General features: G+C 39.9%; 5 protein-coding genes, 1 long non-coding RNA gene and 1 other non-coding gene across 9 annotated transcripts; 4 read left to right on the top strand and 3 right to left on the bottom strand.

Moving 5' to 3' along the window:
* Positions 1–15,701: 15,701 nt before the first annotated feature.
* On the bottom strand, positions 15,702–37,503 carry POP1 (POP1 ribonuclease P/MRP subunit). Its single transcript, XM_088177619.1, has 15 exons — positions 37,231–37,503; positions 34,681–34,851; positions 33,657–33,832; positions 31,067–31,315; positions 30,443–30,530; positions 29,967–30,142; positions 29,109–29,359; positions 28,884–28,977; positions 28,003–28,114; positions 26,917–27,036; positions 21,786–21,901; positions 20,302–20,493; positions 19,275–19,429; positions 18,180–18,521; positions 15,702–17,381 (listed from the first exon to the last, which is right to left on the bottom strand). The coding sequence occupies exons 1-15, from the start codon at positions 37,349–37,351 to the stop codon at positions 16,721–16,723; spliced, it is 3,024 nt and encodes a 1,007-aa protein (XP_088033745.1). The 5' UTR covers positions 37,352–37,503; the 3' UTR covers positions 15,702–16,720.
* A 49-nt stretch (positions 37,504–37,552) lies between these two features.
* On the top strand, positions 37,553–46,410 carry RIDA (reactive intermediate imine deaminase A). The gene is made up of 6 exons (XM_014879806.2): positions 37,553–37,715; positions 41,953–42,058; positions 42,589–42,643; positions 43,479–43,547; positions 45,110–45,165; positions 45,617–46,410. Exons 1-6 carry the CDS (start codon positions 37,654–37,656, stop codon positions 45,677–45,679), a joined length of 411 nt encoding a protein of 136 aa, XP_014735292.2. The 5' UTR covers positions 37,553–37,653; the 3' UTR covers positions 45,680–46,410.
* A 7,630-nt stretch (positions 46,411–54,040) lies between these two features.
* ERICH5 (glutamate rich 5) lies at positions 54,041–60,573 on the bottom strand. The gene is made up of 3 exons (XM_088163526.1): positions 60,291–60,573; positions 56,322–56,741; positions 54,041–54,354 (listed from the first exon to the last, which is right to left on the bottom strand). The coding sequence occupies exons 1-3, from the start codon at positions 60,571–60,573 to the stop codon at positions 54,083–54,085; spliced, it is 975 nt and encodes a 324-aa protein (XP_088019652.1). The 3' UTR covers positions 54,041–54,082.
* An 8,748-nt stretch (positions 60,574–69,321) lies between these two features.
* Positions 69,322–73,256, top strand: RPL30 (ribosomal protein L30). The gene is made up of 5 exons (XM_014879804.2): positions 69,322–69,424; positions 69,513–69,563; positions 70,471–70,616; positions 71,699–71,829; positions 73,089–73,256. The coding sequence occupies exons 2-5, from the start codon at positions 69,543–69,545 to the stop codon at positions 73,136–73,138; spliced, it is 348 nt and encodes a 115-aa protein (XP_014735290.1). The 5' UTR covers positions 69,322–69,424; positions 69,513–69,542; the 3' UTR covers positions 73,139–73,256.
* LOC148225541 (small nucleolar RNA SNORA72) lies at positions 72,724–72,858 on the top strand. Its single transcript, XR_015799068.1, has one exon. It is a non-coding gene; the product is annotated as a small nucleolar RNA SNORA72 (small nucleolar RNA).
* A 1,387-nt stretch (positions 73,257–74,643) lies between the features above and the next one.
* Positions 74,644–142,159, bottom strand: MATN2 (matrilin 2). Of its 3 annotated transcripts, XM_014879800.2 has the most exons (27): positions 142,092–142,159; positions 133,544–133,705; positions 118,342–118,911; positions 114,243–114,365; positions 110,833–110,955; positions 105,136–105,258; positions 101,032–101,154; positions 97,036–97,158; positions 94,690–94,812; positions 93,706–93,828; positions 93,422–93,544; positions 92,906–93,028; positions 92,696–92,818; positions 92,365–92,487; positions 89,186–89,308; positions 88,969–89,091; positions 88,753–88,875; positions 88,462–88,584; positions 88,137–88,259; positions 87,880–88,002; positions 87,592–87,714; positions 85,247–85,660; positions 82,587–82,739; positions 78,558–78,629; positions 77,929–78,033; positions 77,591–77,686; positions 74,912–74,999 (listed from the first exon to the last, which is right to left on the bottom strand). In XM_014879800.2, the coding sequence occupies exons 2-27, from the start codon at positions 133,668–133,670 to the stop codon at positions 74,947–74,949; spliced, it is 3,804 nt and encodes a 1,267-aa protein (XP_014735286.2). In that variant the 5' UTR covers positions 133,671–133,705; positions 142,092–142,159; the 3' UTR covers positions 74,912–74,946. The 3 variants fall into 3 exon arrangements, with proteins under 3 accessions (XP_014735289.2, XP_088033702.1, XP_014735286.2); XM_014879803.2 differs by lacking the exons at positions 77,929–78,033; positions 78,558–78,629 and having other exon boundaries at positions 74,644–74,999; XM_088177576.1 differs by lacking the exons at positions 77,929–78,033; positions 78,558–78,629; positions 88,137–88,259 and having other exon boundaries at positions 74,644–74,999; positions 142,092–142,140.
* On the top strand, positions 83,823–86,143 carry LOC148225540 (uncharacterized). The gene is made up of 2 exons (XR_015808089.1): positions 83,823–83,956; positions 85,218–86,143. It is a non-coding gene; the product is annotated as an uncharacterized LOC148225540 (long non-coding RNA).
* Positions 142,160–143,147: the final 988 nt, after the last annotated feature.

The raw sequence follows: 143,147 nt of genomic DNA, 5'->3' as shown, positions 1-143,147 counted from the left end.
AGGCTGCCAATTAAGCAGCTCTTACCTGTCACTGAAGGTCATGGCTGGTAACACATTGTACAGCAATAGAATACAACAAGCTACTGGACCTTCTATTGATTTTTTTAAGAACTGCTGTTCCGTGCTTTACAATGTAAAAGAGCTGAGGAATATAATTTACTATGACTAAGCATAGCAGTTACCCATATGTTTATTTTTCCTGACAATATTTAACATTTAACTAACAACATGTCCCGACAATACTGACTGGATTCTGGGTGCGTGGATGTGTTGCAGGACTTAATTCAGTGCTGTGAATAATGAAGGTTGTTGATATAAGGAGGCAGCTTTATGTCATCTGGCCTGGCCTCCTTTACAGTTCAAGTCAGGCAATCTCCTCCAAGCACTCATGTGAACCCTTTGACCCATCTACAGCAGAAGACAGCCCATCCTCTCCTACCAGTTAAAGTAGAGGAACCACCAATGTCATTAGTAATTTTTACTAGCAATGAGTCATTGTTTGCTTTTCAACTCTGCCTTATGTCTATTTTAACTTGTTTAGCTTGCAGCTATTTGCCTTTTACCAGTGGTTTAAAGCACTTGGTAAGTCCCTCTAGCAAAATACAGTATGATGGATTTTTCACTAAGCTAGAGCTTACCTTCTAAGGTAAACCTTTTAAGTCTCTCACCATCAAATATTTATGTCAGCCCTCAGATTGTTTTCTGTGGTTGTTTTCTGCTTTCCCTCCATTTTTCCAGTGTCTGCATTTGGCCAAACACAAAGTAAAAATCAGATTGTAGCAGCACTGAAGAAGTAGCAGAGAACAGGATTGGTTGGATGCCTGGCTTCCCCACTTCCCACAGCTGCAGCCCTGCCACCTCTCCAGGGAGGTGCCTATGCTTTGTTTTGATACTGTAATTTATCATTGGGTGTTTTGCATGCCCAGAGATGCAGCAGCCTCAGTTATTTTCAGTGATTTGATTTCTAACTCATTGCTGAGCTTGGTGGTGGTCCAAACAGTAGGTGCCCCTGCCCAGAGGTCCCTAGGAAGTCCAGCAGAGCAGGAGACTTTGAAAGCCTGTGGCCCAGGGTCTGACACAGGTATGGTGGTACCTGGCAGTGGCAACAAGCAACATCACAGAGCTGCCCTTTCTTCAGCACCTGAGAGATTTGAGAGCTCAGCCCAGGTTTGGGAGGAGGGTGACTAATTCAGTGACTGAGGTGTGGTAAGTAAATAGGCTCTGGGAGGAGTGCCTGGGTGTGGGGAGACTCTGCCCAGGGCAGTTGGTCTCTTCTCAAGGATGGCGATGGTGCACCAGAGAGAAAAGATACTGATATTTGACAGATGCTAATATATGGCAGAAAGGTTTCTGCTCTCTCGGTCCCTCACTGCTCACAGCCTCACAGTGAGCCTGTGTTCTGAAAGCAGCACTTTGGGCATCTTCCCCCCAAGAGGACACAAGCATCTGGCAGTGCTGACTGGGACATCCAATCCCCAAAGAGTAACAGGATGTGTATAGCAGTCCTGGCATCTTTGGATCATCATTCAGGTGATCAGCCATTTATTTACTCAGGCTGTGGATCTCCCCACTCTGAGGTTCCCAAGGCACCCCACAGGATCCAATTCCTGGGTGGACCCTGTGCTTCAGGTCCTGCCTCTCTCTGAACAAGGAAGGAGTGTCTCCCAGCCCTTTTGGGGATATAGGATTTGAAATACATTTGTGGTGGAGGGAATATTGTAGTGCTTTTACAGCCCAAGGTGCTATGTTAAGCCACAGAACAGACACAGCTATTTTGCTGGCAGCTTTACACAGTGAATAGTTTGGATTCAGTGCTCTGAGGTGTTTGGGGTGGTTTTTCTTGGTAATTTCAAATGAACAGGTCTCTAATGTCACCTCAATTAGCCTGAGATAATTTGTGGTAGAGTTTTTAATTTTTTTAAAGTGAAGTCTTTGCAAGTAAAAGGTCCTGTCAGAGCACTTTAAAAGTGATTACTGTGACTCACATTTTTAATGGCTTTTTTTTAATCTCAAAAATGGCTTTTTTCCAAATAAAATCCTACAAGGCCTCATATAACAAACAAGGGTTACTGCTCTTTTCCACACATAACATGAAAAATATCCTTGAGCAGAGCACACTGCAGCCCATCTGCTGTAGCTTGGCCGGCGTGCGGCGCAGCTCCCTGGCCATTACGCATGGCTCCGGGTAAAGCAAACCACCTGCTTCCTGCACGAGGTCCTGCAGCCTCCCCCGTGCTGCTCCGAGGAGGAAACCCATCCAAACTGCTGATGGGGGATGACAACCTTGGCATTCCCTTTCTCTGCATTTGTTCTTATGCCATTTGTTGTTCACTCAAGTGCTCCGTGGACTTTCGTCTTCTTTTCCATCCAAACTAGAAAAAGGCAGCCTCTGCCAGGGATAAATAGACTCTTACTTTCCTGTCTGTTGTGCTCCCTTAATCTCCAGCTGCAGTCAGCAAAGTCTTCAGTTGGGAACCCAAAAGGGCACCCATGAAAGGGCAGGGAAATGAGAGAAGTCTTGGGGTAATTTTGCCAAGGAGCAATCTGAACATCAGCCCTTCCTCCCTGATTCAGAGTCTGTTGCTGCACATGTTTAACTGAACTGAGCCTTTTAGGTTTCCCACTTAGGTCAAACAAGTACTCACTTTAATTCAAGAAGAGTCCCTGACATGTACTTCCCAGACACATTTCCTAAACACTTATAGCACAGACAAACTGTAATTTTGCAAAGAATGTGCTGAGTAAAAAGTGGCACTTCCCCCAAGCTGCTTGCCATCATGCTGCAGAGCTCTGCCAACATCATTAGACTGCACATGCTGAGCATCCTCTCATGACCATCACTGTCCATGAGAGGAAACCTCTGCTCATCTTGATCACTACTCAAAGCAGATGAGGGATGCATCACCAATCCACCAGCTACATGGGAAGGGTCCTGCAGGATACTGAAATCAGATTAAGTACAGCTCTAAAACCTGGCCTCCTCCTTTCTGGAGCAGCTACTCCTGTTGACTCTTCCCCATGCTCTCCATTTCTTTCACAGCAAGACTTTGGGGTATTGCTGTGTCCCTGGTGATGAAAGAGGCACCAGAGCTGTCAGCAGGCACGGCACCAGTTTGAGTTCTCTGCATACATTCGTGTTTCACATCTTCTGCTTACAATGTTGTCCTGAATTCTTCTGGGTCACCCTCATATGCAGTGTTTCTGAGTGCTCAGAGGCATCTGGGTAGGGCCCATGGGTTTGGCTGCAGTACAAATAATTCACTGAGATAAAGGGCAGCTGTAGAAGCCAGAAGATAAGAGGCTAATCTGTACGTCTCAAACACTGATAGCCAGATAGTTATGGAGTCAACCAAGAATTGTTGGTAATAACCATCCCTGTGAGAAAGAACAGGATGTGTCCGGACAAGGGTGGCATACAGAGGAAGGGCAGCACTCTTCTGGGACAAATGTTCTTGTTCTGGCTCTTGGAAATAAGCACAGCACAGTAGAGTCCAAGCAGGGGAATGAGGCTGAAAAGTGGGCATGGACTGTCAACCAGAGGTAGATCCAGTAGGAATGGATCAACACCATGTAAGCCCCCCAAAGCACTCTGGCTCATTTCCAGAAAGATCGGAAAAAACAGACTGCCCACAATAACTAATTTGCATAAAATGCAATAAATTTAGGTTCAGGGTGGGAAAAAATTGCTTATAAAAAGGCACCCCCAGGACCCTGGCCAACCAATTAGCTGGACCAACTCTGGAACCAGGACTGGTGATTTATTTTCTTTCTTTCTTTCTTTCTTTCTTTCTTTCTTTCTTTCTTTCTTTCTTTCTTTCTTTCTTTCTTTCTTTCTTTCTTTCTTTCTTTCTTTCTTTCTTTCTTTCTTTCTTTCTTTCTTTCTTTCTTTCTTTCTTTCTTTCTTTCTTTCTTTCTTTCTTTCTTTCTTTCTTTCTTTCTTTCTTTCTTTCTTTCTTTCTTTCTTTCTCTCTTTCTCTCTTTCTCTCTTTCTCTCTTTCTCTCTTTCTCTCTCTCTTTCTTTCTTTCTGTCTCTCTTTCTTTCTTTCCTTCTTCTTTTCTTTCTTTCTTCCTTCCTCCCTCCGCTCCTTCTGCTCTCTCTCTTCTTTCTTCTCTCTTCTCCCTCTCTTTAATCTCTTCCTCTTCTCTTTCACCCTACCCCTTATTCAAAATTCACCACAATGTGCTCGTACTAGACTAACTGGGAGCAACACAGCAATTTCCATGCCAGGTGTATCATTTACTAATAAAACTTGGTAAGTTTTTGTGGACCCTTTGACCTTTGTTGTTCCTTTTTGAACACAGGCATCTGGGAATCTTGAGTGCTGCCTTTCCCTTGAAGTGGGATGCCACAGCAGCATGAACAGAAGAATAAATTGGCTTACACATGCCATAAAAATGTGTCTGGAATTACAAAGTTTCTAGCAAGTTCTGGCAGAAGGAAGCACTGGAACAAGGCTCCAACAAGCTTTATAGTAGAAACACCAGGAGCAAGATACCTAACTAGTCTTAGGATGGAGCCTTCAAAATGGATGATGTGTTTATATGCAGCAGCACAGGAGCCCCTGACGAGGAGGTCACTCCCTGTCCTGTTCTCCACAGGCTGATGAAGCTGTTAGATTCAGTCTTGGCTTTCTGCAGGCCATAATGTGAATTTCTGTCCAGAGCAACAACCACCTCTTCTCATTTAGTGGAGCTGTGAGGAAAGAAAAAGACTTGCATTTCAACAGAGACTGCACAGTAGCTGAGATGTTCCAGGAGTGATATTTATATTGGAAAGGCCAACCTGGCCTAATGGAAGTGTTAGTAAGGGCTTCAACAACATCTGAGATGGTGTCCAAAAAAAGACAAAAAGAGTGCAAGAAATTAATATTAACCTGCTGGTTTTATTAGTAGTACTGTTGCATCTAGTATGCTTCATTCATGAATATTAAGCACCTGGTGGCAGATGGAAGCCTGGTACAACAATCTATCGTTGACTCTAAAGAGTACAGACAACACATTAGGCAGGTATTTTGTGTCTTCACAAAAACATGAAAGAGTGGACAGACTTCTCCAAAGTAGTGTTTCTCCATGTTCCTTAATCCAAAGGTCCACAGACTTTTTTGAGGATTAAGTTGCATGCTGCTTGAGCAGTCTTAATGCAGCAGTTTTTATTTATAACCTACTGAAGGTTAGGCTGCCCTTTGAAAGGTGTGACAGCATGTGTGTGAGAGTTTGGGCCGTTTGGGGATGGGGGAGACAGTGGGGAGAGTTGCTTTTTTTTAGAGTAATCTCAGAAACTGTTCTCTGGAGTCTTGCAGAAAGGGGGGGTCCCCAGAGCACAGGTGGAGAAATGCTCTCCCAGGGCAGGGACACAATAACATCTGAGAGCAGAACTGCATTGTTCCCTAAAGCTGCCAGGTTGGTCAAGGATTGCTTGGACAGCAGGGGGGTGGTTAGACCTCTCCATTGCTATTCACAGCTTTAACTTACAGCAGAATAGAAAATAACTCTCTAATTGTTGTCATAGGGAAGGAAATGCTTGAACTCAGTGCAAATACAACCCATGCTGGTCTGCTGTAAGCACTCATGGAAAGTCAAAGATTAAGGATCTCTGGAGTATTCCCATGAAGTAGAGTATAAAATCAGAGCTGATACAATCAACACCTTATACTTTCTGACTGATGTTAGTGATGATCAAAACACTCAAGAACTGAGAGGGAGTGTAGATTTTAAGGGCAGTTGCATCAGCAGTCACAAATGTAAGACCATCCCAAGGAAAAAAGGTGGGAGGGCTCTAGATGATAAGGACAGTAAATGTACAGATCCCTGAAAAGAGCCAGATTTCCAATGTGTTTCTTTAATTTTCTGGATTGAGGAGTAGTCTTTTAAAAATTTGGCAACATTTTCTTAGTGCAGAAGTGCTTCAGAAATGAGATATATAAGGATGTTCTGACTAAAAGCAGAACTCTCTCCTCCATCAAATTTCCTTTCAAATAGCAATAAAATGTAAATATTGAAGTCTCCTCTACTTACAACAGTCCTGCTTTTCTGTTCTTTTTGAGGAGCACTTAAGAAAGACATGTCTTTTTCCTTCGTCTGTAGGAAAGCAATAAAATTACAGTCATCTGAAAAATACTGGCATTAAGTCAAAAAAGGATTACACAGAAATATGTCAGAGAAAAAAAAAAGAAAATTAAATATTTGTTACAGTTTAAGATAACTGAATTCCTCTAAATGATTAGCACATTTATTGTGAATGTCAAAATTTTCAAAGGTAATCTCTTAAAAAGTCAACAATCAACACTCACATGGTTCTGAGTCTGTACAGAAAAAAAACAGTAATAAAACTTGGAGTTGAATAAACACTGCTCTTCTCTCTGCCCATTGCTTTCTTTCTTTAAATGGGTACTGTGTAAAACAACACAAATCTATCAAACAGCAGGAATTACATGTCCCTGCATTTACCATGCTTTGCTGACTCCAAAATACGTAATTCTGAAAAACAAAGCCTTGTTTCTCCCCTACAGGAAGAACTTTCTTTTTCTTGCCTAAACCATCACTTAAAACATTTTAGGATTAAAACATGACTAAACTTAAACATTTTCGTCTGGAGTAAGCATTGCCCAGCAGGTTTGGGTCGTCAGCTTTGATAATTTGATAATTTGGCTTCAATGAAGCCATTTGCAAAAAAGAAAAACGTGGTGGTGTAAGTGATTTCAGTTTTTTTCAAAGATTGCTATCTTGATAATGTTATACAATAAATCCCTAAAAGCTGGTTTATAGGCCAGCTCCACAAGACAAACAGTGAACAAATTGGCCTGGGCAAGGAAAGTTTTCCTAAGATAATTAAAAACAACTTGTGCCTGCACTGTGAGAAAGAAGACAGCTTTCAAAATGTTTATCTCCACGCTAAAATACAAGTCCCAAGTCAGAGTTTGAAAAGCAACTGAAAAATTGTTGTCTTTGGTGAGGAGCTGATGCACAGTAGGGGGGTGGGGGGGCCAGGCTGTGAGCATCACCAGGTGGGATTGGGGCCAGCAGGTCAGCTGGGATGGCCCTGGGAGGAGCTGGGCAGGGACCTCCTTCCTCTGACACATCCCCCTGGCCTCAGAGGCGCATCCTCTGCCAGCTGTGTCACAGTCCCTCCTCACACCCGCAGCCAGCACCTTTAGCCTCTCAGTTTGTTTCTTCCTTTTGATCCCTCCGTCCATTAGCACCTATGGATGATCATGCTGTGCAACTCCTTTGCCTCTCCTGCATTTTCTGTGGACCACCCTACTGTTGGGATATCCAAAATACCCTTTTCTTTGCCGACATATCTCTTCTCCTGTTGCTTCACTTCATGTTGGCTTCATGCAACTTATTTAAGGCAATGATTTACATTAAAACCCGGGGTGAGAACAGAGGCTGACATGGTGAAAAGGCTTTGGTTGAAACCTCACTTTCAGTCCCTAACCTGAAGAAACTGCTGCCTCCTGATTCCAGATTTCCCAGCATTTCAGTTGCCTGCAACTTGGTGGCTTTGTGTATTTTGAAACATTTCATTCACAAGAAGAAAGGAAGTAAAGTTCAGCCATTACTGCATGAGCAAGAAGTGGAGAAAAAAACCCTCTCCTAATTAAAAAAAAATACTCAGACTTTTCCCTACCTTCCCCTACAATCCAAGCAGGACTTCAAGCAGAAGGCAGTCAGGCACTGACATTTGCTACGGAAGTGTGTCCATGGAATTCAACACAGGGCCAGGTCCTGAAGGAAACTTTTGTTGTTAATTGGATAGTTACAGGAATTTGGATATCACCTAAGGAATATGTGAGATTGCATGTTACTGTCTCAGTCACTCATTAAACCTGCACCTGGCACGTTTCTGTGCAGCAAACACCACGTGCAGGACCATCATCTCATGGAATAAGCAGTCTGAGGAAGCCAAGGGTCTGGAGAGGAGGACAAACCCCATGCCCAGGGTGAGCTCTTGCTGTGACAGAATTGTTAGTAGAGCTCTGCTCTGTAAGCCTCAGCCCTGCATGTTTTGCTGTTTCCTGGCTGCAGAGAGTTTGGACAAAGCTTCTGGGCCATCCCCTGCTCACTGGGCGAGTTCTTCTGCTGTGCCACCTGCAGAGGCTGTTGGGCTACAAAAAATGCACCTTGCTCCAAAAATACAAACAAGTTGGGCATCTAACCAGAGAACATGGTCACAGTGGATTTAGTTCTAAAGATCTAATTCTTTGAGAACTAGAGGATAATAGAGCCCAATAAACCACACAAGGGTACAGTAAATATTGGCCACATCTTCAGAGTCCTTCACAGAAGAGTGACATCTTTGCACAGGAACCATCTCTTACTTCTGTCTCTTACTTTTTTTTTTGTTTAAGAGTGGCATCTCTACTTAATAAATGCCCGATCTGTCCTCAGTGCGTTTTGTGCTGCTGACCAGCTTTATTGTGACAGGAGATGACACAGAGGCACAGAAGCCAAAATCTCTTTAGGGCCTCTGAAACATCACATCATCTGTATCAGGAATAGCACATAACACCCAAGGGGAAAAAAGATTAAAACATCATATTTGTGAAAAACATTGTCAAGAAGAAGTTTCAGACCTGCCTTGTTTGTTGCATGGTTAGCAGCTACAGCTTAGGCAGAGTCATTATTGCCACAGCAGCTCTGCAGTCCTTACTTGCAGACAGTGCAAAACACAAATATTGAAGTATGTTAGAGGTCTGTAGCAATAGGGAAAGGGCCAAAATGGATGGTGGCAAATAGTGGGGAAAAGGTCATGAGAAAAAAATGAGGGAAGTAAGTTGTATTAAGCAGAAAAACAGGGCATGACCCTACCATTTGGCAAAGTTACAGAAATGTTAACCTTTGGAAATGCTATTAGTTCATTGCTGTTGGAAAGTTGGCTAGAAAGGCAACATTCAGGACTGACTCAGTTCTAGGGTTTCTGCTGTGCTAAGCACAGTAACACATGAACACACCTCCTCCCCTCTTGGAGGCACGCTCACAAGGAACAGCCACTAAATACTGTTATTCCTAATATTTTGCTGCCCTGGGCAACCAACCATCAGCTCCACTCGGCATGACATAGCCTGCAAGAACTAGATAGTCTAGAATCAATTTGCTACTCCAGTTGAGTTTGATTTTATGATCTTTACACTTGTCATTTTGGGAAGGAACAAAACATTCACTGTTCCCAGGCTATGTAATGCTACTGGGAAGCCATAAATTTTAATTCAGTGCTTTATTTCCCTCGTGAAGAGATGTTGTTCATATGTGCTGTCACAGCTGGGGGTTCCTCTTTTTTTCCTTGTCCCTTCATTAAGTTGGAACATAGAAACACGACAGCTTTTGTTTCCATCAATGATGGATGTTAAAGTGAGAGTTTTGGTCTGGTTTCCTTGGACTAGGAATTGTTTCACATGAAATTTTCTGCTGGATGAGCTGGCATCCCTGGCTCCCTCTCCAAGCTCTGCCAATCACTATTTTTTTTCTCTTCAGCATTCTGCTTGAATTTGAAGTGGCAGGATATAAAGATTGATGGTTTTATTCTTTAGAGGAAAGGAATCAATTCCGAGTGCATGCTGGAGCACAAAAGAGACTTGGGGAAGAGAAATGCTCTGCCAGTTTATCCAAGTGTTTTTCAGGAATTGAAAGTGGAAACAGAAAATTTATTAAAATATTTATATTTTTTATTTTAATGAATATTTTAATTTATTGGAAAACTATAATTTATGGTGTCTCCTGTAAGATATATTTGGGAAAAAATACCTGGATGTCTAAAAGCTTAGAAGAAGTATCTGCTTTTCATTCTTTTCCATAGTATTTTCCACTTTAAAATTTTTTTCATGACAGAAAATGAAAGTACATACAGCAGAAGGCTCATTTAATAGAAGGATGCCTACAGCAGTATGTGAAAGAAGACAGGTGTTATACCAAAGGAAATTTTAATGACAGAAATCAAAGTTTAAAGGACAATCTTTTAAGGGTTTTTTACAATTTGATATTATGGAATAAATGTATATCCTGTCTGTGAGGTCAGAAACCCTGTTCAGCTTCTGTTTAAGAAGGAGTCTCAAGCTTCAGTCAGGAGATTGGCTGAAGCTTTTCATATTTTCAATACCCAGTGGTCTTAGCATTTTGAGGACTGAAAAGGAGGAAACGTACGTTTTCTCCAAGTCTAGGTCCCCATAGAGTAATTTATGTCCTGAAAATATGCAAATTAATTTTACAAATGGATTTGGATAAGAATCAAATTTTAATGGTCATCAATTTCATGACCTTGCAGATAGAAGAGGTGACCTCTCTTACTGCTTAATAGACTCTGAAATCCAGCTGTCATGTGGAGTTCACTATTTTCAATGGTGAAAGGAAGTCATTATTTTTGGTGGGGTTTTTTGTTCCCATCTCTGAAGACCACATGAAACCTGGCTACTGTCCTGGGACGTGTAGTTCAAGTTATTGTCTTTATAGTCCCTGGAGTTAATCTAATAGCCTGGGATCTTGACTGCAGAAAACATTTGAAGAAAAATAAATTTACATTGTATTTCCTGCATATTTTTGATAGCTGTTTGGCCAAACTAACAGCATCCCCCCTCTTGTACTGTGGGACAGTAATCTTTCAGCTTTTGATGGTCTTTTACAGAAGGAAATCTGAACAAAAATAAGTGTTTCCAAATAAAGGCCAAGATTTACTCAGAATAGGATCAGAGCGGAATCTAAAAGACAGATACAGCATAGACGTGGCCATTCCCTCTTCCTTCTACAGGACAGTTGTCAACCAATGAACCATTCCCCACCAAATGGTGAGGACAGAGTACAGACTCATGGGGAAGCCACGTTGGATGGGGCTTTGAGCAACCTGGTCTGGTGGGAGGTGTCCCTGCCCATGGCAATGGGGTGGAACTGGGCAATCTTTAAGGTCCCTTCCAAACCAAACCACTCTATGTTTCCATTATTTTAAAGATGTGTCAAGCCTCTTCTGCTCCTCAGGCAATCAAAAAAATTATTTTCTCCCAGGGAAGCAGAGATTCAAAAGTCTATTCATTAGAAAGCCTCTTACCTTGTGTGTCACGTATTTGCCCAAGTGCAAACACTCACACTACAGCATCTTGTAACATCAGTGAGCTCTGGCTCCACAGCAGCTCTTGTACCACAAAAAGGGCTTGATTGCCTAAGATGCCACAAACAGGCCTTCAGGCAAAGAAGGAATTGCTATTTTCTGGATATTTCTGTTTTAGTTGGATAATCCAAAAAGGAGTAAAATTAATCTTCTACATGTCTACTAATCTAAAAATGGAAAGCTTTTCTAGAGGGTATTTTTTTTCTCCCCAAATTAACACAGAATGGCAGGATCAGGATCTCTGAGCTATTTATGAGACTTACCTTTCCTTCTCCAACATCCAACAGCTTTGTGTGGGAGGAACTGGCTTCCAGAGCTTTTGAGAGAGGGTGCTGTCACACTGCTCCAAAAGCAACTTCTACTGAGGTTGTTTTCTCGGGCTCCAGTTGTCCCACTGGCTGCTGCTGGACACCTGCAACATCCCATAAACCTCCTCTATCCCAGCATCAGGTGTGGGGAGACTTCAGGAGATACAGAAATCTGTAGTTTTGGGGTTGCCATTTTAGAAGTTGGACCATTAATCTTTTAAGACTTTCCTCAGCCTACTATGTACTAATGCTCATTTTCATCTGCTTGTCTTTGGTAAAACAAAAACAACTGGTTACAGTTCTCAACCAATTGCATAAATTTTTGTGCCTTCATTTGGAACTCCCTTCATGTATTTGCCAACTAATTTAAAAGAATTATTGCATTGCAAAAATATTCAGAAAACCTGGATACAATTGATTCCTGTAAGACACTCTGTTCTACAGGAAAATAAATTATCTATTTTTAACCCTTTAATCTCTGCTGGTTGGTACCAAAACTATTTCCACATGTATCTTTAAAAAAATGAAAAATCACTGCATTAAGCAGCTGCCCATCTGAAAAGTGTATTTTTAATTGCAGATTTATGGTTTGTTTTTCTGTGCACGCACTCTGGATTTTTTTCAGTGCCAAGGAACAGTAACAGACTTTGATGTGTATGATCCCTCTTTCCCACCCAACCCAACTCATTCTGAGGAATTGGCTTTGCCTCTGGATTGAAGCTTTCTTGGATGACACCTGATGCTACCCAGGCAAGATTGTTAGAAGTATTTTTATGGTATTGATAAATAATTACAACTGTAGACACACAGCTTTCATCACCAGAGCCACAGTTAACTGAGGTGTCTCTAGTGGGAAGAAAGAAGGCAGGAGCTTACTCCTGAGGTGGCATTTAAACAATTCTGAGTAATAAAGCTCTAGATAAACTCAGGTTTTGCCCTGCCAAGTTTGTTTTTATTTCATCTTGTTGCTAAAGACAAAAAAATAAGCAGCCTTTAATACTACCTAATATGAAAAAAGAGAGCAAATCCAGAAGAGTGTGAGAGAGCTTTGATGGACACATGGGTTTGCAGGTGCTTGAGCTCTCCCATCCATCAGAACCATTTTGGTCTTTTTTAAAAAAACCACCACTTCTGGACTAAGAGCAGGATGCTGAGAAAAGGACTGAGCTGAAACAGCTTTCTCATCCTGGCTATTTATTTGATCTTGAGATGAAATTAAATATGTATTGCACCATCCTTTCTGGAAAGCTGCAGAAAATCCTCATATATTTGGATCATGAAATTTGAGTCACTCTCTTCCTTCAGACTTTTTCAGTCTCTGCTTTACTCTTGCTGTGTCCTGAATGTATTTTTGATTTTACTTCTTATGAATTGGACTTAGCTGTCACAATAGCAGCACTGCTGTAAGCCCATGATGAAAAGACAACTAGAATGTATCAAGCAAGCTGATGCTGGTAGATGTTATGCACATCTTGGAGTCTCTAAAAAAATGTTAAATAAAAAAATCGTTCTGTGTAGGCACATTGCTACTGTAGAAGAAACGGAATTTGTTTAAGAGACTCAATGCAATAAATAAAAGCTGTGTTTTGTCTTTTGCCACTCCACCTACTTTGCAAAACTTGAACTCATTATTTTGACCAGTGTCAAGCTGGCTCCGACTTTCAAAGCTGCCACAAAATGGTTTCAGCCCATATCCCCTATCATTTCTCAGTTCTCATTAATCCATACAATTTTACTGGCTCTTGCAGGGATTTAAGGAGACCAGTGCTTGCAAAGAACTGTAGCACAGCTGAGTTGAATTTGCAAGAGGGAAATTGTGGGTGCTGTTTACATTGCTAACCTCTGTGAATATCATTTAGAAGCATGGGATTTTGGGTTGGGGTTTTCTGTATGTTGTATTCTTGGAAAACAGAACAATGCTATTGCTTTTCTGCTTTTTTCAGTCTTAGTGCTTCAGAAATCTGCCGTTGGAGGTCTACTCCCTCGAGCTCTGTTCCTACTTCCTACCTCACATGGACATGAGAATGGATCAGGTTTGACATATCTAGCTCTTCCAGATTTAGAGCTCTGAAAGAAAACTGTCATGCTGAATTTGACAACTCTTTGTCTGTGTATGCCATGATCCCCCGAGGCTTCTATCTCCATCAAGCAGTCTGACGTGCTGTCAATTATTTTCCCAGATTTGTTTCAACAACCCCAGCTGCCTTTCTGCCAGGTAACTTCTTCTATTACCTACAGGCTGCTAAACAGATTGCGCTGAACATCTTTAACAAACACACAACAATCTGGCCTCAGTCCCACCTCACTTCATCCCACAGAGTAATCACCACCCTCCTCTGCAACCTCATTTTCTGCATTTGTGATGGTAAAGAATGTGTATCTTGGAGCCCCTCAGCCTGGTAGGTCCATTAGTCACTGTGCCTGTCAGCAGAGCAGGAACTGCCATGGAAGTCATGGCTCAGCCTGGGAAAAGACCCTTCACCAGGTGAGTCAAAGGCAGCATTTACACAGCTGCTCTGAGGGAGCCACAGAAAGAGCTACAGGAGCAGTGTGTTACCATTCAACCTCCTCACTGTGCTACAGAGAATGCCAAAATTGCCTTCTGTGCTTCATTTGAGTTTCCAAAAGCTCTTGCCAAGCACAGAATGAGAGCTAAGGGTTTGTGCTGGCATCCATTTCGAGAAAGTTATCTGGAGGATAGCATGGGAGCCGGAGAGCTTGAGAGCTGCTCTCACTAGGCCAGAGCTTCCCAGGTTCCCAAAAATGCTCAAGTATTACAGCCCACAGGAGCTGATCCAGATGCTCTGGGGTAGTTAACCAACATGTAGCAACTGCAGTAAGAGCAGATGTGTGCTGTAAACTACACCTGATTCAACATGATGAGCACAGACACACTGTACAGCTGATGCACAGATAGCACAGGTTTAATTATCCACAGTTTGATTATCCGGTGTTGACATGGTTTTTATGACTAAATCACCCTTGAGACACCCAGAATCTGGAAATCACAACCACAGATAAAAATTTCCTTGCAGCTACATAAAGTCACAGTACTTCTCTGACAAATTTTGGCCGAAAGTTTTGAGCATTTTTAACTTATCTGGTTTGCAGTGTATTTTACAAGGAGTGAAGTCTTAAGGCATAAATCATTGACTTACAGGAAAACAACTGTGTAACAATATTACAAGATATACAGAACAGGATGCACTTGGGTTCCAGTTTCTGTTCACTGGCTCACCAGAGACAAGGATCATAAATCAAAAATAGAGAATGGAAATCAAAGAAAAGTAACAGGAAGTGTCAAAATGAAAACCTGGCAGAAATTACCAATAGGAAGGGAAAAAAATAAATACTCCAGATGTTTTTTTAAAAAATAAAAACCTGGGAAAGACTCAGAGAACAAAAGATCTACAAGCAGAAAAGAAAAAAATGATATCTTGGGTGGGGGCTTCTCTTTCTTTCTCACATACGAGCCAGGTCTATTGAGGCAAGAAAATATGTATCTATTAAGATGAGGGAGGTGATGAGGGAAAAAACCCTATAAACATCACCTCCCCTCCTTTCTTCCCATGAAGCACAGCTCTGGAAACTGTGATCCTAGAAATATTTCAATCGGGCTTACAATTCAAAAGGTTCATTAAACCCAGGATTATTACCATGAGAGAATTTGATCAGAGCAGCCAGGCTGTAAAGTTTAAGGGGCTCCTTATTCACACATACCTACAGGCTGCAGCACTCCCAGTCACACGCCAGGAGCGTGTGAATCCCAGCCCTGCCAGCACCAAGCTCTTTCCTCTGGGGCCATCTGCTGGCTTTCCTGCAGATGCTTCCCAGGACCTTTCTGGGACCATGATTGCTTTATCAGGTGCATCAAAGGTGAACAGTGAGGAGCCATTCAGCACGATTTCTCAGGGAGCTGCAATCCAAGCTGTGCTGGAAACTGCATCTTTCTTTCCCACATGCCGCCACAATTCCCATTGCTGGTGCATATTCTATAATCCATCTTCTAAAGGCTTTAAAAAAAAATCCAATCCCACTTCCAATACTTCCCTTGCAATCAGCTGTTCTTCCTCCTTCCCCATGTGTGTGCCATATTTAAATGGTCCTATATTAGTAATTTTGTGGGTAACGCACACTAAATCTTTCCTCCAACAATTCCAGACAACATTAATAAATTTGCTAAAAACTTTCAAACAAAACTGTGAAAGAGGAAATTAAGTTGAACATTTGACATTTAGAAAGAAAAAGTCATTAACTGATCCTTTTTTAATTTCTCTAAGAACCAACAGACTACTAACTCAAGATTACATTTTTATTTGTACATGATCATTTCAGGATAATTTTACCAACTAGCATATATTTGTATCATGCTGCTAGTAAACTATAGCATATTACTGTAAATTCCTTTTCAAGTTCCTTAACTCATGAATGGCTAGATGCGTAAGGTTATCATTAAAGAAAAAAATCCCAACAAAACACCAAACACAACCTACCCACACTGCCCCAGGCAAATCAAACACCTTTCTCCCTTTACCCCCCCAGCATATTTTACAAGTTTTATGATTGTTTGAACAATATTAATGAACTGTACATGAAGAAAAGTTCAATTTTAGCACATTCCATACAAAACTAAATTCCTGTTTTGAGGAGCAAAAATATCCCCTATTATTAACAGAAAACGTGCACTGACCCACCACTAGCAATTTGCCTCTGAAAAGCTTATTACTTTTCAGACTAGAGAGACAGGCTGATATGCTTTCCAGTTTAAGAGCTTCAGTTGCTATAATTCAAAATGACATAGCTGGTCTATATTTTATTTGCATTTCATTTAAGCATTCACGTTTCTCTACATAGCTCTGTTGCACTGCAGCCACATGTATTCAGATACAAGGAATCAGGAAAACCACTTGCTATATACACTGGATCAGACTGCATGCAGTTACATGTGAAAGTGCACTGTAAATTTACAGTCCATCTGAACAAAGACTTCTAAAATTAAGATAATTATTTCCTGTACATTGTTACAGCATCCATTGCTTTGAGGAAAAAAAATTTAGAATATGCTTCTTTAGAGATAAAGAAGATCATGATAATGATCTGTTAGAAGTCCTTAGCAATACAGACAGCAAAAGTAATTCTAGTCTCTTTATGCATTAGTTTTTTTCTTGAATAATGCCTAAAAGGTTTTTAATTATTTCATAATCTTGGAGCTGTTTGGGTTCAGAATAACCTCAAATTTGGGACAAATCTGAAAGGCCACGGAATACAAAAGAGAATTCTTTGGTATTTTTGGCATTCTAATGCATTGCAATGATGCTTAAATCTCAATAGTAAGTCTTGCAAATCTGTACTGTAAAGATGCTGGAGTCCTTAACAAAACAAGCCCTTTTTTATCTGCTGGCTGATTGTGTAACATATAAATTAACCCAGTCAAGCTAACAAAACCCAGTGCTTCTCCACAGCCTGCAGCCAACGAAAAATCCCCTCGAGTGACATACCCCAAGAGAGTCCTAGAGCAGTGGGAAGTAACATCTGGGAGAGCACCTGACCAAAGACCAAGAATGAGGTCTTCATGGTCCTCAGTTGCTTCTTCATCTGGAATACCTGCAGGGTCACTCTCTAGAGACTTCACGTTATCCTTTTTCTTCTTCTTCTTCTCCTCTTTTTGCTTCTGTACCTTGTCCTTGAATATGTCACGATGTTTGGGTTCTTGTGGACCACAGAAGAGTTTGTCTTTGCTTAGATGCAGCAAGTCATCTTCTGTTGGGATGCAAATCATGGCATGTAATTCAGGGTTCCCCTTTCTCAAGAGCGACAAGTTGACCCAGACAAGAGCCCTTGGGTAGCTCATCAAGATTGGCAAAAAAACATCTTCAGTCATTTCCTTCTGTCCCAGCCGGGAAATACGGCGGATTCGCCGATCCTTCCCAGCAGTGGGATAACACCAGGCTGATAACTGCATTAGTAGCTTCTCACTCCTATTAAAAAATTTCCAAAAATAAACATCACAGATAGTCATTAACAAGCAGTTTAACAGAAATCCAGCACCCCACATATTTGCAAGAGCACACTTAAAAAAAAAAGCCCTGGGGCTTTCTGTAACCTTCCAAGCTGCTACTTGTATCACTCTTAGCCTAAAAAGAACATGGGTGAGGGGAATTCATGAGTCTTCTTCAGAAGGAAGGAGGCATTACTTGTTAAAACCCCCAAAGCTTGTTAAAACCACAAACACTCTAAAATCTCCAGTGACACTAATGCAGTCCAGAACTTTCAATGTTTTCTTCCCCTGGTAACCACACAAAAATGAAAGACCTGTGTTCTGGCACTTTCCAATACTGTTGCTGCCCTCATGCGTTGCACTGGAATGCAGGGGATTCTCTATTTTCTAGAGACCATTTTAAGGAGTACAAGAACCACCTGTGGTGATGTATTAGGGAAGTGAATGCAAGATGATTTTCACAGCAATAGCCCTAAATTGGCAAATATGAGCCTCTAAAAGCTCCATCGACCTGGAAGCAGACAGAATATGCCAACTCTAAGAGCACAGTAAACTCCAGAGTGTTTAATTTAAGATAATTTTCTTTATGTAGTCATCAAGTTTGCTGGAGAAAAGCAGGATTTCCACTCAACAGCAGATTCTGATTCGTGACAAAACTATTTAATCTCACTGTATTTGGATGAAATAATTTGCTCATCTTAATCAAGGCTGAGCTCTTCCTTTCCCCAACTGAATAGATACCAAGAAGAAATAGAACGTAGGTATCATTTTGACATACCTGAGAACAATAAAGTCACTTGTCATTGTTTCATCTCTCTCACCAAAATCTTGGGTGCTTGTAACATCCTCTGTCTTTAGGGCACCTTCAGAACTTGTTATTTCCATGGTCTCCTCTGCCTCACCAGTCTCAGGGGAAGCTTCTCTGACAGCTTCTGCTTTGGGGTCACAAAGGGTCTGCCCTTCAGTTGTGCAGCAGTCAGGGTGTGGGGAAGAAGGACATAAAAATCCTCCTGAAGCTTTCATTCTTCCTTCCCAGTTCTTGGTCAGTTGCTCCCAAGGACAAATGAAAGGAGACAGAGTGCCCAGCTTGACATAATTTGCCCTTTTTGCAGGTGGACGTCTACATTATAAATCAAGTAAGTAGGTAAGAATATTTTCGAAATCAAGTATTTAAAAGACAAAGGGAATGCACAGTTAACTTTCTATCCTCGTTGAATAAGAATTTTAAAATCACAATCTATAAAATGTTGCTGTATTTCTGTCAACAATACCCTTTCAGCCATGCTGGAAACATCGACCTGCTGTGACTCACACCCCCACCTTTTCCTCTGAACTTCTACTTTTCCCTCCTACCTGAAAGGGGAACCAACCAGTTGGTGCAGAGGGCACTTCCAGCTACTCCAAACTCATGGTTAAGCTTTTTCTTTGTTGCAGTAAAAATGAAGGTAAACTTCGGAATACTTGATATTTAAAATTAGATACCAAAATTTACCTCTTAATTTACTTTATTCTTTAACACTTGGTACATACTTTGACATAGTCCTTTACATTCTCTTTCCTCTTTACCTCCTCCCCCATTTGCTGCTTCGGAATCTCAAAATAGTTTTGTTTATTTTATTGCTATGCAGCCTTGTTACAGCTCTATAACTGAGCATGTCTCTGGGAATAGAAGAGTTTAATTTATATGCCCTGTTAAGCACAGTTAAATATATCTAGGAGTCCTTTCTGTTTTATAATACTAAGATTTAAAATACTAGTGAAACATCTCAATAAAGTCCAAGTCTAAATGAACACAACAAAAGATAATTAAAGGAATATTTTAAGCAGTATTCATTTTTGTTATTCTTATTATCAATTCTTAAATTAATGTTACCGTTTGAATTTTTCAAGAAGACTGTTTTCCAGGTCTTTGGCAAACTGCATTCCTGCCTGGCAGTCTGGGAAATCATTTGGAGTGTGAGGTGTTCTTTGGTATTCAGAATGCTTTAATGCCTCTTGCAAGCCACCAACTCGTACACCTCGATATATCTGTTATAAAAACCAAACGCCCAAAAAGCAATGTTTGAACTGATTTCAGGTTCCTAGCTGAAAAAAAAACATTAATGCCCAGAGGGTACTTCCTTAGAAAATTGCAAGTCTAACACTTAAGCGTTAAAAAATAAACGTAAGCATGGTTTCCACAGTTATAGATGCTAATTTCAACAAAAAAGTTAGTCATGCTCTTTAAATTTAATTCTGAAAAACTATCCACAAAACTGAAGAGAATTTCACAGGTTCTGATCTTGTACATTGCCAGAAATGTTGTATTACTTTGACAGCCACTGCCTGATGTATCTTAACCATACAATAGGTATCACTGCAACTAAATCCCCTACACATTTAAAAGCATAATTTTAACTGCAGAAAGGTATTAAAACTGCCACCTAAACACTCAAAGCAGGATGCTTCAAACAGCACCAAAGGAGTATTCAAGCTTAACTCAAATTTTGTTCTAAGCTCTCTCCCAAATTGGAGGCAACCTTGGTGACAGAGGTGTAGATAGCTAAGCTGGAAATTGATTAGCAGCAGGCACCAAATTATTTCTTTAGAGGCATTTGCTTGTAGAAACACAGAAAAGCACAGCTTCAGCTTTCTCTCCTGACTCCCCACTGATTTGCTGCTTGTAGACTGCCATGTGGGCATAGCTGGACCCAATAGAAGACATGGAAAGCTATTGTTTTATTTTCAAGACCAAGCTTCTGTCGTGAACCAGTTCATATGCCATTTTTTAAAGGGAGATTTTGATCCTGTAATTGGGAATTGGCTATACAATGTGAAGTACACTCTCTAAAACTGATTAATTTAAACGAAACTAAATAAATTATCAAATTGACTTGTAATTTGCCATCAAAGTCACTTACAAAAGGGATCCAGAAAGCCATGCCCCAGCCCTTTGGGAGACAGATATCCCAGCCACTCCCCCATCCTGGTCGATCTTCTCCAGCCATTTTCCCTGGCTGCTGCACCAACAGTATGGGAATCTTAGATTCACAAGGACCCAAATCAAGGTGTGATCCAGGTACCAGTAACTGAGCTCTCATATGGTTTAAATCCTGAGGAGACATTTTCCGTAAGTTAATAACCATTCTTTTTCCCTCTTCCAGATACTTTTCCAAGATACAGAGAAAAGGTGAGTTTACAGATACAGAACATACAGTAGTAATACACTATATATTTGAAGATAATTTCATCAAGGCATGAAAAATTGTTTTAGAAATTGTTTTTCTCTCCTTACTTCCATAGTCCTTGATAAAGAGCAAGTACCAGGTATAACATAGATGAAGGAAGAAAAACGGGTTTTGCAACTTTGTATTTATCGACTTCTGCACAAGACTAGATTGAACAGGTGCTTTCAGTCTGTCAATACATGGAACAAAATGAACTATTCCCAAGGAGATGGGAAGAAGATTTCGTCATCAAACAGTTTCACATAAAGCATGTTGGCACCAAGGCTTTGTCAATCACCAGGTGTTATATTCCACTGTACCACGTTAAGAATATGTTTATGTAAAAATGTAGAAAGACCATCAGACTCCCTGTATTTTATCAGGTAAACACTAAATTTCATGACAGCCTAAAGAATACTGTCATATATAAAAAGATTGTGCTGATAACTGTCATGTGCTAGTGTAATATTTTTGTGATACTCTGCTTTTTTACACTGTCAGACAATTTGAAAGAGCACAAAATTAGTTTTCAGAAAGAATATTTAGAAATATGTTTTTGCCATACAAATGTTTTCTCATTCTGATTACAATGGTGCCAAAAGTTCATCATCTCCTGGGACTAAATCACCTTTTTATCCATGCACTTTATGGGCTGCCCTCCATTGTCAACAAAAATGTCAAGATAGGAGAATTCAAACCCACAACAGCAAACGTGAAGTTCTCTACAAATCATAAGTTATTGCCCAGAACACCCACAGCATAGTGTGCTACAGTTCAGAAACACAGGATTTTTTTCCTTCCAACTTCCACAGTTCCCTTTTCAGGAGAATCTTCCCGACTACAGCTAAAGGCCAGAGCCTTCCTGTGTCACTGTTTTCTGCTGCATGAGTCAAGATGATGTATGAAAATCCAATTCCAAACCTTTCTGTTATATAAACCTACAATTATAGTCCTGTAGGCAATCCAATAAAACTTTCTTTTAATTGAATCCATGATTAATGGCTGTGCAAGAACATTATCCAAAGGCTACAAAAAACACTTCATGTCAGCAGCTGGATACTGTGACATTGAGGAAGCTATAGGTTAACATTAGATTTATACAAATTTCAAGAGTCTCTTTCTATGGACTCTATGAACCATTAGCCATTTCTTCCATGGCAATCCACCTACTTAGTTACCTGCTCTGAGATTTTATTTTCAGTGACGTTCTTACAGATGTCATGGTCCCAGATAAAGCTGTGAGCACAGTTAGCAGGTACACCCTTCAGGTACAGCTGCCTAACTTTATCATTATCTACAAAAGAAAAGAACCTTTAAAAAAAATTCAAACTATTTGTGTAGTTTAAGTACCAAATTACCAAAGTCACTTCTGTATCATAAGTACAATAAGCAACCAAGAAAAGCCTAATTAAAAGCTCAACAAACATCACTGCTTCTGGCATATCTTACTATCACATGTTTTTCCAAATACAAAATATGAAATCAACTGTTAGTGTTAGAAAGACTAACCTGGTATTTTCTCACCAGCGTTTCTTCTTAACAAAAGACATGACTGTTGGCAATGTAAATTACATCTTTACATTCCACCTTTAATATTCTGGAATCTGGCCTTTCTAGCAGAGTGTGAAGCTCAAAAGATATGGTGACAATCAGAAAGAGCAACATTGCAAAGCTTGAAATAAGTATGCCTAAGTAAACTTGTAAGAGAAGCAAGAGTTACCTTTAAGAAATGCACATACAAGAAACATTTGTATGTCTATGACTAGCATGCAACACTTATTTAGTATGAGTTTCCTGCTCTGCATCTTTTCAGGCTGTGCTTCAAGGAAGGGACTATTCTTGCTTACATCTGCACAAAACAAGAGTTGCCTACATTACTGAAGATAAACAACAATTGTAGCTTTAAAATGGATTGATAAAGTATTAAATAACCTATCTCCAGTTTTACAAATCTAAAGAAAGCCAAGAAAATGTGTACCTACCTTTAGTGATTTAAGGATTAACAGGCTTCAATGTACAGTACAGTACGGTAGTGAATGCTGATCCATTTACAAAAAGTAATTCTTATCAAGAAACAATACAATGAACCTATTAATAGTTCTGTGACTAAAAACTTAGAGGGATTGCTCCTCATTTCACCATCCACAAGGTCTTACATATCAAAGGAACATAACATGTCAGGGTTTGTTTTGTTTTTTAAAATTTAAGTCTTTTTAAAAATTGTTCTGCTGATTTTTCCAGGTAATGTAGACAAAGACTCAAAGTCAGAAGATTTTGATTATTTAGATTTTGATTATTTAGTGGTACTAACAGTACCTAGCAATAGGTGCTGCCAAGCATAACTGCAATAATGATTTATTTAAAATCCATAGTCTTTAAGATGCACCCATTACTAAAAGTTGCTAAATCTTTTGCAAGAAATATTAACTACTGCAGCACTTGTGACAGTTTGATGATGTTACTGATACTCACCACGCATTCTTGCTAACAAATTAGATTTATGTGAGCAGAAGAAATTATCAGATTACAGCAGCATTCCTTCAAATTAAGAACAATAAAACTAAAAAGGGAATCCTTGCCAATTAAGCAGAAGAAAATTCCTTATCTGACCAAAAATTAAGAACAGGAAACTGAGCAGGAACCTAAGAGAGCTCAACACTCCTACAGGCAAAGCACAGTCTATCTGGAGATCAAGCAAGTATTAATGCCTCAAAAGAAGGACAAAAAGAGGAACAAAACTGTGTGTGGTAGTGGTAGGGAATTCCTTCCTGAGTCTTACAGATAACCAAGGGGGAAGAGCACATAATTACAAGCACAAGGTAAGGAAAGTACCTTTTCCATCTTTCGTACAGCAAGCATTTGTGAACACCAGAATCTCTTTATGTTAAATTATTTAAACATGTTCTAGTTCCTTCAACTGCAAATTATTCACTGCAAATTTCTCTGCTTTTTTTAACATTTCTTTCTATTACTACAGATCAGGCAGCCTATCCTTGACATATTCTCAGAGTTCTTTGCAATTCCTATATTCTATAATGGCATGAATATTTGTTTCCCCACTACAGAAAGACCTTTTAAGTCAGTCTCTTTTCATCACCACCCCTCATCCAATATCCTCCTTATTAGCCTAAAATATTCTTCTCTAACTTGGTACACTCCTTCTCTTTGATCCTCATTGAACCTGGAGAATTTATTCTTTCTACTAAGCATACTGTAATTCAAATCATAATCCCAAATCCTCACATCAGTTCTTACCTCTCTCCTGTTTTCTTCGGTCCATATTTTAAGATTTCTGGGGAAATAACCTTACTGATTAATAAATTGCTATTAATAGTGAAAGTAAGATATTAGGGCTAGTATAGGAAATAGGAAGATGCACTACTAAGCACATGAAGCTCACCACCAAGCTACTTCTGCTGATGTCAATGGTTGGTGCTTAGACAATACAGGCAGAAAGAAGGCTTCATTCCATTTCAAGCTACTGATCTGATTTGCATAGAAGATTATCTGCCTTAGAAGACAGGCCTAAGAGTTCTATTTGAAAATTTTCCTTCCTCCCTTTCGCAAAAAATAAAAAAAGCAAAAAACAGAAACACTGCCCGGGAGCAATCTGAGAGCCCTACGTCTGCAGGGAGGGTGGGTATCAGGACAGCTGGGGACAGATACCTGCACCTCTGAAGGAAGTGCATGTACAGGCATGGGCCTAGCTCTGTGTCTGCAGAAGAAACTTTAGTTCACATATCTTTCATGGTGTATTCTCCTTCTATGCATCTCATTCACTGATTATGTAGAAATTTCACCATACTCCATGTTGACTGTTTTAAAGGCAGTGGAATTTGTTTTCTCCAGACAAGACAGCAACAACATATCAAAATGTCAGAAGTGTACTTTAAACTGGAGAAAAGAACAGTACTAATGTGTAGTCATGTGAGAACTGACTGCTTACTGGGAGTCTTGACTCCAGCCTGAAGAAATAATTTACATAATGAGTTGCTTTAACTACATTTGATCAGCCCATGTTAATAACACACAGCTTGCACCTATGCATTGAAGAGATAAAGTAACTGGGAAAGACTGAAATTACACGATTTGTTACTGTGTTACTCACAGGAAAAAACTACACAGGCATATCTCAGAAAAGCATTTTGGAAAAAAAAGCAATATGAACAGATATGTATCATTCCACAGACTGCATGTATGACAATCCCCAGCAAAGGTGATGGCCATAACTTACCTAAACTATTCGCTCACCTGACAAACAATGCATCTTTAAATTAATAAAGTTTATCTAAGAAAATCAGTTGGCTTTTTTACAATACCGAAGAACAAGGGAGGATAAAACACATATGGAACCTGTATGCTAACATGTACAGTGCTATTTTAATCTTACTAATATTAATCCTAACAGTACTTGGCTGTCCAAGAAGCAAAAAAAGGGAGGACAAGTGTGGAATACACCAATGGTTCCCTTTTATTGCTCAAATAAACAAGATGTGATTAACATATTTAATAGAAGTCAGCTCACAATATTACTGTATCTGAGTAAGGTCACAACACAATCAAGGCTCAGAAAGTTTACGTAATTCTAAGGCCCATAAAATGATTTTTTATTTCAGAAGGGGAAATTAGTAGCACTGAAATGGAATTACAGATCTTAGAGAAGTCCTTTCTTTGGGAAAGTTCTACTGGAAAACAGTGGTATTGTCTGTTTTCTTTCATCTTTCTGCCTACTCCACTTTTTCAGTTGTGTATAGCACTAAGTTATCTAGCAGAACCTAAATTAGAAGGTACTACACCATTGACCTTTCCTTGCTAGCTGAACAAAGACCTCCTCCTTCTCCTAAATAAAAGGGGACAGAAGCAGTTTTAAGTTTATGATGAAAAAAAAGACTCAGAAAGACACAAAAAAAGCAACACTAGCTTTTCTGAGTATTTGTGGTATGGAAGATACTTTGCAAGTGAAGGATAACCCCAGGTAGAAAGATGTTGAAGATGGACATTTCTACCTAGCCAAAGGAAAAAACACAGGGGTGCTCTTGACTGCCTGTCTTACACCACTACCTCTTTACCACAGCCATCCTTCCTGAGGGCAAATCAGCTCTGGCAGCAGGAGAGAAACTGCTATGAGATCTTTAAAATACCTAAATGCCTCCTGTTCATCTTGCCTCTTGAACACATCTTCTCAGACATCACAAGCAGAATGAAAGACACCAAATTACCTTCTGTAGTTGCTAACTCTTCTAGCAGCTCAAACCAGTATCTGTAAACTAGTGCTACATATCTCACCTTACTTTTCAGCAGGAAGGAACCAAAGTAGAGGTCATGTATGCTGCAGCATTTCCAACAGGAACACTAATGATGAGAAAGTTAGCTGAGCAGAACTAATTAACAGAAATGCTGTTCTAGGTACAGAGGGTAGGATAGGAGGATGTAAGAAAATGAAAACAGCAGAATTGTGCAAAGAGCTTAAAGCCAGTAACTGAAGTAGGTGTTCAACCTGACTTAAGTGATATGGAAGACTAGATTATTCTAGTGTCTTGTAAACAGACCACCAAGGAAATTCAGTATTTTAAAGTCTCTGGAACTTTCAACTTGTCCTATTTGCTACTGCTTGCTAGCTGGCTATCACGTTTCTCCTATTAGGTGAGGCAGCCTTTGTCCAGTCAACCTAATTGGGAATGCCTACACTGTACACAAAACCCATTGTATCCTGTACATACTTTTGCACACTTTTAGAGGACATGCACATCAACTGAATTTGAATTTTACACTGAAATGTCGTGTGCACTGAAATGAAAATTTCAGAAGTTACACCTGCATCTTTCATCTTCTATCATAACCAGCATCTTGGCCATTTGAAATATTAATCTTGCAGAGGTAGTAACTTTTTCATAATGGAATTGCAACTTTCAACATCGTAGGCCTATAAACCAGAAATAGCAGATATCTTCTTGGAGAGAGAAGCAGCATCAGGAAGACTAAACACCAAACAGAAACTTACTATGGAGTTTTTAGCACCTGGTTGGCCTTGCCAGGATTCGAACCTGGATCATCTGTATGGTCAGACAGAGGCTTCCATTGAGCACAAGACCAGCTTTGGTGCATGTCCCTCCCTCACAACTGCTGTTCTAAAACCTATGCAACTTTCAAGCTGTTTCTGTTCTGTCAGGGCTGTGGGAATGGGAAATATTTTGAACCAAAACCTAGAGGAAAACAGTAAGAGACAATCCATAGAAGGTGACAGTAAATGAAAACAAAAGCACAGAGAGAAACTAAGTCTCTTCATGTAATATAGACAAGGGATTTTACCTTGGTATTTTTGAAAGTCTGGCATGGCTTTTGTCTTCATTTTTGGCAAATTGACTCGAGGATCTCCAACAGTGAGGCCAAGTATTGTACCTGGTGGCATATCTGATGGTGAGCTCATCCCTTTAAAAACACACAGATGAACATTGCCATGAAACCACCAATTAAGTTGTGATCTTTTCCTGCACTAGTATTTTGTGCATTTTTGCCTGCAGGAATGTGACACCACTGTAAACCAGTGAAGCAATCCAGAATACTATATTTAACATGTTTTGAAAACTCACCAATGCTTGCTAAATGTTCAGTAACAAAAAGGTCGACAAGAGCAGTGCAAGACTTGATCTACAATTACATTTACATCTAGTACAGAAGTGAGGTCACTGTCACAAACTCAATGCATCCTTTGACAAATTTCAAAAAACAATCAACCTTTGTTTTGCATGTGTAGAGAGACAAAGGAAATTTAGAAGTGTTTTGTAAAAGTTTTACCTCATCTCTGCTTAACTGCCTCACATTGCATAGACAGCTTGAGTACAGTGTGAGATCTACCAAAACCAGTTCCTTACCTGCTTCAGTGCTAGAAATTGAGGAGATATTGTTAGCTTATGACAGTTTACAATTCAGCCAAACACACAACTGTTAATTTAGAAATGAACATATATACACAAAGTATAATACTTTCACTTTGGATTGGAGGCTACCATTTTATCTGTGGATGCATTGTACAACTTAGTGTCTTAACTTGAAGAGTATGGCAAGAGAGAGTGAGAGGATACATCAGACTGTATATCCCATCAGCAATCTCAAATCTAAGTTCACGGAGATAATGAACAAGATTCAGTGTCTCTATTAAGAGTTTGAACTACACAGAGAATTTAAATTCCCTTAAATACCCTCAATGTAACATTTTTCAATTCTTTGCCATGCCCTGGCAAGTACCTAAGCACATTCTCAAAGGCATGACTCTCTTGATCATGCAAAAAAAATAAGCATGTCCAAACTGACGTCAACTTAATTAGCATGCCAGTTTTGACCACTAGATTTTAAGTTTCCCCCCCTTCCACCCATAGCACCCATGTGCCCAAATACCTTCCAACAGCTCAAAGATAGCACTTTGACACTGATGAAGAGATACTTTCTCAGAGTCCTTGCAGTTTTCTACCCACCAGTTATTCAGTTCTGTCTCTGAATCTGCCATCTCCTGGAAAACAATGTATCTAATTAAACTCAAATGGTTATTCACTATTTTCTATCCATGAATTCACACTCAGTTTGCCTTAACCACTATAGTCACTTTTTTTCCTCTTCAAGTTTTAAACCAAAGTAATCTTTTCCTGATGAAGTGTAGTCCTGTACTTTACAATAATCTCTAATAAGCTGTACAATTTAACCTGTATTCCAAAAATAAACAAAGCAATCCACAATATTTCCTAATTCTGTCATTAATTATTTCTTACAGAAAGCCACAGATCTCATGGCCTTATCATGTTTGCTTCAAGAGACAAAAAAAACGTTAAAACCACAGTGATGCTATATGCCAAGAAGTGGATGAAAAACCTAAATCCTGGAGAAACTCCATATTTGATTGAAAACACATAAGTTTTCTGTACCTTACATGTCTTGCCCCTTAATTTTAGGTGCTTTAGCTCATTGATTGAGAAACAAGATGTATGGTTTGTCCAAGAGAGTATGAATTATTCTGGACCTCTCAGCAGAAACTACACAGCCTACTCAACAGCACCACTGTTTTTATTTTCTTCCTACTCCCATTTAAAATCCAGGTGGGAGTTCTTCCTGAGATCAGCATTAGTTAAGAGGCTCAATACAGAGAAACCACCAGGGTAATAGATAGGTTAGCCTTTATGAAAAGTAAGGCTAGATAATTTATGGGTCTTTCTAGCAAAAAACAAGCTTGCACATTCTAAGAACATTACGAAAATTACACTAATATCCAAAGCCAATTTCCTTACTGTTTGGACAGAAGCTGCTTTCAGGGTCTCTGTAAGGACGGAGTTCGATAATGGGCCGATCAGCCGGTATCTGAGAATCTCCATGCTTCTGTCACTGAAACAGCAAAGTTTCAGGTGAATGTACAATTGTATAACACACATTATTTTCCCCAGTATTATTAAGCCAGAAATGCAGCTATGTTATGTGGCTACAGGCCACAGTTTCTGACTCTACTATGAACAAACCTGATTGCAATGCCAGTAGTCCGTGAGATCCAAGAGTAGGACTGGAATGGATCTCTAGTGCCATCACCAATTATTTTTTTCACTGGCACAGTTTTTTCTCCTTCTTTATCTTCCTTCTTTCTTTTATTGCCAAAGCTCATAACAACTTCCACTTGTTTTTCCTCTTGAATTGATGTTGTAACAGGCTCAGTAATACAGATTTCTTCAGGCTCTGAACACTGAAAAATTGCTTTTAACTCCCTTAGTATGTCCTTAAGAAAAATGAAGTTTGGATTAGGATGATAGACAGTGCACTGCAAATCTTACGTATACTTTTAAAAATTATTTAACCTATATGGATTTCAAGGAATAAAACTTAATTCTGCTGAAATCCAGGGCTTGCTAAGAAAAGCTGAAAGTAATATTGAAAGTTGCTAAGAATTTGTTCTCTTAAAAATTAACATAAGAAAAATTGCCTGTGCACAACATTTTACTTTTCTCATTTTCATTTTTTAAAGCTGATAGCTAAGTATCAGATTATAATATCTGTGATGATACTGAACTTAGCCTGCTGGGGGTGCCAGTGGAAAGGATGTGAATCAAGCAATATCATATTGCACATAAATCCTGAAGCAAGTGACACCACAAAACTTTGCAGAAGCTCAAACACTGAACACCTCAGCAGCATGCACTTTCTGTACAAGCTTTATAAAAAGTTGCAGAACATGAATACTGTTAGAGTGGAAATAGTCTTAGAAGTTTTAGTTCCTGAAGCCATGTATTATACCCAGTTCCTCCATACTTTTCAGATGACCTCTTCAGTATTAATAATGCACAATATATAAAGAAATAAGAGTTCAACTATATAGGAAAAAACACCTGCTTGAGAGCTGGATGCACCCAGATCCACAACTGTCTGTTTTCAGACTCATCCCTGGGTTTCCAAATAAATGTAACAGGACCAAGCATATCCTCAGGATAGCGATCTGCTCGGTAAACATTCAGGGAACCCTCGAATCTTCCAGACAGACAAGAAGCCTCTTGAAATGTCAAACCTAAAAAGGAAGATGCTTATTGAAGAACAAAATAATATGTTGTTTAATAAACAAAATAAAACTGAAATTCAGTCTGGCTGCTGAGTGGATAATGTTGTACCGTAATTAGCTTATTAATAAGCCACTGAAATAAAAATGTCTGGTCCTACTATGACATCTTAATTACGTTTTTCACTCAAAATCACAACGCAGTATCAACTCTGCTACTACTATTGAGACTGATACATTACTAAAAAAGGAAAAGGATGCATCATCCTTCCGTCTATTCAGAATCTTTATTTTGAACTATGTAAATTTTACCTGTGTCAATGCTACATATTCGAGCAAGCTGCTTCAGAAGCTCATTCTCTTTACCCTTCAACTCCAGGCAACAATAATACGATAAGTCCTGAAACAATATGATAGTGTCAAAGTGAGGATAACTCTTTAAAGGGAGCCTGTTAAGAAAGCACCAGTCAGGGTTTCACAATTTACACTTCAGTAGAAATTTTTCGTTCTCTAAAATTTGCCAAAGTGAAATGAGTTTCTTTTTAACTTAAAATTAATAGAAGTAGGAGAGTGTGAGGCATTTCTCATGAGGGTCAACCTGCCTCTCAAACCAACAGATCAAAAAGGACATAGAATAAATGATCTCTCAATAGCTGCTCAGGTGGATGATACAAGGATTCAGTTAATCTCTTAGCTCTTGAGAAAACTGAAAGTGTAGTATTTCATAGTTACTATAAGACTCCTTAAAAGGTTCATCTTATTCTCTCTAAAACTTGCCACCCAGAATTACACTTATAAGATTATTCATCTCATACTTAGCAGTCTTATTAAAAGCTGACATAACAGTACTTCACAGAGACAGAAATATTAATTATAACTAAGCAGTTGCTTACTTCACCTTGGCAAAACATCAAACAAAACATGTAGATGTGGTACCTGAAGAAGGCAATGCTTTGTCATGGCTCGGTAACAAGCCCTGTAGCTCTTCTCTGTAGGGCTGTTTCCTAAACAGTATCCCCATTTCTTTATCATATGAAATCTCTTTGCATGCCAAATATGGGTTTCCAGCCAAATATTCTTTCTTTGCCTGTGATTAAACTCTGCTACCAAATTTATGTGGCGTCTTCTAGCTTTGCGGCATTTAGTCTTTGACTGTTCTTTTTTCTGATGTACAGCTTTCTCTGCCTGTTTTTTAGAAGAGAGGATATTGAAGTAAATCTCAAGAGAAAAAAAACTGTGAAATGAAAAAGGCTGAAATATAATAATACAGGAAGCACTAACATTAAGTTATACCATGTTGGATCATTCTTGAGGGCAACTAACTTTGAAATTTTCTATGCAAATCACATCCACAGAAGTGCACCAAGAGTTGACTGAAACCCATATATAAAACAAAATCCCCACACATTCAGAAATGTAACACTGAACAGTAAGTGCTGCTACTTCCTGTGTGAAGTTTTTGCCACACATCAGTACATTCACATGAACAAGTCAATGTGACAGGGAAAATGCCTGGACATTTGAGCTCACGTAGAAGTAGTACAGACTCTCAGACTGACAGAAAGGACCCTATCAGTTCTACAACATGTAGAAGTGGATGAGAGAGGACTGTGGCAATATCTTGACCAAATTCTTGATAACCCAGTCTGAACTGAATATTTCAAGGTCTGAACTATTACATGTAGATGCATGACTGGAGAGGAAGGCACGACTCAATCAATGCTTAATTTTTCTTTTTGTGAAGAAAAGTGGTACAAACAAATAGGACTGTAAGATATACAAAAAGATTCTTAGAATATTCTTTGCAAACTCACCAAGAAGCATTTGACAACAGACCACTTATAAGAATATAATAATTATATTACAAGAATAGCAAAGGAAAGAAAATGACTGAAGATCAGTGCCAAGAACACTAAAAACACTGAAGCAACCCATGAAATCAAAATAGAACTGAAAAAAAGGTAGTATCTTCCCATCAGACACATCATTCATCACAGAGAAGGAAACACAAGCCACTGGATCAATGGTAGGTGATTGGTTCAGAAAGGCAATTAGAGAAAAAGGGGTGTGGATTGTAGATGAAAAATACACAACTTTAAGCTTATTGAAGCGATAAGAGATGGTCCAGGTAAATGCTTCAATGAGTATGGTCATGATAAAGGAGCTAAGACAAATGAAGAAAATGCAGCAGAATTAAAACAGGTAATTTTGAAGAGGTAGATCTAATACTGAAAAATAATAGGCAGAACCTTTACAAAACGAAGCACCAGAGATATGACAAGCTGCAAGAAAATGTGAGCCAGTGCAAACACATAAGACCAAAAGACCTGAAGACAGAAAATGTAGCAGAAGAAATACAGCTGCAACCAGGGCCAATTAAATAATCTCAAAAAAATCCAAGAGCTGTATATGGAGTGGAAAAAGGGATGAGAAAGTGTGTGTGAGCATGTATACAGAAGTTAGAAAGGCTGCCATATGAAAGGAGGACACAAAAGAACCAAAAATAAACAATAGCGAAATCTGGATTTAACAAGGATGACACATAACTAACTGCAAAACAGCCCATGCCTTCTTCCTTCAGTTCCTAGAAAACAGGCCCAAACTGCATCTCTTGCCATGTCTGACAAAGCAAAACCAATGTGAACCAAAACAGTAAAATGATATACAGGTTGTAAAGATCCAGCAAAACACCCTAAGAAACACGTAATTGGTGTGTGGCAGAGAAGTGTCTGAAACAATTCCTGAACCATGAATATTATCTTCAGGAGCTCAGGGTGGAGGGGGCAAGGTCTCAACTTCAAGACAATGCAAAGCAAAAAAAGAATGCAATAAATATATTTATCAGTCAACCTCAATACATAGAAAATTTACCAAGCAAAATCAATTGACCACTTTAAGAATTCTCATTTCAGAATGATAAAGTAATCAATGCCAAACATTGGGATGATCATTTCCCAATAACATCCCGCTGAACAATTTTTAATTTTCCTTTTTAAACATACAGGAAGGCCACAGTGAGCAAAGAGCAAGTAACCCCCATAGTCATATTCTGACTAAATACTGAGATACTGCCACAAAATGACTTTGATGAGCTGTTAGGACTAGTCAATTAGTAAGTCTTAAGCTGCATGCAGCCTTCCAATAACCCCAGTGTATCTCCCACATTTGAGCTGTAACACTCGAACAATCAGGTCAGCTGTGCTGGCTTGAGGCTGGCATGGTCACATCCTAAAGCTGAGGTGGGGTGCAAGGCAGACAGGTCTTACTGAGGACTCTTGGACCACCTGAACAACCTAGTGGACTCTTTTAATCACTACTCTAATAAAGCCAGGTGGTTAGTGAGACCTACTTGAGTTACCACCTGAAACTGAGGTGTTCCTGCATTTTGAATGCAAATATCAGTCAAGAGTTTAGGGTACTCAAGGAACTCTGGCAGATGTTCAGGTCTGAACATTAATAACTATAGAGCTGAACACTGTGCTTTGGCTGTGCCCACTACATGAAATGCTGTAAAATACACTTATACCTCTTTCCTGGCCATCTCCTGGAGCCGCCTGGGCAGGCGTTTAACATTGTGACTCATTGCTCGCCTTCGCATGTGCCTAGGGAGGGTCTGGAACACCAGAGAATTGGAAGATTTCTGTGAAACTGCTTTCAACATGGCATTGATCTCAGCAGCACGAGCTTGAGCAAAGGTAGACACTGGAATGAAAAGAACTGCATCAGAGTGCAACAAGCAGCAAAAAAAAAAAAACAGAGGAGGATACCGTATGTAGATTATGGAATTACTCCTAGTACAGCAGCCTGATATCTTCTTGACATAAAAGTAAGTCCTGTACACTGTCACTGAAGACATTTCAGTTCTTTACATATCCTGAAGTTTACAGATATGGTCAAGCAAATATTTATACATGAATGAATCTGAAAGCGTTTAACCAACAATTCCTATTTGCATTAAATACTTCTTTGTTAAATTAGAATAGCAATCTTTTCAGGTGGCATTCAGGGAGATGAAAAACCCTTTATCATGGAAAAAAAAACAGAAGCAGTAACATATTAGAGAATGTTTTAAAACAACCAAATAAAAATGCAGAGCTTGGTCTCATTTCATGTTTATGGAAGTGTATCTACTATCAGAGCACTGCCACATGTTGCAAAGCCGATTTACTCTCCTAAATAAACGTTCTGTTAGACAAAAAGCTGTCTTTAACTTACATCACTCTACAGAAGAGTAAAATCAGTTTCACTGCTACATTAAAAGTAGATGACTGTCAGTACTCATTTTGCTGGCAAACAGAAACCAAAATGCATATCCCTCACTACAAGCAGGTTTAACTTTTCCACTCAGAAGTCTGAAAGGACCCATTGAACAAAAGCTAATCATTCATTCCAGTTCACAACTACTTCTGTGTTTTGGAGAAAATCAGGAAAAACAGAAGTACAGAGCATCAGTTCTAATTTTTGCTCTTGCACAAAAACAAAGACAGCAAACTTAATCACCAGCAAACTGCCCTAGACAGATAAATTATTACCTTTTCACATATACAAACCTGTTATGTATTTAGGCATTTCCTCAGATACACTCTGGTGTCCTCCTTGCCATCCTCCTCTTCCTCTGCCTCTCTCTCCTCTACTTTGCCCCTTTGAAAAATATTGGTCTTTCCTGTAAGAAGGCCCAGACGACTGACTTGAAAATTTCTGCTGCTGCTCAGAATGAACATCTGGAAGGTTTAGAGATGAAGAGGTTAGAGAAACAAAAAATAGTCAGAGTAACTGATAACTCTATTGGTCTTTCCTCATAAAACTGCATTGCAGACTCCTCCAATTATATTTAATACCAGAAATCAGAAGAATTAAGTTCTTTCTGACAGGAATAAATAAGAATTTTACGCTGCCCTACAGCAAACTTGTGGTAGATAAAGTAACTTCTGCATGCTCTGAAAATCCAGACTTTACCTCTAAGAGCCAGAACGAAATCAGTCCATGCAACATCATAGCGATTTTTATTATCGTCTTGTCAGAGTTTTAGTAACAAAACAGCAAAGTTATTTTTTCATCTGCCCCTTCATTTTCTTTCTATAAGTAAATGTGTTCTTGCCTGACATATATTTCTTTTATAGCAATAATTAAAGTAAGCATGATACATGTATATTGGAACAGGAAGTTACTTGTCTGGGACAAGCACTTAATCCAATATTGAAAGGAAAGAGGGATGGAAGCTGTCTCAGTCAGCAAATCTGTGTAGGCCTACAGCCCAAATTAACTGGTATCACAAACACACCCTCTTAATGAAGGAAGTAAAAATTGTAATCAGAAGACAGAAGACTGTTTGGAAAGTCACTGACTTAATAACTAAAAAACCCTCAAATTATTGTAGCTACTACATAGATCCATAGTTTTGTAACTCCTATTTAGATTTGCTTTTTGTTTCTACAAAATAGCTCTGTAAAACTCCAATACAGAAGAATGTTACATGGATGAAAATCCATGCCTTTTAACAGAAAGGAAAAACATAACCACATAATCTTAGAAGTTCCCTGCTACAAATAAAGTTAGCAAAATGTGTTTAATCTGGCAGTACTCCTGTAATGACATTCCAAAATCTTCAGACATGGCTAAGCATAATTTGCTATGTCATTCTGTCTGCTTAGGAATTCCTCAGTCACCTAAATACACAGTGACACTTAAGGGTTTTTTCATTCAATCACAAAGACGCAATTTGTCAACTTCTAAAGGCCTCACAGTAACAAGTCCTTTTATGTGTGGGGTTTTTCCCAGAAATAACGTAAGTAACAAAATATCTCAATGTGAAGGTGATGGTGGAAATTGAGGTCCGATGGAAGCATAGAGGTTGTAGGTCAAACCACAAAGACCAAAAAAGCATCTAGCATACAAGCTGACAGGATCCTTCAGCTGCAAAGGTTGCCTGTGTACAAAATGCTCCAGCAACGACCCAGGTCACTGCCATTTTAGGGACATGTCCTGCTGCTCCTGCCAGCACCCTTCACAGACACAGGAGCCACAAGCCCCAGGAGGCAAACTGAGCGGGCATGCAGATCTGAGGGAAAACCAGCGCATCTATCATAGCACCAGAAGGCTAAAGCAGCCCCTCCTGCAGCTCCAGGTCTGGCAAGGGAGAAATTGGACTGGGTATGTGATAATTGATAAAAGATTCGTGTTAATCACAAAAGTATTGGGGTTTGTATAAAACAGAATACTAAGCTCTGAAGTGAAGCATGGACACTAGATAAAGGAAAATATATTATTAAATCATTCTGTTTTAAATAACCTTCTTATGAATATTATGTTTTCCAAATAAGTTGTATCTACTACCAGCTTGCAAAATCAGACTTCCCAATAACCCTCCCCGCCTTTGCTTAATCAATGCTGCCTATCTCAAGGACCAGACTTCCAGATTTTGCTGGTGGTTATCTACAAAGACCAGATGGTTATCTGTGAGACTAACTATCATCCAGAGTCTTCGTGAATTTGAATATGGAGGTTTATTCGACCACCACTGCTTACCTAGCAAAATTACAAAAACAAAAACCCAAGAATTATTAATTACAACGAGAGACCATACTATAAGAAGAGGCTTTAAACCAAGCGCTGCTTGATCTATATCAAATAAAGCAATCTAAATTTTGTTAAATATTGAGACTTTTGTTTCTCATTTATAACAGGTATAACATCCAAATTCATTTTACGACTAGAAACCGTAGGGACTCGTTATGTAATCGAAGTGATGGCAGAGAGAAGTGCACATTCACAGGGTACAGAATAGCTGGGGTTGGAAAGGGCTCTGGAGACCATGCAGTCCAACCCCCCCGCCAAGGCAGGGTCACACAGAGCAGGTTACACGAACGCGTCCGGGTGGGTTTGGAATGGCTTCAGACACGGAGACTGCACAAGTCTCTCATGTTAAAGAGAATCCCATGTTAACGGGATTTACGGCAGCACCAGGACTAAAGGAGACTACGGCAGGGAAGGAAGCCCTGGATACTCCCACGGCGAGCACGCTGCGGGCTGGGGAAAAGGGGGACACTTGGCCCTGAGGGGGGTCACCCTGCCAGACCCGGGAGGGGCTCCCACAGCCGTACCTGAGGGCGGGCAGGCTCTGCTCCCGCCGCCGGCGAAGGGCCCCGGCTCTGCGGGCAGCGTGACGCTGGCCGGCTGGTTCCTCATCTTCTTGGCTCGCTTCTTCTCCCGCGCCCCAGACATCTCCGGCGGGTTTGTGGAGCCTCTCCGTAGCGGGCAGAGGAGGGGGAAGGTTGGCAGGCGGCGGCGGTGCAGGTGCAGCCGCAATCACCAGCCCCAGCCCAGCGCTCAGTGGCGGCGCGGCCTCCACCAGCACACGTGCACATCCACGCCCCGGCACAGCGCATGCGCACTCCTCCGGCACAGCCCTGGAGGACTACATTTCCCAGAAGCGCCCGCGGGCGGTGGTGGGGCGTGTGCTGAGGGGAGGGAGTGCAGGAGGGGAGGCCCCAACATTTACTGCAGCTTCAGCACTGGCTCCGGTTATGGCCTCGCTCGTGAAGAAGATAATCAGCACTACGAAGGCCCCTGCACTGGGTCCCTACAGGTAATGCCTTAGCTAGGAAAGATCTCAGAGTCTTGGTGGATAACAAGTTCATCATGAGCCGGCAGAGCCCTTGCGGCCAATGCTTTCCTGGGGTACATCGGGAACAGTGGCCAGGAGGTCGAGGGATGTGATCTTGTCCCTCTGCTCAGCCCCAGTGAGGCCGTATTTGGAGAGCTGTGTCCAGTTCTGGGCTCCCCAGTACAAGAAAGACGAGGAGCTGCTGGAGAGGGTCAGCAGAGGGGCACAAGGATAATGAGGGGTCTGGAGCATCTCTTTTACGAGGAGAGACTGGGGAAGCTGTTTAGAGAAGACTGAGAGGGGAACCCATCAACACCTATAAATACCTCTAAGGCAGGTGCCAAGAAAATGGTCCCAGACTCTTTTCAGTGGTGCCCAGTAACAGGACAAGCAGTGGCCATCAACTAGAACACAAGAATTTTCAGCTCAACATGAGGAACTTCTTTATTGAGAATGGCAGAGCATTGGAACAGTTTGCCCAGGAAGGTTGTAGAGTGTCCCTCTCTGGAGACAATCCAAGCCCAGCTGGATGCATTCCGTGTAATCTGCTCCAGGTGACCCTGCCTTGGCAGGGGGATTGGACTGAATGATCTCCGGAGGACCCTTCCAACACTTAACAACTCTGTGATTTTGGGAGCAGGAGCTCTCTCAGGAGACACAGGAGCAGGTTTTGCTGGTGGGGTTTTGGCAGGTCCCTGGGGGTCTGTCAGACAAGCCTGGGGCTGAGGTGAGAGCCCGACCCCGGAGCAGGGGCAAGTCCTGGAACCCCCTCCCCAAATAACCCCCAGGGACCCCCGGAGTCCCAGAGCACGAGTGGAGCTGTCGTGCCACGGCAAAATGCAGCCCCATAAGGGGAGGGGGTATACCTCAAAAAGTTAGTTTGGGAAAATATTTCTGGAATTAGTGGTAAGCAGTGAATGAAAAAAAAAAAAAAAAGAATGATTGTTCTCCAAAACAAGGTGCTTGTCTAGAGACAAGCATGTTATGTAGGGAAGCTAGAGATGCTGACTAAGCAGGTTATGGAGAGTGAAGGCTGAGCCCAGTCCAGGGTGAGCTTGATTAAATGGAGAACTCAATGCCTGGGAATAAAAATTCTTTCTTATTTTGAATAGTTCTAAATGTTTTTCAGTCTAAAAACTTAATTGCTGTGAGAATATGTAAGATGTTCAACGCTTCCGTAAATATGTTGTTGTAGCAGTTCTTCATATAATTAAAATAAAGAAAATCCCAGTTTTAATTGGAGAAAGGTTTCTCTTTGCAATTGGGATATTGCAATTTGGAAAAAATACGCAGTCAGTATAGTAGATTCTTATAGCTAAAGTACTGAGAGGTTTTAACCAGGACTTTTCTAAGAACTCTTAATTCTGTATTCAGGCTTTGTGTTCACAGTAGCATCTTTGTGCCTTCCAGGTGCATTTTTTGTCTCCATTACTTTGTGTCCTGAGCTTCCTAAGCTTCAAACTGAGTTTCTTATAGGCATGATAAAGATGGAAAAATACCAAGTGTAGAAACAGAGAGACATGACATGAAGATTAACTTGTGTAAACAATAAACTGTTGGTGGATTGCAGCCAGGGGCCCTGGAATTGCTTGGCATCAGGAGAACATCTAAGACACGGGAAGGCAACAATTCTTTGTCTGCACCCACACACCACTGTCCCAGCCTTCAACATAGCTTTCCACTCCAAAATGTTGTGCTTATTGGTAGTTTTTGACAAAATACTGCTTATTATGCAGCCTGTTAAATGCATGATGGGTCTAACATCAATAAGTTTATCACTAACCTGGTTTACCAGATTTTAGTAAGCTTGTCAAAGTCCAGAGAGCAGAAGTTGCATAAGAAGTAACTGCCACATCTCTGCTGTGAAGCCTGAGCTTGGTTACACAGGAATGAGGGCTTAATGTGGAATGAAGAATTGGGATGTATGGGCTGCATTCCTGGTTCTCCTACAGCCCTTCAGTATGCTTTTTGGCGACCTATTTTTACTGTATTTTTCTGTTTCCTTTGCTGCATCCATTTGCCAGTACCTTGAGATAGGTAGGTAGATAGATATATAAAAAGACACATGTCTGTGTATAGGTCTATATATCTCATTAATGTTATTAATCTTTTAAAAGACACTCCAGAGATATTGCTCTTGCATTAATCCACAATCATTTGTGTAAAGAAGATTTGGTTAATGAAGAGCATGGTTCCTAACAGCATCTCTCTGACAGACAATGTTGTTCTAAGGTCACAGTGTCTGCCCAGTTATGCATTTGGGTACACTGTAACCTGAATGACTAGACACACATTCACGTCCCTGCTGATGAATGAGTAGCTTCGATTGGCCCTCGTTACAAGGTGCATCTGCAGTTAAAGAATGATTTGGGTTTGTGGAGTTGAAGTTTCCCTTAGCTTCACTCGTGCATTTAAGTGCAGTAGAAGCATACTCCTTGGATGGTAAATTGTTCCTACTCCCAGTGAATACAGGATTCCATTGTTAAGCACACCAAGAAGAGGAGATTTAGGAGCAGAGAAGGGGACCCAATAAAGGCTGGTGCTGATGTTAATGTGGCAGGGTATCAGAAGGTTTCAGCTTGTTCTTTCCCAAGTTATTCATGATTTAGGACTCTGTGAAGATCTCTGTTGAGATAAACATTTCACTGTCATTTGCTTTGTGATAAGCAGTACAAGACAATCTCTTTCACTGGAGACCCCATACCTGCTTGCTGCACAGTTCTCTGTGCTTCAAACAGAAACAGAAATTTGTGCTCTGAGTGCCTCCCTCCACAGCAGGAATGGTGGGAAAGAAAATTAAAGAAGCCTGTGTGTACATGCACACGTTTTTATCAACTGGACTGTGTCAGCTAGAAGGCTGCCTTATTCACTGGTTTCTCTTCTTTGAATGGTGTACTTGTGTGATTTACTCCAGTTTTGTCAGTTGATGACAGAAAAAATCCCCATGTAAGACAGTTTACCATATCTGACAAGTTACTGGCTATTTTTTTCCCCTTATGAAATTATAGGAGAACGTAGGACAGGTGTAAAAGGAAACACGGGAATGATGGCATTGTTCAAACTGCCTGACCCTGATCATTTGACTGAGTTCTTAGATTAGGTTGGTCCTCTGTGAGGTGAATGGATTAAGACAATCCAACTGAATGAATCTCCGTTGAGACATGCACTAAAAAAATTCTCTGAATGTGTCCTTCTTTTTCCATGAGCATTAAAGGGAAGCAAACCTCCTGTTTCAGATACTTCAGGGAGGTGCCTCACTCAAGTTTGTGTAGCTTGTGAGAGTTGTTGAATGGTCAAAACAATGCATTTTCTTGTGGTATGAGAAGAGATATGAAAAATGGTGTTGACACGCCATAAAGACTTCCAAAAGAATCTTTCTATAATTTCTTTGCAAAATATTTTTAATTATTGGTTGAAGAGAATTAAGTTGTGTCTCTTGCATAATGTTTGCTAGGTAGTTTAAATCTTTGTTTTCAACTTTTAACCCCTTTGTAGTTGAGACATTAATAATTGCCAACTCAACTTCAGCAAAAGCATTTTTATATAAATGTTTTGCAAATAGTTTGAATTTTGCATCCTTCTGAATTAATCCAGCCAAGAAGTCACTCATTTTATTTGGTGAGAGGAGAGTGATTGTTCTGGTGGTGGAGTGATCAAGGTGTTTTGCTGACTGGCCAAATTCATTCCTCTGGAGGAATATTGCCAGGATGCAGGGTGTCACCTCACAGCTGTAACTCATTATCATAGTGTCTGTTTAAGAAGAAAAATCTCTTTTGACTTTATTTTTTTCCTTTATTGCTCTGCAGCTGAAATGTAGTTGAAAGGTATTGTCTGCTTCTCAGATTGGGATGGAATATTTATCTGGGCAGGTGCAAAAAATGTTATTTACTCTGCTTTCCCTCTGTGCTATCTGCTATGTGGAACCTAGTTCAGTTTAGTGTTGTGTTGCTGCATTCCTACCTTGTGCCTTTGCAAGAAACAGGGTTTATCTCCTCAAGGGCAGAGCTGTACCCTTCCATAGATGGTGTAATCTCAGCTCTTCAAAAGCATAAGCAGATTGATGTATGACTGCATGTACAGACTTGCATGTGCATAACCTCAGTCTGCTTTCTGATACATTATAAAGTACTGTAGAAACTCTGAAATGTGCATTCAGATTTGTAATTTGAAATGTTTTAATGGGGAAACATTACACCTAAAATGTCACTTGTGTTTTCAGCCAAGCCGTGCTGGTGGACCGGACCATGTACATTGCAGGGCAGATAGGACTGGAGCCTTCCACTGGGCAGCTTGTCTCTGGAGGGGCAAAGGAGGAAGCCAAACAGGTGAGAAGTCTTCCAGCCATGAACTTGTAATGGAATTGACATGTGTCTAATGAAACATGGAATTGTGAGCAATTGAGGAGATTAGAAAGCACGTCACATCCTCCAGATGAGGGAAAAGCAGGAGGAAGTCGTTCCATCTTAATTAATGCTGTCATTTTTCCAACAACTTGGAAAACTTGGAGGTCAGGGTAGAAATCTGTTTAATGTAGGAATGTTTGAAGCAAAGCAATAAAAACTCTGGCTTGAGTCAGGGAAAGTTTTACTTCCCCAGCAGCAAAGAGGGGGAATGAGGTAATAGGATGAGATGGAGTGCATCATGCATTTATATCTAACAAATGCATGGCTTAATATTTACTAGATTCTCCCTTTTATTAACTTTTATTTAGGTCAGTCTTTTTTTGACAGTTGAGGTTTTGCTGGTTGAACTTATAGCAAAACATGGATACATCCAAGTCACAAGTCATATTTACAAACTTAGATAAATATAACCCAGCTGATAGTGAAAAGATTTTTGTTTCATTTTTCTTCAGGCTCTAAAAAACATGGGAGAAATCCTGAAAGCTGCAGGCTGTGACTATGGCAATGGTAAGTGCTGCTGTGAATGTGGCAAACAGGTGGTTCTTTTAACCTGAATTAAAATATAAAAAAATCAAGTGACTTTAAAAAAAAAGCTATTTGCTGAACATTCGATTGTTACCAATAACTGGAAGAAACAAGAAAAAATGTGAATTTAGGTTAAAAAAATAAAGGAAATAAATCTACATGCAAGTCTTTGCAATGGGGTATCAATGGAACACTGCCTTTCACCAAAAATTTCTGGCAATTGTACTAATACTTTAATTCCAACTGGGAAAGCTCAGATACAGACAATGTTGCAGTGACTACAGATATTTAAGCATCCCAGGCTTTGCTCCAGGTGAAAGCAGGTTTGTAATCTGTGATGTTAATATTCTAGACACTCTCAATACTTTTTGGGTGAAGAACTCTACTGGTGGAGCCACACCAGGATTAATGCTGGGTTAGGCGGTCCTAGGAAAAAAATTCTAGCATAGACTGTATTTTCAGACCTTCTATGAACTATTTTTTTCTGGCAGCAGATATTATATATAAGTTATTGCCAACAGCTGGCTTACAGCAGCCATTTTAATTTATCTGCTTCTCAGTTCAGTGCCTCTTGGAAGAATTTGGCCTTTTTCAAAGCTAGTCAGGAATGGCTTAAGTTTTATTACATACTAGGTGCTTACATTTTTTAGGTGGTTCCCTAGGTTGTAGCGGTAATGGTCAATATCTGCAAAACTTTTCAGAATGTTTAGAATACTTGAGAGAAATGTATGAAATAAAAGCAAGAAACGCACTAAAGTTTTTCAATTTTTGTATGCAAGTCAGAGGTCTAAAATAAGTGCACTTATATGATTTCTAGTTGTGAAGACTACGGTTTTGATGGCAGACATGAAGGACTACAATGATATTAATGATGTTTACAAACAATGTAAGTAGATATTTTCCTTGTGTTTTACCAGTATGGCTTGTGGACCAAATTATGTTTGTGGTAGTTGAAGGAGTAGAAGATGTAGTTTCATAGTCTTTGAAATTTCTATAGAATTTTTTTTTTAAATTTCATTTTTAAGTATCAGATCAAGCAGAGCCTAATTTCATGTAGATTTGTGTTCTACCTTCCCACTAACTCACTGTCCTGTGAAGATCAGTTCCTGCTATCCCTGCAGCTTGATCTTCTTAGCCTCTTTATCTTGCTGGATGCTCTGCTGTCCTGGCTCTAATTCTGCTGTAGGCAGCCTTCATATACTGAACTTCAGATTTTATATCAATTTCTTTAAAGTGAGTATCTTTGAGCAACTTGAGGGTCTTTGCTGTGGGACAGGGCTCATTCTTTATACAAGGATGAGCCACGCTGCTCCCCTTGAAGAAAAAAGAGAATGATGCTTGGTCAACAAAACTGAATGTAGACTGAAATAGGTGATTCCAACAAGCTGTGTTGTGTAGTTTGGGGCAATTTGCATGAGCTCCTTATTTATATTGCTTTGGCTTTTAATTAGATAGCAACATCTGGTCTTGAATGAAGTCTCATTGATGAGCAAGTAACACAGCCTCCTACTTGTCAAAGTGTACTGGGGTGTGTGTGTGCTTAAGCAGGGTAAAACCAGACCAGCTGCATGCTTACTTACTTGTTGCCTCCAACCCGGTGTTTGAGAAAACAGTTGCTGCTGTTCTTTGATTGTGAGTTACTATTTCAATGCAGGACCCTGAAATTGCCATTATTAACAGTTTTGTGATAACTGTCACTAGTAAAACTTTCACTTCATTATGCAAATTTCTTGGAAGTGTTCAGTCAGGTTGGACAGGACTTTGAGCAGCCTGATATAATGAAAGATGTTCTTGGTCATGGCATGGTGGTATATTGGACTATGTGATTTTTAAAGGTTCCTTTCAACCTGAACTATTCTAATATTCTATAAATTCAGCTCTTATAACTTTACTAGTACCCTTCCCCACGGCTTACCTCTAATATCTGTATTTGTCAGGTCTAAATGGGCACAGAGGAATAAAGCAAGGGCCTATTTTCCTTCTGTTTTCCTTTCATATGAGTAAGGTTGGACTCCTGGTGACTTTATGTAAATCTGGGATCTTTGCTTATGACCCTTTTGGTAGGGGCCTGTTTCTCTCTCCTGCTCTTTCTATGAAAGGGCCATCTCCCACTCTGGTGTTTGAAACTGGATGGTTACCATTCTGATTTAATCTTCCTTTTTCAGCCAAGTTGGTGTTAAGGCTCTGCAGTGTCAGCAGAATGCAAATTATCACTGGCCACTAGGTCACAACTGCAGCTGACTGCTTGGGGATGAGTGGTGGCTTGCTGAGATTGAGAGCTGTCAGTCACCAAAACAAAACAACGAGGGAGAAATGATAGCTGCCATAGAAGTCTTGTAGCCTTGAACCTGAAATTGTTCCAATGATTGCATTTTATACAGATTACTTTGAACTGTGTTTTTTCAAGCCAAGTTTAGTGATTGCTGGATGTTTCTGTTTAAATTGCAGTTTTCAAGACAAACTTCCCAGCCAGAGCAGCCTATCAAGTTGCTGCTTTGCCCAGAGTAAGTGTCACTTTTCTGTCTACAAAAGCCCAAAAACTTTCTGGAATACTTTACTACTGAAACATTCTGACAACTTTTCTTATTCTGATACAGCTTTGATTGCAATTATTGTAATTAAGACTCTTAATTAGTTTATTTTCTAAGTATACTATTGTTATTCCCACACATTATCAGAGATCTGAATATGAGATTCATATGATATGTATCAGATACATGAGATTTCTTTATGGTGAAGATAGATAAAACATTTGAAATAAGGGGTTATGATATTTGAGTGAGCATAAATTGAATTTACAATATTACTAACATTGCTAAATCAGTAATACAACTGTCAGAAATATAATCTCTCTCAGATGTCTGTCTGTTCTTATGAAGTTGTGTTGTTCATCCAATTCCTTCATAAAATAGATACATTAAACTCCTAATATGTTTCTTCATTGTTTTGTTCCAGGGGGCCAGAGTTGAGATTGAAGCTATTGCTATTCAGGGACCTCTCCAAGATGCTTCAGCATGACTATAAGCAGAGGCTGGATATCTTACAATGACATTTTTTGATTTAGTTAATACTTGTCCCTGATATCTGATTCCTACAGCTGACTAACAGCAGTAACACACAGTTGAAATCAGTAAACTTGAAAGGTGCTTTCTTTAGGACTTACAATGAGTTCTCTGCTGGCAAACCCTGAAAAGTGCCTGAGTCCTGCTAAAATCAGCTGAGCCAGATTGCAGGACAGGACCTGCCCTTTGTGGAGGTGACTGGATATTCAGGTATTAAGATACATACCTGGGTGAATGTATTAGTTATACTATGGGTGATCTGGACATGGAAAACTATACTGATTTTTAATAGTATCAGAATTTTGAATCAGAAAAAAATGACAAAAATGAGAAAACAGAACACTTGAATTGCTTAGCATATATCTTCACTTCTGAGGAATCTTACTATATTTGCTTCTGAATTTTCTTAACCTCCTTCTTTATGTAATAAGTTACTGTTGGGACTCATATTTTTTCATATGTAAGCAATTGCTTGAGAAAATTAATATTAATTTCAGAAGGAAGAAAATTATGCTTTTCTGAAGTAAAGTAGTACCTTTATAAATTAGATTAAAATTAATATCTACCTGTAACCTTTTTCATAATCTTTTTCATAGCAATTCAACTTTGACTATGTTTTGATTTAAAAAAAGACAACAAAAATGAAAAAATGTTTAATGAGAATAAAATATAATTGCAACTGCAAAATTGTGCTTGTCTATTATGGGAACAAAGTGCTCTTTTACTGATTGTGGTTTGATACTCCATTACAAAAATAGTCTCCAGCTTGCTTATTCTATATACATTCTATATGCAAATATACAAATAATTTGAACCAAAAGAATAGGCTTGTTATCTACACCCTGATAGCTAAGGATTAAATTCTCCAGGACAGGAAGCTTTCAGCTACCATGTCATTACACTTCTTGTAATTTTTTCCTCTGCCATTAAGGTCAGAAGCATTGGTTTGATTGGGTGATTAAGCAATATTGAGAAGTCCAGCTGGTGATGCCATAACTTATCCCATCCTTCTGTATTGATCTTCTTTCAAGTAGAAATGGATACTGTGAGAACAGTCAGCCCTACTTACCAGTCCTAGATTTGATGTGAATCAGCCATTCCTTCTTTTCACTGAGCTTATAACTTGTACCATTACAAAAAAGAAAATATTTATAAAGAGGTTGTCGCAGCAAATATGTGCAGATATAAGGATTTTTTAATAGTATTATCTTGCTTTCTTTGGGGTGTAGTTATTTTTATTAGAGGCAAGATAATGCCTTTGTTATTTCAAACAGCAGCCTTCCAACAGCCTTTGAAAAATGCCTGACTTTTCTCTAAATAAACTTCCTATACATAAACTTTTATTAATTTTGGCTTCTGTTCTTGTTCTGTCTTCTTGGCTGTACTAATAATGCATCTTATGCTCTATAGCTCTGACTCCATAAGCAATCCCACCTAAGAAAAAACATAGACTTCTTAGGAAAGAGTTAGTACTAACTAATATGGCTGTGACTTTCTAGGAAATACAAAGCAGATGTCCCTTCATTTTATCAATTAATAATAATTTAAAATAATGTAATTGAGTGGAGTTACATTTAAACTTTTAAATGGAGTTTAATTCCTAATTGATATTTAGGTTTCTCTCTTACAGCTTTGTTTAGGTGTAATTACTTGGTTGGGATTTATTTCACTGATTTATAGGAGATTTAGTTCAAGTTCACTGTAAACCAGCAGATTTCAAGAGTCTGGAACCTGAGCTAACCTTTCATAACCACAATGATTATCTTACTTCTTACTGCTCACGTTCTTCCCCACTGCCTTCTTAACCCGTGTCCCGCAGCCTTTGCCCACCTCGAACCCAACACTAGATGGCAGCTGCGACATTTTTTTGGCATCTACGTCCATTATAGCGCTGCCTGGGAGACCCCGGTGGTAGGAGAGTGAATAACACACCATTGCTTTCCACAGTAAGGGACAGTCTGAGACCGAAATGTAAATTAAACACCTGGAAAATGTTCCATGCTGGATGCAATGCACAAGGCAGAACACATTGCTTCCATTAAGTGCAATTCTGCAAAAACTCGGGAACTGAATTCCCTTTTAGCTTTATGATTCTTCAGGGGAAGGCAGTTGTAGTTTTTAGACTATATATTTAAATCAAAGCCATTCAAGACATTTTCTTGATATGTATTCTTCTGGTACAGGAAGTCTAGAATAACTGAAATAAACACTCTTATTTACGGCTCTAACATAGAAGTTTTCAAAATAAAAAAAACCAGCCTTCCACAGAGAAGTGTAAAACATTTATTTTATTTAAGCAGAGTTATATTATTTGATTCTATTCCTTAAAACAAAAAGGCCAATATTCGTGATTCTCCAGTATGAAAAGCTGATCTCTTAGGTCTTAATTTGCAAACTACTTAGTATATAGACATTTAATAAATCCAGTTTTAAATAGAGATATGTTAAAAACTGGGGTTTTTTTCCTTTGCTAGACTGAGCTGCATACCAAATACAAAGTTGCAATTCAGCTTGTGGCATCCTGATTTCGTCACTTAAAGTTTATTTCGATCACATGTAACTAAGAACCCACAGCAAAACAGGTCTTCTCTTTCTGTGAAAGTGAAGCAATTTATAAAGTACTGAAATGTGTATGTTCTAGGAGATGTTTCTTTTAGTAAGACTCTTTTTTCTTTAAATTACTATATTCTCTACAGATTAAACAATGCAAAAAATAAATTTCAGTACCTAGTTTTAATAAAACTGTTGTCTTAAACCACATAAACTGCCCCAATCTTCTTCTTCCAGGACTTGCTCTTGCTGCAGTGTTTACCTAAAAACAGTTTTTCATTGAGTAAAAGAGCCAACCCCAGCTAGCCAGATGGGCAGGGATCTTCTGAGATCGCACAGCATGCTAATGTGTCTGCACAGAGCTGACAGGGTGCAAATTTAACCTCTTCTAGGGCTGTGTTTATTGGTAATTAGAAAAGAAATTCTACCAGAACTTTCTTGTTAATTTGGAAATTAAGTTTGTTCTTTCAAGTGTACTGCTCAGCACTCCCTGCAGTGAGGAATGGTTAATTCTACCTTGGATGAAGTTGAGGGCTGGAAATTGTTTAGCTTTTGATAAAATACAAAACTATCATCAAAAATGCTTAACTGAATTTAAAAAAAAAAAAAGGATTGTGTTGCTTAAGAGCTGGAGGTGTATCCTGTAAACAAAATATTGGAGCATATTGTTTTCCCAACCTTTAACATGAGAAAGCTCTTTGACAGACCCAATTTCTGCTCCTTGCAACCTCTGTGTAGTCCCAGGTTTACAGAGGCAAATAACGGCAGGCACTGGCCCTTTCTCCATAGTACGTGCTTTGGTAGCTCCCAGACCATGAATACTAAATCTCAATTAAATTTTTGATGCTCACTTTAATGTCAATAGATTTCTTAATAGAACTAGTAGCTCATTTTACAAAATGCTAGAAAAACTAAAAATAAATTAAAAGTGACATCCACCTAGCAAAAATTTCAAAAAAAAAAACCCTATGTGTTTGGGTTCTAAAATATATTGCATTGCCTACAGGAGGCTGACATTAAATGAAGCTGACAAGTTCATAAGAATGGTGCTAAGCAGAAAACCTTAGATTTAGTGATGCAGCCAAGAACTATCAGCTTTCACAGAAAGTTAATAGGCCAAGGATATCAATTAGATTATTTAATACAAACCAGAGTCAGCTGGAGTCAGACATGTCCATGCAGTATGAAATTATCTCTTAGAGGGGATTTGTATAATTTGCTGGTGACATGATTTTTGTTAAGTCCTTTAGTACAATAAAGCTAATAAAAAAGCAATATTGTGCTTGCATTTTTATGTAACTGACATTTTCTCCATGTCCTACAACGTTATGCCAGAGAATCTTGTAAACACAGTCCCCAGAAATGTATTAGATAGAGTCCCTTTGCACAGGACGTAGCCTCAAGCTGTGCCAGCAGAGGTTCAGGTTGAACATCAGGAGGAATTTCTTCACAGAAAGGGTTGTTAAACATTGGAATGGACTGCCCAGGGAGGTGGTGGAGTTGCCATCCCTGGCTGAGAAATGACTGGCCATGGTCTAGTTGACAAGGTGGTCTTCAGTCAACATTTGGACTCAAGTAACATAAAGGTGTTTTCCAACCTGATTGATTCTGTGATCCTGCAACATTCACCATCAGAATAAATTTCTACTCTTTATTTCACAGGAAGTATTTTTGAAAATATTGCCATTCAGCTTCATGATGATTATTTAGCATTTTGTAAAATGACCCAGACAGTTCCTGATAGCATATTTATCCAGGAGGACAGCACTACAGGGAAATATATAATAGGTAACCTTTTCTTTGGGAACAGGCTTATATTTGTCTCTTAGACAGGTTTGTTTCTCTCTTAGAAATCCATTTTAGAAGCCACAAATGCATATGAGGAGAGCTACACAGCTAAAGACACGTTTTTATTGACCATGAATGTTAACAGCTGTGAAGTTATCTTCTAGGATTTATACAACTAAAACATCCCACTCAGTTAAAAATGCCCTCTTCTCCCTGCTTCTGCAGAAGTCATCACATATATTGTACTACAATCCCTTCAGTAAATTTGAGTTTAAAAATGAGGAGTGAGCAGCACACTGCTGAGTCCTGGACACTGCACTCTGTTATCTTCTATTTTCTGGAAAACTCACCTCTGCATTTAGTTAGGACTTGGTAAATGGGTACTTTCCTCTGTCAGTCCTCTACATGCTGTACACTTCAGCAGCCACCTACATTGGTAGTCCAGGCACTCAGAGGAACTGCCTACATACAATCATTTAAAGACAAAAAGCTACGCTCTATCCTTTATCCTATATAATATTGGTTGAAGGTTTCAACGATTTGAAGTCAGTTATCAGAACCTGGGAAAAATTCCTAATTGAAAAAGGAATAATCGTGCTGCTATTGAAAAATTATCCTGGTGTGTATAGAAGGCACTCTGTGGCAGGGAGACAAAAGCTTGGGTATTTCAAACACTTGAAGTCTTGGCAGCTTGACTTCACAAAATCTGTATTATATAAAGCTTTTTCGATGCCTCCTATTCATGTGTCTGCAGCTTGTGGATCAATCCATAAAAGCCTTTCTATTTTCCCAACCCAATAAAATTTAAAAATATTCATGTGAACAGAAGAGCAGGTACAAGAAGAGGACGTTCATTGAGACATAACTTCTATTCCTTGTTATTAGCTGTCTCTGAAACACATGGAAAAAATTAATTTAGCAGTTAATTGAAGGTATAACTTGATATTCACTAAATCTGACAAGAACTCAAAGTGAAAGTTCCCTGGAGGTATCACAGGATTAAGGGGATATCTGCTCTTCTCCCACATCTGTAAGAATGTTCTGTATGGACCTAAAAGCAACCACTGGTTCTGCTTCCTCTTCCCCTATCCCGTTCATATGCAGTCTTCCTGTTACAGACTAACATCACCTCTGTGTGTCACTGCTACAGTCTTGAGCTCCTCACCCTGCTGCCTTTCCTCTTAACAACTTTTGATATCACTACATCATTCCAGTCAGATTTGACATACAGGCAAATTTCATAGACAGTAAATCCTAAATAAGGACAAGAGGCAAGGGGCATAAATTGAAGTACAGGGTATTACCTTTAAATACTAGATTTATTTTCTGTAAGGACAGTTAAGTTATGGGAGTAGGCTGCACACAGTTGATGGAGTCTCCACCCCTGGGGATTCAAAATCCAACAGGACAACCTGTTCCTGCTTTAAGCAGGCCTAGACAAGTTCCAGAGGTATTGTCTACCTCAGCTATTCCAATACAAAGTATGGCTGAGGGCCTATGTCCAGCTCCTGAAGCTTCTGTTGGCCATTAGCAGCTGAGAAGTTCTGGAGCTCACTTGATAGCTAAAAGATGGTGCCCAAGAGGATGAGTGGCTGAAATCACAGTGTCTGGCCATCCCAGCTCAAAGTATTTCTTCTCCAGCTAGAAGATTCTGCAAGGGTAGGGAACATGAGAATATGGGACTTCCTCACACTGAATTGTGGTGTTCCATGAGGGTGGGTAGGGAACACAGAAAAGATGGGAAATTTGCATGGGAATGAAGGTGACTAATGAAAGACAGCCAACTGCAGTGATTCTCTGTGACTAAGAAGGTTGTTAATGTAACATGACAAAAGCCAACTCCCTTTAATGGTTTCAAATTCAACACACTTAGCATGTCACTGAGCATTCGTTCCATTGTTCTTAGGTGGACATCAGCTACCTTTAGAGTCCTATTTTTTTTGAACTAGGATCAGCTTGTATCCTCTAAGTCATACCCTCCTAGAGACAAAGCTGTCAATGTTTTTGATGTCTCTCAAAGTAAGAATTTTTCCATTCCCTTAAGCAGTCTTGCTTTCCTGCCCAGAATCTTGCTTTATTTCTTCAATATCCTTTCAAGATGGAAGAATTGCTCCCTTACACAACAGAATCCCAGGTTTAAATGGTCACTATTCCATTCTTAGCATTGTTTGCTCCTCTTGCCTGCAGCTGTTCTCTGAGCTGTGTCAGTGCACTCCATCATCTGAAATGCATTACAGACATAAAAGCAGGTCTGCTCTTTCTGCTCCTTTACAAAACTGTTGGGGAGAATACTGTCAAAGCAGGAAAATGCAGGAAGAATTTCAATACAGCTGTAATCATCTCTGCATGAAATTTCTGGAAATGTTCAAGGCCAAGTTGGATGGAGCCCTGACCAACCTTATCCAATGAGTGCCATCCCTGCCCATGGGAGGAAGGTTGAAACTAGGTGATCTTTAAGGTCCATTCCAACCCAAGCCTTTCTATGGTTCTCTTACTCTTCAGGAGCAGGAAGATGTTCTTTGAGGTTTCCTAGAATCAAGTTAAGTGCTTTGCTGAATTCACAGCACAGAGGAATGATTCTTTGCATAGGAGCTTTTTAAAAAGACATAATTTTAAGACATTAAAAACAAGTTGGTTGATTAAACTTGTTTTGATTTAATAGGCAAAGCTATCTGGCATAAATTTTAAGATCTTGCAAAAGAATATTTGTCAATGGCCAACAACTGCTTGTCTTCATAGTCTAGCTTAAAGGCTGTAAAGATGAGTACTATCAAATAGGAAAATTAAAGGGAGGTGAGGTTTTTTTTTAATCACTGCTGATCTAATTTTACTTGTGTAATCACAAGGTCATAAAGGCACATAAGCCGTGACCAAGCTGCTTGACCACCACCCTACTTGTCTTACAGACTACAGTGCTTATGCTGAAAACCATTTCCCTTCGCCCTGTAGCAGAAACATAAGCAGCAGTGCAACACACTGGCTTGCTCTAAGGCTGTGACACATACTAGCATTGGGAAGGAACCAATGACTGCTCAGCCCAGGTGCAAGAGGTTCCTTTGGAAGTCATGAAAGGCACTGGTGTAAGGTATCTACCACCCTTTCTGCTGAAGCTGTTCTCTTCTGAATTACAGAAGTACTCGCTAGCCCAGGGAGATTTTGAGCATGACTAAGTACCCAGTGGTACTTAGGTAGGGAGGGGAAAGGAAGAAGGTGATTCCAGCCATTGGAATAACGTTTTCTGGGGGAAAGGAGTTTTCTGCATTGCCTGCTCATCCTTTTCCACATTCCAGTAATACCATAGGGTAACCTGTGGTGGTGGAATCATCATCCCTGGAGACGTTTAAAAAACGTGTGGATGCAGCACTTAGGGGCAGGATTTTGTGATGGTAGCACTGAGTTAACAGGTGTACTCGATGATCTTAGAGATCTTTTCCAAATGAAATGATTCTATGATTCTAATTCTGCCTTCTGGGGCATGTGAACACCTTACATGATAGACTCAAGTGTCAGGCTCTTAGTGAATGGGAGGAAGAAGAAGAAATAACTTTTGTAGCAAGACTGTGGTGACAGAATTTTGACCTTGATCTTAAAGTCTGCCAGAGGGATAAACTTATCCCCTTGAATTTTTCTCTTCACTGGTGTGACAGTTTTCCAGAGGATCTTCATTTGGCCTGTGACTTTTCCTTCCTACCATGTGATTGAATATGCTGTGCAATGTGCTTTCACCACAGCACCACACTGCAGATTTCAGCTGATAAAGAGAACAAGGGGATCTAAAATGACTGGCATAGAATGGAAATCACAAAGCAGCATTAAGGCTTAGCTTAAAAAAACAAGCCTACAAATAATAATGAGCAGAGTCATGATTTTAACAAAGGTTTTTTATTTTCCAAGACTGCATATTACAGTCTATCATTCTTCCCAAAGAGGGAAAAGTTATCACTGGTGAGGCTCGTATATTATATAAAGATGACCCATGTAAAAAGCATGACTTCCAATTGATTGCTTCCAAAAATGTCTTTTAATAGAAAGCATTTTTTACTCTCTTGTGTAAAAATGCAGAAAGCAGCTGTATGCTAACAGGGGAATAACAAGATATCCTCATTAAAGACAGCACTGTCTTTGCTGTCTCTTGAACAATAACCCATGTGGTCCTTCCCTCCTCTGTCAACATACCTATCTCTGTCGCTGCTGCACTATCCACAGCTTCTCCTGTTTCTTCTTCTTTTGTTTCAGGCCCTTCACTTACTGTCTCACTGAGCAGCTCAGTTTCCACCTGTTCTCCCGTCTCACCTGGGAATGGTAACCATGGACATCAAATTAGGATCTGCTAAGAAAAATCACCAAGTGCCCCAGCTCCTTTCTGTAAACCTGATTTTGCTTTGTCAGCTCTCCAATGTCCCTTACCAAGGTATCCCCTGAATGAACCCATAGAGAACAAACAGAATGATCCCAAACACTTTTCATCATCCAATTATATGGTTGTCTCATGCCCATGAAGTTCTCCTAATGCTTTCACAAAATCCCCTTGATGCCGTGTCCAAAGGACATCATGAGTACTATTTCTGTTCAAATTATTTTTCCTGGATTTTATTTCATAGATGTGCAGTTTTATTTGCAATTGGAACAAAACAGAAATAGAAAACATGGTAACATGCAAGTCTACCTGAAACCCTGCTTTCCCAGGGAACCTACTGCCTAACTCATTTCCTCCCATAGCTACGGAAACATAAAGGGGAAAGCAAAACAAATGCTAAGTATCGTATGTACCATAGCATAAAAATAGAAAATCTCTTCTTCATCAGATGTCTCTGGAAAGAGAATGCACACAAGTAAAGGTATTACTTCTACCTTGGAAGTAATAGGAGCAAAACTCTTTCCCCCAAAGGCTTCATTCATTCACCCTGCAGATATCACCTGGTGCTAAAAGCCCCACAACTCATCTCCAGCCAGCCAGACAACTGTAAACATGTTTCCACTGATGAGAGGTGACAGTGCAAGAGGTGAGACAGGGCGTGCTGCTCTGCCTCTGGCACTGCCCTGAGGCTTAGAAATGGTGAATAATGAAATTGGAGTGTGCAGCTGGGCAGGATGTGTGTTTAACAGGTGAGCAACCTGTCATTTGTTGCTCACATAAAACAAGGCTTTATTCCAAAGGACAGATGCCCATTTTATGTAGAGGACAAAATTCTTTCGTGAAGAGACACAGGAGAGGACAAAGCAATCCAATGACCATGCTCAGCTATTGGGATACAAAGAATGAGATTCATATAACCAGCTCAGAGACATGCAGCACAAAGCCACAGGATAAGTAGCAGGTGTGTAACTGGCTCTGGGCTTCACACAGATCAGTCCTTCTGCACCTCACATTTCGTCAAGGCAAAAGTGGAGTGAGGATGTCTCCCTGCAGAAAAATACTCCTCATGTGCTTCATGGGCTTGTTCCCTGAAGATGAGCTACCCTAGGAATGTATCTGATTCCTTAACTGAGCTACTTTGTACCATTTAGGATAAATTTGATTCCTCCTGTGAAGTCTGTTCATCTGCTGGATGTGCAGTCCATGTCCTCTGGGCACTGACCCAAGGACGAGCATAGCCTGCAATTTCCAGGAAGGAGCACACTCCTCACTAAAGGTCCCTTCAGAGCACAGGGAAATACCTCAGGTCACCTCAGGCACCATTGCTCCCTCACAGCCTCTCTCCCCACCCAGTCATCTCCAAGCATTTGTGCAAAGACAGCCCTATGTCTCTCCACTACTACTTCTACTCTGCTTGTCTTGTAGCCAAGCTTCTAGACAGACTGGACATGCCAAGTTTGCATCAAAGAGATGCTTTTTCTTCTACATCCAAGCATGCACCCTCCAGCTTTATGTGTGCAAGGACAGTTGGTTTATAATTAGTACATGTGACTAAGTAATTGAGCCTTTGGGCTGTGCAAATATTAAGGAATGTGTCTGAGCTATCCAGAGACACAATGTTTTAAATGAGGGGTATGGTGGGACATTTTACCTGCTAAAACCAAAAAGGACATGAAATGAAGTAGCAGAGGTGGAAATGATGATTAAATTTATTACAGCTTGGACTTGTAAATCCGAGGCTTCCCCAGCCATATTCTTCTATGCCTCACATTGTACAGACTCCTTGGACCAAATTCTGACTCCAGAAGCTCATTTGAGGCTCTTAGTAAAGCCAAAAGGACCCATTTAGAAGTCCCTGGAGGCAAATTTTGGTCTCCTGAATTTATGAAAGCACAAATATTACCCTTAGTGAGGTGGTCCTCTTCAGTAATATGTACTTTCTCGACGACATCCACTACAGAGCAGTCACTGCCCTCTACCAGCCCACTGTCCTCTGCTGGTCCTGGAGGTGGTGCCCCAGCATCTTCTCCTGGTGCTGGTGGTGAAGAGCCCCTGCTCTCCTCTCGCCACACAGACGGCAGCTCAGAGCTCTCCTCCTCTCCTGCAGGCAGGGGCTCGGTGCCCTCTGGCTCCTCCCTTTTACTGACCGACTCCGTGTTCCCCTCCACATCCAGGACCGTGGCTGAAGCCTCCTCTCCCGGCAGCTGCTCGCCTGGGCTGGTCTCCTCAGAGGCAAGGCTCACACACTCTGCTGGCTCCAGCTGTGTTTGGTCAGCTACCGTTCCAAGGTCATCTGCAGTCAGGGTGTTTGCTCCTGATGATGCTTTTAGTTATAGTAGGGCAAGGAGAGGAAAAAGAGAATTACAGATAATTGGTGAATGGGCACATAAGCTGGATGACAACTAAACCCACAGTGAACCACACAAGCACTACCTGTCAAAGAGCTCCCTCCTGGCTACAGATAATACTCCCTCATAGGTCTGCTGCACATATCCACACATATCCAGTAGAGGATGATGCTGCTCTTAGATTAAAAATAAGTTTTCATTTGATGCATGTAATACATTTATATATGAAGAGAGCAAGTCAATGTTCTGTTACATTTTCCCTTATGAATCTGCAGTGTGCAGGTAGCTTGCTGGTGATGGGACACTGCCAGGAAGCACCTTTTCCTGCCCCAAAGCAAGCACAGGATCAATGTGGGGAGCGTGAGGGAGCTGCTGTCCTGCATGTAAGAAGTGCTGATGGTACCTTCAGGTGGACTGAATATAAACCCTGAGAACCCAGAAGATGAGCAGTGCCCACTTCTTAGAACAAAACCCACTTTTTCTGTCTTTTTCAGTAATAAACTACCATTCATACAGTGATTTCTCTAATAAAAAAATTCAACAACAGGAAGCCTAAACAAACTAAAACTTCTGCTTCCTTCATCAACTTTTTGGCTAGTAAAGCAATGGGTATTGGCAGAAAAAAAATATGAATAAAGAACAGACAAAATTGCTTTGACAGGTATTTAAGGATAAAAGCTGAAGACTCAAATGAGCTATACCTACCTATCAGACTGACTTACTAACATTCTAATAAAATTCAGTCTGACAGGAACTTGTACTTAACCTTTTCATGAAGAATGTCAGGATGAAACCCCTGGTAATTCAAGCATGAAATCTGTTTATATAATAATTACAAAACTGGAAAAACGGTATTTTATGAGAAAATGATGATTGCAGTGTCAAAGCCAGTAAGCAGAACTATATGATACTGTTCACAGATGAACACACCTGTATTTGTTCATACTGACATAGATGAACAGGAAAAAGCCCTGCTCTTAAACCATCTGCTTGAATACTGCTGCCCTTAAAGTAAGTTTACAGTTCTATTAAGACATTCAAACAAAACACCTCCCTAGCAAGTGTCACCTAGTCAGCATGTGCCTACAGACCCAGGGAAGGATAGCTAAGCCAGAAGAAGAGCAAGAATTGAGAATCTGGACTGTTGAGGCAGACAGAAGGCAATTTCAACTATGAGACAGATAAAATCTCATTTGTTCCAGGAACTGTCAAACCATCCAAGTTCCAACTACCCTTCCAAATCCACAGTGGTATGGCAATTTGTAATGTAACTCAAACAACAGGAGGTAAACTCAGGGGAACATCTTGGACAACAGACCCCCGCAGGGCAAGACCCTGCCTCTGACAGCTGCTGAGGGGCAGGGGAACGGGCAGAGAGCCCCAGCCCATGGGGCTGAGTGTCAGCCTGTCAGTGGAATTCTTCTGTCAACCTGTTCTGTCAACACTTTTCAACCTGTTTACACTCAGTTCCCACTATATCCAATGGTAATGGGGGCTGCAGCCCACTTACATCCTCTGTAAAACACATCTTGGCTGGTTTTAAGCTTGCTGCTGGTCATTTAATCAAGTGGCAGTTCTTGCATTATGAGAAACAGCAAATATATTTCCCTTATTATTCCCTTATTTCTTTCTCTAGATCATACCTTGTCTTCCAAGCACTCCTTTTCCTAAAATGAAGCTCAAGGTATACCCAGATACCCAATGGGAATAATAATGAGTAAATCTTAGACTTAAGCTATTCTAAGCAGTGATTAAAAAAGCAATGTACGCTCAGAGACCACACATTCGATCTTTTAACAGTTTTATTTTTCATCCCTTTAGACACTTTTCATGCCTTCATCTTACTCAGTGCCAGATGGACAGAGAGGATTTAAAACCTACAGACAGAAATAAATGAGCCATGCAAATTAGCACGTTATATAAAGTTTTAATTCATGTTAGCAGTAAAAGAAACAATTCAAATGTATTATTAGTAAGAATCTCCTGCAGCTCCTATAAACATCAGCCCTGTAATTTCCAGCTCACCCTCTCTACATCAAAATGTTTTATATAAATTGGATTATAAAATACCACCATGCAACACAAGATCTGCACTGCTGGAAACCCTGGAAGCATTCCTCTTCTCTTATCTGAAATGCAAAGAATTCCCTAATATGGAAAAAATAAATCCTCTCAGTAATCTGTTCCTTTATACCTTTATCCCCAAGAAAAATGAACATCATGTGGCAGTCAGCATTCCTAGGATTCCTTCTAGTTTCATTTTATTTTTAAATTTAAAAATTTTATTTACCCTGCTGTAGACTATTTCAGCTGGAGAAACAAAGAAAAATGCAGAGAATGTAAGTGGGCCATGGCTACAGTAATTTCTCTTTGCCTTCTTTTCTTTTGGAAAGGCCTCAAAGTTTTGTAAATTACACATCAAGGGAAGAAAATTAAATATATTTTCCTCTATTAACTTATTTAGAAAAGGGGTTTTTTTTGTTTCAAATTATCTTATCTTATTAAAGTAAATTAGAAAATTGTTAACATATCTGGTTAGTATTGCCAAATTAATGCAGATCTTTCAGCTGTAATTACAAACTGCACTTCATCCTTACCATGACATTAGTCTATGTATTTAGTATATTTCATGACCTATCCTGCCATGAACATGCTTTGATACAGAATAATTAAAATACTCAGAATAAATTACTTCTGCTGCTTCATTGAGCAGTATCCTTTAGTGGAGGATGGAAAGGCAGAGGAATTGGTACATTGACCAGGTGAACAAGACAGCAGGTACAGCATAAAGAGATTTCTCCTGCTACTTTCAGCAGGGCTCCTCGGTTTGCAGATGTGTGCTGGCTCTGTAGTGGCACAGCAATGCTCAGCCCACACAACCTGCTCTCCTCTCTGCAGTCACAAGCCACAGGACCACCACACAACACACAGAATAAAAACCTACAACATGCAAAAACCATGGATGTTGCAGGCAGAGTAACACAGATCATAACTCAAAAATATAGGAAAGAAATGCAGTAAAATGAAATGGAAACAACTTTTTTGTATCTGCCTTCAAGACGGATCTCTTTGAGAAGACAATTCCTTTAAGTGCAGCATTCAGGCTCTTACCAGAAGCATTTCCAAACCTTCATTGGAGCAAAGAGCTAAATATGATCAATATGGAAACAAAGTTTTGTTTTTCTTCCACTGAATAGCAAGGACATGCTACATGCTACAAATACACCTTGCTCACAAAATTAGTCTGCTGTGACTTGAGCCAATTAAAGCCACAGGAACACAGTGCTGCACACTATGTCGGGGTGGATTTTGTAAGGAAAAGGAAGGCTAGTTGGGTCAAATATTCACTATTCTTTTAAAGAGGGAAAGAAAGGGCACTAGACTGACAAGGTAATATAGAAAAGGACCAACAGTAGGACCTGTGTGGAAATTAAAAAACCAAAAAAAGCCTGCGGAGCGGAGTGGAGCGGAAGGGCTTTAGGCATTCATTCACAAGAAACATCAGTTTCGAAGCCATCACTCACGAGGTGCAGTTCCCTCCTGCACGGGCAGAATCAAAAGCCGAAGCAAACCCGACGGGCTTCTGTCCCCGCGGGATTTCTGCGGGACGCGCACCCGCGGCGCCTTCCCCGGGGGACGGGAAGGGACGGGAGAGGACGGGAGGGGACGGGACCACCCTGAGAGCAGCGCGGCCCCGCATCCCCAAATCGCTCTGCGGGCAGCCCCCGCCCCGCTGCCCCGGCCCCGCTCACCCGGCAGCGGCGGCGGCTCCTGGGGGCGGCTGCGGGCGCTGCTGGAGCAGCCCATGGCGGGCCGGGCGGGCTCTGCGGCTGCTCCGACGGCCGGGCCGGGCCGGGTCGGGTCGGGTCGGGTCGGGTCGGAGCGCGGCGAGGCGCGGCTGGCGCTGCCGCCGGGCAGCACCGACCCACGGAGCCGGGTCGCGGCGGGGCGGCCCCAGCGATGGAGCCTTAAATACCCCCCCGCCGCTCAGCCCGGCCACCGCCGCGGCCGTCCCTGCCCCGGGGCGGATTTCTGTTTCTGCGCTGTGTCAGGGTGCCACAAGTGTGAGTGGCAGCAGGCGGGAGGGGACTGCAGGTCGGTGTGCCCCGGAGTTTAACCCTGGCGGTGTGCACGTAAACCTCGCTAGCAAGCTTTGAGCCACGACAGCATCGAGTAGAGGAGACCCATAGCCCGGGTAAGAGGGACCAGGCCTGAGCAGGGCTGTTAGAGGGCTTGGAGCCACGCCGATGCTTGGCGGTCCGTGAATGTGGCTGAGCTTGTGACCCTGAGACTGAGGCTGTGGGGTTTCTGTAGGGAAGCCCAGACCGGAGCCGGGAGAGGAGCAGCAGGGCTGGGTTGTCTGCACTCACTGGATGTGGTGTGGGCATGCAGGGCTGTGCTCGTACACACACAGGAGCCGCAGCCTCGCTGCCGGCCCTCCCTGCACACAGGAACAGCTGCAGGACGCAGAGTGGGACTGGGAGGGACAGAGCGCTGGGATCTCCGCAACTCGGAGGCAAAAAGGAATCCCTGGTTTGCAGAGTCCTCCGGGTTCAGTGGCCACCTGGAACATCCTTACCATCAGCCTGAAAGGTAAAATAAAGATAATATTTTTGTATTTGCATATAGACAAATCCACAGATGTCCAGGAAAGTTGAGGTGGCCTAAAAACTTCCCAGAGCGTAAGAACGAAGAATCTTTGCCACACATTTGCTTGCATAAGCAGATAATGCATTTCTTGCACCCAAGACATATTTATGTCTGTTTAGACTAATCACGTATTCTTCTAAATGAACAATTTTATCCACCCAGAAATTTATTCAGACAAATCCTATTATATTTGGACATTTGTCCAGGATTTGTGATGTTCCACAGCCAAGGTAGAGCAGTAGCAATAACTCCAATAATAGTTTCTCCTTCCTCAGTTTAATTTTCATGGTGCTTTTTAAAAAAACAACAGAAAAAAAAATCCACTGTAGGCTTTTTAGGTTTCTCTGTGGCTATATATAAGATTTCTATGAGACACTAGACATTGAAATGCTGGTAACAAAACATGTTGCTGTGTGATAACAAAAGTAGAAGTGCAACTTAAAAATTAATTTCAGAAATATATAACATTCATGCTGCTGGTGTGAAATCCTGACTGCTGTGTTGGGAGCGAGGTCAGTTCCCTACACAGCACGTGGGGATTCCCTGTACAGCACAGATGGAGACACCCAGGCATCCCACTGCTCGGCTGCCACAGGTAGGAAATAGAAGTGACTGTGACTGTGAAGGAGTACTGACAGCTGAGGAAGCCAGGAAACATACCTGATACCCCACCTTTCTTCTGTGATTTTTCAGAGAGCAAAGTAAGCAGGATGGGGCACCAGGACAGACTCACCAAACACTGGGCCCTGAGGAAAATGAAAAAGGGAAGGCTACATTCAGTTCATTCTCTTGCCTGAAGAGCTTTGTACCTGCTTCCCTCCCTGTCCTAACCAAAGGGTGAATTCTGCACAGGGCACCTACCATCCAGCTTACTTACACAGCAGGGAAAGGAATTGAAGGTTTACAAGGCCAGAGAGAGGGAACACGAGTCAGTGTGTACTGGCAGCAAGGCTCATCGGGGTGCTCTGTGCTTCTTTAAACAGCCTTGAATAGGATACGGAAATAGAAATGAGAGCCCAAGGGCCATTTGGCAGGTGAGTCCCACAAACACTAATAAAAAATGTCATGGTCTTCCCTCCTCCTGCATGAAGGAGAAGTTGCATCTTTTCAGCAGGAAAACTGAACATGACAGAGCCAGTGCTGGACACAGGCAGGGCCCTGCTGGGACAGGGCTGCACCTCAGCGTTTCAGCTGGATTGCCACGGAGCACGCCAGGCTTGGACAACGTGTGCCCTCTGCAGAGCATTCAGCACTAACACATTTCCCCAGGGTAACTGCAAGCTGCCTTTCTGCCACTGTCCTACCTTCTGGGAGCACAGGATTGTACAGAGCTTGTACAGAGTCCCAAAGAAATTCATGCAAGTGATACAGTGGCTGCAGCATAATGTTGGCAGAAGAAAATCCTTGGTTTTCCATCCCAGCCCTTCCCCTCGGCAGGGCACCTCTCCAGACTCTCTGCCTTCTGTAATCCAAACCACCCTGGTACTGCCCCAAATGAAGGCAGTACCTAAGTAGCTAAAAACACCCCCAAACCTTTAAGAGCAAATAAACTAAACAATTATATTGAATTAGTTATTTTATTCAGGAATACAATTTGGGAAATTAAAATGAAATGTAAACTATGAGTATTCAGGGATAGCTGTATATCCAGAGGTAAAGCAACAAATACCTATGACCTCTTAGAATCAGCAATACACTTACAAAAGCAAACTTCACAAAGATTTCTCAAAGCCCTGATAATTTTTAAGTTCTCCATGCCAGTACTATATGAGCAAACTTGTTGCACTTATTCCAGAGCTCATTAGCTATTAAGATTTTTGAGTATTTTAGATATTATTCCTACTGCAGCTATTAAATTTATGTCTATTTTCTGATAGTCCTAAATCCTAGAGTTTTCCAAATCATAGTGACTTTTCAAAACATTATATTAACCAAGAGTTTTCTTTTTAGTGACTTCTTTACTCAGCTCTTTGGCTATTCTTTACAGAATGACCAGTACCTAAACAAATAATAAAAAAATTCTGGATTGTTTACTGTGTCAAGTAATTCAGGCCAAATGTTCCACTGATCCAAATTTTTGTAGGTCCATTGAAGGCTGTTCTGTGATGCTGATTTATGAACCACAGAGAGCTGCCTTCTCAAACAGCTCTTTTTGTTTTGCCTGGGATAGCAATGACTTTGAAACTTAGCTCCTAGTACATGCCTTGTAATTTTCTGGAAAGGAGGCAATCCGAAGATTTTCTCATCAAACTAATTACTATGTTTAGAAATCTGCACCTGTGGATTTCTGCACAATTTGGCCCTTAGAAAATGCAGTTTCTCATTGTACTGGCACTGGGTTTAAGCTGGCTACACATACAGGTATCCAAATGTATGTATTTATACATGTATATTTTTATGTATGTGCATACACACATATTTCTTAGCATGCTTTTATCGGCTGAAAATCCATCCAGGTCTGCAGATATCCAGGTATTCACAATAAACAGTATTTAACCTCAAGGTTTTCCCTGTTCCCTAATGAAATAACCTTTCTGCACTTTACCCATTTTCCTCCACACTTCCTTTTTTCTTTCCTTCCTTTCTCATAGTAAAGCTGCTTCAAGGGTGGCTGAAGAAAGGTTTTAATTCAGATCTAGGGGACCTGTGCCTTACTGGGATTTTAAATTCCCAGTGATCTGAAACAAACAGCTGCATTTGTCTGCCTGACAATACAAGGGATAGTTCAGTGCATGACCCTGTGAAAATCAGATGAACATGTTTGCATTTGCTGTAAATGCAATGATTATAAGGGAACACAATCTGTCACTTTTAATAGCCCTGATGTGGAAAAGCTAGAGAATAATTGCTGCAGGTGTTCACACAACATTGTTGTGTAATTGTGCATAGACTTGACCAGACTATAAGTCAAACCAGGACTGTATTTTTGCATATTTTCATCCTATTAAAAAAATAGGTTCTGTACATATTGGTAAAATAAAGATATAGGCCTAGCTTGTCAGAAGATCAGCCTTCTTCTTTGAACTGAATCTCATCATGCAGGGTTGGCATGTGACCTGTGGCACCTGAAGGATGGCTATAGACATGCTGTCCCTCTTGTAGTGGCTTTAGCAGAGGTTACAATTTGAAATCCCCCTCAGTCACACCACACATGTACTGGAGCTTTCCTGGTAATGGGTCAGTACCTGTTACCATCTCAGGCACCTGGCAACTCTGACAAGGAGCAAGTCCTGAGTTCTACACATTGCCTACTGACATTCAGGGGAAGGGGCTGAGCAGGGGTACAGCTTCACATGTTTCTCTGCATCCCTGGCTGCCAGAGTGATCTCCACTTTCTCTCAGGATCAGCAGCACTACAACTTCAGCTTTATAAAGACCTCAGAAGTTCAGAGAATTTAATAGAATCATCCATCCCAGACTGCACCATAGGGTGTCCATGTGCTGCTCATTTTTCAGACTTCAGAATGAGTTTTACTCATTCTTCTCTTTCTCTTGTTTCCAACCTTTTATCTCAGTTAACTATACACTATTTACAACAGCACACATAAATAGCACACATACCTGTTTTCTTAGTACCTAATTTTACTGTTCATTGGAATGAGACAAAGCTGATGATATTATTACCACAGCATTTGTAGGGGCGGTGCTTGGGGTTCTATAACACAGAGAAGTTACTTTAGGATTTCTCTGCAGAAAGGCATGCTGCTTGGATGAGCCCACATCTGCACTATGTCCAGTGCTGATTCCTTGCAGCCAAACTGCTGCAAGAGACCCCACGGGTGATCCTGGCCAGCTCCATGAACTTGCTTGTCTGTCCTCAGGTATGTGTAACCCTGCCACCACAGCTTGTTTGCTGATACACTGGCTTTGGTGTCAGTGCTGCTGCAGGAGATTCCCATGATGCTTTAGGATTTTAGCTTGTATGTTTTTCATATAGTTGTAACCCCAGTTCTTTAGTGTGTAACTCTAAACTCCATATAGAGTGTTAGCTTACTGTCTTCCCATTTTGGTCAGACAAAACAATCCCTCTTTACACCTGGGAATCAAAGACACCTTTCTGTCTCAGACCCTGAGAAATGTAAAACAAAAGTGAGTTGGGGGGAGCAAACTTGGAGTAAATTACTTCATTACCTGAAGCTGTAATTGGAAGATTAACCCCCAATATGCAAATGGACTAAACTTACAAAAGTATGAAAACCCGTGACCCATCATCCATTTTGGGTGCAGCCCCTGGAGGAATTTCATCTGCCTGAAGTGTACCTGAAGGCCCTTCAATAAATATAACCGCTTCTTATTCCCTTAATTTTGTCTGGCCTCTGTTTTTCATTAATCCTAACAAGGCATTACCCTGACTTCCCCTTTTTAGATACACTGAGTTGGTTTCATTCACCCAAAATGATGAAGTTGTTTTCTAATTTTTGGGATAGGTCAGTGACATTTCTTGCAGTGCTCTCACTCTCTTACCTCTTCATACCTCTAACTGGTTCTTTCTTACACAACCTTGCCAGCATTTTAGTGGGGAAAAGTGGTGAAAGAACTTCAAGACCACTGCTCTCTGGATTAAGTTCTCCCTCTCTGTTGGAAACCATGCTCCTGTCCTCCCACCAGGCACACAGAGAGTTCGGCAGGGGTGAGGAGTGGTCCTGCTTTCCCCAAGTACTCTGCATTCCCTGCGAGCTCATCTTCACTGCCAAACTGAGCACCAGCCCACAGAGCCCCAGAGCCAGAGTAACACCTGGCTCAGCCCAGGAGGATTTGACCTCCCTGGCTGAGCATAGTGGGGCAGGCAGGGGGGCTGGATGAGACCACAGTGCCTGCCTTAGTGCTGGGAGAAGTGACACTGCTTTTTCCTGAGGTTGCCAGCTGCTCCCTGGGTTGCTCCATCCTGAGACTTGTTTGTTGGAGACAGAGACATCGTCTGCTGCTTCTCTGCCTTTCTTCTATTTCTGCTCTATCATGGCTTCCTGGTGCAGGGGAGCTCAAGATCCCTGAGGGTGCTGAGGGTGCCAGGGTGCCAAACTCCCCCTGATGTGCCTTCCCCCATTCCTTAATTCTCAAACAGCTGCTGTCAAGGCCCATCCACTCCCAGGTGCTGTTTTAACAAAACAGTAGCTGTATAGTATTGTTTAAGAAATTTTAATGGGGCCAAAGCCATTTCTTTCTTCTAGTGTAATTTTCATCTGGTTTGGACTGGCCCTTTGTGTTTATAAACATTTTATGGACCACAGACTCCCAGGAAAGGCCTTCACAGAAGGAAGATTTGGGGGGTGAGAGACAATAGTGTCCATTTCTGCATGTATTCCCACCACCCCCAACCCAATCCTTATTCTACATAGATTTATGGACAGAATTTGGGGCATAATGCCAAAAGTGTCTGTCAGAAAGCTCTTTGGAAATGCAGAGATTTTTAAAAAGCACATTACTGGGAAGAACTAGTTTTATAAACAGCTAAGGAAAGTTTCTCTCTCCTACCGTGAGTGGAGGCTGCACGGGTACCCGTGGGAACAGCTCCCTCTCCCGGAGCCACGCATGGCTCCCGCATCTTGCAAGGTGACATAAAACCTGGAACAGCCACAAGGAATGGCACCGGCGACTTCACGAGGCCCACTGAGCTTTGTATTCCCTTGCCAGTAAATTTCAACAAGAACAAAAGATGAATGTTTCACCGGACCACAACCAACCGGGTAAAAGTATAAAGAGTTAAAAGCAAAGTCACAGTTTGATGGGGAATTACAGCAATGCACCTGAGGGCTGGGACGAGGGGAAAAAGAGGAACAGGAAGAGAAAGAATGGAGTTTACTTTTCAGTTCCCAAAGGAAAGTTTGACGTATACTTTAAAATTGTTTTAATCATACTCTGTAAAGGGATAGAATTTTTTTTTCCGAGAAAAGGAATTGGACTATTAAGACACATCAAAATGTAAGATTTTTATATTATTATTTATATACTACATGTATCATTTATGTGCTTAACAGAGACATTATTCCCGAAGGACTCTACCTTCAGAGATGGACCAATATCAGAGTTTCACTTGTGATATTTCAGCTCCACTTAAGTTTGGTAACATTTTTTCCAAAATACCTTTGTCTCAGTGTTAGTTTAGATGTTAATTTAGATGCTTAAACTGATCTGTCAGAGGTTGTTACCCAGGAAAAAAAATTGCGATAATGGCTTGCATTTTGACCAAAGGCTCCCTGTCACTGGGAAGGTTATCCTGTTGGAAATATTTTGGTTAAGTCTGTGATCATACATCAGCAAAAGTTAGCATGGGGGCATACCAGGAGAAGGGCATAGCAGTATATTCCTATAAATTATTTCCTTTATTTGAAATAAACTCTATTAATATAACCATACTAGAATAACTGAATGCAGTTTTTTTTGTGTTGGCTTTTTAGTTTGTTGCTTCATGTTCCATATTGATAAAGGCATCACACTTCCTAAAGCCAACAACCAAAACACTTTCCCATGCTTGTGCTAACCTGGGCAAGTCTAGCAACGCTCCTATGCTAGTTTTGTAATTTCATAAGAAATGTACACGCTGAGATGCCTTTCTTGTGCAGTGTTTTAAGACATAAAGTCACACCAGCAGCAAACCTGTTGTCCTGTGGCTGGATCCCTCAGCATCCTCTAGGGGAATGTCACAGGCAACCTCTGCAACTCACACTCAGAGCATCCACACTGCTCATCCCTGCCAGCTGAGCTGCTGCTGCTCCCAGCCTGGGGGTGCTTGTTCTAGGATGGACAGCACTGTGGGATGGAGATGAAATGTCCTCGGCCTGAAAATGGGAGCCTCATGTCGCAGCGCCGGTCCCAAACAATGAAGTGTGTGTGTGCTCAGTGAGATAGTTTTCAAGCTGGTGGTTTGCAGGGTGCACAGAGGAAGAAGTTTCGCTGCACTGTGACTCTGGCACAGCCATGGCCTGAGCTGCTTGAGGATGGGCCAAGGACACTGCACAGCTGGTGGGAGTGCAGAGCCATCGCCACGGCAAACCTGGGAGCTGCACTGAGTGCGCCCAAAGCTGAACCTGCTAACACAGGCAGTGTCGAGCCCTATTCCCGAGCTCAGTTTCATGCAAGAAACCTGTGTGCTCCTCATAGGAGCACCTCTCCTATGAGGAAAGGCTGAGAGAATTTGGTTTGCTCAGCCTAGAAAAGAGAAGGCTTCGGGATGACCTGATTGTAGCCTTCCAGTACCTGAAGGGAACCTACAGGAAAGACAGAGACGAACTTTTTTTACCAGAGCATTTTACCAGTGACAGGAGAAAAAGGAATGGCTTCAAACAGAAAGAGAGTCGGTTTACATTCGATACTGGGAGAAAGCTCTTTACTGTGAGAGTGGTGAAGACTGGTGTAAGCGCTATGGATGACCCCCAATCCCTGTGAGCCATTCCAAGGCCAGGTGGGATGGGGCTCTGAGCAACCTGGTCTAGCAGAAGACAGCATGGCAGCGGCGCTGGAACTAGATGAGCTTCGAGGTCCCCAGCAATTCAGGCCATTCTGTGATCCCATGATGGGAGGCTCGGACCGCTATGGCTCTTCCCACATCAGCTCCTGAAGCCTCCCGGGACGCTGCGATCTGTCATATGCACTCAAAGGCTCCCAGAGGAACGAGGGAGGCGGGGAGAATGGGAAAGGGCGGGAGCCAGCAGCGGGACGGAGACACTCATCCCGCGGTGGAGCCAACCCCTCAGCCGAGCCCGCCCCGCGGCGAGCACGCTCCTCGCTCAAGCCCCGCCCACCCCACGCCAGGGAGCGTCCCTTCTTCAGCCAGGCCCCGCCCATATCAGCACATTACCCACCCCGATTCTGTATGGCCCCGCCCACTCCGGCCGAGGCCCCGCCCCACTAGGCACCGCCCCATCCGGGGCCACCGCCGCGGTTCGGGTGCAATGGCAGCCGTGGGGCGGGGCGGGGTGTGCGCGCGGCTCTCGCGAGAGCTGCCGCGGGTTTTACGCGGTGCTTGTTGGGTGCTCGCTCCTTTTCCGGCCATCTTGGCGGCGCGTCTGCGGTGAGCGGGGCCGGGCCGGGGGTGCGGGGGCCGCTGCGGGCGCTGCTGCCGGGTTCTGACCGCTCCCCTCCGTCCCCCTGTGTTCCAGGTACCGCCCGACCCCGCGCGAGGCAGCAATATGGTGGCCGCGAAGAAGACGGTGAGTGAGAGCGGGGCCGCGCCGGGCGCACGTGGTGGCGGGGCGTTCGGGCAGCGCCGTGGTGAGGCGGGGGGACCCCGGCATGGCCTGGGTTGGCGGCCGGGGGTGCTGGGGGCCCCTGGGCGCAGCCCGTCGCGGCCCTCAGAGCTCGGAACGCTCCCTGCTGACACTGGCCGCGCCCCTCGGCCGCCTCCCGCTGGGCTCGGTATTCTCGGGTCTCTCCCGTGCGATGTCCCGGGGTGTTTGCAGAGCTCCTGAGGTGGCTGCAGTGGGGGAGAGGTGGTGCCGAGGTTCTAGTGCGGGTGGAGTTCAGGCTTTGCTTTTCCTGCCATGTTCTGGCCTTTCTCTTAGACTGGCTCTGACAGATCTGGGTTTCTTGGTCAGAGGCGGTGATTTCATTCGTCAGATGCGCCTAACTTGTCATGAGCATCACGCTCCCCTATTGTAAATATCAGTTCGATATTGCACAGAATTACTTTTTTCTGCTGCCCTATGCAGTGTTGTCATTGTGCCCCCTGGGAAGAGACAGACTCTAAAGCTGGCTTAGATTTGCGAGGCAGAAGTGGTACTTACTTGGCCTTGACTAGCTGAGCTTGACAAGAGCTTGTCAGATATACGCAGATGTCGCTGATTATGTAGATAGCAGCAACAGTGCTTTGAGATAAATTTTCCTATTGAGAGATACGGGAGTAAGACAGAACTTTCTGAACTTGTGAAAACACAGTATCAGCAATGCCCCATCTGTAGGCTTTCTTATACTGAAGTAACTGACTGGCCTTTCTTATTCCATGTTTCAGATTATAGGGAGATTATGAAATATACATAATTGTGAAATTTCTCTATTATGTTCTCCATTGTTTTGAAAAGTGTGAAGTAACACAATAGTGTTTTTCTACATCTTCTTCAGAAAAAGTCCCTGGAGTCCATCAACTCCAGGCTTCAGCTGGTTATGAAAAGTGGCAAATATGTGCTTGGGTACAAACAGACCCTGAAAATGATTCGTCAGGGCAAAGCCAAGTTGGTCATCCTCGCCAACAACTGTCCTGCTTTGAGGTAAGCAGATGTGTGAGAAAACAATTCTGAGATGGGTTCTTTGTACAAATGCAGTGTGTGCTTTATGCTAATTTCTCCAGAGACTTGATGCAGAGATTTGTTGGCATGTTCTAAAGTGCTCTGAAACAGAAGCAACAGGTAGTTTGCTGTGTAATGATTTCAAGTCTAGAAAAATGCTTCCTGGTGTTTGTCTAGCTTTCTAATTCCAGGAGTTTGCACTAGAGAAAGGACTGGAAACATTTCACACTTGAAAGTAAGTTTTCTAAGAGTGTCATGGGGCTGAATTCCCATGTTTTTCCAATGTAGTGTACTGGGAAATAACTTTACAGCTAGGAAAACTGATAACTGATTTAAAATATTTGAAGCACACAAAAATTGTCAAAATTAGTTAGAAATTTGAGGTCCTGGCCTGTGAAGCTGCTTTTTTGAGAATGTGGTCTGTACCAATACGACATTTTCCTCATTGAATATCTGGGTCCTTTTTGTTGTTGAGGGATATTGACAGGCTCAAGAAAATATAAATGTGAAACCCAGAAATTAGATACTTGAGAAATAGCAGGACTGTTGCAGTGGGCAGCAATCACTAATATTAGTGGGGATCCCAAAATGCTTGGAAAACAGTATTGACTGCTAGACTCTCCTGGTGGAAGTCAGAAAAGAGGGCAATACAGATGGACTTTGTGTTTTTAATTAAAATACATGGTTCCTTTCTCAGCTGCAAAAACTGTCTCTCTTTTCAGCATCTGGTCACCACTGGCCATCAACATTAACTCTTAGTTTATGCACTTTGGCATAGCTCCTCTGGCCTTTCAGAAGTCTGAAAATGTTGAATCCTTTGACCATGTAGAATGAGCCTGTGCAGGAGCAGCCTGAAGGGTTTGTTGTTACAAACCTTCAGCAGACATCTAAGTAAATGTTCCTGAGCCACAACCATTTTGCCTCGCAGAAAACAGCTGTGTTTCTCTGGGTGGGAAGGAAAAGTGTCTCAAGATTTGAGCGTGGTTAAGTTAAAGCTGCTCTCTGTACTGCAATTGGTCAGAATTGTTTGTGGGTCCTGTTAACATCCAGTTTTTGGATTTCAGAAAATCAGAGATTGAGTACTACGCTATGCTTGCCAAGACTGGTGTCCATCATTACAGTGGGAACAACATTGAGTTGGGCACAGCATGTGGAAAATACTACAGAGTGTGCACACTGGCCATCATTGACCCAGGTAATTGCCTCCTGCAGTGTAGGGACCAAATGAGGAGCTGTCTGTGGATTCTCCCTTCTCCTGTGTATAGCAGCACTGAGCGAGGAATGAGCAGGAGTGATGACACACTTCTACCTTTTTCCATCAGGTTTAACACTTAAAATTTCCTCTAAGGTCCTGTTCTTTTGTGAGTTCTAGGTTCGTAGAACTTGGAAAGACTTCTATTTCTTTTGCACATAGCTCTTTTACTGCTAAGCCCTGTGAGCATTTTGGCGTCTTGTCAGTCTGTAGGGAGGTTTCAGTGTCTGGGAAGCAACTGAAGCAGCTGAAGTATGGGACCTGTTCCTGAACCCATCAGCTAGGACATGAGCTTGCACAACATACTGTATACAACAGCCCTGTTTGACTGTTCTTAATCTTGAGACAAAGGACTGTGAGTTGTCCTGCTTCCCAGAATAATACATAGAAAAATAACCAATAGGCAGGTAAACATTCATCAAGGGAATGAAAACTGTGTTCAACACTTCATTTTAAAACTGTAAGTTTAAGTTTGTATGTAATTACTGTGGTTTGGTAACAGTCTTTGTCCCAGAGAGTTGCTCAAATTCTTTATATATAGAATCCTAAGTAGGTGACTTCCCATCCTCTTTCCAGAATGTTTTAAGAGAAGAACCAATCCCTTGTTCTCTTTGTTGACCAGAATGCATATGCATAAGTTTAATGGTTTCTGTAATAACTTTAACCAACTGTTCCCCAAGTCACAATGATTTGAATTTCCTACTTCTTCAGAAAACTTTATTTAGTTTGCTTGTATTTAAATAGTAGCTGTAAACTTAATTTTCAAAATGTCAGTTTCAGGTTTGGTTTTGGGTGGGGTGGGAGCTGCAAGTAAATGCTAATGCTCTGTAGCTGACAATGCGAATATTCTCGCTGTCCTGATATTTCTGTGATCAGGGGAGGCTAGACATTCGCTATAGTAAAACTATGCATTGTGTCCTCCAGGACTAGATTGTTGTTTTAGTCCTGGCTTTGTAAATGCTGGTGACAAGTACATAATTACTGGAAAATACTGTATTTGGATTAGAAAAACACAAGTATTTTTATCAATTTTATCGAAATTATTTGCTTTTTTCCTAAGCAGACTATCTGTTGCTTTTAGGTTGTTTTCTTTTTCTAGAATCACTGTGGTGATTTTACGGGTGAAGTTGTTTTCTCTTATTTCTATTCCTAAAAACATCTTTCTATGAGTCCTCTTGTAATAATACATTTTTGTTTTACAGGTGACTCTGACATCATTAGAAGCATGCCAGAACAAACCAGTGAGAAGTAAATGCTGTAAAGGTGTTTTTTCTACAATAAAACTGGTTACAGATCTCTTTAAAGAAAAATTTGTATTATACCTTTGTTGGTTTTAGGGAACAAACTATATAAATGAAGATTCATTACTACTGCTGTGCTTCCTGTTCTGTTAGAAACAACGTTCACATGGCAAAATTTGCCTTTCTTTTGTAGGCATTGTGGATCTTGAGAGGTAAGCAAAGGAAGGCTTGATCATGGCATGTATGGTGTCAAATCCCAACACGCTAGGGCTTCCTTAGTGTTTGCTTTTGGAGTGCTAATGCAAACACAAGGCATAACGTGAAAGACAGTAACAAATTTGGGATGTTGGTGGGGAACCCCAAAGGTTTACTTAGATTAAAATAATTCACACTGTTTTATTCCCTTTGGCTTTTCCTTCCAAGAGTACATATCTGTAAAGGAGCAAACAAGATACAGCTTCTAGATGTGTAACATATGCTTTCAGTAAGATACAAGTTAAATTGACAAAGCTGGTTTTAAATCAGTAGCCTTTTTTTTTAGTTTTCTGAAGATACTGGAGACAGATGAGCTGGTATTCTCAAGTCACAGTTGCTAAGAATGTCTTAGAGATTTGTGCCTGTTCTGTCTGAGACCATAACTGCAGGATGTTCCTTATTACTAGGGATTGTTAATTGAGGTGCCAGTGATTTTCTGACATGGTAAAAGCAAACATGTAATGAAAATCAGAATATACCTGTAACCTTGCAGAATTCAAAAGTATGCCAAAGCACGAGGTACCTTTCAAAGCTTGCTGTTGTATATCCATGCTCACTCATCAGCTTGTCTCAGATCACTGAATCACTTAAGTTCTGCTGCAACTGCTTCTGTTACAAATGAAGTTTTGTGTTTCCATTTGGAGATAGCCAAGAGGCAAACTCTGAGGTGTGTCAGAGCAAAGGGAGGCAGTGCTGATATATTTACCTATTAAACCACAAATCTGGATGAGTTGTAGTTAAGGGAAGGGAGTGAGACTTAAAGATGCTTTTAGGTGGACAGAATAGGTGCAATTTGCTGGTTTTGTGTTTAGTGTTTACCAGGTATACAGCTAGCTGAATTGACTGAGTAATTCTTTCAGAATTAATATACTACTTGCATTGAGGAAAGTTAGAGAATCAGTGAATACAGACCACAGGACAGCAGGGAGAAGTTGCATTGTCTGGATATGATTCGAAAAAGTTCTTGAAACTTCAGGTTGTGATGCCCTGATAAAGCAGACTTCCCACTTCAAGCATTTAGTTCCATCACAGTTTGAATACAAATGTATAAATTTATGTTTTTACTTCCTACTGATCCAGTAGTTATTCTTGTTTGAAGAATTCAAGTCAAGCCTAATGGCTATGAATGCTTTTTTCCCACTTGTTCTGTGTATGTCTGTATACATAGAACTATATATAAACACAGACTGTGTGCTTAAAATACTCAGAGTGGAGGAGGGAAATACAGAAAAGCAAGCCAAATAAATTCATATCCTAAAAATACTTCAAAACATAGAGGTTTAATTTCAAAAAATAACAGCATTTTATTATTTTGCATAGCTTATTTCAGTTGTTCTGCTTAATTAGAACTTTTGCTAGTTACTAAATTGTTTTTATTAAATTTTCAACATTTCTTATCTGCGATCAATGCAAGACAACACATGGCATATAAATGCAAGGATCCAAAATACTCTTTTCAACTTCAGACACAGAGATGTTATTTTACTTTGAACCAGTTTAAGAAAATAGCTCTGACAAGTTTGTATGTATAAATATACAGTGTAGCATACATTTAAAATTCCGATCAGTATTTTAGTCTGTTTTCCAAGTCTTCCATTCTCTTCGTCATTTCTTCTAGTAGATAAAAGTTAAGGAAAGAGAACTACTAATAGGGGCATTAATAGAAAAAGTCAGCTACCTGATTGCTATGGTCCATAAACATTCTCTTCTTTCTCCTCTGACTCCCAGTAGTTTCTCAAACAATATTCCCCTGTATTTTCTTGTTCTGATTTGATCAGCTGAGTTCAGAAAGCTGTGTGAAGCCCCATTCCTTAACAGGCATACCTTAACATGGAGTTCAGACTGCAGTTATTAAAAAGGCTGGCTCTACAAATGGATTGCTTTGCTCTATTTTAAAGGGAGGGTAAATATTTATTTAGTTAATGCTGTTTAAAAAATGTTTCACTTAACTGCACATAAGTAACAGTAGATAATAAAACCAGGGCTTTGAGACCCCAGTAAGAATGTCTGCTCCTCATGATCTGTTCTATCCACAGTTGTGACAGTGATTTCCAGACAAATGTGGAATAGAGCACAACAAATTCCATGGGATCTAGGGCCTTGACTTCAGCATTTTAAAGTCTTACACAAGGGAAAATGGAGAACTGGGCATAAAAATTTGGATCTTTGACATGTTGCTGTTAGGAATTTTTTAGGGCAGGCAGGCAAATTGAATTTGGCCTCTTGAGTCTGACCAGAACATCCATGTGTACTGTGTCCCCGCCCTTGACAGCAGGAGAATCTCCTCTTGCTAGTAAGGAGCAAGAGTGGGTATCCTGCTTCCGTGGGTGTCCAGTCTGCCTGGACACTGGGTTTGGTAATTTCTCATCTGTCTGCTGCAGCAAGGTTACTCTGCATACAAGCACCATGTGAACTGCATTTTCTTCAACAGCTATATTTCTCAAGTGTTCACAGAGGCAAAGTTGAAGCAGTGAAACTGCACTCAACTACTGCTAGAAGTTAATATGGCAGGACAAAAAGCAGTGTGGACTGATCCCTCTGTATTTGTATTGTGTAACGAGCTACTTCTGTAGCCAGTTCTCCCACCCCCCAGATCTCTGGCTGAGAACTAGCCAGCAGTCTGCAGTTACCAAGAAGTAGTGTATCACCTCATACCTCAACTGCTCTTGAGATAAGGTAGAGAAATGAGGTTTCTAATAAAGAGGAAACGGGATGTTTTGTACTCTTCAAAGCAGAGGCTGTACAGTGCTCTGAGGAAGTGCTTAGCACTGTTCCTGTCATAATGCCTAGTCTGGCTCAGTGTTGACAGGTTGTCCATCATCTTGAGCCGTTGGAGTAAAAATCACAGGGTTGCCTGCTCAAATGATAAAGCAAAAAAGCACATGTTGCTAAGCTCCTAAGCTTAGCAACTAAGTTCTTTGATTCTGAGTAAGCTCGGAGTTCCTCATAGTCCAGCTGCAGGAGGCTGTGGTAAAGAGCTTCTGAAGGTGCAAGAATTGGTCTCCTTTTTTTGTCAGCATGCAGGTTGGAATGCTGCATGTCATGTAGCACTTAAGTATGTGGGAAATGACTGAGAAATTTTTCTCCAGTATTTTTGAGAAGTCTCGTTGGAGCAGTATGTATGTTGATGAGCATTTGAAACATCTAGCAATAACCTTACACAATGCCTTTCTCCTCCTTTATGAAATTTGCTTTGCATGGAGTAATTTAATCAAGTGATTAGAATTCCTTAAAGTGTCTGCCAAAGGAGTCACTTGGGAAGGTGAGAGAGAGGCTGGCTGCTGCAGGGAAGGTCTGAACTAGTAGGCAGTGTTCTGCATCAGGTTACCAGCCACGAGGGCTCTGCCTGCCTCCCTCCGGACAGACTTCACAGTCTGAAGCTGTTCCTGTCTGGGAAGCACACAGTGATGAGCTGCTGGCATCACTGCACTCTTCTGTGCAGAGAAGTGCTTACTGCTCTTGCACACAGTTACACAACTCAAGTAGAAGATGTGATGTCTTCTTAGTGTTTATTTGATCAGAAGCAGCTTTCATGAGGAAACCAGGAATTTGCTGTATAAATAGTGTGTAATGAGTTGTATTACAAGTTTGCTGCTGTTGTTTCCTGAGATGTGGATGTTTTACAGGCAGCATAAAGGCTGCTGCATTAGCAGCTCCCTTGAAATAAACAGACTAACTGGGTAGCAGAAGCTACAGATCTGCACTTTGCCAAGTTTTATCTACATTTCTTCTAATGCAACATTAACCAAACCTGAGTCCTCTGATTTCATCTAGAGTGTGTTTTGAAATTACTCACTGCATATGGTGCCTCACCAAGCAGATCAGCAGGGAAACATTTCCTTTACTCTGACACCTGTAGCCAGTAAATGCTAATTCAGTAACATCTGAAGAAGCAAAGTGTGATAGTCGTGAATTTGACCAGTTATTTCTTTGCTGTTTCTGAAGGTGTTTACTGTGAGGGCTTATTTTTATTTATTTATTAAAATTCAAGATACTCGTTAATATTTTAGTCCCTTCTATGAAAGAGAAGCAGATTGAAAGTTAAAAGCCTTGCTTCTTGGAAACTAACTATTATATAGTTTAGATTTTCATTACAGTAAACTGCTTTTAGCTATGGAGGCAGTTTAGACTTGATGCCAAAACCTTTAGTTTGTTTTAACCTGCCTTTGTTATCTTACCTGTAAGAAGCAGTTATTCAGAAAGGATATATCGTTGGGTGAGTTTTCTTACTTCACTGGTTGCATAGTTCTGGAATGTCACAAGGTTTTCACATTTGCACTGATCATTATCTTTTGAGGCTTTTGCTGAAAAACAAACACTTAAGCATAGGCTAAATGTGGAATAAATTGAATAGGTTGGGGAGGAAATTACAAAGAATTATAAATGCAGAGCATGTTTAATACAGCTCCCTGTTCTCAAAACAGGTCAACATCCAAAGGAATGTCCTGAGGTAGATTCTGTCAGTACTGGAAAACAGTACACAATGTGTAGTCGTCTATGTTCAAAGAGCAGTCTGGGTTATTCTAAACAAAGGTAACCTGATTACCTGTTGTTGAGTGAATGTGAGTGTCTTCAAAAAGATACTTGTGGTGTACTGCAAGATGTGGACAGTCAATGACATCTGTGATGGCTATTGTGGTTGATTCAGGTCCTGCAGGAAACCCCCCAAAAAATCTAAAAATCAGACCCCCCAAATCACAATTTTATTTTTTTTCTACTCACATGCATTGAGTTCTCCTTAATTAGTAATCTCACTAGTTACAGTGAGGATCATTCAAGGAAAGGACTAGGGATACAAAGATGTGAAAGAACAAAGCTGTTAGGCTGTATTTACTGTATACATGATTTAAGTTGTGGGTTGCAGAACTGAAAGGGAATTGTGAAGGTTCCTGTGAGAAACAGAAGTGATTGAAAGCTGGACATGCTTAAAGTGTCAAGCATAGTGCTGAAATACAAGCTTCCCATGAAGTATTTCATTCATATTATGTAAGAAGCATGCAGCCATGCTTTTGTTACAGTGAATCTCCATTTTTCACATTCCAGGAGGAAGGGTGACTTGGAGGGGTGAGGAGGCAGGGACATGGGCTGAACCCTTTTAGCTGAATTGTGGGAGTTCTCTACAGAAAGCAACATGGAAAGGCAGCAGGAGAAGACACTTGAGTTAAAACAGCCAACCTGAAGGCTGTGGACCAGTCATATGAAGCCTCCCAGATGATGCATCCTGCTGGTGAGGTGACTCTTTCAAGGCTGGTAGATAGAAGTTGCCAAAGGAACCGTATCACAAAAGGAGCAATAAAAATGTTTACATTCCCTAGAACTGGAGATGTTTCTTGCAAGTAATTTGGTGTTTGTCTCTCATAATACATGGTGAATGCCTCATACCTGTGCAATTTAGAAGAGGTCCAGTGCTGATGGAAACTCCAGGACTTGCCCTTCAACTCAGACTATCAGAGGAACTCCTCCAAAACCAGAAGTGATTATTTAATAATAGTGAAGCAATCTGAAATGACAGCAATCTATTTTGTGTCCTACAGTGAAAATTCTTTCATGTTTCATTATCATCCATGATCCTTTGGGGTGAACTGAATAAGAATATTGCTTGGAGAAAGGAAAAGATTCCTCCTGTCCTTCAGTTTTCTTTTTAACGGGAAACATCGATCAGGGAGTTGGGAGTTTTTAGGTGAGAAGGATGCAGCAGAGTCTATTTGATACACTAGAGTTATCTAATTTCTAAGTCATGGAGCACAGCCTTTAAAATGTAAGGATTTATTTCAGAGTCCACACCCTGATCCTTTGAGTCAAGAGACTGAGGAAACAGAAACCTGTTTTGAGGTGGAGCCTCAGCCATTGCGTGTCCTGCCCCTTTCTGGCCGCCAGAGGGCAGTGTGGAGGCAGCTGGCGTTCCTTAGGAGTGGGTCCTTCACTAGGAAATGGCCCAGATGAGCTGAAGAGGAGGCTTTGAACAACTGCACAACGTGACCGATGGTGCCAGGGTGCATGCAGCGTCTGGGACACACTCCCTCCTCTAGAACCCAGAGCTCCTTCCCTCAAAGTGAATGCATGGGGGCAAAAGGTGACAGTGCAAACTTGCCTGATATGCCATGAAGTTGCAGTAGGGAGGTGGAAGATGCTTCTGTGATATCCAGATTTGCTGTAACTATTGGGGCCCCTGCTGGTCAGTCAGTTTTGACAGATGCACAATAATACACAGCTGTGCTAAGTTGCACTGGGAAGGAAATGAGGCCCTCTTGAATGGAGGTTGGAATTACTGAGCATGAATATCAGAGGAACAGATGAGTAGTTGAATAAGAAGGCCAGAGATAGGCAGCAGAACTACAATATTTATATAGAGAGATATAGATTATATGTATAGGTAGAGATATCTCAGTCTGCATGGGAACCAGCTGCTGGAAGAAAGTCAGATTTTGGGGAAGAGTTCAGGGCAGAGAGGTGTGGGATGAAATCACAAGGGAATGAAACAAACGAGATGCAGAGTCTAGCTGAAGAATAATCAAGTGGGAACAAGGATGGTGAAGATTTCTGTTGTAGGAGAGATGGAGCAGGTAAGATGAATCTTGAGTATTTGACCCTGGGTAATGACTTGTTCTAGAAGGTGTTCAGGAGCTGCAAGCTAATGAGGTGATTGTTTAGGAGGGCAGAGGAACTGACCTGATAGGTTTGAGCTTTGGACACAGGGCTGGTTTATGGACACATAATTAGGGACAGAAAAAAGACAGATGCACTGGTAGAGGTGTGGCAAGAGGTCTCGAGTTTGGAATAGGAATTGGGCATTTCAGAAACTTCTTCAGGCTTCAGAAATTAGCTTAGGCTCTAAGATTTCTGATCTCATTGCCTCAGAGAAGCTGAATAAACACACAAGTAGTGACAGAGGCTGATCACTTTGAATCCTTTAGTGAAGTCAGTGCAATGAATAAATTTGTTAGGAAACAATGCTGAAGTTGGATGTTCGTTTTTAGTGTTCTGTTTTGTAACAAAACACAAGTAATTTGTTAGGAGGAGCCTGTGAGAAGGTGTCATCAAAAGCAGTGTCTGAATATTTGCTGAATTGATAATGATCCACAATTTGGAAGGAGAACAAAATGTTAACCTGCCACTGCTGAGTACTGTCATCTGATCAGGGCTGGGGTCTTGTGACAAAACTAGTATATGAGCATATAATTAAAAGCTTACATAATGCACATGCTCAGAACAGGGCTGAAGCTGCAATCATATTGAGTGTGTGTTATGTATGACATTGCTGGAGCCTCGTTAGTGCTTCCAGTCAGATGAGAAATTAACATTAACCACGGCAGTGAATGGGAACCCTCCAACTGAATTCCTCTTAATAAGAGGCAAGAGAAAATAAAACACCTCCTTTTTTTTGCCTTTACTACTAGTCATCAAGAATAATTAATAGTAATCAGCAGCTATTTTACAAGGCAGATGCTTTCTTGCAGAATGAAAGAAAAAAGTTTAACCCCCAAAAAACATTTGGAGGGCTTCTACTTTAGTTGGAAACATGCAGTGCATCCACAGCTGGGACTAGGGATGAGAGGCTCTGTCACTGGAGTCCATGAGGACAGAATCCTCTCGTGTCCTCACAAGCTGGAGTCAGAGAAAACCTCACCTAGGGACCAAAGCTGGAGTAAAGATAAAAGTCATTGTGCTGTATACAATAGAAGGAATTTTAAAAAGACCTTTCAGATTGTGTAACAGGTTTGGAGGCAGAATTTCTGGTGGAGTGAGTTGATGAATAATGGTTAGTCCTGGAGTGTCCAGAAAAACAAGGCTGGGTCAGTTCTCAGATCCCAGGTGTGAGGCATTCATTGCCTGCTGTTGAGAGAGGGGCAGGACAGAAGCTGAAGCACCAGTGCTGCCTGGTTACCAGAGGTGTAGACAAGAAACTGCCACAAAGGGGCAGGATTTCCTTATTTTTTCATATTGTAAATAACGTAGTTAAAAGAAAAAAAATGGTGGTTGCTAACCACTGTTGTGGGTACCTGAAGGATGCATTTCCATCACTGAGCTCTGGGGTTTGCTGATCAGTGAGAATTATTATTCTGGGCTTTGCTAATGAGTGAGAATTATCATTGTGGCTGCCAGATAGTTTTGGTTTTGGCATCTCCAAAAGCTTTTAAGATGACATGCTGTCATTAGAAGATTATCTGCCTAATAAGGTTAATTGAATTGACTTGGTTTTATATTATCATAGTATTTAGTATTTCAGAAAGATGAAACTAGGACTTCTTAGGACTGCAGGACAAAGAGTATGCAAGCTAAGAAACATCCTCAAAAGTCTTTTTTACAGGTTTTTCCTTGAGATCTGTATAAAGAAGTGTCCTGCAGCTAATTTTATACAATAACATTAATGAAAAAAAAAAAAAGGACAAGACCTGTTTGCATTTAATTCCAAGAAAAACAACCAGATGAAAGCTAGTGAAAATTAAATAGTCTTGCACAATTCTAATCCTTTGACTAACATCATTGCATGTGTTGTTTCTGAATTTTGCTTCAGGTACCAGTTTGAATGTACAAAAAAATACTGAGTCTTGGGAATGTGTGAGTGGGAGACACATGCTATCCTCTCTCTGGCTCCTTAGCTTTCATTTCAGCTCAGATTCCCCCTTTCCCTGCAAAACTTCATCTGGGAATGTTTATATACAAGCTGTTTGTTCCAGAGTAAAGAAGGGTGCTTTCTGAAACAAACCTTCCACGTTTGTATAGCAAAATTCATGGCTTATACATAACTGAAATCCACTCTTTGTAGCTGTGAACGTATGTTCAATGAACTGTTTTTAGTCTTCTATAAATACACACAACAGCTCTTGATGATTTATTATGCTGTGGTTTAGGTTTTTGCTGCTCGTCTTAGGATTTTTTTAAAATTCTCATTAAGGTATTACAAATCCCTGATTATTTGCCCACATTCCTAATGACATATCATGTTCATTTGGTGGAGTGGGGTTCATTGCATGGCTGACTTAACTGTGGAAATAGAAGAGAGGAAGCAATTGATTCTTCTAGGCACAGAATTGTATATCTTATGCAACCTTCATGAAAATAAAGGGAAGATAATTACTATTATATTTACCCAGTGATGGATTAACAGTATATATTCCTCACATATTAAAGAGCAGAAAAATCCAAAAAGCAAAGCACCTGTAAACATTCACTTGTGTCTCAAGGAAAATGGAATTTTGTTACCTTCACAGATTTGGGCTCTTAGCTCTTCACTTATGTCCTCCAGAGCTGTGAAATCCTCAGCATAGAACAGATGTTTATATGATGGCTCAGAAGCAATTTCCAGCAGTTCTTCCTCAATTGCTTTTCCTATTCCAATGGCGTAGATGATTATACCTGGATTCAAAAGAAATTGCACATACTTATTATTTCAGCAGTTCTAATTCTAAGCACTTGTTATCCATGAAAGAAAAATATGATAGACATGAGGGGGCCCAATGTGTATTCCATGTAACTTCAAAATCAGCGAAGAGGCTTAATATGCTTTAATTACTGGGAGGTTTGCAGAAACTCTTGTTTGCTGTAATGGGACACACAGTGTTAAAGTGGGACATATGTGTTAAAGAGATGACACTTGCCTTGCCACTGATAGTAAATGATTGCAGAAAGAGTATTACAAACAATCCAAGAGAATTGCACAGTTCAGCCTCACAATTACACTGCAAGTCCCTGGTTTGTGTGTGTCTGTAGGATACATGCAATGTATCTGATTACTGAGTTGATGGGAACACCTGTTACATATTAGCAAATGGGGCAGAATGCTGAAAGTTGGCAGTAATTTTTTAGAAAAATACTTAAATGCTTCATTGAAATCCTCAGAGCACATTGAGACTTGATTCTTGCTGTCTCAGGGGCACTAAGAGGCTGGAAGGCCCACTTAGGAGGGTAAGAGTGGGAAAACAAGAAATTTATGAGGCTAGGAAAGAAAAAGCCTTACAAGAGGGATGCTCAGGACAAGTATTTCCACAGCAGAGGTGCTAGGGAGAAGGTAAGTGAGGATGTGTAGTTTTCTTAACTCTGGAAGCAGGGAAAGAGGAAGTGGTTCAGAGCCCTCTCACCAAATAGATTTAAAACAAGCAATAACCACAGAACATAGAGATCTTCAATAATCCCTTTTTCAGCAGTTATGTTTTTATGCTCACTAGCGTATGATTTGATACAACATTTCTCTTTATATCAGTTCTGGCTTATAAAGTGTCCACAATGAGTACTGATTTTGTGATTCAGAGTACAGCTATGAGCTTCACAGCTCTTATTTGATTCAAGAGAAGAAGCTGCCTTCTCTGGTTGGTTTCAGATAAAACTTGGGATGAGGAGGTTTGATATCTTTTAATAACTGCTGTGTGCTCACTGAATTGCAACTTTTAATATTTTTGCTGAAGAATTATGGGCCTGATAATACCACAAAATATGCATTTTCCATGTTTTTAACTTTTAATGTAACTATCTCCTTACTTTTCTTCATGAATCTGCCTATCATTGCACTTTAGCCAGGAAAGAAAAGTGTTCACCAGAAGCTGATTCAATTTAATGAATGCACCAGTCATGCTGAAGTGAGTGCTATTTAAAGACTTGGGGATATCAGTGATAAAGTATTCAGTATTCATTTCATATTGAATGAATATGTTCATATTGAATTGAATGCTTATATTGAGCATTACTCTATTGGTTATGCTGCAATTACACAGAGGGTGGGTTTGGCCTGTAGCATTGCAGAGTCAGTGTAAGCAGTCCTGAGCTGAGGTTTCATTCAGCAAGTAAGAAAGTTGGTTTGTACTTATTTCCTTCTTCTGTAAATTCTCCATGTAGTTCTATCTCATTAGTAAGCCTGTAAATGTTTGGGGTTTTTTAAATTATTTTAAAACTACTTTATCTTTCATTGTAATGCCACTCTTGTTAGCACATGCCCTTCTGATATCCTTGGATGTTTTTTCCTTTTCTCCTTACAGAAAGTTATCGATCCTGATCAGGGCTCTACTAATCAGGTTTCAAATTCTGATAAATATGTCAAAATCAATAAAACAAGCACAGAAAAAAAGTCTTTTAAAGTCTGGCTATTTTCTCCGTGTTGTGGCCCATCAGCCATGGTTTTTAAAGCAGTTTCTCATTAAAAAAAAAAAAAAAGTTTTGCAAAGAAAAAAGGGATAGTTTATTTTTTTGACAAGTTTTAAAAATGTTCAGTTGACTCTGCTAAACAGATGAAAAGCTTCTGATTTGTGGTACGAGTGTCCTAAAGGATGGATGTCTGCCCAAACATATTAGAAATTAAAAATCACTGGTTTTCAGTCACATTTCAGTATATAGGCATGTAGAAACAGTAAGATAGACAGCACTACAGCTATATTCTTTTGAGAAGAATCATCTTCCTTCCAGAACACCATTAGCACTATAAAACTGGTTAAAAAATAAAGAAAAAAACAAAACATGTAAACAAAAACATAGCCAATTATTATCATAGTATTTCTCACAAGAATAGATTGCTGTATTTTGAAGAGACAGCTTGGGGTTTCTTTTATTGTTGTCCTAGAATTTTTGATTAAGTTCCCAGTGTTCTCAGATCTCTGCACTAAATGTCTACCCTTAGTGGATACATTCAGGGCACTCGGGGCATGCCAGGGCACCACTACCTGTGATGAGACACTCCCCATGGGTCCTGCTCTGGGCCCTTATGAACACAAAAATCTGATGTTGTGAACACAAAGATGTGATGTGCAGGACAGTGGTCACTGTACTGGCCAGACTGCTTTGTCAAACACTCAATTAGCACATCCAAACTGTTACTACATCTAATTTCTAACAATATTTGCCTTTTAGAATGAGACACTGAAAACATCTCCACTTACCACGTTGCTTTGCTCTGGTAGCCCACTCAGAGACTTCATCCTGGGCTCGTCCATCCGTAAACACAATGGAGATTCGAGGGACATTTGCTGAAAATGGTCTTGCTCCTTCTGTCTCTGTGAAGCTTCTCTCAGACATTTGCCTCAGGGCCAGTCCTGTCATGGAACCTCGGCCCATGTATTTCATTTGTGACACAGCTTTCTTCATGTCTTTGGCTGAGCTGAACTGCCTTAATGTAAACTCTGTACGAACCTCAGTGGAATACTGAAGCAAACCAACTCGAGCAGCTTTGGGTGAAATCTCAAGTGTATCCAAGATTCCTGAGACAAATTGTTTTACAACTTCAAAATTATCCTCTCCAAGACTTTTTGATCCATCAATCACAAACACCAGGTCAATTGGGCCTTCAGTGCATCCTGTGAAATGAGCAGCAGAGCATACAGATCAAGAAAAACTCCACGAGGCTGGGAAAGGGATCCGGATACTCTGGCAAAAACTCAGGGATCATCTAAAGTACCCTGATCCTGGCTTGTCCTATTGTGCCAGTGTGTCTGAAGATGTTGTGTACAGACTGTCTCAAAAGCTAAGAGTGGGCCTATGACTGAGAATTTAACAAAATTATAACCACAGTGAATATTTACTGAGACATATTCTGCTTTGCAGAATACTACAACTACAATCTTAAAAATGCAGCAACAATCAGCAAATGTTAAGAATTACTTTTAAGTGGAGAGAACTGAAGAACATAACTAGCACATAGACAGAGTTCCCATAATTTTCTTCCAGAGATAAGCCTGTATGCTAACTTTGCCTTTGTCAAATGGAAGAGAGTCATTGAAGCTGCATTTGTGTTGCAGGAGTTACAAAATAGTTTTAAAACTATTTAATTATTGAGAGAATCAGAATTGGCTGGATGTTTTTTTGCTTGTAAGCGTCTACCAATTTTGTAATTAGAAGGCTTATGTATTGCTGCAATTAATCTTTTCTGGTTTATCTATTAGAGCTAGGAGTTTGTCAGAAGACAGACAAATCTGTAAAATTTGTATTTTCCATACTTTCTGGTAAATGCACATGCAAACATCAAAGTAGTTTGTAGGCACTGGGTATCAATAACGAGGTTAGGGAATTTAGAAATTGGAGAATGTCTTCCAAGCTGCAGACTGCTTCTGCCAGGTGGGTTGTTTTGGTATTTTTTTTAATTCTGTAAAGGAAATACCTTCAGCAGGCAGAGATTAGTATGCTTTGTGCAAAGGCTAGCTGCAGAGGTGCTCAGCTCCTATTGGATCAATCTAGCTTCCAGGGAAAATATGCCATACTGAGGAATGTAAGATTTGCTTCTTAGTCTGGACCAAATAAACTTTGACCTCCACTCATATCTAATCTTTGTACAGGGAGAATGCTGTAAGCACTACACGAAAGAGAATTGTGCAGCAGAAATTTCTCTGCAGAAATTACTGGAGATATTTGTTACCAAGTCAATGTACAAATAAGGGATCTTCAGCTAAAGCCTGGACTTTTCTTCTTAGAAAATACCTATTTTAAAACTGCTAAAGAATTCCTTTCTGCAGTCATCTGAGAAAAAGACACCTCACATGTACTAAGGTGAAGAAAATGCAATGAATATACATATCAGAACTACCTCAATACTACTGCATAAGCCAAGAAAAGGCAGCAGTTCATGGTGCATGGTGTCAGTTAGGATTGAGAACAGCCAGAACTTGTTACCATTCTTTTGGTAATCACAGTCTCCTCAACTAAGGCATCCATTTTTGGCAGAATAGATGTTTTTACTGAGTTCCAGGAGAATTTCTCCTCCAAGTATTAAGAGATGATGAGATAAATGCATGTCATGTTGGAAGATAAGCAAATAGAATTAATGGTATTTTAAAATATAGTATATAGTATATAGTATAGTATATGAACCTGATTAAAATGCACATTCCTTGATAATAAGATTCCCCTTTGGCTTTTTCCTGACCTTTCAAAATAATTATTATTGTACTCGATGCTGTACTAAAACAACTCTTCCAATTTGATAAATTTTTGCTTAGGAGAGCATCAAGTTAATTGTTTGAGACATTTTCTGCCACACACATATGCCCTGGGCTTTCAAATATTATATCATGTTTGAAACGAGAGGCTGTGGCAGAGTTCAAAGCCAAGCTGGATTGGGCTTAGAGACTCCTGGTCTAGTAGAAAGTGTCCTTGCCATCAGCAGGGCGATGGAGCTAAGTGATCTTTAATACCATTCCTTCCAACCCAGACCATTTTATGACTATATTTGAAGTGAGGTCAGTTAATTTTAGAAATAAAAGAAACAAATGCTTTCTAAATAAAATACACTTACGTCTGCATGTTTTCTGATCCTCTTTTAGTACATATCCCTCCTGGCATTTGCAGATATAGGAATCGTCATTATTAACACAAGCATATTCGCAACCATGGTCAACTGATTTACAGACATCTTTACCTAGGAAAAATTGAAGTATTTATCTGTACTCTATTTAACATTTTATAAATCCAAATACTCCAAACGTGATATCTGAAGAACATATGACAAAGGAGTACAATATCTTTGCTCATTTATGTAGCAATGCCAGAGAAGAGGGGCTGACAGACATAATGAGTTACTTACTTCGACAAGTTTTCCCATCTTGTCGCAGGACAAAGCCCTCATGGCACTGACAGCTGTATGAGGTGTTATTATTGATGCACACATGTTCACAGCCATGGTCAATGGATTTACACAGGTCTTTATCTGAGAATTATTAAGAGAATCCCCTTATTAGACCATTTTTCAAATACAAAACTGTAATGAACAAACTTTGAGTAAAATTAAGTCTGTTATTTAAGACTGAAAAACATATTCCCCATAAAATTTCAGCTACTCACTCCTGCATGTTTTCCTGTCTCGCCTCAATATAAATCCCTCGTGACACTGACACATGTATGAATCGCCAGTTGGAACACAGACATGTTCACAACCATGGGTGACTGTTTTGCAGACATTTTTACCTTGGAATAATGAAAATTGTGTTTAGCATAGTTAGCTAAGTAAATAAATTGCACAAAATATTAAAAAATTGGCTATAATTTTCCATGAAAGAGCTCACTTACATGAAGCTGATTTTACAATAAAGACACAAATAACACACTGCTGCTGCAGTGTGTTTCATTAACAGATCAGGAAGTACAAAACAAAGATTAAATAACTTACTCCTGCAAGTTTTTCCATCTTCCCTCAGTATGAAATCTTCATGACACTTGCAGATATAGGAATCATCAGCATTAACACAAATATGTTCACAGCCGTGGTCGAGTGAGTTGCAAACATCTTTATCTGAGAAAAGTGGATGGGGTTTGTGAGGTGAGGCTTGTTAGGGAGAGGTGGTATCTTTTTTTAACCAGCCCAAATAGTTTTAAATCACAAACATACACATGTGCACTCACACCCACAACACTTGAAAGCCTCAAATAAAAACATACTTTTATAGCTCAGGGTACTCACATTTACATGTCCTTCCATCTTCCTTCAATATGAATTTTTCATGACACTGGCAAATATAGGAATCTTCAGTATTCACACAAACTTGTTCACAGCCATGGTCAACTGAGTTGCAAATGTCCTTGTCTGCAAACAGGAGAGTTGGTAGTCAGCACACATCAGCAGAGGCCTTCATTATTGTATGTGTAATTCATCCAATTAAGTTCTTGTGCTGCTTACTTCTGCAGGTTTTCCCATCTTCTCTCAGTAGGAACCCATCATGGCATTTGCAGGTATATGAATCACCAGAATTAACACAAACATGTTCACAGCCATGGTTGACTGATTTGCAAACATCCTTATCTGAAAACAGATGACAACTTTTGCTAGTTAGTGCATTTCTACACAAGCACGAGCTGCAGATAAAAAGTGTGTTGATAAATATCAGACTACTTACTTCTGCAAGTTTTTCCATCTTCTCTTAGCAGGAATCCCTCCTGGCACTTACAAACAAATGAATCACCGGCACTAGCACACACATGTTCACAGCCATGGTTGACTGATTTGCAAATATCCTTGCCTGGGAATAGTTAGATAAAATTTATGTGGCTTGTTAGTTAAACTTGTCTTACAAATACAAAGACCGGGGGTTAATCCCATGAACAAAAAAGATAGAAGCTTGCCTGAAAGCAAATCTCTTGCTAGTTAAATGGTGAACATCTTAGTTTACACTGAGTATCTATTCTTTATCATCTGACCAGAACTTCATGGTTTGGATGACCTCCAACTGAAAACAAACTATTTTAGGATTAATCTGACTAGGATAAAGAGGAGGAGGATTTTACATTAAGAGCACTAAGAGTGAAAGGAGGGAATAATTTAGTACAGTCATTTAGCACAAATTCATGCTGGTAAAAACAAAACTAAGAAAAACAACACAGGACATGATTTAACCATAAATCTTAACATCCTTATATCAGTGCCAAGAGTCGGCATAAACAAAACCTGAAAGAGTAGGAACTACTTATTTAAGACAATAAACAAAATCCAACTGGATTGCTGAAAATTGATGCGAGCACTTGTATAACTGCAATGTTAAACCAGTGGGTTAAAACCTCTTCAAAAAGCATAGGTGGGGAGAAAGGGCAGAAGAAAGTGGAGCCATCTATCAGCATTCCCTTTTTCTTCTTCATGCAAAAGAAAACATCAGTTTCTAACAGAGAATTACCTTGATACAAAAAGTGGCCTCCTGAGAGTCAAGTTCAACTTGACTCTTGAGGTTTATATTTTTAGAACTTCAGCCTGAGCCAAATTTCATGGGGGTCTCCTGCTACCAAAATTAAAATTCCAAAAACTACTAAATAAGACAATATTTTAACTCAAAAATAATTATATTTAAGACATGTCAATCTAAACTAGATGCCATCATAGTGGATAAGGGACAAATTATAACATAAGTAAAAGTTAGGATCTGCTTATACACAGCTCTGCACAACACAGAAATATTTCCTTATAAACAGAATAAAATACAAACCAGCAGCAGACATGGTTATTACTTCAGAAGGATGAATTTTACATAGCTGAATGCAAGTATGAGCCAGACTATTTAGAGATGCAGGGGGGAAATAATAAAAATCATCAATGATTGCACTATAGTCTCACAATCTAAAAAGAATGCCAGGGTAGTAAAAAAAAAATCTAGAAATTGAAAAGAGCTATAAGATTTGAAAAATGACTGAAAGAAAGGAACATTCACAGTATTTACTGAAGGTGAAAATATCAATAATTTGAAAACACTGAAATAATAAGAAAAAGAACTAGGGTGTGCACGGCCAACCAAATAAATGGTAGTATTTAAATACTATTAGGAACAAAAAGTATTCTAACAATGTATTATTAATGAATAGACAGAAAGGTAGAACTGCCAATCTTAATGCCAATCTTCTTATTTATAAGAAATATAAAACATTTTAGCATATTCAGATCTGAACCTACAAAATAGATTACTGATGACCTTGTTGTAGTGAAGAGTTTCACACTGTGTGAAGAAGGTCACACAGCATCTACTGAACAGGAACACACACACACACACACACACACACACACATTTTTGAATCAGTAACTCCAGATTACTTCCAGCAGAGTTGCAGAAGAGGTTTCTGAAGAATATCTTGGATGCTTAGTGTTAATTTTCAGTAACTCCTAGAACTCTGAGGAAGCCCCAAAACACTGGGTTGTCTCCATTCTCAGTGTATGCACACACACTGAAAAAAGTACCGTGGGGTTCCAGTGTTTAAAAAGATGAGTAGTTCACTGTAAACCTGTCAGCTTGACATTGATCTGAATTAAAATAATGCAACAGATAATGTGGAACTTGAGTCAGAGTAAAATCAAAGAAAAAGGACTAATATCAATCAACTTGGTGTTATGGAAAAGTAAACCCTGTAAAAGTGAAAAAAATGTATTTCTTAATTGATGATGAGGCTGGTTCTTAAAGCTTACGCTGTTCGTACAATAGAGCATCCAAAAAGGCAGCAGTCTTGGTATTAACTTGAATAAGAAAAGAGACTACAGAATCAACATGATATAATTAACACTGGCTAGAAAGGACTTCAGAACCAATTGTAGATGGGCAACTATCAAGTAGCTTTCTTTCTAAGAATCTTCTTTGCTTCTCTACTACTTAATATTTTTATGAACAGCCCAGAATAAAACACAAAAGAATCACTAACAAAGTTGATAGATTACTCCACTTCTGAGAGAATAGCAAATAAATATAAAGCAGCTGCTGATATAAGGTATATTGAATCTTTTTGGATAACACTGGATAACAGCAAATCATATGTATTTTAAAATAGGCAAAATTAAGGATATACATTTAGAAACAAAGAATGAAGACTGTACTTACAGGACACAGAAAACCTGAAATATTGAGTATTTTAAACAACTTTTGATCGGGGTAGATAACTAATTGAACATGAGTACTAGCAGAATGTTTTAATCTGAGATTAACACTATCTTTTGTAAAAAAAATTAAATAAAATATCAAAAGTGAAATTATTTTAAAAATGATAGGTAGATTCAAATAAGAATTAGATTGGTTATTGCTCCTCTGCCCTGGACCTTGCTGTGTCTGCTATTAGAAGACTTTCTATCACTGTGGTGCATCCACAAGGATGCTGATAAACAGCAGAGGTTTTAGGGAAGCAAGAAGAGAGTTACAAGAAGATTAGAAAACATAAAAAGCCTGAAGGAGTTTAATTTGCTTATAATTCACAAAAGAACATGCTAAGAGGTTACAGAACAAGTTAAGTATTGATCTGCATGAATATAGACAGAAGAACACAATGGTAATTAGAACTTCAATCCAGTACAGTAAAATGCAGCAACATCCTGTGCTCAGGATTAAAACTCAATATACTTAATTTGGAAATGGAGTTCACATTTTAAAACCTACATTCAAACCTTAAAAATGGCTGATTTTTCCGAAATGTAGCTTTGGTTCAAACAATACTTGATTTATGCAAGTCTTATGATCTATATAGAAAAATACTCTATTCTGGCTACTATGAACCAGTGGATAATATTCTAACAAGACAAAAATTACATTTCTTCTCTTATTAATAAACTACTTACTTCGGCATGTTTTCCCATCTTGCCTTAGTACAAATCCATCATGGCATTGGCAAGTGTATGAATCATCATTATTAACACAAAGATGTTCACAGCCATGACTGACTGAGTTGCAGATGTCTTTATCTAGGAATAATTTAGATTTTATTTATTACAATTTGATGAATACGAACACTTCCAAAACTTTAAATACTGACAGTAGTAATCTCCTAGTAAATAAAGAATTTATTCTCCTTCTTGCAAGGAAAAATCTCCTATAAGAACAGCCTCTAAATAATATGTTCCTTCTGTAGATGTCTAAATATAAAAAAATAGTAGCATTAAAATAACTTACTTTTACATGTTTTCTTATCGTCCCTCAATACAAAACCCTCGTAGCACTGGCAAACGTATGAACTATCAGCATTCACACAAATATGCTCACAGCCATGGTCAACAGAATTGCAAACATCTTTATCTGTTAAAAAAATAAGATTGCCATATGTAAAATATATCTACAAATACGAGATTATGAAGAAAATCTACTAAAGAGAAGGATACTTACTCCTACACGTTCTTCCATCTTCCCTTAGAGCAAATCCCTCATAACACTGGCAGATGTAGGACTCATCAGCATTAACACAAACGTGTTCACAGCCATGGTGAACTGAACTGCAAATGTCTTTATCTGAGAACAATTGATGATATTTGGTTAAAGCACATCTACAGCAAACGTATCATGCAGGGAGAAGTAACAGCTTTCATTAGGTCTACTTATACTACTGGAATAAACAGGTTAAATTTTAAGCAGTAAACACTTTTAGCTCTTAGTACCTGAATATTTTTGAGTATTTTCTGTTTCCAGTCTGCCAGTTGATCTATTAAAATACACTATTTTTGTCCATAGAGTTTCTTACAAGCATTTGGAAGATCTAAATGTATAAATATGTAAATACTACTCCTATATTATACATATGAAGACTACTCTTTATTACGACAGTAAACTGTTGTATTTGTTTGAATGCTTCTAAGATCTACATACTGAAAATAAATTTCTATGAGTAATTCTCAGAGTACTTACTTCTGCATGTTTTCCCATCTTCTCTCAGCAGAAAACCCTCATGACACTTGCAAACATAGGAATCATCTTCGTTAACACAAATATGCTCACAGCCATGGCTGACTGATTTACAGATGTCCTGTCCTGGGAATGATTGATATAAATGAAGGTTTTCAATGAAAACATGAGTAATGTAGCTATCAAAAGGAAGTTTGTTGCTTCTTTTCCAGTAAGAAGTAAAAAATACCCCTTTCCTTCCTTGCCTGATGTACATGCAAAGTGTCCAATAGATACCAGCCACTCACTTCTGCAGGTCTTGCCATCTTCTCTCAGTACAAATCCCTCACGACACTTGCAGATGTAGGAATTGTCAGCATTAACACAAACGTGTTCACAGCCATGGTTGACTGATTTACAGACATTTTTACCTGGGAATAATTTAATATATAAAAAAATTCTGTTAGTTAAGGGCAGTATGTTCAAAGTTAACTTCCATTTAGTGTATCCAACTTTTTGAGACAGGCAGAATTTGTCACTCTTTGCACAGAATAACAAAAGAGGGTGATGTTGTGAAACACCAGCCAAGAATATGGAGGTTTTCATTCATCATGGTAATATCTGGATGTCCTTAATTTTTTTTTGTTGACATTTTTTAACACCAGATGTTGATATTAGATATTATGGGAATTGCAGTTAAAAATACTGAATGCCTGTGAGATTTTCCAAAACATATCCATGATTCTTCTTTGAGCACTTGGGGACTTATGCTATAAAAGTTGAGAAAACTTTGATATTATTTTTTTTGTTGATATCTGCCACTCATCATAACTGTGTAATATAGTCAAATTTGTAACACAATTATGATATTTCTGTTGCAAACATCCTATGTTGGACAAAATGAACTTTCTATTAATAATATTGCAAGCTTCTTGCTGGGTAAGACTTTATAAACATTATATATTTTTGCCTTGAAATTTTAGAAGAAAATCACAGTCTTCCCAGCTCTGGATAGTTTTGGATCCACAACTGTCTAATATCAGGGCACAGATGTTTAGGGTGTGATTCAGGTGCCTAACAGTATGCATTTGATACCATTTTAGATGCCTTAGCATATCCAAGATATTGGCATACTGCTAGCAAATATGACATCAAAGGGGAAATACGACCCATTGAAATCCTTGAACATTTAAAATTGCATTGGACTGTAACATTTAGGCAATCCAATCCTACCTTACAAATTTCTTCTATGTGTGTAATATTAGACTCCGAGTTGCTGAACAATAACTTACGTTTACATGTTTTCCCATCGTTACGAAGCCTGTATCCTTCAAAGCACTGACAAGAATAAGATCTGTCACCATTTACACACAAATGTTCACAGCCATGATCACTTAGAGCACAATAGTCAACTCCTGGAGGAGCAATCAAAATTATTAAAAAATTAACCAATAAGGACTCAATTATTTTTCATCTCTAATATTTGCATTCCATATAAACAAGTAAATATAAATACATTGAACTGCTTAAACAAGAATTCAGTTTCTCATCTGATTATAAAGCTTCAATAAAAATGTAAGAGGTCCTAGTGAGGTCCTATAGGTCCTACTTTTCATTTTTTGCTTTAAGCAGAGTGAAGAAATCATACGTTTCTGTGCTTAACATAGCTAAAGAGAGTACATGTCTGGATTGGATTAAAGTGGATTAAAACAAAACAAAATACTTTGGCAATGATTTTATATATGACACTGGCAAAGACATAAAAGCTACCTTGTGAACATTCTTTAAATAGTCTCTAAATGGCCTGAAGTGAAGGTGGCAGTCCCCAGAATTCACTTGTGGACCTGACCCAGTTCCTGTGGCAATAAGAAGAAAACCTCTCAGATGTCAGTGGGATTTGGCTTGGACTATTCAAGCTTTTACAAAGAATTGCAAATGACAAGTATTGTCAAATACGGTCCAATTTTCATTTCAAATTTCCCAAGTACTTCTTCTCTGTCATATAAAGACATAAGGCTCCTGAGACTTTGCAAGCAGGACTTGCTACTGTCTGTTGGCTACACACACTTTTTTTGTAATGAGCTGTCAGAGGACAGATTTGGTTACCATTCAGGTATTCCCACAGTTTTCTTAAGATCCTTGAGCCAGTGTATATAACACTAGTACGTCCCAGATGTTTTCCCACTAGGACTGGTATATGTTAAATGCTAATCCCTTCCATTCAATTTATCATCCAGGAAATTGCAAAGTGCCAAAACTCTGTTTATGGCAGCCTACAAATGTTCACAAGGTTTCAATATCTCATCTAGAGCTCAGGAATAGGACAAATCTTTCCTAAATGTATATGAGGACAGGGTTATGAGAAGAGGAGTGATTCAAAAAAGCTCTGTTTCACTGCACTCAGCACCATTTTCATAGAATCACAGAATATCCTGATTTGGAAGGGACTCACTAGGACCAATCAAAGTCCTACTACTGGCCTTGCACAGGACAACCCCAAAATTCACACCATCTGCCTGAGAATGTTGGCCAAATGATTCTTGAACTCTGCTGCTGATAGGTTTCCAAGTACAGCCTGGAGGAAAATAACTCAGCAATGAAAAATCATCTCTTGTTACTACAAAAGAAAAGGGATTTTCCATTTGCAAGTCGATAGAACTCCATTATTTCGCTGTTTCTAAATTTTCAGGGGTACTATAGATAAATATCTAAAAAATTGTTTTTAGTAGACCCTATTGTTCTTATATGTACACTAGTTATACTTTTGTGTTACTGTCTGTCCCCTTCGTGAGAGCTGCAGTGGTAGACAGAAGCAAAGTCTGTCAAGGTACTGGATGGGGCTAAAAAGGTTAGTATGGAGAAAAACACAAGGATAAATACAAAGGCAAATGGCCTTTGCTGATTTGCCTCAATTCTCTCTAAATAATTTTTGTGACTGAGGACTTGCAGTTTGACTTCTTTTGAAACTTTGTGCCTGAGAGCAAGAAAAAGGATGAACTCTGGAGCTGCTCCAACACTCAACAAGCTTGAAAAATAATGTACCCCCAAAATCTGGAAAAAGTGGACAAAACACTTTCACCAAAGAGGTCCATAAAAAGTCAACAGGTAAAATGCACTTACATTCCTCTTTTTCTGACCCTTTCTATGCACCATTTTTCCAGGGAAGGAGGCAATTAAACTGTGAAATTGTATAAATTCTCAATGGTCATTAGATTTATAAAGAGCAGAGAGCTGCCAGGACAACTTCTGCTCACTTCTTAAGGGTTCCCATGCTAAATGTAAAGCTCAGTGTGGGGCTCTCAGTTCTCCTCCTGCTCCAGGTAAGGTGGGGCACTTTGCCTTGGGGACACTGCTGCCCAGATGGCCTGTCAGACACATCTGTCATATGACTGAAACACTGTCCTCAACACCTGGGGACGAAAAGGTCTCCTAAAACTTTTCAGAATATGTGAGGACTAATAGTTATCTTGACAAGCATTCTTTCCTAAATACTATTTCTGTTACTGTTTCATATAATTATTAAAGCATAAGTGAAATGCAGACTGTAAGAATAAATTGAAGGTGAGTCCTTTTCCCTGCATGAAAACAGAAACCCTTCCCAAGGGAGCTGAAATTAAGGATGTTCTCACAAGACTCACGTGTGCAGGTTTTTAGGTCCTCATTGATGACAAATCCTTCAGAGCACTGACAGACATAGGAATCCCCTGTATTTAGGCACAGTTGCTCGCAGCCATGATTGCTTTCAGCACAGTGGTCCACTCCTATTGATTTGTGTTAATGATTGAAGAAATCACATTGGTGTCTTAGATACATAAACTATGACACTGTAGTTAGCACAGGATGCCTTTGCAGAGCAAAGGAAAAAGATCAGTACAGCATTTTACTTACACAAGTATCCCCATCTATTTGAGTAACCTCAGTTAATTAACAACACCCAAGATAAATTAATATAACAACCCCACTTGGCACACAGAAAACTTGGTGAAGTACAGATTTCCTTTGCCAACAATCACAACTGAATTTACACAAAGTGGAGAGAAGGGAGAATCCTGAAGCCCAGTCTGGTCTCACCCACAGAATCACTTTCCTTCTTTAAAAAGCAAGAGTCTATTTTCTGTTCACCATTAAATTTTCACAGCAAATATGAGTCTTAGCAATTTTTGAAATAGAAATTATGGCTTTCGGATTGTTTCATAAAGATTAAATTCTTTTTTCAACAGGATGAGAAATCACCAACCTAAAACTTTAACCTGCCAACAGGTGCAAGTTGTTAAAGCCTCATGAGGAACAGACAGAAGTTATGAGTGTGAGAGTGTCTTAACATGTTCCATTTCTTTGATTTTCCTATTTCTATGCCAAGTGAGATAAAATGGAATATGTCTTTTGTGTCTTGTATGTCACTATTTGTGTGAAAGACAAAAGGTGGGGCAAGGGAGAGAGGTGTGAACTTGGTTTAAAAAATACATTTCCTCACAGTGGACAGCAAAGCTGTAGGGTGAGATACATGCACTTGCACATGTACTATGCAATTTGCTGACTCTGTGAGTACAGAAAAAGGACATTTTAGGAAAAAATCTTTGAACTTCCTCATAGTGTTTTACTGCTGCTTTGTTAATGACTTGTTTTAGTTATATAGGCCCAAATCACTTTAGCTTAACTTGATCAAAAGTAGTGGAGTTGCCTCAGACACAAACACAGTCTTGCATGTCTCCTTTGCAAATCATTTACAGATGTGAACAGACATGTCTGCAGCAATTTGTTTACATTAAAAAGAAAATCTGTACTTAATGTTAAATAACCACTTATTCTAAATATTTCTGTTTATGCGTTTCTTTAACTAAGCAACGAGTTTGCAGCAATTGGTCCAGATTTGCCATTATACACAGAGAGACAATGTAGGCTTGAACAAATGAAGCTGAGGTGTCAGTTTTTACTAGCCAAAGCAAGCTCCAGCTGGAACCTCCTCCTTTTTCCAAGAGTTCACATCATCATGAAGAGGCTTGTGTAACTTCTCAGAGCACGCAAAAAAAAGTGGAAACTAAAAAAAGAGAATACTCATAATCTCTGTGAAAAACTACATCTGTTTGGCTCCATCTTTTCAATACAAACACCCACACCAACATGAACCTTTAACATTTAAATATTTGGGGCTCTCATGCAGAATTTTGTAACACACTCTCAAAGAATGCAGTGATCACAATGGTGCTAATTCCCAGCCTTTGGAAATCATTATAACTGTGAATTTTGTAATCATATGTGCTTTATTACAGGTGTAAAAAAAAATACAAGCAGAGGAAAGAACTAGAGAAGGCTCACTGTTTTTACAAACAAGGAATGTTCATAGAATATATTAATATTTAGAAATTCAACTTGAGATAGTCTAAAACTATAATTGTCAAAAAGTTGCAACTCATCCAGGTTACCTTAAATATGGCTTTATCACAGTTTATTTAAAAATTATTATTCCCTGTCCTACCAAGTTTTTTAAAATTTTCAGTGACTGAGTATTCCTTTGGAAAAGTGTGTTATAAGTGCATAGAGGAAAATACTTAAGTCATTTCAAAATGGTTCTCTGCAATAAAACTATCTTCTAAAACTGTGTGATGCCAAGTGGGCAATGCTGTTGGGTTTCTCTGGGGCAACACTGATCCTTGGTTTAGCAACATTCTTCTGAAAAGAACACTTCATTGAATGGATCACTGAAGGTGTGAACATACAGAAGAGATGGGTCTCCTCATATCCCCACAGATCAGCATGCAGCAGTATGAGGTGTGCAGGTTACACAGCCCCTAGCAATGATGTGGATGTTCAGCAGCAAGCACTGCCTTCGTGTTAGACAGTGCCTTTGTGTGAAATGGCTGAACACGATTCCCCGGTTATTTGGATTGGAGAAAACGATGCTTTAGTTCTCTATTGGATCAGCGATCTCACTACAGCATTACTTCACTCGGCCTGGCTTCTGGTGGACTTTGCAGTACCATAGGTTTGCATGACTCAGAAATATCTCAAAAGGGACCCAGGAGTGTTTTCTCACTCTGTTCACACCTCTCCCTTGCAGCAGTTCATGAGACACGCTCAGGGCTGCACGTATCCCGGGCTGTTGTTGGGTGTATCTGGGATGACATTTGCACACAAACGACTCTTCCATGTTAACACATTCATGTGCACAGTCATGCTGACCTAAAGCACAGAGGTTTACTTCTCTAGAGAGAAAAATTTAAGCCAGCCATAAGGATTTCTGAAGTAAAACAGCTAAGAAAAACTCACTTTTCTTAAACAATACTGGATTCCATGCTTTGGACACCTACTAAAGCTGACAGTGAGACGAGGATCTGAGAGCTGACTGCAAACACCCAGCTATGTAAGGCTTCACTTTGACCCCCACACATCTTCTCCTGGAGTCATCAGAAGTCACACGTGGTGGTGAAAGAGGAATGCCTGGTGCTTGTCACCACTCACCTATTGTCCCTGATTTCTGAAAAGGGCATATATGCAAACATTCTGCTGTATTTTATAAGCTAACATGACCCTTGTTACAACAAGATTTGGAATAGGAGCCTAATCCTGGAAACATCACTAGATTTGCTGCCAATAAAAAAAGCCCCATAAGGAAAAATACCCCAAATGGGAATTACAATTTGCCTTTAATTTGCAATTACATTATTGGCAATAAATATTTTATACAATGCCATTCTTTTCTTCTATTGGCTCTACTTGCTCTTCCAAGGCTATTGAATCTATAAAACCCTGAATGTATTAAAATAACCTATAGATAATAAAAAGCAGAATAGCATGGATTACTGCAAAAGCAGCACTGTGCAAACAAAAATGCTTTGTGAGAGCATATCTTTAAGATAGAACAAAAATACAGTTTCAAAAGCAGATACATTTTGTGAGTGTCTAGAAATAGAAGTAGATTGCTCCAAACAAGTTTATTATTCATAAAATATCAGTAGTACAATTTTCTCCCCCCAACAACTGAGTCATGAGATCAGCTATTTCATTTTGCTGAATATGTTCTCTCTAAACTTTAACATATTACAGTAAAAATCTGCTGTGATTCCAGGCCTCCACTCAAGAAGAGCTGTAACACTAAGTCTTTCTAAAGTAAATAGCATGTATGACTGGTTTATAGCACTGACATTGCTCATGCTGTTTTTACAATTCTTTAGGAAACTGTGAAGTTTCGTGTGTGACTCTAAGTTGATTTTGATAGCTGTGTTGTCTGTTCAATACATTTCCAAGCTGATGAAATGCATCTGTCCTTGGCTAAACCACCTGGGTAAAACAAGGTGATTTTTTTTTAATGTCAAAGCTGCTTGTGTCTTTACAAGCCAAGGCCAGAAAGTTTCAAGTAAGTAATTAACTTATTTTAAGTAATTTTGGTTCCTACATTAATCCTCAGGTTTTCACAAAAGTCTTCAAAAATGTCTAATATACAAAGTAATCTGCAAAACAGTGAAATGTAAATTTTCCCAACATGAGTCATTCAGTTAAAACTCAAGTTTATAGAGAAACATTCGTTTCAACCTTAATTACAGAGAAATCTTCTATCCTTTCAGAAGGGAAACAATGCAGTTCAGGTTCAAGAAATAACAGCAGGTGAACTTTATTATGTCCAAAGGACTACTCACTTTTGCATGTTTTCTTATCTGGATTAAGTCTAAACCCTTCTTGGCATCGACAGAAATAGGATTCATCTGTATTAACACATTCCTGTTCACAACCATGGTCCTGAAGAGAACAGTAGTCTGGTTCTAAACAACAAAAACATTTGTGTCAGTGAGTAATGTAATTTCTCAGAAATAAACTAGGTATTATTTTGTTTTCTTTTGCCTCTTTTTTTTTCTTAGGCACCATTTTGGTGCTTTACCATATTGTTTCAAATCATGAAAATAAAATGTTTCTTTTTTTTCAAATATGTGCTGCACTGATGTACACCTGACACATACTACAAAGAATTACTAGAGAACAGAAATAGTTCATGCAGTAGAGAAGTTAGAATCTTAAATATTTCTTAACATTTTGCAGCTAAGCCTTATACATGGCCTCATCAATATTGCCTCTCTTCACTCAGAGCATGTTAGCCATGATGTGTAATAAACACAAAAACATGCTTTCGAATGCTGTTCATTAGATCACAGCAGGATAAACAGGTCATTAGGAATGTGGATTTTTTAACAGCTCTGAGTGCTTGCTTCACAATTCTCCCATTTGAAATGCCCATGGAAGAGAAGATGAGCAGTCTAGAAACAGCTACCACTTGTGGATAAAGTACCTTAGAAAGGAAAGAAATTGTGCACTGAGCACTGAGTTATTTTCTATATAGAGTTCATCATTATTGATGAAGTCAACCTGACATTCACTTAGATGCAGTGTCTGCCCATCACTTAGTTTTGTGTCAGTGTAGTTAATTTATATTAGTGAAAAATTATCCTAACCCCTCACCACTGCTAAAAGTAGATAAACAAGTCACAAATTACATAAATCAGACTTGAAAAAATACCCAGGGACTTTTGAACACCTCATTATACAACCTGAAAACTCAGGAGCTTTTATTATTCTCAGAAGTTAATTATTATTCTCAGAGGTGATTTGCTTTCAGAGGCATGGACAGTTCTTCCTTTGGATTTGTGGCACATCAATGGAATTGAGTCTTTATATATGATGAAAGCCCTTTCTGATAATTAACCACCTGTATTTTCAGAATAAATGAAGTGGAATGTGACTTTCTAAGAAAACTTGGAAGGATTGTTAAAATTTATGAACACAATTCTGTATATTAATTAACATTGATAATATTAATTAACATTTCCTTTACCAAAGCTTTTTTTGCCAGCATATGCACATACGTGTATATACATAACATGAAGATACGTTATGTGTTTATTAAAATGAAAATTGGAAAATATATTTTACTCAAGAGGGCACTAAAGAGACAGAACCCATAAAGCCATGTGTGTGCACCAGAGAAATGCAGCTGTATGCTTTTCTCAGTGCTGTGGTGCATTTACCTGCTCAAATCCTTGCTCACTAAAGTGTGCAGGAGAGACTTTACCTGGATAACTGATTCTGAAGATGACCACAAGGGTTAAAAAATACATATTATCTTTGTGGAAACTTTGAGCCTATTCTTTTTGGAACACTAAATCTTTTCACAGAGCTTCATTAACACAGTCCAGATTAAGGATGTTAACAGACCCTTGCCTAGCTACAAATTATGTGAACCCAGAACTCAAACAGGCTTTTCATAAATAACAACAATTGAGGCTCAGCAGTGCTCAGTACAAGCAGAAGCTGCCATCTGACCTCTTGAGGGGAGCAGCAAGAGTGGCAGAAGTCTCCTTAATAGTAGCTTGAATGTCCTCCACCTGCCTCACTGATAAACCAAATTTGCAGTGCTCTTCCAGCCATAGAGCACTCTGATGGTTTCCTTCAGGAGCACTGCTCCCTGTGTTTCATTTTGGAATAGTTCCCAGAGAACATTTGTTAGATATGCATGACCATACTGACAACACTTATATCTCCAAGCATTTCTTTGTAGCCATGAGCATAAAGGCTAACTTTCTATTTTTGAAAGGGGAGTAGGATTCTGAGACAATCATGAGATCTCAGGAGTGGGTGCCTCAGGCCTGCTTGCTGATGCAGAGAACTAGTCTGGCATGGCTGTGAGTCTTGACTAGCTGGCCATCAGCCCTGAGACTCAGCACATAAGCCAAATATGTAGAAATTTATGTTGAAAGGTTTAAAGTCACAAACATTTTAAATCCAGTGATGTGTAGTTTGTTTGTTGGCACTGTTTATGCAGACTCAAACACAGTGTGATTCATAACATATGGGAACTAGGGGACACTTTTGCTCTGAAGAGCTCTCATGCTGTCTTAACGTGCAGCATTAAAAGCTACATAGTTCTTTCATTCATGCTTTAATTTATCAGCAAGGCTCGGAGGATATCAAGTGCCAGGAATAGTGGCTTAGTAAGTCTTATTTGTGCTTATTTATACCCAATATACTCTCTCAAGCAACAGATAGAGGATAGAGACAGGTCAAACCTGAAATACTATTTTCCCAGAATATTCCCTCAGATGTCAGCATTCTGTGAATTATCAATTTAAACATGTTAAAATAATGCATACAGTTAGGCCATAAGCTAAAAATCAGTGAGGGCACATGAAATGTTTATGCAGTTTTAAAGACTTTCTTCAGTTCAAGCTGGAGGAGAAAACACTGCCTAAAATCCACATTCTAGCATCAAAGAAATTAACAAAAACTTGTGCTTGGGCAGTGGAAAGCACACTAAAATAAGATTTCAAATGTATATGGATGTGGAAGTATATATGGAAGTATAATTAGCCAGCCCTTAGCTGACAAATATTTGACAAATGGGAATGTTAATACAACAGACAAATCATGTTAATCACTGCAAATACTCTGGCCTTTAGGAAGCAGAAATTTCATCTTCCCTGACTCTGACCATCTAAAAATTATGTGTCCAGTCTGGTAAGTCATCCAGACCCCTGTGTATTCAAGGAAAATACAGGCATATGTTCCATAAGAAAATATATGTTCCATAAATTTGTGGCAGAACTGGGAGCAATCACCTTTGAGAAATCTATGTCTCCTTCTCTTGATGGTAAGAATATACATGTACAGTCTGGATTACATATTTTCTTCCTAAATGTTAAATTTGAGTGGAAGGAATATCAAGCATAATACACAATATAGATACAGTCTGTGGGATAACCAAGTCTCTCACCAGAAGGATTGAAATGTCCCTTAGTCTGGGAAAACACAGAAGTGCAGTACTATATTGATGTATTTCTTCAAAAATAGTGTTTGAACATGTTACTCAATGATATGGGCTAAATTCACTACTGGCAGCAGCAATCATCTAAAACTAATGGAGCTTGCCTGCTTACAGGCACAAGAGTAATATTACTTTATCAAAGCCCACATTTATGAAGAAAGGTAACTAGGAAGGTGCATTAAGGTTTTCCCTTGACATTTTCTGAAAGGGAGCTATGACATTAAACACTATGGAGGTTTCAGCTTGTTTTCCCAATTATGGGAGGCCTCGGCATGAATATTTTCTCTTCTGTCAGATCCCCTCCACTTCATGTCCATTCCTAATGCCAGTAATTTTTGATCTTTTAAGCCTAGTACCAAATTTGACAAACAACAAACAAGCAAAGCCATGAAGTTATTATAAGCTGGTGGAAATATGGAAGCCTGGTAGAAGATACTGATACTGCCAGAGCTTTGTCACATTATCAGAGAACTTACTCTGGAGAAAAATCCACAGAAAAACAGAAGGCAAAGTTTCTTTTGATTGGGAAACTACTCATTATTTTAGACCATTTTACAAAGCAAACTGATTATAAATTGTCTTGCATAGACTTGTTTTTTTACCCAGCTAGGGAGATTATATTCTAACTGAAAAAAAAAAAAAAATGAACGATCAAAGAGAAATCCAAGGCAAAGCTTTGGCTTTTTGCTGTTGAAAAGGAGCTGGGTTTCATGTTAAAAGCTCCCTGTTCATAGGAGGGACCTTTACCCTTAGGCCCTCCCCTCAAAACAAATTGCTTTGCTTTCAAGACCTTTGGCTTCCAGGGCACTCCAACATTTTCTATACCTGATGCATTAACCAGCATTCCCAGGACCAGTGGGAGGATTACTGCTGACAGCTGGAAGACAGAAGAAGTACAAACTGTTCATAATTAAACTTTATCACAACTTACTTCCACAAGTTCTTTTGTCTGGATTTAAAATGAACCCTGGGTGGCATCTACAGTAATAGGAGTCCTCAGTGTTAACACATTCGTGTTGGCAACCATGGTTATCCAAAGCACAGTAGTCTACAACTGAAAAAGAACAAGACCAACGTGTAATTAGGAAAAAAATTTGGAACTATTATGCATAGATATTATGGTTCTAGTGACACACGGTAGCTATAAAAAAGGAAAAGCTGATGTAATTACTGTCCTGAAAAGCCTGTCTGCAAAAAGTAGTGCACTTACAACATCATTTGGTAAATCAGATTTTAAATGAGTCCTGAATAATTTCTCAACTTTGAACATTTATCAGCTCTCAGACTGTCAGGAGCCTTCTCAACATGTTTTCTCAGATCTGGAAACCATGCCTCACTGAGTAACTCTGTCCAGATGTTCACACTGTAGGCCAGGGCACAGCAAAGTGTGTTTGATTTAATTCTGTCTTCTGTCTCTCAAGTCCCAGACCTGGAATTGCTCTACTTTTCCTTAGTCCCCTCCCAGCTGTATTAATTCTCAAGAGCTGTTCCTGTAGCCTGAGTATATAGGAGAATCTTGGCATTATCTTCTATACTGAGGACTGTCACAGTATATTCATTCCCTCTAATGTGCTCCAGATTTGTTCTGTACAAGACAACTACAACTGCAAAGCCTGAGAGCTTCAGGCTGATATTCACCATGGATATTTTGCTTATATAATGCCTTTTGCAAGAAAAAAAAATACCACAGGCAGTCCAGTCACTTATTTCATAAGTCTGGTCATTACACAAATCCATATTTAAAAGTTAGATTGCCAAAGGGTAATAAAGTAATACTGCAGAGTTTACTCTGTCAAGCCCATTCAAAGTTGCTAAAGAAATTAATGGATTTAAAAAATTTCTTTGCAGGTTAAGCTTCATTTCCACAACAGAAGTCTTAGAAGACATTAAAGTCGCAAATCTGGTGCTCTGCCTGCAAAGAGCTGCCAGGCTTATGTTAGGAAAGCATACCTGATGCTTTCTGCAGAAGACAGTAATGTGCTTAGCTTCATACCAAGACAGGTTCCTCTTTGTCAACTGAGTAAATTTTTTCACTACTTTATACTGCTGAGCCTCACCAATTTCTTTAAGAGGCAGTAATTTGTTTTAATGAAATCAATTCTTTCTGCAGGTGCCCCACATAAATCATGCACACTCAGGTGTCTACTATATTTAGTCAAAATCATCTAGTCAGGAAAGCAGATAATCTATTTCAGTTACTTTGAAAGAGTTTCTTTTAACCCTTCAGAATATTTGTGTTGAATCAAGTTAAATTAAACTACTTACTGGCTACCATGTGATATCATTTTCCTGGCAAGAACCTTTCTGTTTCCAGTCTGAATCGATTCATATTAAAACCTATTTACTGAATATATGTTTCAAGGACATAATGTGTCACAGAATTAGCTTTCCTTTTCAATTAATTCTTGCACATTTTCAAGTGTTTAGAAGACATATTAAGAAATAGGTAGGCCAAAGAATATGTGCTATTAAGCATCATGTCTGAGAAATAGCCCATGTGGATGTCTCTGGAAAGTCTGGAAAGTCACCTCCTCCATTTAAACCTTAAAAAAAAAAATTTCTACTGCAATACCTACAACTGCCCAAGCAATGATTGTAACAGTGAGAATAGAATATTCAGTTGGAAGAAACACACAATGACCATTTAGTCCAACTGCTTGACCAGTTCAGAGTTGGCTTTGTCCAAATGCCTTTCACATACTGAAAGGCTTGGAGCATCCACCTCCTGTAGGAAACCCGTTCCAGCATTTCATCATCCTCTTGGTAAAGAAATGCTTCCTAATGTCCAGTCTAAGCCTCTCTTGGCACAGCTTTGAACCAGTGCCACATGTCCTACCCCTGGGAGAAGAGCATATTTCTATGCTGAGTCATGAGACACATGAGAATGTGAAAACTTGAGATTTCACTGTTTTGAATTTTATCTCACGTCTATTTCAATAAGAAATTTTTCTAAATGATTTATTAGTGTTCTTTTTAGGGAGCAAACTATTAATTCAGTTGTCATCTCTGCATATTTGTTCCACCTTGTTTTTCTCACTTGGTACTAACAAGTGATGAGAACCATCTTTTACTTCCAGTTACCAATTCTGCACTTTGGGTGCTCACACTGCCCTCTCTGAACCGTGGACTGTAGGGTCACCTTTTTCCTAAGGGGTTGTTTCAGCCCTGTGATGTTTAACAGAGGTTATTCAGGCTTGGGTGGGTGAAGGAAATTTAGGAGAAGGGTAGGAGAAAAAGGTGTGAAGTAAGTAAAGGCATAAGGAGGATGATAAAATATGTGAGGGATGAACAGAGCAGACTCATGGAAGACTCATAAGAACGTAAGAAGCAGCCAAAAAAATCCAGCTCTGCCAGGACTGCAGAGAGGTGCCAGCAGCCAAACCACTGCCAGGAAAAGAGGATCCAAGCCCAGCAGCTGCAGTAAGATGGAGACAGTCTAGCACTAGTGCCAGGAAAGAGAGAACAGCATGTCCAGCAACACCAAGGTGGGGAGACTAAATGTCCAGCAGCATGATGGAGAAAGTGTACCTCATTACCACCAAACTTTAATTGACAGGACTTTGTCCATGTGAAAAACAGTTCAAAAAAGGCAAAGAGATAGTGGCCTGCCAGCCAGATTTACTGATGAGCAAATGGTTTCAAGTATTATTTAGCCTACAAATTCATTCATAAACTGTGGTTTATTCTAAGTGGTTGGTTGTTCAGTGGTCAGCTTGAATGAATACATTGTGAGTTCTGGCTGTGAGATTTCATATAATTATTGTCAATCAGGTAACTGGCTGACACGTCAATAAAGCAATAAGTATCACCACTGATCCTTAAATTAGCCCATCAGAAAAATTTAATAAACAAGTGAAATGAATTTTCGGGACTTTCTCATTAGCTTTTGCTGGAGTTAAAACTTTAGAAGTCTTAGATATCTTAGATGGAAACCTCTGACTCTTTCCCAGAATATCACAAAGTATATTTCCTACTGAAATTCTCTTTTCATTCTCTGGAAGGGGAGGAATTACTAACCTTAATAAAGTCACTGATTTTTACAAAATTGTTATTCTTCTCAGTGATCTCTTGTATACGTGTACATCAAGATCTTCTGATCCTGCTCATTTGACAATAAATACTTCACAGAAAGGAAGGGTTAACTGGCTTAGGAGTAATGAAAACTGAGAGTTATCACTATTGATTCAGTGCTACACAGTCTCCCTTAAAATTTTTTCCAGCAAGGATGATTATTCATTGATGACCACTTCTGCAGAAACTGTACATTCTTAGTAGCATATTCCTCAAAAATCTCAAATTGTTCAAACCTGAAAAGTCAGATTCTGGAGGCTGACAATAGGATTTGCAGACAAATTAGCATCAAATTCATAAATTACCCAGACAAGTTTTCCTGTTCAGGAAATGTAGAGAAACTAAGTTCTGCACAGATCAAATATAATTAATATACATTGAACCATTCTTGTACATCAGTAAGAAATTTAAAAGTTAAGTGGTCAAATATGCAACTGCAAAAGAAAACGAAAAAATATAAATTTTAATAATATGCTTTAAAATCCCAATTAATACTGCTAATTATTGCAGTGGTATGAATAGGATGCATTCATGTTTTGTTGCTAAAAGGTACATATGAATAGAAATCAAGTGGAGAAGAAACACTGCTATAAAATGCAAGATAGTGAACCCATGCATGCTGTATTTTGAAAATAATTGGAGAATATGAAATCTCTAAATGTCAACAATAGTGCTTATAATAAATGTGTCTCTCTTCAAGCCAAAGAGAGTCAGTGAAGAGGTAGGAAAAAAAAAATGTCAAAGATATATCACACCTCCAAACAGCACTCTCCCCAGAATTCACAGATACATTATTAACAGGCAAAAAAAACAAATACCAATGCAAGATATTTAATAAGTGGCATGGAAATATTTTGAAGGTTTAAGTAACAAAAATAGACTTACTATTTATTACAAGGGATAATATTAGACTTGACAAACAAAGAATTTCACCAGAATGATGCTCTGGTAGCTACCTTCCCAGTAGGACTATCTTGGGCTGTCAAGGAACTTCAACTTACTAGAAAACAGTAACAACAGCTGATGACACTAAGCATGAATATTTCAGATTGGAATACATGGTAGGAAAGAACTGGGGATGAAAGAAGTTACCAACAGAAGTCATATATTTTCTGTCGCAGGATATAATCAAACAAACAGCAGAGAAATATATCCTTTATCCTAATACAAGTAAAGGTCAAGAGGGTCTGCTAAAGTGATTAGATGAACATTAGATACAGAAATTTGGGCCAGAACATAAAAACTTGCCGAAACAATCAGTATCATCTGCATTTTCAAAACAATCTGGCTTCAAAAAGCAGGTTCTTAAAATAGTATATGAGTGGCCAAATTATGCAGGACACAAATTATGTTGAGACCTTTAAATACTCCTATCCTGAAATCATGAAGCTACAAGAAAAGGAAACATTTTTGAAGAGTAAGCACAGAGTGAATATTCCTCAAAACCTCATGTTATCCCAGGCCTAAAAAACTTCAAAATCTTGTTTGAAGCTATATGCAGAAAGTTCTGTAAATTGACACTTATTTTGCATCTCGAAACAGAGTTATCCTGCAAGCCAATAGCTCTTTGAAGGTAATAAGAGAAAAATATGTTAGACCTGTCTTAAAATGACAAGAATAGGGTGTTGGACAAAAGCATTGTGGCAGCGTGTGGCAAATCTGAGGCCAAGGATTCACTTGGATTCATTTCCATAGGACTTCCATTTTTGTTTGAAATTAAGCATGCATCTAAGTGCTTGCCTGAAGAGAATACCTAACAAATAAAGTAATTTTTCATACAGATCTCACTAAGGCTTTTTGCAGTGGAAACCAGAAAACAGTATTTTCTCAGAATGTAGCACAAGATGAAAAGTTTACAAGAATAGGCTTGTAAAAGTGAATATACTAGAAGTATTCACTACTTCTAGAATAAACAGGGAAGAAGAGTGAGATACTTACAGAGTAATAGAGAGGGAAGTATGTTTTGTGCTAAAAAAAATTTGTACCATATTTCCACACTCTCTCTTTTAAGTTGTAATTCTTGGAGCTGATATTTACTTCCACATTGCCTGCAGTGAAAATTAAAGGCACATAGTGGATAGGTTCCTAAAGTGGCTAAACTTCCCTTAAAGTCATCTTTCCAAAAAGGGATAGAAATCTCTCCTCACATTACCATAAAATCAAGTGAAAAAGCCATTAAGGAATTGTCCCCTTTCAAGTTCTTTTGTGCATAACTTCTGTCTGAAGAGGAGCTACCGAGTTTGTCCACCTTTGCTTTTTTAATGGCCACATATATCATGCCAGTACATTGCTGACCACCTACACAGATCTTGAATAAAACATTGGGTGTGCTGTTTCAAAATGGAAGACTATTTTCTGTGTGAAATTAGTTGGAACAACTTTCCCAAGACACAAATCATTATCAGTAAATGCCTACAGACATGTTAATTATGTATTCTTTCTCATCTACCACCCATACAGGAGAACGTAATTGTCTATGCCTAAAATGGATACCAATTTATATTGAATTTTGCTTTGGTGTCAAGAGATAAATGTGAATTGCTGAATTCATACTCACCAACACAACTCTTTCCATTTGCATCAAGCTCATACCCTTCATAACACTGACAGACGTAGGACCCAGGTGTGTTCACACAAATCTGCTCACAGGCATGTTTCTCCACGGCACAAAGGTCCTGAGCTACAACACAAAATTGCATGAGCATGAAATTCTTTGACCTTCTACAATGCACAGGTAGACCATAGATCAAAATAAATTTCAGGAAGCTGTGTACAGCTCTTTAGGGATGAGATCATTTTAACACAGATCTTGCCAATGTTCTGTCAAACACTGAAAGCCAATAGAATCGGTCACTCAAAGCTGAGGCACTCATTCCTTCAGATGAAGGCAAAGACTGTTAATGGACCAACGGTGCATAGTAGAGTTGCTTGATGTATGTTTCCCTAGAAAGTTCAAAGGGCATTCTTCAGGGATTTTTTTAAAAAAGAAAAGTAATTGTGTTTACTTCTGTATTTTTTTTTGCATAACCAGATAAATGATAAGGAGGTTGGAAAGGGAAAGAAATGGAAAACACAACAGCAAAAAACTTAAATTTAATTTCTGAGTTTTAGAATTTTTCTTTTTTTTTTTATGCAAAATACCATAGCAAGTTACCCCTCCCATGCGAAAGATCTCAAAAAAATTACCATGACAAATGAGGTCAGTTCAGCACCTAGCCAAATAAAGCACACTGGGCTTTCTTTTCAACAGACTAAAGCTTTATGAGAACCCCAAGTTTCCCCAGCGAAAGCTCTGGAAAGCAGAGTACTTTGTGTTGCTCAAAGACTGCTCAACACATAATGGTCATTTACAGCTACAAAATAGGCTTTTGGAACATGTTTGAGGAAATCAGCCAAGCAAAAACAAATTTTCTTTTATAGCTGTCTGCTTCATATCAAGCTGCATGATGAACAGCATAAACAGTCGCTTAACTCTTTTGTTCCAGTGTAAACACCCACAAATAGATAATTTTCCAGCTTGTTTCAGCTACATTCCTCTTTTGTGTTATTTTGTTTATTAATGTAAGATTTGAGCATCCCTAGAGAAGAATGGGACAGATTAGTTAAACAAACAAATACAGTGTAATAAGTAAAGAACACTCATTATCTGACACAAATACTCTTCTCTAGAAAAGTTAGACCACAGTACACAAGAGGAGCATCCTTTCATGGATGCAAAACCATTATAATTAATCAAATGTAAGAATATTTTAAGTTGAACAACAAACCATTTCCCAGCCTGAAGCAAGGTTGTCAGTTCATTGCTGATTGAAGCCATTTGGTTAAGGGCTTTAAAGAACTGAGTACTGATAGCATATACACTCAACTTTAGAAAAAAAAGAAGAATAAAACAGAGTCTAAGTTTAGGTACAAAAGAATGAAACGAGAGTATACTATTAGGTACATACCATTAATCTTTTCTGCACTGTTTAATTCAGAAAGTGTTAAATTATGTATATAAGGAAATTATTTGTTCATGGAAGAGTTGCCAAATACATCCAAACCTTAGATAAATACATCTGGTTTATGTTGATCATATATTGTATCTAACATAAACATAATGAAGACTTATTTTACTTAGATGTCCAGTGAGGAATCCATTGTCTCTGTGCACTTGTGGGCAATTAACAGCTTGTAAAAGTAACTAAAATACTCACAGACTGTGCATTTTTCTTTCACTGTGGTTCTCCTACCTCCAGAACTAAGCTGTCCCCTTTGGCCAGGTTTGGCTCCCCATCATCATGAAACCTGCTACCTCTCTGTGGGGGTTTCAGATGTAATAGTTTGAACTTCTCTAAACTGATAGTGCATCATGTCTCTCCTTCACCAATGATCTGCATCATCCTAGCACATTTAATGCCAGTTTGATGACTCTCAGATTTCCAGTGCTAATTGCTAAAAGAATTTTATAATTTGATGATGTAAAAAAAAATCAAAGGCTACAAATACATTGAAAGACTAATTCTCCTCTCATATCGATCAAACTGCAATCTGATATCATCTGATTGATGATCAAAGCAGGTACAGAATCAAAGAAATTATGTGAGAGGTAAGTGGGGAAAACTAACAGAAATCACAGTTTAAAAAGAAGGTAAAGCAATACAGCAAAGGGCTTTGAAAAATGGAACAGTAGGAGCATATTGAGGGCTACTGTGCAAGGGTCAGCAGCAGGAAAATTACACACAATTCCAAAACTCTTGGAAATTAACCTGTATTTGAAGCAGTGCAGTACCCAAATGCTGAACTACTGGCTGAGAAAAAATATGGAAATGTAACAGAGTAAAAAGAGGAATTTTTCATGCTTGTAATTAATTTTTTTTTATTTCATACATCTTCACTTTTCCATTTGTGCTTAATATTTGATATTAAACACAGTTCTAAGAAAGAGACATTAAGAATCCACTAATCTCAAGATACCTGGTAGTTTTATGGCACTCTCCTCAGATACAGAACACCAAACACAACGATAGGATTTGAGCCTGCAGTCTTCACCTTAGCTCTAAATTATCGATTGTAAGAGGTACATCCTATGCTCTTGTGATGACTGTCTCCCACAGTTTCTTGAAAAGACGTTTTCCAAAATTTTTCTTTTAGCTAAAATCAGTTTAGCAGCTTTGATTTGAATACATGCACTTTCGTTTGAATCTGTTCACTGCTGTGTAATAAAAACTTGAAGTTTTGCAAGTATATTTTCCACAAGTAATTAAAGATACCATTACATAATTTCTTTAAAATAAGGTGGATACAGAAATAAATTTGGCATATCCCTCTAATGTACATTGCTGTTAATTACTAGGAAACAAGTTAAAATGGACTCATGAAATACTGATCATAAAGATCAAAATTAAAGTGAAATAAAGTATGCTATTATAAACTATACAACCAATTACACAAAACTGAAAAAAGTCAACACTTTTAAAGAGAGGAATGAGAGCATAAGCAAGACATCTGAAACCATTCTTTGAAAGGTTGAAAACCCTTATATTTCCACCAGCAGAGAGAAAGAGCTTTTCAGAATGTCAGGTTATTTCACAGTTTTCTAGTATGGCGTTTACTGCACCTTTCTGTACCATTCCGTACTGTTGCAAGCTGGACAAGTTAGTAAAGTATCTAAATTCACTTCATTTCAGATGATAAAGTTATTTATTTGTTGTTTCATCGTTGAACTTAATATCCCAGTAACATTTCATATAGTTACAGTGTACCTGTGCAGAGCTGTGTATAAAATTTAGCTTGATGTATTTCAGAAAGATTTATAAGAACTTCACTTACACAAAGCAAGAAAAAGAACAACTTCACCTTTCTAGACACATTCTGATGATTATCATTAATTATGCACTGACCTCAGTTCTTTATGAGCCCAACAGAAAGGGTAAGTGATGTTAAGCACTTTTTGGGAGTATGAAATAGAAAAGAAAGAAAACATACTGCTGCAAGTCTTCTGGTCAGCATTCAGAATATATCCTTGTTTACATCTACACAGGTAGGAGCCAGGGGTATTTATGCAGAAATGATCACAGTGATGCTCAACTATACTGCACATATGAGGCACTGAAAGAAAAAAGGAAACCATTATTAGCTGCTGGTCTTAATTACTTGTGGTCATAACTGAAAAAATCTGGTGTAGAACATTTTAGTGAAGTAACTGAGAAATTTCAAATTAAAGTGTTGCTAGTAACAAAAATTAGAGTTTAAGAAAATAAAAATACACAAGGGAGTATCTGAAAAAAACTAATTATTTGATGGCTCTACAAAGACAATGAAACAAACCTATTATAATCAACTTTAGAAAATAAATGAAATTTAAGTGTAAGCTGATTTAGAGGACATTCAATTTCTTGCATGAAGAAAATCACCACACAGCACCCAATAATAAACAAGAACGACAAAAAAAAACTTAATGAAGAGACTACTTCGCTTGCTTAGTTATTAATGTCGAGGAACCTGCAAATAATACATGATGACACCAATGATATGTATGTATATCCAAGATTCATTAAAGCAGGAGCTGAGCTGAACTACCCTCCAGATTGTAAGTCTTTCTGATTCTATTTTGGTTCTGTTTGTATTTTATGTCTCTAATAGCAAGTATTAAAATGCAGCAGACAGACAATAAAAGAGAAAAAGGTTGGAGGCCCATTCAGTCAAATTCATAATTGAAGTATTTTTCTCCAGAGAAGTATTTGGGGATTAAGATATCTTGATGTTTTCTTTCCAGGGCAGCATTGCTTGTATGCAATCTCTGTAATATATAGGTGAATTACTTCTCAGAGAACATTGTGTGGCAAATTAACTGTTTCGCTCAACAGCAATTAGGGATTCATGCATCCCTCAATTGCTAGATTGACAAAGCTCAAAATTTATGGAATAGATATTAACATTAATCTTCTAGAAGTCACAACAGAAGCCTGCTAAAAAACTTAATGTGGTAGGTGTGGTAATTGTGGAAAAAACCCACATGAGATTTTAAGATATATACTATGTATCAGCTTTTTGGACTGGTTACAAGAGTTAGGTATTATTGCCAACACAAACCACAATTCCCTAATCTCTTAATCAGCTTCTTGGACCTCACAAATTTCTCCCGTAATAAAACTTTTCAAGTACTTTTATTTATGTGGACACAGACCTACTTGGACTTCTTGTCTTATCATCCTTCTGTCATTCAGAAAATGAAATCATTCAGTGACAGAAGTCCAAATAAATCAAGTTTCTTCTCAGAGTACATTGTTACTGTCTGTTACCAACCTTCCCATCTACCACACAACTATAATGTACATATTCTGTTTCTGTTCTGTTGCACCCATTTCAAAGCAGTGATACACTGGTCTTTAGTCTGATTTCTGTGGTGGAGTCTGCTTTCTGAATCATTTCTGCAACCTCATCTGTAGTAGGAGGTGTTTGGTGATCACAAGAAGAGACTGAAGTAATAGAAAGGGTTATCTCCTAGTTAAGGCATCTGAACGTGAGCCTTGTGAATTAGATTTTATCTCTATATCACGGGGTCTTTACTTGATTTTGGGCAAGACAATAATATCAGTATCTTCAAGGAAACATGAGCCTTCACACTGTAACTGTTCAGATAGAGACACCTGAATCTGGATTTGCAAGAATGCAAGTGATGGCTGTAGAGCTGTGAGTAACGTGGTATTAGTCCAAAAATGTTAAATGCCTGAAAATCACACCAGGGATTGCACTGAGTCAAATATTTCAAGTTAGTGCCTGGTTTCGACAAAGTTAATGCTGTTTCTGTGCCTCGATTCCTCCAATGTAAAGTGGAGATCACACCATTATCTACTTTACAGGAAAATAATAAAGACTTTATTTGCCCCTGACTGCTCCATCTCAAATTCTGTCTCTCTCACACTTCACCTAATTTCCATATCCTTTCCTGGATTCTGTTCCCATTTCCATCAACATTTTTCTCAGTTTTCAACTCTTGCCTTGTTCTTCATGCCTCTGATCCCTCAGGATACTCTTTGCTTCTGTTTTACCTTGCTGACGAGGAATAAAAAGGCTTCAACTGGTGTTTCTGACATCCCCAAGGGGCAGCAACTGTAGGGAACCTCTGACTTAACAGAATGGAGCATATCCAGTTTACAGGGATTCTCCTGAGAATATAGGTCCTGGGTACTTGGTAGTCTCCCCCATCCAGGAGTAAGCAGTGGTTAATTTGGCTTAATTTTTGTTTTCCCCACAGAGCTTCACCATTTGGCCATGGTTTTTTCTTGTCATCACAGGAACCATGAAGACACATTCCCACAGACACAAGGGTCATCCAGACACAAGGACAGCTCAGGGGCTGAGGTCTTTCCCCACAGCACAAAGCCCAGCAGACAGCATTCCAGAAGACTTGACCAGAGGGGTGCCTTCAATTGCTTTAGCAAAGAAACAAGGTGTCCAAATGTTCCACTCAGCTACAGTGATAAAGTACTCAGCTACTGTCTTTGGCTGCACACCTGGGAGGACTTCAACTAACCACATTTCCTGCAGGAATGTAGGTGCTCTAGGAAGCAGAGGCTATGATTACTCTCTTGAAATTCAGCAAGCTGAATGCTGTCTCACAATCGAGATAAAATAAAATGTTGTGGATCCTATCCGCAATTTAGTACCTTATGTTAAAATCCATATGAATCTAACAGCTTAAACTCTCTGTTACATCTGGGTCTGAGTTTTTAAGCATGTCTTAGGATCTCATGACGAATTCTCAGCACAGCAAATCCTGTGGAGGCATTCCCTGGAAGCAGGAGGCAATCACTATCCTTGTCACCTCCACAGTCCTCCATCAGCAGTGAGGGCGTGGCTTTACTGAGGAACACACGTGCTTGATTAAAAGTGAGCTAAAAAACTCTAATAAATTTTTTTGAACACTGCCCAGTCAGAAAAAAACCCCAACCAAGTAAATGGTATTTGTACTTGATTTTTTTCTAAAACACAGTCTAAAAAATCAGCAATTACTGTGCATTCCATTTAAACTCTGAATCCATTAGTTTTATCTTTCTTGGTTTTTAAATATATCCCACTATGCCAGCTAATAATACAGCAAAGAAAAAATGGGGAAAAATCTATTATCTGATGAATGTCTGTGTTGGTGTTTTGTGCTGAGGCAGTTCAGCTGCTCTTTGAAACAATTTTGGAAAAGATCAAGTAAGGAAAATTCTCCAGACTATCCTTACAATAAGCTGCAGTTCTTTTCTGGCAAAACATCCCTAGACATGAGTGACTATTTAATCTCACCATGAATTCTTTTTCTGGACTCTAATGAAAATACATCAGCCTAATGCCAAATTTGTATGAAATACTTTCATGTTTATCTCAGGAATAAATAAAAAAGTCTACTAAGTAGACTTTTAAAATAAAATTAATTACAAATACCATGATATTTGCAAAAGGTAATTCCTTATCAGGGAATTACAGATGGAAGGGCTATCTCTGTTGTAAGTTAATATCTATTAGAATATTTACTTTATTGTATGAATTAATAGTACCACCATAACGGCTTTTCCTAACTTTCTCTATTTAAAATAGATGGAATATAAAAACTTCCAGTCACAAGGCATATAAGAAATGATTCTTTGCATAGAATTAGTATGTAAGCTTTGGAAGAGGAATCCATGGACTCTCAAGACAATTTAAATAACTGAATGACTGTTGAGCAGTTTAAAGATTCACTACTAAGGGAGATCACAATTAAAATGAAGAGATGAAAAAACTTATCTAATATTCAAATAGCAAAGATCATAAATTTATTGCTATTATGCAATAAATAGGAAAATCATAAGTGTGTTTACCTACCTGCTTATGACCACAAGTGATTAAATCAAATTTAATGGCACTTAAGAGTAGCATGAGTTTTCCCCACATGTGTGACTACTGTTCTGGATGTTATTTGGCTAATCTCCCTTCAATACATATGTTCTAATAGATAAGGTTTCATGTACAAAAAAAAAAAAACCCTAAATTATAATGCATATTTTTTCTGTTTCACTTTCATCTATGTATTCAAATCTATAGATAAAAATCTTACCACAAAGTTTAGTCTGGAAGGCAGAGGTCAGTGTTTCAATCTGACTGAAATTAGCAACCAGAAACACATGTTCTTCATGTGGTTCACTCCCAATGGACTTCAGAGTGTTCATATCCACTCTTCCCACTCCAATAGCAAAAATTAGGATTCCTGAGTTACGTGCTTTAGCAGCAATCTCTGCCACAGGATCCTGAGGTCTCCCATCTGTCACTATCATGATAATTCGGGGCACATTCTGCCTCAGAGGCCGAGCCCCCTCTGTCTCTGAAAATGCGATGTTCACTGCATACTGCAGGGCCAGCCCAGTCATGGTGCCGGTGGCCAGGTGCATCATCCTCTTCACTGCTCTTTCGATATCCTGCTTCCGCCTGAAGGTCTTCAGGGAAAACTCCTGTTTGACGGTGCTGCCGTACTGAATCAGACCCACGCGCGTGGCATCGGGGCTGATGTCCAGAAACTGCAGGATGGTCACTATGAACTCCTTCACTTTTTCAAAGTCGTAATGGCGCACACTGCGAGAGCTGTCAATGATGAAAACAAGGTCCAGACGTTTGTTGTTGCAAGTGTTTTCTAAAAGGAAAATGCAAACAAAAATACAATTTCAAAAGGCAAATAAGTTCAGGTTTACTGTCTAAACAAACACTCTGACAAGTGCTGTGAAAATTCAGGAAAAATAGGAGATACCACAATTACGACTCTTTGGACAATATATATTTGTTCTCCAGTAAATAACAAAAACTGTCTGATAGTTGATAATTATATGCAATTTTTTGTGTGTGTGTTTGAGGTAAGTGCCCAGAATTGTTAATGGCAGTGGAATGGTGAGATAGAATCACACAATCAGAGAGTATTTTGGGTTGGAAAGGACATTAAAAATCATGTGGGTCAACCCCCCTGCCATGAGCAGGGACACCTTCCACTATACCAGGTTGCTCAAAGCCTTATCCAACCTGGCCTTAAACACTGCCAGGGATGGGACATCTACAACTTCTCTGGGCAACCAGAGTTAAGGACTGCTTCCCTTTATGTATCTAAACCTGGCCTCTTTTAGTTTAGTATTAGTTCATTATTTCTTGTCCTACCACTACATGCCCTTGTCAAATGTCACTCTTCAGGTACTTTTTAGTTACCCTGTTGTGTCATTGTTGAGATTTTGACCTCATTCCCCATGCAGGGTGGAAATCCTCTCTGAATGACAGTTACCTACTTCAGTGGGCTGCACTGCGACGGTTTGTGTGGCAGGGCCTGAGAATTTAAAAATCTAATACCATGACAAGTCAGAGGAGTGTTTCATTAGAAACAAGGAAAACAGAACACAAAGAAATACAGGTCAAAAGCATCTGTTAATTGCACTGACTGGTAAGAGATGTGAAGGGACTGATTTTTCAAGGAAGTTGGCAGTAAGCAGCACTTTGCATGTACAAAGTACTGTTCTCAATGATGTCAACTGCAGCTGTGAATGCTCAGCAGTTCTACAAATCAAATGTCATTATTTCAAACATGTAATTAATACCCATCTGGGGAAAGTTTCATGTATTGGACTAGCTCAGCATCACAGAGAAATTCTATGGTTGCATCAGAGAGAAAATCCTGTTGTCTACAGTGGCACTCCACTTGCCAAAAAAAACCTCATACTGAACACTCCCTGAAATCTATGTCAACCATCAGAAGTCTTTTTTTCCAGGAGTCACTGAAGCAGAAATATTATGGACAGAGTATGTCTGTATCTGACAATGGCACAGATGGGCAGGCCAAGCTATTACAGAGAGCAGCAGAAGTGAACGCTGGCTGGCTGCCTTCTAGGCATCCTATGAGCTTTCTGGGACCCTGGGTATGTCCTCTGGCTTCTGCTCAGCATCCTTTTCTGAAAGAATATGAGAAATACAAGACACATGCATGAGTTGCATGATGAGAATGGATAGGGACTGCCCACTCACAGGAAGCCAGCACATGGCAGGCTTGAGAAAGTCTGTGAGGTGAGCTATCAGACTTGCCACAGGAGAAGACAGCATATGGAAAAAGATTAAAAGGACTTTGATGGGATGCTGATGAAAATAAATCAACAGAGATTTAATGTGTATACTAAAGACTCCTCCAAATCAGGAAATCCCTGAATCACAAAAGCATTGCAGTTCAGGGAATAACTGCAGGTGGCATTTTCTTGTTTTTAAACTATTTCACATGCATCTATTTTTGACCTCTGCCAGAGACAGAACATTTGGTTAGATAGACCTGTGGCTTCAATCATTGTGCCTGTTCATCTTCTTAAATTTATGTGGCTATGAATAAACCTGTATGCCTGGCTTGAAAGATTAAAGATGGCAAGAATGCCCATCCGATTGCAGTGGCATCCTCATTTCACTAAGATGAGACACCCCTAATCAGTAGTTTCCCTTATTGCCAAACCCAATTCAATTCCCAGTGCACTGTCATCCATTTTGTTCAGTGAATGAGGCAGATGTTTGGTGGAAAAGTAGTGTTTGACTGTAGAATCAAAGGTCATGTCATTCTGCACTAGTACAAGTGGGCCAATCAAGGACTCAATTGGAAAAAGTCCGTCTGCAAGTCTGTCCTTTATACAAGTTCGCTTGTGACTGCTGACGAACACTCATCATGCACTTCTGCCAAGGCAGGGAGTGAGAAAGATGCCAGTTTTCACTCGTTAACTCAGAAGCCTCTTTCATAGATTACCAAGAACATTTTTTGGCATAGAATAAAAATGCTCTTTAATGACAATAAAAATGACTGCCTGGATTTATTCATGTCCAGTCTACAGTATGGCTTTATTCATAAGCGTAGGAATATGCTCGGGTTGCTTATTCTTTCAAAATCAGAACAGGTTGAATATAAGCCAAACTGAGCAGAAACGAAATTCCAGTTCTAATGGGATACAGCTACCCTGACGTAACTATTTTCCACCTTATTATCTTCATTATAATTATCCTCATATATATAAAAAACCACAAACTCTCTTTACTAATATAACATGAATGATTTCAGCAATACAAAGATAATGCTAAGTTATGATTTGGGAGCAGACTAAGAGGACTAAGAGGAAAGAAGGATAATTACAGAAAAAAAGGCTAAGAATATGTGTGTGCCTATGAGGGGAAGCACAGATAAGGGAGAAGGGTAAAATGGCTGCTATTTTATTCCCCTTAAACATTTCAGCATTGATTCACTAAAGGTGATCATTGATTTTTGATTGTCTTCTATGATGAAATCCAGATGGATGAGGGGAGAGCAAAGGATATTGTCTGCCTTGAGTTCAGCGAGGCTCTCAATGCTGTCTCTCACAACATCCTCACCGGCAAACTCAGGAAGTGTGGGCTGTGTGAGTGGACAGAAAGGTGGTCTGAGAACTGGCTGGACAGCAGATCCCAGAGTCCTAATTAGTGGCACACTTGGAGGCCCATCACTAGTGGAATCTACCAAGGTTCAGTACTGGTCTCAGTACAAAAGTATTAACTTTTCACCTGCTGGAAAACAGCTCTGTTGAAGGACCTGGGAGTCTTGGAGGACAATGAAATGTCCATGAGCTGGCATTGTGTTCTTGTGGCCAATAAGGCCAAAGGTGTCCTGTAGTACATTTGGAAGAGCATTGGCAGCAGGTCCAGGGAGGTGATCCTGCCCCTCTACCTAGCCCTAGTGAGGCCACATCTGGAGTTCTGTGTCCAGTTCTGGGTTCCACAGAACAAGAGAGACTGGAGTGGCTCCAGAGAAGAGCTACAAAGATGATGAGGGGACTGGATTGTCTCTCTTATGAGGAAAGGCTGAGGGAGCTGGACCTGTTCAGCCTCGAGAGGAGACCTCACCAATGTCCATCAGTCCCTGAAGGGAGGGAGTCCAGAGGATGGACCAGGCTCTGCTCAGTGGTGCCAGGCAATAGGACAAGGGGCAATGGGAAGAAAGTGATGCACAGGAAGTTCCACCTGAACATGAGGAAAAACTTTTCTATTTGTGTGGCTGCACTTGAGCAGGCTGCCCAGAGATGCTGTGGGTTCTCCCTCACAGGAGATATTCGAGAACCATCTGGACACAATCCTGTCCATGTGCTCTGGGATGGCCCTGCTTGAGCAGGGAGGTTGGACCAGGTGACCCACTGAGCTCCTTTCCAACCTTGTCCATTCTGAGATTCTGTGAAAACAAGTCAAAACTACAGCCATGGTGTTGAATCTTTCTTAATTGGAATATAAAGATTTGGATCTCAGTCTGAAGGGATTCATTCATCTATTCTGAAGTCTGGAACGAATCTTGGTGGGAAAAAGCCTGGAGAGCCTTGGTGGATAGTACTACCAGAAACACATCACATTGTGCTGAATTACTTTAGAAAAATCTATTAAGCTGAATGAAATACAGTATATATCAAAACTACTTTGACGAGCAAAGTACTATCTATAGAAATATCAAACATTTCCAAATTAAGATGTATTTTAAATTTTTGTCTTCTGATTTGGTATGAATTTTTTAAAAACCCTGTAATTACTAAAGTTGATTTAACTTGGGCTCAGTGAAAAATAAAATGTAACTCTTCTATAGATAAAAAATCCACCTTGGTGATATTTTGAGAAGGTGGCAATCAGTAGAAATGACTTACAGATCTACTCATCCTCTCAGATAAATTTTCAGTGGTAGATTTTTAGCACTTACATGCTTCTCCATTTGTCCTGTAAACTATAATCTCTTCCTCTGACCAGCTCTCATTTTGAACAGTGAATTTTCTCACAACTTTGGCAAACATCTTCATAACCAAAAGTAATTCCCTTTCACTCTTATGAAAATTGACATACTCCTTGAAAAGAGCTACTCATCCATAAACCTACTTCTAAGTCAGCAGAGGTCTTGTATTGCCAACAAAAAAGTTAAAAGACCTCTCAGTGTGGGTTGTATTATCCAAAGGGGAAGCCAGGAGAGGGAAGACAAAGAAAGAAGGAAAGATCAAACCAGTAGTAAATATGTTCTCTCTATTCAATATCCACTTTGTAAATGACAGTTACAGTGATGCCACCTTTGGAAATACAACAATGCAAGGAAATTTCAGTTCTACTGGGATGAATCCAGCTGGGATCCAATTACTGAGAGATATATAAAACAATGCTTAAAATAATACTGAGCATCTTAATTTCCTCTAAAGCTGAAAATTTAGTTAAATCATTTTATCTGATGACTGCAGGTTTCCTTTCTCAAAGCAAATTATGCTCAGCCTGTTTTGGCTTTGACAAAGCTCAAAGTGCTTTGATTTTGCTCACCCACCCAGGGTGTGTGTCTGATAGTGTGTTTCTATCCTCTCGTATTTCACTAAGGTTTCATTCCCTTAATACAACTAAAGTAGCACTAGGGAGCTTTCTTGGGCATTCAAATTGACTCTTCTAGACTGTTAAATCATTAGAACAGCTCCTGATACTGTTGCCTGAGGACAGTTCACAGACTCAGGCAGGATATGGGAAGCAGCATGAGCCAGGGATCCATCCTTTGTGGATGGAACTGGTCTGTGACTCAGGGCATCCCCCAGCACAGACGCAGACCACGTTGTACCACTGGTCTCAGTGCTAGAGAGCAGCCTGAGGTTCCAGCTAAGCTCGGAGCCCAGCTGGCTCCAGCCACAGTGTTAAACTCATCCTCCTGCCCAAACAGTGGCTGTATGCAAGAGGCCTCCTGGGAATAACCCCTGTAGGAATTATTCTCTGTACCTTCTGAACCACACATGGGGATTGCTGGTCACTGTGGGCCAGGGACAGCTCCAGCCATTTAACAGCAACAATAATGGTGGAGTTCCAATGCCCAAGAATGTGCCCAGCACTGTTTTGTTTCCTCAGACATTTCCACCTGGGGATATTCAAACTGAACACATTCAAAGGACACAAGTTTTAGATGGTGTTGTTTCAAATGTTTTTGCAAGTTGGCTGTCCTGGAAAAACTGCTTGTTTAAAAATAAGTTATTTATTTTCTAGTTTTGTCCTATGTCTTTATGACTCCTTAAAACTTCTTTCTTTTTCTTAATCTAGATATTACTTATTTGGTTATGTAGGTCTTTATCCTAATAGAGGAGAATGGATAAATGTTAAAGAAGGCTATTGTTGTATGCAGAGCAAAAGGAGGGTAACTCAATTTGGTAAACACTACAGCAAAGTTTAGACATTGAAAATGTAATTTATAACAAGTAAATATTAGCTCCATGAAGATGTTGTTATAGAGTATGACAATTCAAGCAAAAAGGAAGGATTAAATCAGTTAAGAAAAAATGAGATCATAGAATAATTATTGCCTGAGCAGGCTTTAATGGTAATTTTAATATTTTGTGTTTCTTAGCTCACTCCATAGTAATGCATATACAAAAATTACATGTCCTGGAACACTGTCAGCAGTAACACCAGGCTTATTTTTAGATTTTATCTTTGAGTAACAGAACAAGTCTTCACTCAAAATTAAATAAAAGGGGGAGAAAACTATTCTCCCTGTTAGCATATTTTACAACTTCTTCCTAAATGTCTCTTCTTTCTTTACCATTTTATTATTCATTTTCCTCGAACCCTCAATATTACTTACCTGTCTTCTTTTTACAATTTCTTTCCTTGTAAGTCTCTCCATAACTCCTGTGAAATTTGTTAAAACATGTATGAACTTGCTGGTGTAAAACATTTTTTACTAAAATGTTTTACACTCTAGCTAAATATCCAGCCAGAAAGATTGTGTTTGATATGTTCCTAGATAATTCCAAAAGATTTCCTAGGTCATCAAGGAGGTTTAATCTTCTTGCCATAAAATTATACAAGTAAAGAATAGCCAAATTTCAAATTCATTCATAAACATATCAAGTGCAAAATGCTTTGGGAACACATTTCATGATTGTGATTGCTTCAAAGAATAACTGAAGAAGAGCAATTATTCCAAGCACTTCTTGGTGTTTGGAGTAAGTCTCTAGTGAGACATTTTGAGCAAGTTAGCTTCCACTCCTTTGGAGTGCTTTTGATTTTAATTCAAAGATGGATGTGGTACACTTCAGATATAATCATTCCCAGTTCCTGAAGTAAACATTAGCAACTGCTCCATACCCCTTTCCTAGCGCACATACAGGCTGTATTTTGTTCTGCAGGTGACACCACCTCTTCCTAGCTCGGGGACAGGCCGTGGATCCAGGACCTGCCCCTGTACTCTCTGGCCCCATCCTTGCTCTGAATCCTTCCCCAACACACAGGCCTATGGCCCTAACCCAAACATTCATTATGAGTTTGGCAGCTCACCCATTTTTCCTTACAAATTTCTTCATCTGGGAACAATCTCTAAAAGGAACACAGCCTCCAGACATTTCTTTATTGCCTCTGACAAAATCTTTTCTGAACTCCCAAAATTTCTGGGAGAACTGTACAACAGGAGGCCCTTGTCCAGATATTTTCATTTCCTTCTACATACAAATGCTTCATTATTGGTCACTGCATCGAGGTATATTACTTTGTTCTCATTTCACCTCACTATTTCTATTCCTTCTCTGTCATGCTTTTCAAAATAACAAGGTCCTTATTAACACTAAGTCTCTCTAAATCCGGAGTGCCAGAACTGACTCCCTGTATTTCTTCATTTCTTTACCAATACTGGTGCTTCTCTGCTATGAAGCCGAAGTATGGTGCAGGGATAGTCTCAAGTTTCTTAGTTCTTTCTGCATATTTCAGCTGTTCTGAGACAGAAGCTGTTGAGTTTCCTGACAGGAGTCAAACCTGCTTTCACAGGGAGCAGGTTGTTTTCCTTGCAGCCAGTGGAACACCTGGACAGAGGGATAAAGTATCCTGATATCCCCATGCACATAGCAACAAGAAAATCTACCCACCACTTCCTGACAGAAACAAATGTTACGTGCTCTCAGCGAAGGATAGCTTGCACCCATGAGAGATGAGGAATTCATTTTCTGAGCCACGATGGAGAAACTCGTGCTACACACAGTAATGCTACTTTGCATCCAGTTCCCACAGGCAGCCTGGAAGCATTTACTGACTGTGACTGCCTTTTCCTGCACTCACCTGTAAAACATCAAATCACAACCAACATAAAAAAGGTAACTGTATGGGAGAAGGTGATCTTTCTCCTTGAAGATCTAAGACTCTTATCTTGTCTGAGCTACTTAGGGTGCTTTTGGAAGGACACAGAAATTATTAGAGGGAGAATGCATACAGAAAGTAAACCACTGCTAGTAGCAGCATAGAAAATCTAGAGAAAAATATGTGACATTACTGCGCTTGTGGTGTCCTGCTTTCAGGACATTAGCTTAACATTTTAAAAACTCCTATCCATTTTTTTAAAGTTGCCCATGTCTTTGTTTACAGGGAAAGCTGTTAGCAACCTCAACATTACTCATTGATCAGCTGACCTGAAACTACATATTTCTATCTATTGGTAACAGCCTAAGTATTAGATTATTTTCCAGAACAAATTCAGAAACAGCATGAGAGAATAGTAACATATACCATTCCCCGTCTCCCAAAACATATGAGACATTTTAGGTGCAGAAGAAAAGACTACAGGCAACCTTGCCCCTGAAAAGTCAGTTTTACCAATTACCAAAGAAGAGGAACAGCCTTGCTCTTAATGGATTGTGGCTGTGACTAATAAAGGTAAGTGTGATAAAAGGGGTGGGTTGGCTGGTTAGGGTTATCTTGGAGGCTGAGGGCTTGGATGAGGAGGACTTTGAGGCGGTAGAAGAGCCCTGAGGAAGGAGGAACAATCTAGAGAGATACAAAGAAGAACAGAAAAGGAAGAGAATTGCTGTTTTAAAAGATCTGTAGTCTGGGTCTGATGGAGTTGGAGCCTGCAGTCATAGTCAAGCTAGGTGAAAGCTGTGTTCAGAGTCTGCAAACCAATACTTGCAGTCATAGTCCAGCAGGAGATAGCCAGCAGTCAGAGTCTGCAGCTGGACCCTACAGTAGGAGCTTGCTGTAGCCAGAGTCAGGATGGCAGAGCTGTAAAGGAAGAATAAGCCAGGACCCTTTTTATGTTGTTGAATGAGAGCCTGTGTCCCGGCTTATTTTTCTACACCTAACGAGAGGTCTGCTGCAACAGGACATCATGTCCAGTGGTGAACCAGCAATTCTTCCACTGCAACAGTACTTAGATAAGGTCGTGTTTTCAAGGTTCTATAGCAGTTTAAGGTACGTTGTCTTTATCCACAATCGTGTCTGATTACCTGCTCATGCCTATAAAATGAGATGTCCTTAAGTCATGCAAACATTGTTTCTATGGTTTTCAAATAAAATTTGCACATATGTACTTCTTTAATTAAGAAGGCAAAGTGCTCAAAATGAAGCCAAAACCAGCACACTTCTGAATATCAGTGTTCCTTCTTTTAGCCTGATTTTTCTTCAAGATATAATACACAGAGGAGGCTTTGAGCTCCATGAGAATATACTCAAAACAACAGTTTTTTTACTCACAGTGACTTTCCTCACTAAATTATTGTCAAGGCAAACTCTTTTTCAAACAGAAATGGTATTTCACAGCAATTTGTGGGGGTTGTAACAAACAAATTCAGAAATACAAAGATCATTTGATGTTTTTTTCATGACTCAGTTTTTTCTGTAACAGCAGATATTCTTTCATCCTGTGGAAAAATTATAAATTACCTTAAAAAAAGAGAAAATAAGAAAAAAAAGGTGGGGCAAATTAAAATAATAAGGAACTAAAACAAAGAAGGGAGGAAAGCGGGGAAAAGGCTTTGTTAGAGGAAATGCACATTAAACCAATACAATAACATTTCTTGTGATGCTGGAAATTGAATTATGGGCTATTTCTTTAAGTTATATGGAATATAAGTGGCTTAAAAGTGAATGTGATTTTGATACATGAAAATTAATGAGTACTAAATACAAGTGCTGGCAAGCAGAATGTTGTTCTGTGGTTAAAAACTGCTAGCACAGACCAAAATCCAAACTTTCTGATCTCTATGATAATTGGCTGCAGATGAGCATACTCGGATTAGGACAAAAATCCCTGAGGTCTGTCACAGTCCCAGCTAGTGCTCATGGCTCATTAGCTGGGGCTGTTTAAGGGATAGCAGCTGCTGCAGGGAAATGCTTGCTGATCAGATCTCTCCTTCTCAGACTCCAGGGCCTCTGTCAGGGGCTGGGGAGGCACAACCTCAGCACAAACCAGACTACCAAGCCTCAAAGCCACAGAGAGAGGATGTTCAACTGTGCAAAAAAACCCCAGAACTGGAAAAAGCAGCTACTGTTGGGGAGAGGCCAACAGCTCAGAGATGAAGATGAAAGTTGAAGTTTTGGGTAGTCAGCATAAAGTTCATGGGTGACCTCTCAGCTATTGAAACAAGCACTACTGGGAAGCAAGACACACCATTGCTAATATTGCCTCGGGGCACAAGGATTGATATGTATCTACAAAGTTCAGAAGGAAGAAACAGGTGACTTTGCAGGCTGTAAAATGCTTTGCTTGCTCTTTTCAAACATACCATGTGTCTATATATGTGACAACTTCATGTTTTGAATAGAAAGCTGATAGGTATTTGATTATCCTGTGTCCTTACAAGAGCTTATCTAGGATTGTGCTTATATTTTAACTAATTATGTGGTAATTCAAAAGATATAACTTACAACCACCTCCTACCTTATCTGCTGCATAGAAGAGTTTTCATCTCCCCCAGCACTATACCAGTATAGTATATCTTATATATGATGTAGTTACTGTGACATAATTCTCACTTCAATTGCAGTACAGATTTTAGTTACAAGAATTCTACTTTCTAACAGGATTATGTCTGAGGACATAAAACTTGGCAGGATTTCATTTATGTGAAGAAATAACACACACATACTTTGAGGCTGTGCATTAGTTTCTTACAGCAGAAAGCATCCCACATTGGCTCAACAGTCCACATTAGCAGAATTTAGAGATTTCTGGACAGCTCTTACTGTATAAATATACAATGAATTAAACCAGAATCTTATCTGTGCTGCACAGAAGCATCGTAGGTCGAGTTCACTTTTGTCACACACTTTCCCCTCTGATTTGCTGCTAAAATAATTCAGTGTTTAACCTGATAATGCCTTAAGCCATAAAGTCACACACAAGAATTGGGTTGGATATAAGAATCTTTGGATTAATTTTAACTGGCTGCAGCAAGTGAGTCATAAACTTAGTGAGTGTTCCATGTAGGTCCTATTACTTCATATTATTAGTGGAATCAAACATATACAAGCAAGAGACAAATCATTGTGTGTTTTGTTGCAAAATATAATTTAACACAGACGGGCATTTGCATTTTGCAGCAGCTTCCACTGAACAGGAGCCAAGTACATTTCCTTCTTGGCCTCCTTTCCCCTTTGTTTTAATTTTGTGCAGTATCAGTTAATTTTTTGTTATTTCTTCTGGTATCATGTAATATCTAAAGGAATGTCCCCTAATTTAGCTTTTCTCCTTACACAGTTATTTTCAAAATCATGTAGCTGCGTGTTTCATATTCCTAAGGAACAGAAAGAATGTTATTGTTTAGAATAGTAGTCTAAATTCTAGCTTTCACTGTATTCACTACAGCTTTCATGCATTAACTTCTGATTTTTCCAAAGAAGTATGCCCATGTGAAATGAAGTACATGCCCAGTTTACAAGAACAGAGTTCATCAAGAAAAAGAGCAAACATAAAAACTTGAGGGTTTTTTTTTTACGATGTGGGAATTTTGATTTGCTTTGTTTTATAATAAATTATCAAGATGCAGTAGGGCCTAAGACCCGAATCTGCTTCAGCAAAAAAAACCCACAACACCAAAAAAGCACTACATTTTGCAAGGACTGGACATGTGTTGCTTCTAGACACGAAACCTACTGAAGAGTGCTGTGGACCTCTCACTGGCCTTGCAAATACAGTATGGAAATCACCACTCTGGACACCTGACCCTGCTCTTCATCAGTCTGTTTAGGTGCAGAAATCCATTTCATTTTTTCTGAAGGGAATCAGCTAATCTAACAGACATCATATTGTCTTTATAACTATGTAGCAAGTATATCACTGTTTTTCTTTAGATAAAACCAAAATATTATTTTCCTTTCACAAGTCATGATAAGCTCTATCTGATCCAAACTCTGGATGAAAGTACTGATGTGGGGAAAAAGAAGGCAAAATTTAGTTCATAAGTCAGACAAGGGGAAAAGCAACTGTTACCTGCTACAGAAAAGAGCAACTGACCATTCTATATCTTTCTATTGCTTCACAAGATCTTGCACAACTACAGAAACAATTCTTTAAAATATACATATATCTGCATGAAAACAGCATCTTCCAGCAACATAATACAAATTCTTTTATTACTTACATATCTAATATGCTCTAAGAAAGATTAAGAAAATGTTAAAAGCTAATTAATTTGGAACAATTGACAAGTTTTAAATACTTGGAAGTCTGACTCAGTGTTTAATAAAAGAAAAACTTGCAAAGCAGTTTGGTTTTGAAGGGCCACATAGTGAGAGTTCCAAAAACTCTATTTTTGATAGATACTTGAACAAAATATTTTAGCTCTTTCACACAAATTATTAGCCATAGTAATAATCATTTTAAACAGCAATAAGCAATGCAAGCACCTGCCAAATTAAACCAACATGCTTTGAGATTTAGTTGAAAAATTGAGGAATAGGAAAAAATATGTGTCTTTTTAGACACAGCTTATTCCTTCAGAAGACTGTTAAAATGTACAGGCAATTAGACCTGACAAGACTTAAGAAATCTATGAAGTATTAGTGCATGGCTGATGAAAGATTAAATCCTCCTAAACCTGGATCTCAAAGTGCCTTTTCTCTCTATATAGACAATCCCTCAGAATTTTTCATGCATTCCATTTTATTTAATTTAATTTGTCAGTCTCCTAGAACAATGACTTTTACTTCTGTACTTGGACACTACTGGTATTTTACCAGTAAATAGTTATTATAGCAGTACAGTTCTGTTTTTAAAATGGTGAAAAGAAGAAAAAAGGAATAAGATTATTTTATACTTACATAGCATCAACTTTCATTTTAGTCCTGAAAAAGATACTTCCATCCAACCTTAATTTTTATTACTTTTCCAGGTACCTGTTGGTTCTTTGCAGCTATTTTGCTCCATTTTGCCTGCCAAGCAAGTCTTTACACAACAGCAGCAATTGTCATCACCACCACTACTTATAATATACATACTATATAGAATGTGACAACTTCTAATCCTTGTTAAGTTGCTGGAATTCTGGAGTGATTTTACTAAGTCTATTACTTGATGTCACTGAGATCATGTTTTGGCCCTGCTCTTTCTCATGCCATTTGAGGCACACTCAATTTTCCAGCACAGTGGCACTTTACACATTCTGTTCTTTACAGAGATGCATGTTTTTACCATGCCACTGTTTCTATACATTGCATTTCTATGCATTGCTGCAGGTGATCTAATTTCATGAAACAAAATGCAAGGCCCAAGAGTCTGACTGCAAACTGCCACGTACTTCTATGGGCTGGATCAGAGAATGTTCCAAGTTTTTTGCATCATTTAATGTCCTGAAAAGGTTCCTTTAACCAGCTGCTTGCATCCTGCACATGCCAAACTGAGTAGGGATCCAGTGGTTTCCAAATGCAGGAACCAGAAATCTCCTGGCTTTTGAAAGAAGAAATAAATAATTTAATCTACACATATTGATTTATACTGAGTGCTAAAGCCTTTCATGTATTTTCCACTATTTAAATTTGAAAGACAGGCTATAAAAGGAATTTTTAAAAATAACAGGAAAAATGGCAACTGAGAAATGTGACACTTTTACTTTCTCCACATAACACTTTGCCTCTGCACTCATTTCCTAGAAAGATGGGCAGTTTATTCCTTAAAGTAATAAATTCATTTAGGGTATTTGCTAGGAACCCTAAAATATTCCAGAAGAGCTCGTATATAATCAATTTTAGAATTCAGGACTTTAGGAAGTTTGAGATTCTTTTTAAGTAGGGTGTGAATGTGGGTATTTCTCTTTGTTGTTCTATATCCATCTTTTTTTTTTTTAATTAGATCTCCAGAGCTGTGGTTTTCAGCCTTCAGTGGCAGAACCCCAAGTGTTTCAGGACCGCATTTATTAGTTTTGAGGAAGATGAATAAGAAATAGAAATCTGCTGTTCCTGTTTCAAATCTGTCCTATTGGAATTGAAAACCGACGCTTTTAAGTTAACAGATTGTGAATGGTACTTTATGGAGTTTTACATCATTTAAAGGATTACATGTTATTTAGAGAAGAGTTTCACTGATAAAACTTGGTGCTCTTCTCTCTGTCACCCATTCTGCCATATCCTTTCTTTCTTCCTCTTTCATCCCAATGTATCTTCTGCAGGACATTTCACATTCCTCATGTTCACTTGGGTTAGGCAACCTTTATGGAGTCCATCTCCCAGTGGCATCAGAGAGGTATCTGATGAGATCTACTGCTAATCCAAATCATTAATCCCTAATGGTAGGCTGTGTTCAAACCCCATCTATGCTGTGTTTTCATAACCTGACAATTACTTTAAACAATTAGCAAAAGATAGTTATTCTAAGTCACAAACTGTTAGGAAATGAAAAAGTTGACTGCTTGGTGAGGCACAGGTGATGACCAACAATAGAGAGATGAACTTTAGGTTTTAAAATATGACAGCCCACAAGCTGAAACTGATACACCCTGTCCTAAGATTTTTGGCAAAAGAGAAAAAAAATAGTTCATTATAAAAAATTGCTCATTATAAAATAAACTACTCATTATAAATAAATCTGACAAGATAAAGGGATTAGCATCAAGTAATGACAAGCCTCATTTCAATAGCCACAAATTTCCATTCTATCATCTTTATGCACATTACACACATGTAGACAGCTAAAACTTTCCAGCATGATAAAAGACTTATTTGACAGAACCTCCATGGACCAGCGTGTGTTTTCTCTAAATGCTGAAAATAAAGGTGTTTTTTTTTTCAAGCCAACAGTCCAGTAGCAAATATTTATTTCATACCACTTACATAAAGTAAATCTGGTACCCCAAAAGTAAATACATTCTTGCAACAGCTGCTATCTGGTCAACAAACTTCACCACATACCTGCTGGCAAATGAAAATCTCTTTTTTATTATAAACTAATTCAGACAAGGTTTGGCCAGCTCTTATGCCTTTTATCATTCGTATTTGAGACAGCTTTTGGTAGTGGTGTTTGGGGTATTTTGTGTGTAACTTACCCAGTAGAGACTGTGTGTTAACATCTCTTCTTTGGGCGAAATGTCTTCCAGAGAGATCTTTTGCCATGACAGTGGAAAGCAGAGCGTGTGCAAATAGCAGAAGGAAACACACAATCATTTTCTTCATCTTCACAAAACAGAGGGACACACAAGGATGTAAAACTGCAGTAGAGGAGATAAGGAGATAAGTTCTTTGATTACATAAAAAGGTGCATTCCAACCACATCAGTCACCCAGCAGCATTGCTTCCCTTCCATCACATACAAACATGCAGATAACTGGCACCAAATAATACATACAACTTCAAGAAATAAAGTTTACATAATAACATAGCAGTTGGCAGTCCCTGTATAGCATTTCTAAATATTGTTAGTTGAAGTCCATAGTTAACATTGACAACAATTCATAATAATCAAGTATTTTTAAAGCAAGAAAAGGAAGTTTGTTTCACTCAGCCTGTCAGCACAAACAAGTTTGAGGAGGACAAATATATTTTTATTTTCCACTCAGTGCACCTTTGCAATTTTTTTCAGAAGTTTAATGGCTCCTTTATTCTGAGGGATTCTTGCTTCAGAAAATATTGGAGAATTAAAACAGAGAGAAGAAAATATGTTTCAGAAACAGCAACTATAAATGTGAACTGGTGATAACTCGTGCTTACTTTTTGGAAAACATGAAGATAAGAGTGCAAGATGAATCTTGTTTACAGGAAGAGATTCCTGAGGACTGGCAAGAAACTTGCCATAGGTTCTGGAGGAATTTTATCACGCAGAAGAACAAACTGACAGACAAAATTTCTACATTAAGAGATGATTCCTGACCAGGAGCTTGTTAATGCACCACGAAAAGCCGTGGCTGACTCTGCTACAAACAGAAAACAAAGACTGACATGCTAGAGACTCATTTTCTGGCTGTGTTCCCCATTGGTGGTTTCCTCAGACTGAGACTCTTTCTGCCCTCCCCCAAACCTTCATTGTTGTGGTTGAGAGCATCCGACAGGAGCTAGATTCAGTCTTGGAGTGGGTGGTATGATGAAACTTAGTAAAGAGCTCCCCTAGGTGTGCAAGACATGGAGAGAACTACCCACTTTCATAACAAAGAACTGTTTTAACTGAATCTGAGGTGAACTTCTGAAGCAAATTTTAACAGTAACTCTTGGTGATGTAACTAAGACTTCAAAACAATTTAAACAGGGCCCTAAACCTGATAAGCAGATATATAACAGAAGCCAATTCATGCTTCAGTTCTGAAAGATAATTTTTTCCCACCATGAGCTATTCACTGGCAGAAAGGAAAATTCTGAGTGAATATTTTCTCTATAATAAAGATATTTTGTTCATTATTTTTCAGTTTTTCCCGTGCAACCATTACACATAATGTATTTTTCTATCAATTTATTTTTCTTTTTGTATATCCTACTCAGCAGCCCTAAATGCAGACACAACCATTCTGGTGCATATGTCAAAATGAGTCTTTGCACTCGAAATGCCCAGCCTTATTTCAGTGTTCAATATTTTCCAGTAATATAATATAATTATATTATTATATTTAATATAATTATTAAATTTAATATAATTATATTATTATAATTAATATAATATACGATTTAATGACATTCAAACTAGGAAAGAGATGGAAATAGCTGGTGTTTATAAAAATGGTCACAAAAAGTTAAATTTCTGGGCATCTGGATGGTATTCTTGCTAGAGTTTTTCCAGTGTTCAAGTCAGAAACAGATGAACACCGGGAACACCACACACCACTGGAAATGGGACTATGTTTTGCTGGAGGCAATGGTTGTTACAACTGCAGATCACCAATCCCAGGTCTCTTCACTCCTCAGAACAGAACACAGACAGGGCTGTGCCAGGGGTTTCCTCTTGCTCAGGTCTGCTCATTCAGCACACAGGCAAATGGACCTCAAGGATACTTGCCAGTTCTAGCACTGATGTTTTAGAAAATCAGAAGCCATGATCTCAGGGCTAAAGAGAATAGAGAAATATCCTTTTTACAAGGCTGTTACAGGAACTAGGCACGGACAGAATGCTCAAGAAGGCCGCCTGGCTCTTACTACTTATCAGAGGCCTAACCCATCCCTCCTTTCTATCCAGCCTAAAGACCTGTGAAGATGGCACTAAACTCTAATTAAAGCCATTTTAGTTGTGCCTGATGGCACATTAAAGAACCAAGGACAATGTGGCAGAGCCTTCATAACACACTGCTAAACGACCCAGCAACAGCATGATGCCAAAGGAAATGGCAATAAAGCAGTGTCTCAGGATAGTTCCATCCCAAAATAAACCCTCCTACATTCTGACACTTAACATATTTTATACCTTCGTAGTAATTTTTGATATTTGGTCCATTTCAGATTCACTACACTCACAGCTGTCCATAAGCAACTCCAGAAATAAGAAAAAAAGTATTTGTTGTGATTTGAAGTCCTTGAATTCTGTGAGGAATTACGATTAAATATATGATTAGCTGACTATATAAACTGAGTTGCCTCCATAATTATTCATAACCAGCTGAGAACACATTCCCAAAGTACCAAACTTACAAAGTCATATTTTTTTGGCTACCTGGAGAATATATTTCAGGCACTTTGATTCCAGCTGTCAAGCACTATACCATTGGGAACCAACTCCCCTGGGCAGCTCCAAGACCAAGCCACTGCAAGACAAACATCCTGAATAGCTCAAAACAAACAAACAAACAAACAAACAAACAACAGCAAGAGGACGTTTGGCAGTCCAGGGAGCTCTACCAGGTTGAGCACCAGATTCACCAGCTTCCACTGCTCTACTGCTCTACGCACAGTTAGAGGAAGAAGAGTAGAGCTTTCACAGCAGCTTTGGAGCACTCAGTGCAGCACAGTGCTGTGCTGGACACGTGAAGAAGCTGCTAACAGAGAAGAGACAACTGCTGCTCACAGAGGTACAATCTGGTGAGGGCTGCTGGCAGTATCTGCAGCTGTCTAGAAGAAGTTTGATACAAAAGAGGAGATTCTCCTAGAAGATGGCAAGTAAACAGAAAGGCTCTCTGTTCTTTTAAGGCACCCCTCATTCCCTAACTGGCTGCTAGTCAAGAGCTGAATATTGCCTTTGTGTGTTCCTATCCCTTTTACCTGTACTAGCTTAGCCATATACCCATGCATCAGAGTAATTTTTCAGATGCACTGTTATGGACTTTCATGAACCACAATGTAGGAATACTAAAAAATAAAATTGAGATTTCATCTTTAAAATATATCAAAACTACCTATGTCCTTTGTTGGACAGCAGTGAAACAATACAAGCCTGTTTCTACGCTTTCAAATCTATTTCCATGGAAGTCTCCTTGTAAGGGATAGATGGCTATTTTGGGCAGAGACACTACTGAATATTCAGTGTCAGTGGTGATAAGTCAGTGATCTTCTCCACTGCCTGATGCAGGTTATTAATATTTGTCTTCTTCACTGTGATAATTCTTAAATAATATCAAGGGAAAAGAGATGCTCTGTGGCTTATGCCAAAGTCAGTGTCCTTCCATCTCTCACCACACTTCAGGAAAATTTATTTCACAGAGAACAGAAAATCACCCCACTGGCCTGGAAGATCACCTTTTTTCATTCAAGTACCTTAAAATATACCTGTCTTTGCTGAGCAGATCACGCTGAAAAACGAATTGGAAAACAAGGGTAGTAATATGTTTCAGCTCATACCTTCTGCTCCTCTGTGTGGTCTCCCTCCTTGTCTTGTAGTACAAGGTTCCTTCCAAGGCTAAATCAGAAACATGAACTCCACAAATCCCTACCTCTCTACCTTATCCAGCTACCATCAAAACTGGCACAATGCACAGAAGGGGAAATTCTCAGTAGTTATGTGGAACATCAACACCTGCAAATAGTATCCCCTCTCTTGAATGAACCCTGTATCATTTCTCATCATAGATGGGAGGGAAAGAGAAGACAGAAAAGCACCAGAGGCAACAGTTATTAGCACTACAGATGTTGCCTTTGGCTTTTCTTGTTTCATAGTTAAAAGAGACAGCCATTTATTCTCATTAAGCTTCCGATCTAAGTTCAGTGGTTTTAAGTTAGAAAGACTATAAGTGCATAGAAGAGAACCATTCTGGAGTTCTTTCAGCACTCCTTACTATCTCCCCATTTTTAAGAAACAGGAAACTGATCAAATCAAAAACTTTCATTAAAGGTAAATGAACTGCAAACAATCTATGTGAGTCAATAAAATCAGAGTCTGTTTCCCCAATTTAGCAAACATGGTGAGTTACTTGGAAAAATAAATGAGATCTTATTACATGAAAGCCACAAAATACCTCTTTCTCAATCCCACCATCTCAGAAAAAAAAAAAAAAAAAAGGCTGCAAGCACTGTAAAGCCCTTTTAAATATCAGTTACAATATATTCCAAAGTACCTCACTATCCACAAGCCAGTATATGCATTACTAGTTATTCATTAAAATCACTATGTAGCATGGGCATCAGGATATAGAGTATTAGTAATTTCCTCCGTCTTTCTGGACCAGTTGCTGACACAGACATTTTCCAGTTCTAAAAAAGAGCTATAGAGGCCCACAGAGTCCAAATAACAAAACATCTGTCCCTAGCAATGCAGGTGTTGTGTGGGAGCAGGTGGTCACAATTGGGAGGGTGATATTTAGCACATCAGCAAGAAGCACCATCTTGCCTTCATCATTACAAAGGAGCAATCTACTGTCATCCTGTTCCACCACATAATGGACTGGATTTTCTGCAACTCCTTGCTGCATAAGGAAGGCTTCACTAGGCTTAGCAGCACAGGACAAGTAGACACCGATTCAAATCATGACTATCAACTGCATTTCACCAATAGATTAAATCACCAGGAAGAAACGAGGTTGCAGGGTGCTGTGAGTTTGTAAATTCCTCGCGTGCTGCTCAGCCCTGATGGCAGGCACTGGGTGCCCATGAACCTACCCACAACTGTACCATGCCCTGCAAAGCAGCAGAGCAGTACTCACTTGTTGAAACATTTTTAGCTCCTTTTAAGAGGCTACCTTGGACCACTCATGCTGTCAGTAGCATGAGATAAATCCGGGAAACTCATTACCTGAAAGTCAATTAATAATTCTTGTGTATTTTAAGACAGCCAACTCAGTTACAAACAGCTTTCAGTAGCACAGCAAACCACCACAATAACAAAACTGTTGACTTGGCAACATCAGTCTTGTATCAATCTGAAATAATAAGTGTCCAGACTTTATGAAAAACCTGAATCTGCAGTGGATTTAGGACCAGAAGTTGTGTACTCCAGTGAGAGAGGACTGGGACAAATTCTTTGCATGGGTCCACGAAGTTTCATGGCTACAGTTTATTTTGTGTCTGCAGTAGGGCACAGTCTTAGCATGTGATAGCAATGTCTGTTCCAGACATGTCTGCATAGTGGTGGGGACAGGTGACAACCACAGACTCACAAAGTCTTCCACCTTTGTCTCCTATGCTTCTATACAGTCCTGCTCATCCAGCACATAAGTTACCTTGGCAACTGAAAGGATATTCCAGTGCTTTCTGCAGTGAGAGATGCCCCTGCCTTGCATAGGAATTGGGCTGCAGCTGAAATCTCCACCAGTACCTATTTATTCCAGCTGCTGTTGCAAAATCCCCCATTTAATTTTATTTGGAATAATAAAATTAAATGTGACAGTGGAGTAAATTAACTTAGATTTTGAAACAGTACAGGAAAGACCCAAAATGCATTACAGAGCAGTTCCTAGAAGAGGAGGTGAATGACATTTGGTCATCAGCCAAATATGTCCACAAACCCAACCCTGTACATGATACCCATGCACAGAGCATAACCGAAGGTGCTACAGGATACAGAAGGGCAACCACATTCTGGAAGCTGTCCAAAGAGTGCAGGGGATGGAGAAAGGACAACTTGCCTATCCAAGTACAGAGGCCAGATAAGCACACACATGAATTGATGAGTTCAGGCAGTGAAACACACAGCATATCAGAAAGAGCAGAGATCAGCATTCGATTTTATTGTCAGGTGTAAATACCATAGTAGGACTTCTACACAACAGACTCTGTTATTTAATGGGCTTAGAGTATATGTACTACATATATAATTTAATTTTCTACAGCTCTAATGAAATGAAGAAGACTAAGGGATCTGTTGCTTAATTTAAAGTCATCCATCTGAATGACATACAGACTTCCTGATATCACTGTTGTGAAATGAGTAACTACTAAATCAAATAATGATAGAATGATTTAGGTCAGAAAGGACCTCTGTAAGCCATCAGGTCCAACCCTTGCTCAGAGGTGAAGTTGTGGACCATTTCAGTAACTTCAGAAACTCACCACATAAAAGTTAATGGTGTTGCTATAGAACAGTACGCCCATACTATGGTTTACTCTGCATAGTTTCCAGTGGTCAGACAGCAAGCTCTAGCAGTGGGAATTCTTATTTTATGACAGCATCAGTCTCCATGCCATGATTTTCTTCAGTTGCAACTTGGACAATAGACCTTTTCATTATCTTGTTCTTTTGAGAAAGAATCATTTGCACTTTCTGGTAGTGAATCTCATCTAGACATCAGAGTTTCCATAACATGCCCAGAAGAGCAGCATGGTAAAACTGAGAAAATTCACTTTTACCATGCAGAGTAGGTATTTAAATGAAAGCATATATTATATGACATATGATACACATGTAGGCTGCTTAGTTTTGGTTCTAAAGTAGTCACAAACCATAACAGACTGTTAACTGCAAACAGAAATATTTGGGGAAAAAAAGGATACAACAGTTCTGAAACTTATTTGCAAAGTCACACTGACCCCAGTACCAGCACCACTGTAAACCAATAATTTGGGGATTAAACCCACTCCATTCCAAATACTCTTAACTCATAAGGAAAATGTTAACAATGAGTACACTGTATAAAAAGAGCTTGTTGATGACACCCACAATATAATTAAATAGTGCTTACTGTTTTACCCTCCTATGGAGATGGTTTATAAGTCACAAGAGAGTATTTAGATCTGATTAGCCGTTCCCTAGTTTGCCTGGACTAAAACATCTTTTACCATCACAGCTGGGTCCCTGAGTCCCAGCTCATAAACTGTAGAATGTGCACTCCCTTTTCATGAGAAATCCCAGTGAAGTCAATGGCAAGACTCATATAATTAGGTGTGAATATTGAGTGCAGGATTAAGGATCTTAACTGCAGCTTTGTGTAAATGAGTGCTGCACTTTCTGAAGATCTAAAATAAATCAAATTTAATTTGATGAATATCACAGTGATGTACAGGATATGAGGAAAAGTTCAGAAAATCTCATGCTTAAAGCTGAGACATCTACATGAAAAGCATAATACTCAAAAATTATTTTGCAGATTTTGTAGGATTTAATGGGAAAGCCATATGTGTATTTTATTTAGCTCTTGATTTAAGGAAAATTTTTGATGGGATACGGTTTGGTAATTTCTTCTGAAGTAGTCAGCTATCTTACAGAAGCACAGCTATAACACGTAACACGTCACCTTTTCAGACCTCAGTCAGGATCATTCACACTTCGAATGATGATCCCACAAGCAAACCCAAGCATTTAGGAAGTATTACACAAATTAGCAGGTTGTATTCTTCTCCCTCAGTCAATTTTCTACAGTTTAGCACTGATAGAGGCCAGTTTGACACAGAAAGAACTGTCTTCTGAAACAGGAATAGGTGGTCATTAAAGGTGCCATGATAATTTTTGCCATATTAATGAGCACCATCTCAGGAGGGTTTCCAGGACAAGTGTATGACATTCAGCAAACAGTCCCTCACTCCTTCCACCAGCAGCCAAAGCAGCGAGCCCGGGCAGCCCCTACCCTGCACGTCTCAGGCGGCTCCTTCAGCGCAGAGCTGCCTGTGGCTGTAGCCTGGCACGGGGAGAAGCCGCAGCCCGCGCTGCTGGTAAAGACACCTGCAGGCTACTCCTCCAACACGATTCTAAGCCAAGCTTGGTTCCGATGTTACACTGATCTTACAATACGGGGCGGGGGGGGTTTCCATACAGCAGAATCACTGTTAAATGAGTTATTGCGGCATGCACGGTGGGGAGAATAAACGAAGAGTTTGCTCAGACCCACGCAGTCCAAAGGAAAGGGAAACCCTTCTCCTGCGAGCTACACCACGAGCAGCAAACCGCTCCAGTGGGACCCAGGCAAGCGAACATCCAACCCAGCCGCAGATGCCGCCGTGGCCCCTCGCCTCGGCCTCCCGCTCCCCGCCGGGCCCCCGCCGCCCCCGCTGCAGCCCCCGCCGCCCGCGGGGCCCTCCCGGCCGGTCCCCACCCGGAGGGGCCCCCGGGGCAGGGCCGTCCCTCCGCCGAGCCGAGGCCCTGGGGCGGGGGTGGCCGCTGGCAGTGCAGAGCCCCGGGGTGGCAGCGATGCCGAGCCCCGCCGGGCAGCGCGGGACAAGGCGGAGTGCGGTGTCCCCGGGCGGAGCGCCGCGGATCCGCCTGGCGGGCGGGAGAGGTGAGACGAGGCGGGGCAGGGCAGGCGGCAGAGCCGGGCTTACCTGAGGGGCTGGCGGGGCCGCTCCGCTCGGCGCAGGCAGCGGCGGCAGCCGAGAGCGAGCGCGGAGCCTCCTCCCCTCGGCGCGGCCCCGGACGGCGCTCCCCCGCCCGCCCCCCGGGAGCAGCCGCCTCCCGCCAGCCCCGTCCCTGGCGGCAGGAGCCCGGCTCGGCCCTACCGAGGGGAGGGAAAGCAGTGAAGTCCCTCCATAGAGACACCGACTGCCCTGCCCAGACCTCCAGAACCGGCGCGGCGCCGGGAGGCCGCGGGAGGAGCCGCGGAGAGCCGCGTTCCTCTCTCCTCAGCCGCCTCTGCCGTCAGGGACGCGGTCCTGGTTCTTCACTCATGTTCCCCTAAGGGGCACGACTTGCGTTCTCGCTCCCTCCCGCCCGTCCCGTGTGTGGACCCGGGCTGTTCTCCCGCTCCCTCCCGCCTACCGCGAGGAAAGGGAGGGAATCGACGGCTCTCTCGGGACCCGGGCTGCCGGCCCCAGGCGTTCCCGCCTGATCCCGAGGGACGCGGGACCCGCTCCCTCCCGCCAGCCCCGTCAGGGACAGGGGCTGCCGGCCCCTCTGGACTCTCGGCCGCCGTGGCCCCGGCCCGGCCCCGCCGCCCCGCGCACCTCGGCCCCGCTTCTGGTTCGTCCCTGCCAGAGCTGTCCCTGCGCTGTGGCGGGCAGCCAAGGGAGCTCCCGCAGCCCCAGGAGCAGCTCTCCCGGAGAGGGCTCTCCCGGAGGGGCCGTGGGTCCCTGCTATGGAAAAGCGGAGTGCTTTCTGTCTGGCGGCTCAGTGCATCCTTCCTCTGCCAGCACCGTTCTTCCCGGGCCGCAGCCTTCCAGGGAAGCCGACCAAGGGAAACGTCGGGGAATGGAAATCCCATTCCCCGAGCGCAGGACCCGCGGGCCAAGGCAAACAGTCCCTGGTGATTCATGCGGTGTCTGCCACCGCGGCGAGCCGGTGGGAGCCTCCGTCGGGGAAAACGCTGAGGGAAGCGTGAAATAACTTGGCCAAATAGTAGGCACCGTCGTTTCTTAGCTGACACAGCAGGGGCGCGGTCAGTA

The sequence above is a fragment of the Sturnus vulgaris genome, chromosome 1 (assembly GCF_052056855.1).
Source record: "Sturnus vulgaris isolate bStuVul1 chromosome 1, bStuVul1.hap1, whole genome shotgun sequence".
NCBI classification, from domain to species: Eukaryota; Metazoa; Chordata; class Aves; order Passeriformes; family Sturnidae; genus Sturnus; species Sturnus vulgaris.
The sequence above is the reverse complement of the archived record's forward strand: the minus strand, read 5'-3'. Positions and strand labels throughout refer to the sequence as shown.

Bases quoted from the DNA above. Each gene is read 5' to 3' on its own strand.
- MATN2 (XM_014879800.2), bottom strand. From the start codon at position 133,670: ATGAAGAAAATGATTGTGTGTTTCCTTCTGCTATTTGCACACGCTCTG. The intron at 88,876-88,968 runs GTAAGCAGCACA...TCCTGTTTGCAG, and splicing joins AGATGGGAAAACCTGCAGAA to ACAAGGACATTTGCAACTCA. The intron at 78,630-82,586 runs GTAACAAAATTC...TCTATCTACCAG, and splicing joins AAGAGCCCAAATCTGTGAAG to CCTTGAAAGAGTCACCTCAC.
- POP1 (XM_088177619.1), bottom strand. From the start codon at position 37,351: ATGTCTGGGGCGCGGGAGAAGAAGCGAGCCAAGAAGATGAGGAACCAG. The intron at 34,852-37,230 runs GTACGGCTGTGG...TAAACCTTCCAG, and splicing joins CAGAGCCTGCCCGCCCTCAG to ATGTTCATTCTGAGCAGCAG. The intron at 30,531-31,066 runs GTACCACATCTA...ATATTGTTTCAG, and splicing joins CAAAGCATTGCCTTCTTCAG to GACTTATCGTATTATTGTTG.
- RIDA (XM_014879806.2), top strand. From the start codon at position 37,654: ATGGCCTCGCTCGTGAAGAAGATAATCAGCACTACGAAGGCCCCTGCA. The intron at 37,716-41,952 runs GTAATGCCTTAG...TTGTGTTTTCAG, and splicing joins CCTGCACTGGGTCCCTACAG to CCAAGCCGTGCTGGTGGACC. The intron at 42,644-43,478 runs GTAAGTGCTGCT...TATGATTTCTAG, and splicing joins AGGCTGTGACTATGGCAATG to TTGTGAAGACTACGGTTTTG.
- RPL30 (XM_014879804.2), top strand. From the start codon at position 69,543: ATGGTGGCCGCGAAGAAGACG. The intron at 69,564-70,470 runs GTGAGTGAGAGC...CATCTTCTTCAG, and splicing joins TGGTGGCCGCGAAGAAGACG to AAAAAGTCCCTGGAGTCCAT. The intron at 71,830-73,088 runs GTAATTGCCTCC...TTTGTTTTACAG, and splicing joins ACTGGCCATCATTGACCCAG to GTGACTCTGACATCATTAGA.
- ERICH5 (XM_088163526.1), bottom strand. From the start codon at position 60,573: ATGGGCTGCTCCAGCAGCGCCCGCAGCCGCCCCCAGGAGCCGCCGCCG. The intron at 56,742-60,290 runs GTGAGTGATGGC...TATAACTAAAAG, and splicing joins GCAGGAGGGAACTGCACCTC to CATCATCAGGAGCAAACACC. The intron at 54,355-56,321 runs GTAATATTTGTG...TACCATTCCCAG, and splicing joins AGAGGACCACCTCACTAAGG to GTGAGACGGGAGAACAGGTG.